Source organism: Acanthopagrus latus, chromosome 3 (assembly GCF_904848185.1).
Source record: "Acanthopagrus latus isolate v.2019 chromosome 3, fAcaLat1.1, whole genome shotgun sequence".
Classification (NCBI taxonomy): Eukaryota; Metazoa; Chordata; class Actinopteri; order Spariformes; family Sparidae; genus Acanthopagrus; species Acanthopagrus latus.
In genome coordinates, this window is record NC_051041.1 from 14,820,674 (window position 1) to 14,924,959 (window position 104,286).

Sequence of the window (104,286 nt, forward strand, 5' to 3'; positions counted from 1 at the left end):
AGATCTGGTTAATATCTTTGCCCCGCCCACCACTGACTCAGCCGATGACCTTGTTTACAGTTTTAATGATATTCCAGTATTAAAAAAAATGAATGTGCAGCTTACTTTGGCACAATAATGCAGTCAGGTAAGAAGGACAATGTCATTTTTCTTAAATATAATATCAGAAAAACAAAATAAAAGTGTAAAACGTTGACGGTCTGATAAACTCACAGTATTCAGAATAACTTATCTGTTATTAAATGTGAAGAATTTCCTCCTTTTCTTGCAGAAATCAACTTGTTTGTTTTCTCTCTTCTCCCACTGGGCTGTCTTGCGCCCCTGCTCTTCTCCTGGACCCTCCTGGGCCCAACAGCTGCAGCGAGCTGCCGGCTGCAGTTCCAGCAGGCCCGCAGAGCTTCTCTCCACCGCGGCCATGCAGGTTCCTGCTGGTACTGAAGCTCAGCTAGCACAGCAAGCATAAACAAATCATTGAATTTGAACACAGTTTCTATGGGCAAATGCTATGAAATGTATAGATCTAATGATCCCTCTGTTTGTTCGTGGGCTTGTGTCTGGAATAAGCCTTTTCAAAACCTTTCAAAGAAATCTGCTTCTCCCATTATACTGTAATCTAGCGATGATTAATTACTTGTTATGATCATTAATCTATCAAAGGTATGGTGTAAAAATGCAACTTGGTCATCTCTGATCAAAAATCTAAACCATTCTCAGTACACAGTAAAGGTTATGCTCACATTAGTCTCCAGTTCAATAAAATCCTCCCGCATTTGCCACTGAACCAGGGTCAGAATTCATGCGTGTGACCCGTAGCTTGTATCTTCAGTGGCGCATGCACGTGTGGGAAATTTCGTGTGCGTCTCTCAGACTTTGTGAAACCTCACTGTGGTTATTATTTCTGCACATGAGCAAATTATACACTTGTGCACAAAATGTTTTTCACCGACACACAAAGTATTTTTACAGCAACGAAACCTTTTGACATGTGCGTACAAATGCTTTTTACATGCACAAAAAAGGTGACCCAACTACAGGCTGTGAAATCATTTGTGAAAATGATTTTACAAGCTCACAATCATTCCCTCTTTCTTGACTCCTTACGTTTAAAATCAATGACGAAGAACATAAGCACGTTCTTTAATTTAAGGAATAGACATTTTTGTGTGAAAAAATGACTGAAATGAATGATCAATCATCAAAATCTTTGGCGACTAATTCAGTGGAAAAATCGATTCATCAGCTGATTGCTGCAGCTCTAGTTTAGTGTGCCTCTTTTTACCTGGACCACCTGCCTCCCTAAAGGGCAGTACACGACCCTGGTGCATTGGCTAATCGGCACCATTTTTCTGCAAATAATTCCAAGCGCGTGGCTGCTGTTCAAATCAGGAATTTTTATTGGTGCTTTCTTCAGGCTCCCATTATATCTGCAGCTGTCTGTTCTGCTACTGATAAAAATACACACTGCAAGTGCTGCATTATCGAAGCAGGGATGCAAACCCGGCAATCTGTTCGGCCGCGTTGCCGTAGGACGGGCAGGAAAACAAAACAGCGGGGTGGCAGACACACACGCAGCGCGTTAGCCATTCGCTCATGAAAGGCTCACATAGGCGTGTGGTAATTAAATCACAGCGTTTAGCCACTGTACATTCAAGCAGTCAGTGTCACCAGAGGCTGCTCTACACAGGGCCGGAGGTGGTTAGATGTGACGGGAGAGTAGAGGGTTTTTGTTCTGTGAAAGTAAGACAGGTGGAAGAGCTCCTATTAAAACACATAATTCAGTGCTGTCTGTAACTTCCACTGCTGTTTTTCTGCACTTTTTTTTTTCGGGAAAACGTTATTCACACTGAGCAGACAGGTGCAGAGCGGGACTGGGCTGCCAGGAATAGAAGAAGTCTATGTTTTGCCTGTTTGTAGGCTGAGAGGCAGGATGGAGAGATGGAGGCAAATCTAAGCTGCCAGCATGTGTGCAGACATCTTGAGCCATGATCACAGTCAACGATTCAACCGGCAGCACCGGGGCTTGGCTGGTTGCCAGCTTTTGGGGGTGAAAGAACAGATGATAATGTTGAGTTTGAGTTTGGGCTCTGCAATTATTTCTGAAAGACAGAACTCCTCTTTATGCACAATTAATCACGCTGTTTCGGTTAAACCTCAGAGGACAAAGACAAAAAACACCTGTATATCACTAATTGGTAAACCTGGAATATGAATTGTTCTTGTCTAACTCAAATTCAAATAGAGCCATGTGTGCTTGATTAGCTAATAATACTGTCTGGAACTTACACCATCATGCATTTTTTTTTTTGCCTAATATAAATCAACGTTCCTCTATCGGAGAAAAACAGATAGATAAGTGAATTTTGAGGTTTTTTGCAGCTCCTCAGACTGGAACCGCTCCAAACAGGGATAAATAACCACAGTACAACAATTATAGCCAACCACTGGAATGCAGGACAAACTCCTAAGACTCGTACTTGTTTCCCTTCAGCAACAGGGTAAAGGTACCTTTTCTTTCCTCAATGATGGGATGTCCATTTTTACTGTGATTATAATATGGATTTCTAAAAACTTTTTATGGAAAAAAACAAAAACAAAAAAAAAACTAAATGATTTTCATCTTAATATGTATAGCATTCAAAATAACTGCTGGAAATGAACTGTTGTTGATCGTGTAGTGGCTTTGTGGTTTAATTAAATTTGCGTCTTAATATTTTGGCATATGATTACCGTTAGGCCAAAATATGGCTGAATGGCAAAAATAGGTTGTGTGTCTGTGTGTGTGTGTGCGGATGCTGCACTGTCTGTAGCACTGAAACAGAGCTGAGATCAACCTCTTATTCCATCCCCCCCCCCCACCGATGTAGCAATCCACAGACAAAAGGTAAACAACAGGGTAGTAAAGGGACAGATGGTGCTGTAATCAGCTGTTTTTATGTCCCTGCAGATTTTTGAATACTCTGGTCAATAAATGTAAAGACATCATACTCTGTTTGCGATGATAGTTCTGTTTGGCTTGAGGAGCACACAGTGTTCTGGGACAAACCGATTTACAAATCAAGCACCGCACAGCGTGGGAAACTTTCTCGTGAGCGTGCGATACATTCATACACTCACAAGCTACCAGAAACGTAATGATTTTCCTTTTTCTGGCCACATTCCCTGAGTGGCTCTGCACGCACGAGACCAACCAGAACAGTGAAATCACAATCACAAAATACGAACAATGGGTATACACAGAGCAAGATAAAATACAAAGTCTTTGTGTTTATTCATGGTGCTGTTTTATTACATGTCTGCCTGTCATGGCAAATTCAGGGTGCACAAGTAAGAAAGATATTGAAAGAAAAAGGGAATGCCACGATGAAGACAACATAACGGTGACAAAACTATAACATGTTGGGAGGACTTCACAGACAACTCTGTTCTCAAAATCATGTCATGTTTAAAGAACTACAAATTATATACTACATGTGTGCACTAGTTATGTGTCTGATTCAAATGGGCAGTGTGCACGAATGAGTCACAGTACTAACAGTGAAATGTCATAGGGCACTTGCATACATATAATATTCCAATTTTCAGACTAATAAGGTTAAACTAATAGTCTGAATGATGGTTTTCCTGCTTCATAGTGTTTATTAAAGGGACACTATGTAGTTTCGGAGAAGGAATTCAAAGTCAGAATTTATAATATTAACAATTAACAATAGAACACACACATATATACAATTAGAATAAAATATATCTATATATAGTGTTGAATTGTGTTGTCCTTTAAGCAGTTGTTTATTCAGTACAGTCAATGAAGATCTTTCTCATCTGATTAAAATTTCTTCCCCAAGACTACAGTGAGTGCTTCTTTAATAAATTCAATCGTCAATGTCCAGAACAGGCTCCCACACAGTGCTACACTTGCTATTGATCCATTGGAAGCACCTGGCTCTGTTAAATAATTTTGTTTAGCAGAAAAAACATCACTTTTAGGTTCAGCGGTTCAAATTTATCACGACCTGGTTCATGGTGTTGGCAGTTCTTGAGCACTCTATTTAGAAATCAATTTCTAAGTTTATGTAAAACCTTCTAAATGGCTTGAAGTGAAGATCAGCTAAATCAGGATGCTTTTTGGTGCACCCTGGTGCACAAAGAACTATCTCCTGCTCAACGTCAGCAAAACCAAGGAGCTGATGGTTGATTTTAGAAAAAAAAAGTACATCAGTGTAGAGCAGGTTAAATGTTTTAGGTTCCTTGGAATTACCGTCACTGAGAGCCTCTTTTCGTCATGGAACATCAGCGCCCTGGTTAGAAAAGCACAAGTGAGATGTCTGCACAGAGCCCATAGATAATAAAAGACATCACCCACCCAGCTACAGTCTGTTCACCCTGCTGCCATCTGCCAACAGATACAGAAGTATGTGCTGCTGTACCATCAGACTACCGAGCAGCTTCATTCCCCAGGCTCTATTTTTTCATATAGACGTAGCACAAAGGACTGAAACATAGTTGTTGTTGTTTTAAAACCTTTGTAGGCCTATTTAAAATATAATAATAATAATAATAATAATAATAATAATAATAATAATAATAATAATAATAATAATAATAATAATAATAATTTAACTTTAAATAATTTACTATATCAGATTGCACAATTAGAACTTCAGGAATATCGCAGCAGACGCTGTAGAATTTGCAATTTGTTTGCTCGGCGTCATCTGTCCTTAAAGGTTACCTAAAGGTTACCGTCTGAATAAGTTGCTGAGTCACAAAGCAGTGCACAATGCAAGTCCACTCACTGCAGGTCATGAACTGGTCTAACTAATTAGCGTTATTACAACTTTAACCAGATAACCTTTTAGATGTGCTGCAATAGTTGGAATAATTATTGCTTTGATCTCCACTCAAATTAACCTAATTTTAATGTTGGGTTAAAACCCTCTTTAAGATGAGTACACACTGCCCATTTGGTACAAGAAGTACAAATGTGAAACATAACTACTGTAAACATAAATACTGTAGATGCTGATGCCTTGCTTAGTAGATATGAGTAAAGGCATGTCCACATCAAGAACCGCGCCCGTAACAGTAACAATGTGAGCGTCCGCACTGGTGAAAGGTAATGTTCTGTAAACGGTGGCGCCAAGCATGCGTGTCAGCGACCTGTCACTGCTCTGTGTTGCACAGAGCGATGAAAAGAGGAAAATATGGTTTTGCAAAGTCCTTCAGAGACGTGGAGTCAAGAGGACCCAACTCCCTGTTAGGAGACTACTTTTGAAGACACATTTATTCATACTCTTGGCAGAGTCAACATCAATTATCGCTGTGATCGTCATAAAGGACCAATATTATAAAACTCCTGCAATATTGTCTTGTAGGGAAAAAGTTATTCATAATTCATGAGGGTGATCCAGGCGATGTTGTTCCCCGCTGTCACTGTGGTTATAGCTGAGGTGCGGTCTCCGCCGACAGTTACAGTTATGGCTCTTGATGTGGAAGGCCCTTAAAACTGTACGGAGTGACAGGTATGCTCTTAATACAAAATGTTGAAGTCACACCTGCAGAGTAGTTTTACAAAACAACACACACACAAAAAAGACAGAGGTGGGAATACATGAAAGAAAAAGGTTATTTCGGTCACTGCTGTCTTCTTCGTACTGATAAAAGCACCGTTCTAGTGACACAAGCACTACGACAACAAGAACAATTTAAAAACAATCAAAAGATGTAAAATCCATCATCAACAAGTGTTCAGGCCAGAGCTTTACACAAGGTGAAACGAGTAATTGCCCCCCGCCGTTTGATAAAATCAATCTTTTTTTTTTTTTGTACATAAATTGAAAAAATATTTTTTCACATTGAGAAGGAAAATAAAATGCTAACTGTACAAGAAATGACACCAAACTCGCTCTGAGATCTGAGAGGGTTGCTCGGCTCCCAATGTGTTCAATCCCACAAAAAAAAAAAAAAACTCCACCTACATTTCTTTTGTCAATGCTGTTTGGAATACATTTAAAAACACTTGACCTCCAAGTTATTGATAACCAATTCTGATGGTAAGAAAAGCCGTAGAAAAATAATGTACCAGTAATCTCAAGATTAAAAGACCAAATGCCCTTGAAAATGTTTCTCAAAATCTCTAGAGTGTATATATTCCAGAGGAATAAACCACAAGTTTATGTGATTTTTTTTTTCTTTGTTGTTGTTGTTTTTTCCTCCTTAAAAAAAGTTATTTTTGTCATCAGTCCAGCGGTTGATTTTTTTTTTTTGGCAGTAAGTGGAACAAGAGGGGGACTGTGGGGGAATACGGGGGAAAGTTCTTGGGAATTTTTCTGGTGAGTCGTCTCCTTCGGGGCAGACTTCACACGCGCGGAGGTTAAAGTTCATTGTTCGACGTCGAAGCTCGTTCCCTCTGATGTGGTCTGGTGCTTCATGTCAAAGGCCGTGCAGTTGGGTGTCATGGCTGGGGGTGCTGCAGTCAAAATGGTTTAATGTGACACAAGTATGGAGGAAGAGTGGGGGCAACTGACAGGTCTAAGGGGTGATTTAAAGAACGGTAAAGTGGGAGACAGAGAGATGGAAAGATGGTCGGAGGGAAACGGAGAAATACATCGTCAGTGGAATTTAACTACCAAACGCTTGCACTTTGTATTTTACATACAGCACGCGAACACACCAGGCAAATCAAAGAAGGCAAACTCAGAAAATAAAATGTAACTTCATTTAATAACTTTTCTTGCTTTCATTTAGATTAAGACTAAATGTTACTCATAGGGAGGCACTTGATCGTTGTGGAATTTGAAACTGAAATCATAATAATGTAAATGACGGTAAGGATGGTTGCAGCATATTCAAAATAAAATCAGGTTTTCACTAAATGTTGATACTCAAATAGAAGCCAGGGGAGTGGCCAACCCAAACACAGAAAGACCAGGGAAAAGACTAAGGCCACGCTGGAACGACTTATGCTATGCTAATGTGTGCTAATTGTCCATATGGTAAATTGAATAACTTATAGCCGGGCGGATTTCTCGGGACAATTCTCCTCCACTGCCCTTTTATAATTACACATAGCCGGACCCTGTCGTTTTCCAAAAGCTCCATTTTCAGTGACCCGACACCCTATTTTGCACAGAACCCAGAGAGAAAAAAAAGCTTTTCTAGTCACACAGACTAAATCAGACTCTCGCTGATTGGCCATCACCTTTAGTGTTTTGGCACTGATTGTGCCTCCTGAATCATCTCTTGCTCCGGTATAACCCAGAACTATCAAGAGTTTTTACAACAACAGTGCCTTTTTGATCTCCTCAGTCTGTCAAAACACCTGAAATTTCAAGTCAAACTTTTACCGTTGTGTTTATAACAGACATGTCATTTAACATCATAAATACCTCCCGCTTCAGTAACTGACTTGCACCTCTTGTTAAACCCAGATCAAAAAGATTCACCTCGTTTGCTGACTCTGACTGTTAAACTCCCTATCTATGACTCGTTTTAAAGACAAATGGAAAATAAGAGAACAGACCGAGTATTCTAGTCATTTGGTTAATTTCCCTTTCTTGTGTTTGACTTACAATGCAAGTTTTGTTTCTGGGGGTTACTTTAACAAAAGCCAAGCAAAATGTAGTCTCACAAAAAAAAAAAAAAAAAAAAACCTCCTTAAACTGATAGTCACCGGCTAATCATACTCATATGTTGTAGTCACATATGGTCCAACCCTGCTATAGCTTTTACTGCTCAGTTGGCTAGGCACCTTATTCAACTTCAACAGATTAATGAATTCATTTATAATGTGATGTGTTTCGTATTCATTCATTTATTCATTACTTAGCCTTCGGGTGGTTGGGTGGAGTAGGGGGGTTAGGGGGCACGTGATCGTTTTATGGTGAGGGAATGCAATATTCATATAAAATTTTCGCATGAACGGCAGGTGATTTATTGTGTGAACGGGTCCGATCCCACCAGAGAATGGATGGCTGGGGGCAGGTGAGTGACGGTTCAGGCTGGATACTCACCTCACAAAGGGTCGGTCGGCCTTACTCTGGAGTGATCTCTGTTTCCTGGTGCACAACCACTTTGGTAACAGACATATCCGGGTGCTGCTCTTTTGCCTCCTTAATGGCTTGAGCCAAAGCCTGAAGAGTGAAAGAGGGACAACAATTCAGGTGAGTGGAACACATCATTTAGTTCAAATGACTGCTAGGGACCAAATTTACTTGATTTAAGAACGCAATCAATGCGGCAAATTAAGCATCTAGATCATTTCAGGCACATCAGGTACATGTGCTTTTCAACAGAGGTCTGTGACAATACACAATGAAACCACCTCTTCATTGCAGAGTTTTGAAAAACATAAAAACATAATTCCAACAAAATTTAGCGTGAGGGTTGACAACATGCTCTCAATCAGAGACTCTTCTTCAATCATATACACTCCTCACCTTATCGTGATCAATTTCAGTGTCTCCAGTGATGACTATTCTCTTCTCAATGCGAGTCTCAGAGATCCCCCCTTTCACCGTCTACGACAGAGAAACGACACAAGCGAAAATTCAAGCGAGCAAATGACATGCATAGCATCAAGCATTTCGAAGAAGAACTGAATCCGGTTTGACATGAAACCCAGATGCAACACTTGTCAGTCACCATGTAAGACAAGTGGTGACTCCCTTCTTGGAGAATGATGCAATGGAACATGAATGGATGCGTAACATGAATACACCGTACTGGTGAGGCAATGTCTAATAAATCTCTCGACCTGCAGCATGTCATATCGAGCATATCGAGAGCACAGCACGTCTTCTGCTGGCTGCACCAAATTCCACTGGTATCACTGACACACTGACAATAATTATACATTTTTATCCGCCAATGTTTTGTTCGGTATATTTATAAGTAGAACATAGTTTTTTTTTAACCTGTCTTCATTCAGCCTAGTACATTAAGAGTAACAAGAAACTGTTGGACAAATTCATTTGAATGTCCTTTGAATAAAGATGAGTCTGAATCTGAGTAGAGATCAGTATCAGAGTAACAATGCCACTATTTATGTAGCATTTATAAATTCTGTAGCATTGCCCAGTTTTGCCAATACTGCCCAATATTTCAACGGATTGATTTCCCATCAATTTTTCCGTGCAATATCAGGTGCAATATTCGAGTATTTATGTGTCACTTATACTGTTGACTATTGTCACAAACATGCAATTCTATGTATACACGTGTTCTATCATTTGATATTTCACTACATTTTATTTTTCTTTGTCTCATTTCTCGTCTTCCCTATCTATATTTTATTCAATCTCTCCATAATGTTGTATCTCTATTCTAGAAGGAGCTACTGCGATGAACCAATTTCCTCTCAGGGATCAATAAAGAATTATTCATACTGATTAATAACATATGAAAGATTTGGGATATTTTAAGGTTTGTTGGAAAGCTCATGATAAACTGAACTGCTGGCTTCCCGTTGCTTGAAGTAGCAGTTAAAGCAGTATATGCAGTAGGGAAAGTGGAGTGCGGTTGAAGGATGCAAAATATATTACAGGCTGAGTTGCATTTCTTGAGTAATAGTTGCTGGCTTAAGGAAAAGCAAGAGTGAGGGGATTTTGCAGGAGAAAGATACTTTTTGGGATCTTTTAAAAAGCGTCTAGCTGCCAGGCTAGTGACAGCTTTGTAAACCATCATAGGTATTATGGACTAGAGGATAAGTAATACTGCATTTGCCTGTATCTATTCAAGAATTATACTGAGCACTAGGATGGCATTATAAGGTCAGTGTGGTCAATCATGTTACCCCTCTGTAAAAAACAAACAAACATTAATGACCGAATCTATCCAATCAGAATCAAAATCCTGGAAGCCCAAGAACAAACCCAGTACCAAGATGTCACCATGACCATCATTAAGTTTTTGACAGAGGATGCAAAAAAAAAAAAAGGGCTCACTGTCATTCATCAGTAATTCACAGGGTCTTTCAGCTAGACTCAGCGCTTCACAATGCCAGAATGTAATGCCTGCACACTTACTCCACGCCACAGAGGTTTAATCAAAACTATGTGTCCCTTGCATGAACCACTACTGAGCTTCAAAACTTCACACTATGTGATTTTGTTATTTTTTAGTTTGAGTATCTGCACATAGGAATGTATAGTTCAAGTACTATGGAGTAATATTTCTGAAAATGTCATGTTTTATTTCCATTGTGAACATAATAATACGAAGATGCAAATAGCTGTTTGTATACCTTCTTATTTGATGAGTTAGTGCAGAATACATCTGAATACATCTGTATGCACATAAGGTTTTAACTGACAATCAATTACATATTTAAACCTTGCACTAGGCTTGCTGCATAGTCGGTGTTTGAGGTGCTATACCAATTACATTACTTTCCCACCATCACCATCATACTTAAAATAAAAAAATAAATAAATCAACAGTCTGATGACGGACGCTGCAATTTTGAACTGCTGTAGGCATCTCCTCCATGCAGCAGCGAGGCCAGCAGCAGAGTCGCAACCCAGAACAGGACTGGCAAGAGTTAGGAGAACTGACTGCAAAAGGCAGTGGCGGAGGATTTGTTGTCAAAGTGAAAAGCAACAGCGATTATTTGGCAATATGTCAGAATGCAGAAAACGACCACTGTTTTGCTCTGTGGACACATACATTATCTGATAAACGACAGCATTGAACTGACTTTGAATTTCAAAGTTAATAAAGTCAACCCCACCCCCCCCCCCCCCCCCCTTTTTTTTTTATAGATTTGTGTTTGTATCGCCATTGCATATGAAGGTGTACTTTAAATTGGTGTGAAACTACCAAAAAACAAATTAAAAAAAATAATAACTTGCAGGCCAGATTACATTACATTTTTTATAAAACAGAAAACACACAGTTACCCCACAGTATACTTATGATGTGGTGCACAAATGCTTTTTGCATAGATGTAACTGTAAATGCAAACAATTCACATCAGGCTTGTGAGGCTACACACACATTAGAAACCTAGTATCACTCATTTCGATGAGAACTACTGGTGAACCGCTCACAGTCTCCTTAGTCGCTCTGCAGCACGTTCTTAAATTGTGTTGTGTGAAGGGTCAATATTGCTGGTACAAGTGAATGCAGGTGGTAAGCGCTGGTTTGTATTGATCTCTATTTGCTTATTGTCGGGCTGTTAGTGAAGCGAGCAGACCTTGGTTATCTGGGTGGTGGTGGTGGTGCTGATGGTCTCGGAGGTGATGGTCTGGGCACTCAGCAGCACTCCTGTGTCCCTCTCTGCCAGGCTGTCCACAGGCTGTGGGAGAGACAGCTTTTAAGCGTTACACAGTATAACTCAGTTATGTGTAATTTGTATTAATGAACTGTAATTTGTAAAGTTGTGAGACTACTGCTTTGATCTACAGCTGGGTGTTGAACCTCAGAACTTTTTTTTAACTAACCCAAATATGTCCTGAAATGGCATATCTTAATCAGCTGGTTATTTTTTACAGTCTTATTCTTTGATCTAAAAATGTCTGATCTGAATTAATAGCTTCCAAGGGGCAAGGACGGGAGAGGAATGAAGGAGGGCAGGAGAGAAGCAACGGAGAGCCAAACTTCAGCAGTGGGTGAAAACGGCATGTAGAGCCGGTATTATTTTACATCTCACTCGTAATTGCGAATACATCTTCATCAAACTTGAGCTGACTGTAGAGACACAAACTAAGACACTTGGTGAGTTTTATTTAGTTTGGATGAAATGTATGGTATGATGAGTTAATGGTAACAGTTTATAATAAGGGTAAATTAATTAACATTGGTTACAGCAGTAGTAATTGTTAACAAAAGTTAATTAATTTGTTTATTGATCATTTTCAAATGGTGTTTATGCTAACTTAAGTATTTGTGTTCACATTATTTGATCTTTATGAAGTCGCTAAATAGGTAATACAGTAATAAGCATCAATTAACAGTTAATTAATACAATACGTATTAGAAGTCACAATAACAACATTTGTTATTACAAATGTTATCATCTTATTAGACAAACAATAAAAAAGTACACCTACAGATCTTCCATTATGATTGTGAGTTCGTCATTTTAAAATGTTTACGCTACACTATCCACCCAGCATACTGTGCTACCCTAATGTTAGCTAGCCAGTGTTTGCAACATTGATGTTACATAGCATAAGCAGCGTTAACGTTTGCTAGCTTGCGCTACTAATGTTAGCAAATGTTCGCTAGCTAATGTTAGCAACATTAGCATTCACACAAGTGGGCAGTCATTAATCATTATAAAACCAAAGTTTTCTCCAAATAAGAATGGATTAGCTGCAAACTTAATCAGCCGCATGTTTATTAACAACTTCATCAACCATAGAGTAATCTGTTTCCACACTCCAAACATTGCAAATTAAAGAACTGGAGTCTCAAGTCAGTCTCAAGTTTTTTTTGCAGTGAATGAGATTGCTGATCAATCAAGGTGTAAATCTACCCTAAAAAAATGTTAACAAGAGGCATTTGTTAACAGGTGCTTAATGCATATTATTCTATAATTATCTGTTATCAAATGCTTTTTACCAAATTAACTAATATAGATATTAAATAATGTGTGAACAATAACCTTAGGTAACATGGACAGCATTAATGATTACCAGAAAGATTAACTGTTATTTCGTGTGTATTACAGCATCAACTTATGTCAAATAACCCTTATATAGGAAATATTTATACTCGATAATGAGGATCAGCTGCAAACTTCATGGGCCACATGTTTATTAACCATATACCATTTTGTCAGAACCTTAATTTATACATTAGTTAATGATTACTTAAATCTTATCGTTATATTAATAAACTGTTACTTATTGCTTTTAACTGTATTAGGTAAGATGAAAAGCATCTTTTTAAACAATTAAATAATGCTGTTTTGTTAACATAAACAGCATCACTACATGATTATGACAGATACTAATTAACTTTTAATTAACAGGTTTACTGGTGCATCAACAAATGTTAAATAATGCACCCTTACTGTAAAGTGTTATCCAATAGATAGTATTTCATTACTTGATATTTAGTTGTGTTGAAACTGAAACTAATCATTAAATTACCCTGTGAAAATATAATGTGCAGCTTTTATGTGATCCTGGGTAAGTGGGATATTGCTTTTTCTGCACCAGTGAGGTTCATAGGAATGAAAGAATCATAGACTTCTGTGATGATATGCGGGGAGGGGTTTCTCTACGTGCGTACATAGGCCAGTGTGTGTGTCTGGTCAGCTTTGAGGAATAAATACATAAAAAAACAAACACAAATAGCAGTGACACTATTTTGCCAGATTCGCGTGCGGTAAAGTAAACAGAACCGACGCAAATTTTCATTGCATCACTACTGATTGCGAGCCCGCTGCGGAGATCTGCAACAGGGTAGGGAGAAGCTAGGTAGCACTTCAGTGCATTCACTACCAGTCAGTAAAGGCCCACTTAATACACTGACCACAGGACAACCACGCACATCAACGGGACATGCTAAGGTGGAAGGAATAGACAAAGTGTTCTGCAACAGTGGATCATAGCATTTGTGCTTTGTGTCTATAATGCTGTTTAAATGAACAATATATATACTATAACATCATTTAAAACATATGCCAGTAGTTGTTTTTTTTTTTTTTTTAACCAGAATTATGAAATTGGCTGTCAAAAAAACAAGGCAGGCTTAACACTCTGGACTGCACAGTAGTAAAGGCTGGTCTAAAATCAATGGTGCGGCGTGTTTTCTATATCGTGGCATATTTGAGCAGCTAAGAGGACGCTCTCCATAGAAAACAGAAATGAAACTTTTAGCTTCTGAAATACATATTTTTAGACAGGATATCAGGATTTATCTGGACAGCTGCTTCACACCAAACTATTTTACTGTGTGGATCTGAACTTTGTGTGAGACTGTTCATTCTTAAACAGGAGATACTAAACAACCTTGGTGGCGAGTCAGATGATTTAAATAATCAGTAAGCTTTATCAGCTGTTCCTTGTGCATCAAATGCACATGTAGTGTAGAGATATACATATCGTTTCTGCTGCTGGAGGATTGATGCAGGTAATGTCATTCATTTTTTTCTCATTAGAGACATATTTCACCCACCTGCATCCCACCTGCTATTGATCAGGATGATCATTTTTTATGACCCATCTCGCCTGATCTATGGACTGAGACCCGCACATCACCATGATACACAGAAAGAAGTGCAGCAGTGCTCCTCCTCACTGTCAGTAAATATCAGTGTATTTTCATCATATGCAGTCAAAAAGAGTTGATGATGGGGATAGATGATTGTGAAATGGCATAGGCAGCGGAGCCATCAGCAGAAGGCCACATACAGTGCCTATGAAAAGTGCCTCTTTGATGGTTTCCCCTTTTGTTGCTTTTATAAACAGAATCATGGTCAATATACAGTAAAACAAAACAAAATTATTACAAAAAATATCTCTTTAATATCAAAGTGAAATCAGATTTCTACAAAGTAACGTCAGTTGATTAGGAAAATATAATGTAAAATAAATGACTGCATAAGAATTCAGTTGCAATTCCAAACTGGTGCTAGTGTGGAGATCACCTGAGTGCAGTGATAGTATAAAGTATTCCTGGCTATAATTACATCATGAAGACAAAGGAACACTTCAAGCAACCCTGTGAAAAGTATTGAAAAGTATAAGCCAGGGGATGGATACAAAAACATTTCCAAATCATTAAACTTCCCACGTTCAGTAAAATCCATCATAAAGAAAAGGAAGGAATACGGCACATGTGTAAATGGTGGTCACCAAGACACCTATGACTACTGAGCTGGGAGAGATTCTGTATACAACAACTGTTGCCTGGGTTCTTCACCAGTCAGAGCTGTATAGGACAGTGGCTAAGAGAAAGCCACTGATGAAGAAAGCTCATTAAATCACCCAAATGCATGTGGGAGCTCCAAGGTCGACTGGAAGACTAAACGCTATGTTTGGCAGACACCAAACAGTGCACATCACCACAGACACACCAATCAGCAGCAGGCCCTGAATTTTAAAGCTAGGGGGTAAAATGAATGCAACAAGATACAGGGAAATCCCGGACATACAACGCAAGCCTCACAGAACTGGTAGAAAGACAACGAGGTCAATATTCTCAAATCAACTTTGAAATGTGCACACGTGGATCAGCCTCATATCCCGCCCTCTCCACACCCTATTCAACCATAAACGGTCAAAAAAGCACCTCATAAATGTTAAAGGGGCACTATGTAGTTTTGGAGGAGATATTCAAACTCAGAATATTAATAAGACAATGTTAATGAATTGAAAATAAAAACTCATTTGCAGTCTCACCCTTGGAACACTGTTGTGGCAGGGTTCGCCAAATATAGACAAATCAAAACAGTATGAAATTCAGGGCCTATCGAGTAGAAGCACATAATGTTAATTCTCCCATTCATGTTGTCATTGAGTAGTGCGAGGACAGTCTGTGCACTCAGCAATACGTCCTGTGCCACAGTGTTCGTATGTTTACAACGACTGGATTGACTGCTTGATGTGCCAAAATTGATTGTGACAAATTAATGATATCCACCACACTGGGATATCATCTGCAAATGGACGTTTGAATAGGGTTGTCAAATTTAACATGATAACAACAAATTTACACTAATTCCTCTTGACACCGTTAATTTTTTTGATGCACGATTAACACACGCGCGTCATGACCCTCGGCGCATATCGTAGTTTTTCGGAAATCAGAAAGTGATGCAGCAGTCACGTTTTGGATGGCAGCAGATTCAAAACTCCCTGAGCAGAAATGGATAAAGAAAAGGGTCTTTTGAATGGCAAGTTCAGATCAAAGCCCTGCCAGATGGTTCCCTTGACAAGAACACAATTATTTATTATGCATTTAACTGTCGATATGAACTGAGTTACCACTGGAGCACGTCTAGTCTCAAACAACACTTGCTGGCCAAGCACACAGCCAATGCAGAGAGCCCCCCCCCCCCTCGCCAAAGGCAGACCATGCTGGATAGCTAGCAACGGAGATGCCTGGGCCGCTCTACACAAGACAAACTTTCACAACAGGGTGGCTTAAGTTTGCAGGCTGATTAACATTGTTTAGTTACGCTTTAAAAGTGTAAAGTTGGACACTACAGTGTGTCAGTATTACCAAGGAATGTTACATTCAGGACAATATGCCCATCTGTTTTAGCCTTTCTTTGAGCATGTAGTACCTTTGAGGTACTAGACAGTATTTGCCATTGTTTTGGATTGTTGCAATAATAATAATGATACATGTGTATAACACAGAAATATTTGTCCACTGCCATGTTGATAAGAGTATTAAAAAAAATGTGTGTTAAATTGCAGGTTAATTATGGACAATCATGTGATTAACTCCTATTTAATATATTAATTGATCAACAGCCCTAACATTAACACAATTTATATACTGAACATTTGCTAGGGTGGACTCATAATAATAATAATAATATTAGTATCCTAATGAGGCTATAGAGTGTAATGTTTGTGCGTGATCTGTCACTGGGTCTATTTCCAAAATTTGATAATTTATACAATCTATATGTGCAGGTGGAGAGGATGTGCTGGGTGACTGGAGGAGGCAGTGTGTGTGGACACGGTGCTGTCTCCAGTGTGCTCTTTGCAGCATGCAGTGTGCTCCTGGCAACACTGTCATGCTCACGGTGGCAATTTCAAACACAATATACATATGACAACTAAAATCATAAAACTCAAGTAACATATCATAATAAGGCCCCTGGTCCCAAGACCCTCAGGACACCCAAAGGCTCCAGGTTCATTGAATGCATCTGGTAAAATGCTAAAGGCTGCAGATAAACAGCAACTTTTTCCCAAAACATTTCACAATTTGCCCCTCAGTCACCCATTCAGACTCTCACACCGATGCCAGTGAACCATCATGCAAGGACCATCAGGAGTCTTAGAACCCTACAGTTTGTGGATGACCAACTCTGTACCTCCTGAGCCACAGCTGCCAAATATGTGGCAACTAGGGGCCTTCTAAATGGTTAATCTGTGGAAATACTAAATGACCATGTCTTCTAACTGAGATGAAAAGAGTTTTATATCCTAGCTTAGTGGGCTTAGCCGATTTCAACCCATTTGCAGAGGTCAGACAAGCTTGCGAACATAATTATATTCACTCTACAGTGAACATATGTCAACATGTGTACTAGGAGAGCTTTAAAATTAGCACCGCATTGCATACAACATGAGACAAATAACTGCATTTAATGTTTTATTCTGTGTACAATTCCCTGAATTTCGCTCACCTGTGGTGACTCGTATGTGATGGTCTTGGTCTCAGTGTGAACTAAAGGGACGTCCTTGTATATCACACTTCCTCTCAGAGAGTTTGTGACATCTGAGATGGTGACTGTCTGCGTCTTTAGCACAGGAGACTAGAAGGATCAGATAAACAGTCAGCAACAAACTTTTAGAGGGATCTTTGAATACAGAACAAAACCATACTCAGTGGCAAGAAATTGAACATTGATTAGGTACTGTATCGATCTGTTTGAACAGCAGAGGGCGCAATCATGATGTTTAAGAAGATGGACTTCCGTCGTTATCGGTCCCACCTGAATTCTAATTCGACCTACCCGACTCCGCCTCTGAATGGTTGGCTTCGTTGGTTGCATTCTCTATGCTTGACTCAGACTGTTAACTCAGACAGTAGCTCTGGTTATGGCTTGTTCGATGGAGCAAACAGTTTGGCTGTCTGCAGGGTGGGCTCCCCTTCTGCCGCAGGCCCACAGACACTGCAGTAGCAACCAAACTGACTGACAGTTAACTGGCGGGGAAACTATGGCTCACAATCTCTCGCATTAGCTCCACCTCTGGCAGTCTGTTTCCACAAATCAACCGCAAGGAAAACACGTCAGCCCATTCACACCAGGCAACCACTGAACATACACTTAGGAAACAATAGTGCGTCAGTTACGAACAGAGATTTTCCCGGCTCTGGTCGTCTGCTGGACAAAAAGTGTTTGTTCTTCTGTCCTCCAGTACCAGTGCCCTGGTAGTCCTACTGTATTGTTAAGCAGTTGAACAAAGTCCAGCCATTCATTGCCAAAGACAATGAATGGCTACTCTATGCACGTGCTTAGGTCATGTCCGGCCACTTTCATTTTAATATATAAGGAAAGCAGTGCCTTGAGTAAAAAGTAACTGCAAATTGTATGCAAATAATAAATGCTGTGCACATCAGATTTATCATTAAAGGACAATGTTTATCTTTGTTTTTTAAATTTCATATCATGGATTATTTACTTGAGGCCCTGTTGTTGATTTTATGGACTATCCAGATGAGTTTATGGGTGTATTTATTGCACAGATCCTTGTTCTAGTGTGTTTCATTTATGTATTTAATTACTGTCTTCATTATCATGTTCTGCTCGTGTGAATCCATAAACAGGATAAAGGAATCTTAAATCTCAAATGCCCATAGCCAACAGGACAGCAGAAACTGTTAGGTCAACTGCCCCAGACTGATTCAGGATCATCTATGGCCTTGGCTGATCAAGTTATCAATGACATCTTAAACTCCAGTACTGCAAATCTACAATTTGGAAGATATCACTCAATAGTTTTCAAAGTAAGCAAAAGTCAACTAAACCGAGATCCAGATCAACCAAGTGCACTTACAAGCTTTTACAAAATATATCATAAATAGACCTGTTTTAGATAGGAGAGGTCTCATCACAGTGTATTTACGGAAGGCATGTCACATCAAAATACTTCAGTCTTTCTCTGTTTCTCTGCAGCACATGTGGGATTGCCAGTAGACAATCCCACAAATGGAAAATTGGAAAAAGAGGTAAATATGTATGTACTGCCACAAGAACACAATAAATTCAGCATAATTAGCATGATCATAGTACTAAAATCACCATACGAAAAAGTGCCATCTGCAAATAAAAATACTGTTTTCTTATATAGCTGCCAAATGTTGTGCATGTATCAGTAACATCAGACATCAAACATTGCACATTACAAGGCATGTAAGGAGGATAAAGGAACATTACAACTAAAATTCAGTTAGTTGCACACATACCACCATTCATCTCTTCCCGAAGAACAACATCCTCCCTCCTCCCTCTTCCAATAATCCCTGCCAAAAGTTGAGTTGAGTTCCACTTTTCCCAGGGATATGTTTACATCTCCTTTGATTAGGGTTGCCTCACAGGCTCAAAGTTACAAGGCTGTCTGTCGTATGTATAGAATATACACCGATCAGGCTTAACATTCTGACCACCTGCTTACTGTTGTGTTGGTCCCCATTTTACTGCCAAAAGAGCCCTGACTAGAAGTCATTGTGTATATGTTAACTTAAACGCTTTGGTCTGCAGAATACCTTACGAGCACTGACTAAGCAGCAGAGCCATAAAAAAATATCTATATAATCAAGGGTAGATCTTATCGTTGCTTTGTATGTTAAATGCATGGCCCTTCGTCAAATTCAGCCAGACTTCTAATGATTTTTAACATTCTAAAACATCTGGTTAGTATTTTTGCAATATAAACAACAAACTATCCATCTAAATTTTTTTGAATTTTTCATTGTCTCTCGTAAAGATCCATTCATGTGCAGCCCAAGGTTGTGTTGCTTCCTTCTGAAACCAGAGATCATAAATTTAGACTTTGATGCAGAGACTTTAAAGCCCCATTTGTCTGCCCATTCCTCCACAGAAACTAAAGTCATTTGAAGTTAGTTTAAATAAACTCAGCATTTCTTCCGCTTCTTCAAATAGCACCATCATCTGTATATAAAGACTAATCAAACCCCCTTCAAGTGTTTCTAAATATATCATTTATTAGTGTAGTTAATTTGGATTGGGCTCATTATGATAGCGGGGTGCCATTTCCTATTTCCTCACTGTCTGTGTCCCATCTGTTTCCTTTTATTTGTTTTATACGTTATTTATTACCTTGTCTATTTAGTCTAGGTTCCCTTTCCATGTTTGTCTTTGTGCGTTCAGCCTTCCAGCCTTTTGTCAGGTTAGTTCCTCGAGTGATTTGGGATTTTTTGATTCTTGATTGATTCTTGCCCGCTCCCTGTCGGACTTGTATCCCAGTCTGACTCTGTACGACAGCGTACAGAGTCCAAAATGGGATTACTGCTATCAGAGATAGCATCCTCTGATAGCAGCAATCCCATTAAAATGAACTGACAGTCAGAAATGTTGTATAAATGCAGCTGTGACTCCAAGATAAGTCACAAGTATAACTTCTCTCTTTGTCAGTGCCAAACATAGAAGTTACATGTTTCAGCTAGACAACCAAACATTGTCTTCAACAGCTATGCAGCCAACTGTTTTTTATAACCAATGGTGATGTCATGTAAACAGATACACCAAGCCCCAAGAAGTGTTAACTGCTTCAATTTAAGGCCTTTAAAGGCTATTTGCACAGCATGCCAGAACTGGGATGATACGCCAATAATCAAAAGCACTAAATGTTGTTGTTTAACTTTTTCCAGTTTACTATATTTTAAAAACACAAATCTCCAGCTCTGATTATTATCGATTACATAAAAGTTAATAAACTACATACATACATCCTGGAGAGTGTTGACCTGCTTCACCCTGTGCCAGAAAGTGCCAGATAAGAGTACCTTTGACTCAGACACGCTGCTAACTAATCCATATTAAGGGACAACTGTTGACATCCTACGCACACACGCACCTTCTTCACATTAGCGAATATGAAAAAGTCCTGAAGCGTTTAGTCCCACCATGACTGCAGAAACTTGCAAACAGTGGGATGAAATGGAGAAAGCCAGCATCATCACCAAGCGGCAGATCAGTGTACAGTTTTAGATGATAAAGTGCATTGTAGGCATATTCTCCAATGCAAACAGCAGTATATTTGTTCAGTACTGCACATTTGTATCTTACCCGTAATAGTCCTTTGTGAAAATCCGTACGTATGAACGTTTAAATAGTGGGTACATACAGCGCGACTTCTGCAGACCCATAACTGATCTGATAACTAACCATTCAGAGCAAGCAACTGCCCCTCGCTCCCCAGACCTTCAGGGGATCTAAAGGTTATACAGTCATTTGATGAATTGAATTGGTTTGTTATTTTGCATGACTTAAGCTCACTAAAAAGCCTCTCACATTTCTTTCTTTAACCAAAGGTTAAGGCTCTGTCTTGAACTTTAACCTTTAACAAATGTGCGTTAAAAGGCCCACATCGATCTACACACTCCTGTCATGGTAGGAAAAGCAAATGTTTTAGAATAATGAGGGCTCACGGCGGTGTTACAGTGGCTGCCATGCACTCTGCCCGGACCCTGAAACTGAAGCAACTCAGTGCGATTCAGCTATTCTTCATAAACTGCTAGCCTATTAACATCACATGAAAAAATACTTATAATAATTTAAAGTTTCATACTGAGACTGAAGTCTTTACGGACGATCCGACACTGTGGAGGAACGTATGTCTATTCAGGAATAATTGTAGCATGAAAGTACTGTTGCTGTGTATTTTCTGCCCACGTTCTGCTGGACTCACCACTGCCTGCAGCTGGCCGTTGATGCTTGCCGTGCAGAAAGGCAGGTTGATGGAAAGACGCTTGTCCCACTCACTGGGTCGAGACTCTGGTACCGACTCCATGAAACTCCTCTTCAGCTCGCTGATGCTTGTGTGGTGACGCATGATCTCGGTCTGGGTCTTATCCACGTCCTTCAACAAGAATGTCAAAGTCAGAGTAGGTAGAATAACAGTAACAGGAGAGAAAACAAGACAATACAAAAAGGAAAAGGGAATAGGAAATGAGAAGACTATACGACCATAAAGAAAACGATGGTTGTGTGAGTACAGAAAGGATATAATGAATGACCCAGATTGGAAAAAGAAGTTGTAAATTATTCTTTGACTCAGTTTGGATTTTTCAAAAGCTTGGATTCTTCTACTTCTATTGGGTTGAGTCTGCCACTTCCCTATGGCATGCTGAGGCCATGGAGAATGTATTTTTCTGACAAACCAGACACCAAACAGCATTGGGAGGAGTCATCATCTGTTTTCTGTGATCCGGGATGTATTTTCAGCCCAGAGGAAGTCACTGAAATTTGGATTTTTTACATCTTTTTCTAAATCCCCCAGCAGAAAAAATGCACAGAGGGTGACTCCTGATTAGTGGTTCTAGATTCACTGGCTTACAGATTTATGCCTTCATCAAAGTCAGCAAGAGGAGATGTTTAGTGACATATTACATGGATTTGTCATGTATAGCTGTAAAACCTGCATATGGAGAGCAGTAATGGAGATAAATCATATGCACATACAGCATACAGAAGAAAAACACAGGTAGTCATTACACTAAATATTTCAAGCATCCAAAAATGTTGGTAAATTAAGACAGTATGCTGGCTAATTATGTATAATTACAATATTTTACACATTTTTTGCAAACCCTGTTTTCAGGGTCATGAATGAACTTCAGTATCTACAAACATACACTGTTAAAGCCACCAGATTGGTATGTTTTCAAATGGTAATTGTTTTTTTTTCTGATTATTGTAATTTTGTACCAGGTGATCTACCTATTGTAGCCAGATATTTTTTCAGTAAAATGTGGCATTAATGCATTTTAGCATGCTTGCAGTATTCAGGGGGCAGACTTCCTGTTTCTTCTTCATGGGATTATAAACATGTACGTGTTCTCTACGTCACATTCAAACAGCTTAACAGCGATTGAATGTTCTGCTCGAGGAAATTAAGCTGGAAGCAGTGCTGGGGTAGACCTGGAGGGCTACGCTAGGCTAAACACATCCTGGAGCTACAGTAGCTCTCTTCAGAACACGAACCTATTTACCAAAATGTCGTTTGAATTTTTTACAGCCACAAAGTGTCAGTGTGATGCATGTGTGGCCACCATGTAATCAATACATTAACTGCGTATTTCAGTGAAGGCAGGCTGAGTCAGAGAAGCAAAGACGTACAGTAAAGACACATGAAGAGGGGTGTGACATGTCACATTAGTTGCAGACCAGAGCCTGGTACTGGTGTGGTCTGAGAGGACAATAAAAAGTCAGTTCAGCTGCAGTGTTTACTAATAATCATCCATGGGTTTGTAACTACGTGTGTCACTACACCTTGTCTTATGATTCAGTGACAAAATAAAATATATCAATTTACGCAGCTCTACAAGGAAAAAAATCACCAACATTATCATTTCCAAGCTAATGTAACATATCATCCCTCTCCGATCACAGTCATCAGGGCAACAGAAATTACAGCATAAGCATTGTCAGGGAGTTTGGTCCACAGTTCACACTACACTAATCAATGAAAAGAAACTAGAAAAGGAACAAAAGTGACGAGAATCTAAAAAGCACAGACACATATATGACTGGGGAAGGACAGAAATGTATTGACTTTTTCTGGATCTGGATTTCTTAGAGATCCATGCCTTTACATTATTGAACAGAAGCACAAGTAAGTGTATTGTAAGTTTGTAAAATACTACTATCGCATTTATCTCAGATAGTTATGTTTATTTCAGCACCAAAGTCCAAACTGCGGTACCAGTTTAAAGTGGAAAAAAAAGACCTTCCCCAGTGGTATATATTTCATAGAAATTATATATGAAATGACAAAGACAATTTCAAAGTGAAATGACACTACTTGCATGAGAATCAGAGAGGTAAATAGTGCATGCCATGCCTTTAGGGTTAAGCTGAAAACAAGATGAGAAATTAAGAAAGACAGACGTCAAAGCAAAATGAATATCAACGGTCACTGACGCAGGCAGAAAAACATGACAGCAAACAGCCAGAACAGATATCTGAAGACTGAAGATACAAACCTCCAACATTAAATTGCTATGTCTGATATAAATAGTTTCTCCCTCAAGTTTCTTAGCTCTTTTCTGTGGAAAATGAGGAGAAAAGGAAGAGCTGGTTGAATTCACTCAGTTTATCATCAGCTTTGCAATGGAGTCCACTGAGATGACGTGAATAGCAAAAAAAATAATAAAGTAACTATGAGGTTGCAGGAACACAGAGTGTGGGGTTTGCAGTTCCCAGCGGGCCCAGCTCAGCAGAGGACAGGTAAGGAATTCAGCAACATGCACACCAGTCATGTGTATGAGAGAAGCCAGGCATACTCACTGCTGTGAGGAGAAGACACATGCTGCGCATGCAAAGGCTGCTGCAGTGCAGTGTACAGGAGGAGCAGCATCACGGTGTCTGCTTTTCACTTTAAGCATTTTCATATTCTAACATTATTTTCTCTTGTTGTGATATTCACATCACAACTGTGATGACAAAACAACAATTTGTACATTTCAACCGTACTGATAGAAATGAGCTTATGTATACATGTATACATATATATATATATATATATATATATATATATATATATATATATATATATATATATATATATATATATGAAATCTGTATATAAAAAATGACTGTCCATTCTTGCACTATATCATGTAAATATGTATATACGTAAATTTCATTCTATTTTCTTTCTATATTGTCTATTTTATATTGTCTATATATATGTGTGTGTGTGTATATCTGTGTATGCCAATATATCAGTGTGCAACTGAAGGGAACTGCATAACTGCTACTCTGGCTGGCTGCCTGGCAGCATAAACATTTAATTACATGTGTGGACAGCCAAATGGTACTCAGGTCTCCATCCAGCACTTACAGAGCAACATTAGAATTCATTTGGAGTTAAAACAGTCTAAATTAAGTCCAAACAGAAATTACCGAGCAGGGTATGCGTGAAAACCAAAGGGCTCCTCTCTCTTACAAATGTTATTGTTTTAAGCCACTATACCCAGATGTTTATTCCTGGAGAAGAACCCAAGTTTTTTAACAAGAAACACTGTTGGTCCTTGGTCCATCAGGACGTTCTTATACAGATGATAGGACATGCGAGAGTCTTCACAGAAAAAAGAACAATGGATAAAAGCACTCTGTGTCTCTGCAAATGAAAACAGCACTCTCAGACAACAGAAAAACAAATAAAAGTATCCGCATGTGTGACTGATGCAGAGATGGGGGTGGTGAGCACCAGCTCGGGGGTGTGCTAACCTTCCTCACTTGCACCAACTCCATCTTTGTTTTGTCCTGAGGAGAGCGCTGCTCCCCCATCAGAGGAAAGACATAGTTAGTGTATGTTAAGGTCCTGTGTCTGGCTAGTGTAGCAAACATCCATTTGTAATACAGTAAGAAAACACATGTGTGAAGTAACATTTCCTCTGACAGTTAAACTATTCACTCTGACTGAACTGAGTGCTATGTTTTTTTTTTTCAAAAACTTAAAATCTCAAATAAAAGCCAATAATAAAATAATGTCCAGTATGAACAAATAAAAGCAGCAAGTTCCCAAAAATTAATGAACTATTAAAAGAGCTCATGGTAAATTCAGCATTGTGGACATTCTCATATCACGCTCACATTTCACTTTTAAGGGGAAAGTTCGTTTCAATAAGGCAAAGGTCACTTCAACTTTTGCATTTTGATGAGTTTGAAACTGCTGTCAGTGACACTCATCACTTCCTGTTCTTGGAAGTAGAGGGTCACATGAAGTTTCAATGAAATAGCATTAATTTGTCTGTATTATATTAGTAATCCCTTTAATAGATCTGGTTTTATTTAGGCCATTGTCACAATATTGACAATCAATAATCAGGTCAAATATATGGCAAAATTAAATTCTTATATAATTTTCCACCACTGTGATTAAGAACTTTGATTTTTCACATATTCAACTTGGATTAGGCGAGAGCAGAAATGTTGTGTGGTCATTAACAATTGGGGGAAATTGTTGCTCCTGTAGGGTGTAATTACATCATAATATATACTGATATTGTGATCTACAATTACATGGTTCTGTTGTTGTACTTACCGAATTATTGCCCTTAAAATGTACATTACACTCAACATTTTGGTAAACGAGTAAACATGGGAGTGTTGAGTCTCCATTAAAAGGCAACTGAAACAATGAAACTGATCATGGAGAGCAGGGAGGAGAAGGGAGTGTTCTTACTTTCTGTGACAAACTGTAATAAAATATATAAGTTAACAATGTATTTTTTATCTTCTAAATAGGCATTTGGGTATAATGGCCTGTCTCTTCTGGTTTATCAAATGAAGGCTTTATTCACTCTGCATTTGATTAAGTTAAGTTGATAAAGTTTCTAAGGCAGCCATTTCATACTCCATGATACTTATCATATCCATAGTTTTCTTAATGGGGTCCACTTAAGTTCTTCTTTTCTCCTTGTCTACCTTCAAAGATAGACAGTGCATGCTGTTTTGTATCTTTATTTTGCCAAATATTCTCAAAGTATTTGTATCCATTTTGCTCTCATTTCTTACACATTGTACACAGTGCATAATATCTTAATTTTTTTTAGTTACAGTTTTAGCGTTCAACTGGTCCCAACATGCATCAAGCAAACAAACCTGACTCTTTTTCTCTCTTTCCCCATTGGCAGTGGTCACAGAGGGGGAGTGCCGCCGCTCTCTCCTGGCCAATGTCTGGTAGCACAGACAAAGCACACACTTCAGGATCAAGTCCAGTCCACAACCAGGGCTAAAAAATACCTCTCACTAAACTCCTCTGTTTTGATAAAGAGCTAAAACAAAAACATAAAACTATAGTTCAACAGGATTTTGCAACAAAAGTAAATTAACCACATTTATCAAAAGGTTTGCCATTACGTTTGGCTACATACAGTTTGGAAGGTTTAAAAAAAAAAAAAAAAATCCTAAATTTGTGGCATTTTTTTCTGCCACTTTGACTAAAGGGTACATAGTAACAAGGTGGTTTTCTTGTCAGATTCAGCTCCGTGCAACCGTCAGCTAAAAGAACAGCTAATGTTTATTGGAACTCTCAAACTTTAGCTAAACTGCTGCACTGTGAGCTTCATCAAGAAGAGCTCAAACTGATTAGGATAATGATAGTATAGCCATGCATATGCTAGGAGTCTCTGTTTGTCAAGAGATGCTGCTTTCATGACTTTTAAGAAGTGAGGGTATATACAGTATGTATTTCTTCCTCCATGGGCTTATGTGTGCACACAGCATGTGCTGGATGTTTGCTTATGTATGTCATTGTATTCACTGTGCAAGTTCGATATGAAGCCGATCAGAAGATAGTAAGTTGTTGCACGCTCTTTGTCCCTGCTAGTTTGACTGCTGTGGTTAAGCCTCCACTTAAGAAGCCACATCTTGACCCAAGATCTCTATGTAATCATAGACCAGTATCTAACCTGCCCTTCTTCTCTAAATTCTTGTAAGAAGCTGATCCATCAACTTAAATAATCTTCTGGAGCATTTTCAATCAGTTGCTCCACTGAAACTGCCCTTATTAAAGTGGAAAAATGACATTCTACTTACTTTAGACTCAAACTCTACCTCAATGCTTCTGTTACTGGATCTGAGCTTTGATAGCATAGATCATGCCACGATATATGACATACTAGTCATAGATAGATCATGGCATTGTCATGTATTCCATGATCTATGACTAAAGCAATTTAGAATATCTGGCCTGGCTCACTTTTGGTTAAAATCTTACCTACGTGAAAGAACTTTATATGTTTCTTAAATATGGAGTTCCCCAGGGCTCTGTTCTTGGCCCTTTGCTCTTCTCTTTATACATGTCACCTCTTGACCCAAATTATTCGGTGTTATGGAAAACATTTCCACTGCTATGTGGACAACACTCAACTGTATGTCACCATAAAAGCTGATGATAAATCACAAATCATGAAATTAGAGACCCGCTTGCATGCAGTGAGGAAGCAGATGTCAGAAAACTTCCTGCTCCTGAATTAAGATCAAACTAATTTAATTCTACCCTATCTTTCAAGCAGCACATCAAAGAAAAGACCAAGATCGCTTTTTGACACCTGCGCAACATTGTTAACGATAGGTCCTTCCTGTCCATATCTGACACAGAGTTCCAAATTAATTTCTTTTTTTCAGGCATAGACACCTTTAATTTTGACAGTGGGTAAATTGGAAATGGGAGAGAAAGGGGGTGTGAGATGCAGCAAATGTCCTCCGGCCAGGATTCAAACCAGTGTCCGCTGCGTATGTGGCATGCGCTCTAACCATGCTACCATACCTTTGTTTCGTCTAGGCTGGATTATTGCAATGCCTTATTTTCAGGTCTGCTGCGTGAGGGCGCTAAAAGTCTCCACATGATTCAGAATGCTGCAGCTAGAGTCGGAACGAGTACAAGAGAATTTGATCATATCACACCAATCCTAGCCTCACTGCAGACTCAGACTTACGCTGATGACACACAAAACTGTACAAAACACATAATGATATAAATGTGTCATCATACCCTGGGCCCCTCTGGTTCACTGCTTTTTACAATCGCCTTAATCTGTTATTTCTGTATTCTGACTGAGATGCCTCTTCACTCTGATCTCTCTCTCTCTTAATAATTATCTAGTGTGGCCTGCCATCCTCAAGGTCAGCATGGCGGAGAGGAGGTCGTGTGGCTCGGGCACCACTTGGCAATGCCTCGTCCTGCTCAGTCATCTCCTGGATCCACACACTTTACATATATCATAAATCGTATCAGATATTCTCTCATCGCAACTTGTAGACTGTGATTTTGTCGTTCTTTTCTGTACATGTGACTATTGCACGCCTGTCCGTCCTGGGAGAGGGATCCCTCCTCTGAGGCTCTTCCTGTGGTTTCTTCCGTCTTCTTCTTTTTTTTTTTCCCTCCCGTTAAAAGTTTTTTTTTCCCCCCTTAAAATGGCAAGATTCCTCACTCGAATCGAGGGTCTAATGACAGAGAACGCTGTTCACTGTACAGATTGTAAACCCCACTGAAGCAGTGTGATTATGAGTTTGGGCTATATAAATAAAATAGATTTTAGATACAAATTTTAGTTCTGTGACATTTGCTTACTGCCTACCGTTGAAGACTGATTAATGGGTGGATGGCCTGATGTAACTGGCTGGTTCACGCTTACATAAGCACACATAACATTTAGTTTTAGAGGACAAAGAAATTGAATGAGTTTTTGGCAAACATTGGTGCACAATATAAACATCAGTGTGATCTGAAAGCATCAAAAAGGCGTCTTTCAGCGCAACTCAATTTTAACAGTCTCCTCATTTACCAACCTGTTATTCATCCACAGCACAATGGCGATTATGATTCCAGCTGCACTGTTTTGTTGTACTAATAGTAGGCTGTCACAGATCTAGTGACTCAAATTATGATTAAGCATGTACGGCTGGTTTGCATTTTAGAATAATACTGTGCTATCAAGTCTGATATTGAATTAGATTTGATTTAATTAAAGGGTACTGTTGGGGCTTGGCAGAGATTGGCGCTCTACAGAGCGCCATTCTATTTCCTAATGTCACCAAGGGGGCCCTCAACCAAAGATTAACTGTATTTCTTTATTAATAACCTCTTCTCTGAGGCCTTTTCCCTAACCTCTGATTATGGGTGCCCTCTAACCTCTGCTCCGAGTTGATGCCTGATGGTGCTTGTGATGTACCTTGATTTCTGGAGTGGACTCTGGTCTGCGGCTGTGGCTCTTAGTGTACTCAGGTGGCTGACTCCCCGGCTTTGCCTCTGCCTTCCTGTGCGCAGAGCGGCGGTCTTTAGGCGTGGAGCCGTCATGACAGTCAGAGCGAAACAGGGTTGGTAGTAGCGGCGACGGGGTTGCCTCCCCAGGAGACACCGGTGACATAACGGGGGCGCTGACCGGACGAGTGGATTTGTTGTCTGGAGTTGACTCAATGGCTGGGGTGGGCAGAGAGGAGAGACAGTGACCCCACTTCAAAAACAAAACGATACAAAAGAAAATTGGTATCTGCAGCTTTTATAAATACTGTAAATTATTTGAAACAACTGTGATGTGATCTAAAAACTTAAATCTGTAGGTTAATGTCATGTTTGCTTGGCCTTGTTTTGTATTTTACTAACATGCCCTCATGATATCAGCTGATCATAAATTGATGATAATGTCAATTCATTCATCTATTATTTTCTGACACTTACCTGAGTCTGGTCCACTGTACACACGGAGGCCCAGATGTCATTTTCCAGACTGTCTAGCTATATCCTCCACAATAAACCGTATTATGCACTGCTGATGTATTGTATGTGATTGGTGTTGAGGACTGGACCGCTTGTATGCAGCCTGGCCTATTGTTGTTTGTATTCTAAAATGCTTGTGTGGGCTTGTGTGTGTTGTTATCGGCTATTTCTGTTATACCGCATTTGCCATCTTAACTATAACAAGAATTTATTGCTCTCAGCTGTATGTGATGGGACAATTAACTGATGTTTGAAAAGGTAGCTTGAGATGGTACGCCGGGCAAGTACACTGTGAATGAGTAGTAACGTGCTCTATGAGAAGCCACTTAGGCCAGAAATACATACTTCATGCCTACATACATACATACTTCACTTGCACATACATATATAATGGTACTGAGCACCTGCACACGCATTCATACTCAGTAATGTATATGCGTGTGAGAATGCATAAACGTGCGAGTCGCGCATGTATAGATATAAAAGTGAGTATGTATACATTGTAAAGTAAGTATGTATGTACGTTAGAGTGAGTATGTATGTAGGTAAAAGTTATTTTACCTACATACGTAGGACTTTGGACTGATTCTGAGTTTTCCATTTGGCTCCATATTAATTATATGAATCCTAAAACAAATGTTAGTTTCAGAATACTCACTCAATGTAGGCAAGTTATAGTCAGAGTAAGAAATGGTTACCCTCAAATGGTTACACACACACACACACACACACACACACACACGCACACACAGACAACACAAACAGCACTGTACCTCCATCGAGGCTGCGTGAGTTCCTCTTGCTTGAAGAGCGCTGGAAAAGTGGTGCGGGTCTGTCAATCAGAGAGCTTGCCTGTCTGGTCTGAGCCTGAGTGCGACCACTGTAGCGAAACTTAGAGCCCAGCGCCAGGAATTTCTTAGGAGTGGTGACCATCTCAGTGGAAGTCAGCCTGACCACAAAAAAAAAAAAAAAACCCCAAAAACAAAACATTGATACTGATCTTCTTATTTGACTGCGGGACCGCCATCTAGCAACCATATCTAATTAAATGCCCACTACGCAGCCATGTTGACAAACTGACTTTAAAAAGCACAATACCTTGGGAATCACAAGCAAACTCCCAGGCACTCTCTATTTATATAGCACATTTCATACAACAGGCATAGACTCAATGTGCTTAAAAATACCCAAAAAATATACCGTTACATGTTTTAATGGATGCAACATCTCACCTGAAGAAGGTGTGATGCTCGACACACACTTTCCACAGCTTCTTTGCCGCCTGATAATTTGGTAGCTTGAAGCCAATTGCGCTCTCATACTGTTCCACCTGTCGAAACGAGAAACAGATATCTCACGAAAACAAGCAGAGTGAAATCGGCTTCAATTTATGGTGGGGGCGGGTTCAGTGTTTCCCAATGAGCGACAGAATCGATGAGCGAAGAGTGAAAAAGCCTTCAGTGTCTAAGCCCTCGTGGCTATTCAGTGATAAATACAGTAAAAACACGCTTCTAGGCCTTTGAGCTATTTTATATAGGTTCACAAATAGTCATGTGATCAGTATGGACAGATAAGTAGTCACATCTCACTTCCCTTATTTGATGTTTAGAGGCGGACATCATTGCCCACAAGAGAGCAACACTCCTTGCATACTTCTGATTGAGCAACAGTGTTTTACAGGTGGGTGAAAGTGTGTGTGATGAAATGACTGTACCTCAGAGGGTCTTATTTTGATGAAGAAGCTGCTGCGTTTGTATGAGACCTTGAGGACTTTGGGCCAGGGGAAGCGATTGATCCTCAGTTTGTCTTTGTAAACCATCAGGCCGCTGGAGCAAACCCCCAGCATGATGTCAACGCCATCCAGATCCTGACACGCAGAAAAAACAGAACAAAAGATTTCCATCAACTGTCAACATAACACGCAGATTTCAGAGCGCTATGACCTTCTGGGGAGACCGAGCCGAGCTGAGCCGAGCCCGCGATGGACCCCACCTCCTCCACAACTGCAAGTGTGTGTTGCACATCCACACTCGGCTGATATCCGTCAGTACTTTTGTGACTTCTCTCGTCCTGTCTGTTGCCGTGCTTTGCTGTTTTGTCACGTTCGCCTTCAGCTGTTTCGGGAGTGTTTTCCTGTAATGCTGCCTCTTAATAAAACATTTAAAATGACTAAAAATGGCGGGGGGGGGGGTGCTTTTGTTGTGAAGAAATAGTGGGAAATTAAACATGTTTTTAACTGAAGGGGAAATTCTTTTTCACCACATTCATTCATTCTTTTTCACAGCACAATCAACCATCAGCTTGTTTTTCCTGGCACGGAACGGAAGTTTGTTTTCTGTGCACCGCTCTGTAAGATCATTGATTTCATCCCAGTTGTCTCATTGTTGTCTGTACAGCCACTTTTGATGGTGGTGTCTACACAATCTTCACAATAGAGTTTTTTTCACTGTCTTGGAAGTTCAGTCACGGATGTAGAGGCTGAGCACACAGCCCCGGAGGACTCCATTGCTGAGCACTAAAGTAGCCTCAATCTGAGCCGTCTGGGTTCTGTTTGTGAGGATGTCCGATGTCCGGTTGCAGAGTGCAGTGCTCGAGCAAAGCAAATGCTTTGTATTCAAAACAGTCCTAATTCAGTGATCAGTGATCTGAAATTAATCTTTTGAGTTTTTATTATTATTAATATTATCATTAGTTATTCTGGAGTTCTGGTCTGCTACTTGAAAATGGTGTAAGAGGATTTGATAACATATTCCGAGAGATTAGGATTCCTGAAGTTGATTCGGTACTGAAATTTTAGAAACTTGACAATGCGATCAAAACTCTACACTAGGAATTTCTAACCTGGTAATTTTCATGTTTTTTCAGAAATAATTGTAAACATCATAACTGTCATTTTAGTGTTCTTTATCTCGACTCACACCACAGAACACACCACATAAAGAAAAGTTGTCTTGTGCTGCACTTGTATCTGTAGTGCTCACCATCACCCACCGGAGGGCAGCATAGTCCAAAACAAATCCCTCCCTCCATTTTAGCTTAAATCCCCAAACTGATGCAAAGAGTGTGACCTGATTTCCACTGTAAAATCTGACATGTCACATGTTTACCTACTGTCTAGACCTGGAACACACACTTCTGTGATGCATAACGAGTACACTAGCAGACAAAGCTTTTTACATCTGTTCTGTTTGCCCACATGGAGCAATGGAAGGCTGAACATCCGTACGGTGTGTGTTGGCTTGGTTTTACCTGATCTATGAACCTGATCCTAGAGTCACCACGGAAAACAAGATCGACTTTTTTTGGGCTCACCTTGGCCTGGTGAAGGTCCACTCCGTACATGGAGAGTTTCTTGGCGTTCTCCAGGAACATAAGGTCTGCTTGGGCTGGACTCATTGACCTGCCACAACACCACAAAACGAAAAATTCCATCATGTTTTGACTGGTCATGCCAATTTAAGGGACAAGTCTGTTCAATAAGGCTCTAATAATCACACAAAGGCTCATAGATACAGGGCACAGCAGCTTTTTTTGGCGAAGGATTTCGAGCAGTGTGATCAGCTGCTCTCTGTGGCTTACAGATTGAATCACTGCGAGGTATTCCAGACAGACGAACAATAGTTGATTTGCATTGCAGTGATATGTGAAATTTGCCAGCTTGTTTATTTCTGTTGACATTTATAACACACAACAGCATTTTTCGAGGTACAGTTAAACACAGTGGTGTGACTTTTCTGATTATCTGATGTTGCAGCTACGCTTATTTCCTTGCCAACCGAGGATTTTATGTTTACGCCCGTGTCCGTATCTTGGTTGGCTTGGTTAGGTTTGGTTGGTTGATCCGCAAGATTATATACAACCTATTTCCGCAAAACTTGGATGGAGGATGATTTAAGTGACTGGGATCTATGAGTGAGTGCAATTTGATGCGGATCCAAACAATTTTGTATCTAGCACATTTAAATATGATTAATTTGATATTCAGGTAGGCTTGATTGAATTAAAAGGGACTGTTGGATCTTGGCGGATGTAAGTGCCATTCTACTTTTATGGCCAGTGTTGCTTTTCTGTTGTCTTTGATATCTACATAACAGCAACCATTGTCAGTAAAGTTACTTCCAAACTGTAATTTTAAATGTTACTAGTTTATTTGAAAGCAGCAAGTTACTTTACTGTGTTACTGTCTTTGTTGAGTAATGCATTACTGATTACAGTACTCTTGCATTACTTTCACCAGAAATAACTGCAGGCGCATTACTCAGCATTGTAAAATAGAATAGATTAATAGTGTTTTGACAAAGAATCTGATATAAACACTGAGAGGCACTTTTGAAAAGGTGCAGAGAAATTTACCCGCTTAATTATCAACAGAAAGGGTTGTTTACTTATTATCTTTCTGCCAAGCAAACAGAATTTCTTTAACTAGGTAATGAACGTGAACACATCCAACACTGTTTGACTAAGGCAGCGTTCTGACCTGTACGTGTGGTGCAGCTCCATCATTTTGTCCTCCAGCTCCTTCGTCTGACCCTGGGCCATTTTCATCTCCTTGGCGTATTCGCTGCCGTGCACCTCGGGGTCATACTCTCCCAGCTCCGACTGCAGGGCGTACGAACCCAGCAGGGCCAGTGTGACGAAGGAGCAGGGAAGTCGGCCCTGCAGGATGTCCTTCCGCAGCTGGAGACACAGATAGTACCTGCAATGCAACAGGGATCAGATGTACTGTGTATGGAACTCATACATGTTTTTGGAGGCTTGTACTGGGTTCGTCCTTGTCCAGAAAAGGTTAGTAAGTGGACTTTTGGTTAAGATTTTCCTCAGCATCCATACTTCGTCTGTCATTTCTACACCCCTGTAAGGGCTGATGCACACTGGTTCATTTTGATATTAAGATCACATAGCAAAGATTCACCCAACTTATTATTATTGTTCTACTGCTTTGGAACATAACATGTTCTTGGCTACACATAATTAGGACCCTAAGGATGACACGTAATCATAAGTTTTTGTCCACATCACACCGGATTCCTGTGGAGGGCTAATTTTTAGATTTCACCACAAAACAGGAAGTTGCTGTCAGTGGGCAATGAATGCTCGTAACTTCATGAAAATTGGCAAACGTGTCCAAAGCGGCAAAAATTGTGATCTGGTGTGGGTCACAGGTGTGATTATGGCAAAATGGCTCTACAGCCTAGAATATTTCAATGATGGTGCCCCCACAGTACTTTACCTAAATGGATGAAATTGTATAGGCATGTGTATCACATCACCGGCTGCAAAAATGCCCCTTAGTGCCGTAGCCTAAACCCAACAGAGGTCAGCTATTTTTAATTTAGTGTTGACTGTTTTGACATTTACAGGCGCTGTACTGATTTAAACTTCATTCAGACTCTGCTATTTTATATGTTATCAATCATCCAAATGCTGTTTGTACCTAGTGTAATACTATATTAAATGTGTAAAATAGAAGCATATCATGCTAGTTATAAATTGTGGCACACATGTATTGATATGTTGTTTGAAAGGTAGTGACCTTATCAATAATAATTTTGGCACTTGGTCATTTGATTGGTTATTATCACCTGCATCTGGACTTGTGTTATTCTTGACATTTCAAATGTGTCTGTGATTTAATGCTCTCATAATTTGAGATAAAGCACGCATTCACTCCTAAAAGCAATGAATAACATGTCAAATGTGATGTTAAAATCATCACACACATCACATCATCACAGTCTTTTGATGCAACCAAACTCGGTTTGGAGGCAGCAGTTGACAAAATCACTCGATCCCACGCAATACCTTGTTATGTCTTCAGACAGCTGGGCTGGATCCGGCGGATAGAATTTCACATTGAAGGTGAAACTGTAGTTAGCACCTTGAGAGGGGAAAAAGGAGGTTGTGATGAAATAAGTGTATTAGAAACATGTGACAACAGGAAATTAGAACAGAAGGTGTTCAGCCCACCTTGTACCTGCCTGCGGATCTCCTTGGTCAGGTCCATCCAAGTCTAAGAAAAAAAAAAAGAAGTAAACATTTGTACATTCTAGGAGTCCCTTGTTTCTGTATATTTTGTGTTTTTTTTCATGGGCGAATGTATTTCTGTCCACCCTTTTAGAGATTGTATTATTTAACTTTTTTTACACTAGCTTGTGGCTAATTTTTAGTGCCCAGAGGCATTTTATTTACTGGTGCTTACCAACCTGTTCATTTACACATGAACTAACTTGCGGCCTGTTTCAGTGCAGTTTAAATATTCATTAAGTTTTGCGCCTTGGGCAAAGCAGACAGTCACACAATTAGTCAAGTAATCTGAATGTAAACATAAGTGCATTATTTTTGTAATTATAGCACAAGAAATAAATAATAAATGACCGATTCTGGATCAGCGCTATGGAAAAAAACTAGTTGATTTCTGGAAATGGTATCAAAAGTTTCTGCAGTTTATCTTTGTGTATGTGTACTGGGCCCTTTGCTTTGTGTATTTTCCTGCTGTTTTGACTTTTTCGAAATGTGTTACATAATGTTGTTTTCTGTCCTCTTTTAATCATGCCCCAGACCGTGTCTGTCGGCGTCTTGGCCAACCAACCCCAGTGTATCTCTGTTGTGGCCTCTGCCTACCAGCTCCAGTGTTTTCCCGTCAGCGGTACAGCAAACGTCCACTGGTGTTTCCCTGCCTCCTGCTCATCCTCCAGAGGGTCTGAGCCTTCGCTGCCGGCCTCCAGAGGGCTGTTACTGTCACTTACTGCCTCCAGAGGGTTTCAGCATTCACGCAGGCCTCCTGACCACTGCACCTCACCCTGACCTCCTGGTGGTCTCCCCTCCGATCTGACTTTGGCCCTCCTCCAGCCTCTCCTCCACCCATCCTGGCTTCGTTTTGGACTCTGTTCTTGTTTTTTTTTTTGGGGGGGGGGACATCTGAAAGCTGGCCCTCTTGAGGGGCAGTATTTTTCCATTCCTTCCCTCACCTGTCCTTTTCCCCCCTCACTCCACCTGTTTCTGATCCCCTCATAAGTGATCTCCCTCATGTCTTTGTCAGTTTGTTCCATCATCCTCCATGTCTGTCTGCCTTCCCCCATGTTGCCACGCTTGCACTCTTCCCCTGCGTCTCCTCCAGTGTCTCCCTGTTGGTATGTTCTGATTTTGGTTCCTTGAGATTTTTGTTGCAACACTGCCTTTTGTTCCCCTCTACTGCCTCCTGTGTGCTGTCTGCATTTGGGTCCTCACCTTGTTTCCCCCCGTTATCGTAACACATTTGGCAGCCAAATAGGGGAGTGGCTTTTCTTTAGGGAAAATAGGCTCACAATTTTCAAGAATCTAAAAACACCAAACAGCTTTTGCTAATTAGAAGTTCCCTATAGTCCCCTGCAGATTTCATCAAGTTGGTCCATTGTAATTCAGTAGTCTTTTGTTTGAATCCACCCATTACCCACTATTTTTCCTTTAAAGGTTCAGTATGTAAGAATTTAAGTCAGTGAAGTCAATTTTATACATATATTGCACCAATTAACAACAGGTTATCTCATCTATGTTACTTCCATTGGAGCAGGTGTAAAATATGAATTAATTGATTTACCCCATGAGCAAGCACTTGGCGACCATAACGAGAAAAAAATACCTTTTAAGAGTCAGAAACCCGGGAGCAGACCCTGACTCATGCTGGCCGATCAAACACTCAACTCAACCTTTTAGTATTAGACCCAAGTACAATACAAAAATACAGATGCTAGGTGGAAACGAGACTTAACCAGTGACAATCGCTCACCTTCATGCTGGGTGTCTCCCAGATGGCCAGGCCATAGTAGTCTTTCTCCAGCAGGTTGAGGTGGTCACACACCTTCATGAACAGCTCCTGACCTTTGGCATGTTTCTGACACACACACACACACACACACAAAGTGAACAAGACACATAATAATTGAATGGGTTATTTTAGGTCAATCTATATGCTGCATTTTTATTGACGATGTTAGAAAGAAAATGTTCTCAGCTTCTTACAAATTTTGGAAAACATGTAATGTGACAGTGACTTAGTAACCGATGCAGACCTATAATGCACTGTAATATCCCTTTCTACAGTGGACCACAATGTTTAAATATGCTGGCGGAAAAACATTGTTGACAGTGATGTTACTCTGGATTGGTTCATCTAAAAATATAAAAATCATTGCCGTTTACAATTTCATCTTTACAAATGCTTTCAGTTTGAGTATTTCCATTATAGCTTTTGCATTACTGCCTCTTCAATTTGATTTTTTCATTTTAAGTTTTTTTTTTTTTTTTTTTTATAGTTTTGTAGTTGTGTAATAGAATAATATCTTTTTAAATTGTTTTATTTACTATTAGTTTTCTATTTCATGCTCAATTTGAAAAATAACAGAATGTATGAATGTCCCCATTTGAGAAACCCTGGCTTAATACTTCTACATGGATATGGCACTTCCAAGAGAAGCATGTGGATGCATGTTTTAAACATAAATAATTTAGCCAGTTGGAATTTAATTTTCATTATGGATGTGCGTGATGAATGAAAAAAAAAAAAAAGGGGGCAAATGATCTTACATCCAGCTCACACTCGAATAGCGCGTTGTCCAGCAGGGTGACTTTGATCTGCATGGTCTTGGGCCGGCGTGGACCTCTGGGAGCTTTGGCCTTCTCATCTGTCAGTTTCTCGTCTTTCTCTCCCTTGCTGCATCCTTCAGGGCCAGACTCCTTCTCGTCCTCCTTCTCTTCCTCCTTCTCCTTCTCCTTCTCCTCCTCCCCCTCCTTGTCCTGCTCCTTCTCCTTGTTCTCTTTCTCCAGGACTGCTTCCTCTTCTTTCTCCTTGTTGTTCACTTTGTCCTCTCCACCCTTCTCCTCCTCGGCTTCTTTCTTCTCCACCTGGACAGCCTGACAAAGAAAAAAATCACAATGCAGTCGACAGATTTTTATGATTTCTTTAGACAGATTTATGACATGACTAGAGGCGTTTTTAAGCACTGCAAACTTCAATCGGTCTACGATCAAGTTAAACTGTCCCAGTGGCATGGATGTGCACATACAAACATTTGCCTTTATGGTCTTTGACACACTTGAGGGAGCTATTGAAAACATACAAGATCAGCCAAAGTAATGCTCAAGCCATGCATGTGGTGTACTTGGTCTGTGGCGGTGTTTAGATGGGTGCTACGTGGCAAGGAACATCCACATGAATACCAGTAACAATCTCAACGTCAACCATCTCTAAATATCTTTAGATTGCATGAATAAAAAATAAATAACAGATTCAAGTAATGTTGAACAGGCCCTCACACAATTCACTAACATTCGGACTAACATTCATGGACTAAGTTGGTTGTAAGTTGGTTGACTCGCTTCTAAATCTCCACGTGACACTGACGCATCATCTCTCTCTTAAGATCACACAATGTAAATTTCATGAAGCCAAACATCAAAAGATGTTTGTCGAATGTGTCTCTCGCTTCCTGTCGCCAGTAAGTGGCACTATGTCTCCAGAGGGTGACAGCTGTGATCAGGAGTGGTTCGAGGCTGGTTCAATGAGACATAGTAGAGTTTTGCAGAGTTTTTTCAACCTCCCTGTTTGCTGTGGTGTCCTCCAACAGCCATGGCAACCTCGTTAACATCAACAGATGTTATTGTATAACCCGTGGAGACAAATTGTGAATTGAATCGAAATCAGATCATTTTGTCACACATGGCCGCTCTCTGTTGTGGTGTTATGACTGATTTAACATGGACTTGCACAAATCCTAAGGCCTTGACTCTCATCAAACATTTAGGGGTGTCCAACATTAGGGGCCCTTTACTGGATAGTTTACATGGTGAAACATTCAATGGTCTGCCTCACCTTGGCAAAAGTGTTCCGTAAGGTTAAAGCAAACCAAAATGAATTTAAATCGTCTTAAAGGAGTTTGAAAGGTTCTACACAAGTCAAATTCCTAAAGTGGCTTTTCGTCTGATGACCCACGACATCGTTGTACAAGCTATGGCCTGGCACGCATTACCGAAGTGCAACAGAGCCCGCTGGAAGTCAACAGCTGTATCTTTGATGTCGGGTTGATGTGAGGACAAAGTTTCACGAGGTTTGGAGTGTCCAAAATGTGTTATAAAATGAAAAAATGAAGGGTCGCTGCAGAATCCAGGTGCCAAGTTCAGGCCTGAGCTTCACACATTGTGAACTCACTGCTTGTTTCTCTTTAGCTCTCTCTGTCTCTTTCTTAATGAACTCATTAGGAGCATTAACGTAAAAGTCTGACAGAGAACCATGGCTTCGACCGCTTCTGCAATGTCTGAAGGGGGCTTTAGATGAGCCGTGGACAAAGATAACACAGCGTGCCTGCTGACCTGAGCCTCGGCACTGCTCACTGAGTGCTGATCCAGGGCGACCTCTCCCTCTGTCCTCAGCTCGGGTTCAGGATCAGCGATGGGGGCTTTTGCTTCTTCTTCGTTGTCCTCCTTCTCGCCCGCTTCACTGTCACACTGCGAGCGCCTCTTCAAGAAGGAGGAAAAGAGGCGGGAGAGGCCGCGGCCGGCAGAGTTGCGGTTGCGAGGCCGGAGCTGCTCCTCCTCCGGCGAGGGCGGCTCGGGGTTCTGGCCCGTTTCCTCCTGCTGCCGCGGCTTCTTCTGGAGACTCTCTGCCTCATCTGTTGTCATGGCAACAGCCAGCTGTGGGGATTGAGGACAACACCAAGTTAAAAAAAAAAACAGAATATGTTCATATATAGATACTTCTTAAAGGAATTGTATGTACTGCATTGTTGTTTCAATAAAACACTGTTGAAGTGAAACACTAACACTGACTTCTTCAGAGACCTACAATGTTGAATTTCCAGAAAACTTGTGTTTTACAGAAGTACTCCGATGCATTTGTATTGCACTTCATTAAAGGTTAGTGATTCATATGAGACAGCTTCGCCTGGCTTCCTTTGAAGAAAACAAGTTAAAAAGTATGGTCGATACATCATTAAAAACCAAACAAGGGAAGCTAGGTCAAACCAGGCATCTCATTAATTACAAACTACTGTCATAAAAAAATAAAATAAATAATAATTAGTGTCAGTGGGCAGTTGGCAAGCCGCCACAGAATGAACGGAGACGGGACCTCGAGTTTCAATGGGAAGCACAAAGCTAAATTGGCTTTTCTGATGGCCTTGCCTCTTGTTTGACCGGCCAACCAGTTCCTTGAACAACCCAGCATGGCGGGATTCATGGATCTGACTAACCTCTCACATAGAGAGACATTAAAAGTCTGGAAGTCGTACCGCATCTGATCTAAAACTTATGCTTTTCGGACAAGTGAGGATTAACGAGGCACTGGATCAAGCGGCCGCGTTAAGCATGACAAGGCATAACCAACAGGTGGACAGAAATCCTGCTATTCTGAAGAGACTGACTGTCGCTGTTTTGTACCTTGGACGTCAGGAGCAGGCAGTCTGGGGCCACAGTGAAGCGGCCAACGAGGGGGCGACGAGGGCTTTTGCTGAATTTGACACAACGCTGACAGAACACCTGGCATCAGCTACTAAACTTATGGGACTCTCGAAGACTATTCAGAATGAAATAACAGAAAGCACTGCTCATGCGATTCAGGGGGGAATAGACAAAGAAATAACGACAGGAGTGTGATATGTGAGAGGTTTCTTTTTTTTTTTTTTTTTCAATAAGCCTCGACAGATGCCGAAGCCATAGCTTCTGTGTTGATGAGGACAATGGCAAACTGCTCATTTGCCAAACATGTTTATTCCCTGCATTCACTGTGCATAAGCCCAACTCCCATTTGCATCACAGGGAGCAGGGCTAATCAGCCAAGAACTGAGAAGCGCTGTCAGCTTTGCCCTCCAACACTGAGAGAGGTGTGCGTGGCAGAGTCGTGGTTGTGGTGTTTGTCTTAGAACGGCAATATGTAAAATATGTTTTTGTAGATTGCAGCACACTCGAAGTGCACCATTGACAGACTTCTGTACTTTCTGAATAAAAAGAGAATTTAGATGATGAAGAAGTAGTTCGTAGTGTGCAGCCCAATAGACCGCTGAGAACATCATACATTAAGATTAAGTTAAGAAAATGTTTTAGGGTTGCACATCTTACTTAAACGCAGGGATCAAAACCTCAGCCCTGGGGCTGATGGGAGCTTCAAACTATCACTGCATCAACATATCTACAATATCTTACCTTATTATCTTATGATCTTATTTTACCAAACACTGCTGCCACAAATGTAAGCGAGTTCTCCTAATTGAGCTGGTTTGAAAAAGTAATAATAAACGGACATGGAGACGTAATGTTTTGTCTTCAGTCGTCCACTGACGCTTAGAGTTCATCTTTGGTATTACAGCAAATGCAAGGGCTGTCATCAGTGGGCCACAGGCTCAGTCATCATTGTGTTACCTCATTTTATTTACATGAAGATCTTACTTTGAACACCAATGCCCACTCATCTGTGGGATTTACAGTGATTATGTCAAAATATTTAGACGATAAAACATATAAACCATATGCCAGCTCGGCTCGTGTTTTGTACAAATTATCGCAGCCTTAATCAGCCTACGCTTCAGACATCATACCTTAAAGCCGCTCCCTCTATCTCTTTTTAAAATCAGATTTAAAATGCCTGCAAAATACACTCACAGGTGACTTCTGAGGAAACTTCAATGGAAAATAAAAGCAGGACAGGAGAGATTACTGAAACTAACTAACTAAAGATAACTAAATATTAGGCCTACACAACTTTGATTTTGATAGGGACTAAGGAGGCACAGGATGCAATCAAATAGGTGCCGGTCCCAATCCTGGGAGGTCCCAGATCCTGTTCTGGAAGCGTCCAGCGCCAATTAAGGCCTGGTGACAACAATTTTGTTTCATGGCGGAACACTGCCAGGAATGCCTTTCAACGAAAAGTCACGATCTTCGCTGAAGGCATAATCAAGGCCTTTACAAAAAAACAAAACTCTTGACACAATCATCATGACCTCATGGCATCCACAAGGTACCAACAAAAGATTCATATAGACCTATTGTAGCCAGCTGCTATGATAATAAATGGCAAGACACCTCTGACCATACAGTGCACAGACATTTTTGTTCTTCATCTATCCATCACTTTGCTTAACATTCAGACAGATCATTTCCTCAAGATCAACTGATGGAAAATATCACTCAACACTGAGCACCAAAAAACATCCAAACTCTCAAACTGATTTCTGGGGTCAAACTAAAGTAACGACGTTCTTACGTTATTTGATGTAAGTCGACCAGTTTTGTAATTTCAAGAATGGGCGGTTTGGTTCATAGGTTAAAAATGAAATGCATTTGTGAAACATAAATGTAAAAAAAAAAAAAAAAAAAAAAACACGCTTAGGCCTATCTGTATTTCTGACTGCATGGTGTCTTGTGTCAGAGTGCTGAAAGTGAGCTTAAGGACTGAAAGCGGCTTTAAAATTAATCGGGCCTGTGTGGGATTAAAGGCTGATGTGGAAGCTGGATGTTTCCCAGTCCCTCCCCAACCCCCATCCCCCTCCCCTCACACTGCATCTGTGTGGGTAGAGGTCAGCGCATAGTCCCGACACTGACCGGGCCTTTACAGATCAAGATGTTGGATACAGCACGCACCAGCGATGGAAGAAATAATATCCAGACTCAAGATATCAAGTGGCTGGTTAAGAAGTATCTCATTACAGGAAAAAAATACAATGACCGGTTTAAGTTTAGCCAGAAAGCTTAACATTCTGAAAATCCCACTTGTGTTTATGTTTGATTCTAATCATCACTTCAGCTTTAATGCTTTATACTTGAAATTCAAACGTGAACCACAAACAACAGCCTTCACCAACAGTCTCTTGACCTTTTATCTTGGGTTTGCCTCAAAATAAAGCTGGAAAATATTAGGCTACAGTGAGTGGCGGACATGTTCTTGATTTCAATTTGTGATCGCCGATTTCCTTTCAAAAGTCGCCGGCACATGCTTGTACGGAGAACGGAGATGTGGTCATTGTGATGTGATATAGGTATACTTCCATGTGAGTGGTCCGCTGGTAATATCATACTTAATAGTACACTGATTGAGTATGAGGTAGGCATCACATTAGCTTGTGATTTCAAACATAGCCGGAGAGGAGAGGAAACCCAGCTTACAGATGACAGCAGGGAGGGAAAAGCTAGCGGCGCTGGACAGAAGGAGGGTGACGCAGCCCCCACCCCAGAATCAGAGCAGCAGGTGAACGATAAAGAGCACAAGTGTAAAAACATCAGAGACTATTTTTTTTTTTAGAATTATGGCTGGATAATATGACTCCAACATGGTGAACCTTGTACGCACCATGGCCAATAGAGCGCCTATTTTTACAGATGTTGTAACAGAAATGTCCAAAGATGCAGAGGGGCAGGGCTTTCACAAGTTACCTGACATTCCTTTTGGCTGTGAATAATGAGGCCAGACTGGGAAACATATATACATATATAATTTGGCTTGCATGCTTGCTGTTCTCTTTCAAACTAGGAAAAAAAAAAAATCCACCTCTGAATTCCACAGATGGGACAAAAATTTCCAACATTAAATCCAAAAGCTTTTGACAGAGCATGACAGAAGCACTGTGCATGAAAACTTCTTGGAAATGGGAGAACGCACAGCAAAAAAAAAACGAAAAAAAAAAAACAAAACAGTATGATAGACACACAGACTCAATGAGCCAGATAAGAGTCTTTTTTTTTTTTTTTTTTTAGGCATAATCAAGTACGATGACATCCTATATGATCATTTGCAAAACACTGGGCAGAGCCGGCAACAGGAGAAGAGAGTCCTGCCCACTACTGTTTGCAAAACAGCCAAAATAAATGTATTGATCTTTGTGCACAGCATATTTAAAACACTATTTTGAGTGCAAGAGGCCACACAGTACTCCATAATGTGCGATGCCAAAAACAGATGTCTCACAAGCGGAGCCAAATGTTCTGCTGATGAGATATGCCCACCAAACTGCTCGAGTCTGGAAAATAAAAGAATGTCTTAATAGAATTTGAGGAACTTTTGATAAAGACAGAGGGGGAAATTGCAGCTATTGAGTGAACATGGTATCAATCTCTGACTGTAGAGGACCATGTTGTGATAACGGAACTAACTGCATGAAGTCAATATACTGTGCAAGAAATCCAGCCGTTTCTCTTGATGTGTGGGCTGCAATCATAAGGCGCACGAGGACAAAATGGCCCGTATGTGTGGATAGCATCTGGCGGACGTTACTGTTGTTCCCAGTGCCATGAGACAGACAGAGTGAGAAGAACAATTGATAGAAAAAAGGCCTATTTAGATATAAGGTGTTTTATTTTGCGATGGACAGCACCGTCTCATAACTCAGGAGCACTAATGGAGTTCTGCATCCAATGGAAATTCAGAAAGATGCCAAAGGGAGACATCGATGCATCGCGCACACAGCTCTCCAGGAGTTATGTGAATGCTCGCTTCGATCTCAACCGTGAGTCATCTTTAAAGTCTACTGAAGAGGATGGTTGTATACCCATATAGCCTCTTTTCTTTAACCTATCCTTTTACACTTTACACACAAACAACGACACACGTGAACACCCCGTACACATAAATGGGGACCTCCTTTCACATAAAGACTTGTTCCTTTTTGTTTGGGATCAATTTGTTTCATATGTTAAGGCATGCATATAAGTTGAGACCTGAACAAAGGGCACTGAAAGGGCATGCACAAGTATTATTTTAGTTTTACCTCGTAATCCACAGCTTTAGAACCCAATTTCAGAGGGATTTTCTCCCACAATGCTCCATCTCCAGAGGAACAGCCAGCGTCAGTAACCACGACGTATGTGAGAAAAATCCTGCTGAGCGTGAATATGAGTAAGGCTGCTGGTCCAGATAATACATCTGGCCCTGCAAAAAACCATGTCCCAATCAACTTGCCGATGCTCTTACTAACATATTTCTACTAACATACATCACCCTCACAACGAGAGACGTCTGCCCCGTGGCACTCATCCTCATTCCGATGAAGTGCTTTCATTATCTGGTTCTCCAGCACATTAAAGACAACATCCCTGCCAGCCTGGGCCCTCACCAGTATGCATTCAGAACCAACAGAACCACAGAGGAAGCCATATCAACTGCCCTCCACTCAGTATTCACACACCTGGAGAAAGTTCTGCTATATCAAGATGCTGTTTGTTTTGTTTGCTCACCCATGAAGCTGATTGGAAAACTAAACACTCTGGACTTGAGTTCAACACTCTGCAACTGGATATTGGCTCCATTATGGATTGGAATATGTAGTAAAACCCCTTCTATGTTAGTGCACAACCCCGGAGTTCCCCATGGCTGTGTGCTCAGCCCCCTCCTGTTCGCACTGTACCCGCATGACTGCACTCCCAGACATCGGGAGCACTCTACTGTGAAGTATGCAGACAACACCATCATCGTCAGCTGCATTATAAACAACAATGAGAGCTCATATCAAGAGGAAATCAATCATTTTTGCAAAGCGGTGCACAGATAACAATCTACCGCTCAACGTCAGCAAAACCAAGGAGCTGATTGTTGATTTTAGAAAAAAAGAAGGCAAAGAAACATATCGCTGTCTAGATCAACACAAAACCAATCTCCAATAGAAAAACAAATAAAAGTACAGTTTAAGAGCATCATGCCATGCTCTTGACTTTGCGCTGCCTGTTCAGTGGAAAGGGCCCATTCACACAAGGCCATACTTAGACACATATCTTGAAATACACATTTTCTCAAAGGTAACTCAAATAGGTAACTTCACTCAAATACTAGCCAAAGCTAAAGAAAAACAGGGAACCATGCTATGGCAACAGCGGCGCATGAAGATGCAGCGACCAGTGGCTCCTAATATCAAGCTAAATTTATCTATTTTTAACAGCGATTTCTTTGGCTTTGTTATTGCAACACGTATTGCTTATGGCAGAAATAATGCCATCACCATTGGAGAAGAACTTGAGAAGGAGAAGAGAAAGAGAAGGAAAAATGAGGAGCGTTTAAAAGAGAATGGCTGCTAAGATTGGACGGTGCTGTCCTGTATACAGTAGTACTGTCTGTCACATCATGCTTGTTAGTGCACACTTCTACTCCACTACATCTGGGAGGCAAATGTTAACCCTTTCCCTACATTTGTCAGAAAAAAAACAGGCAAAACATTTGATACTGATGTTAATGTGTTCCTTTATGTGTTGAGAAAATCCTCCAACTAAAACTCAACGAACTATTTCCTGACCCTCTTGGATTAGCTGGAGAACACGACGTCAGTTTTTCTGAACTTGTGATAACTTGTGACTTTATATCTATATGTGGTTCTTGCAGGACAGCTTTAACAACAAAAATATGATCCTATGATGCTTTGCTTTGGATTAAACTAGCAAATAACATATAAACTAGTAAAGTATGCTCAAACTCAACAACTACAGCAGTAAAATTATACAAACATATTAACATCAGGTATAATAGGAAAACACTGATAGTAATTAGTAATATCAGCACCCACACCACAATCCAGTAAAACGCTTATCATAGTTTTAATACACTGAAATCATAACTGTCACTCTATGTAATCTCATAGAGGGAAGTAAAAAATTGCTGTGATAAAATTCAGAAAAAAATCCACACGTCATTCTGCTGGCCGCAAGTGTATTGTCAAACAATTCAAAAGTAAATTAAAAACTGCAAGTGATGGCAAAATACTTACTATAACTGCAAACTACAATTTGACACCACTGATAAGTACCACCCAGAGTAGGTCTGTGTCAAAACTGGTAACATATGAAGTTCGATTTGTGGAGATAAAGACATTTATACATCTTTCATATTAAAAAAAAAAAATACAGAGCGCCGCACTTCGTTTTGTTACCATTAAGTGGTTGTGCTTTGTACGAATTTTGGTGATTTTCAGAAGATTTGATTGTGAAATGTCATAAATTGTTTATTTTTTTGCCCGCTTTAAATGATCATAACCATATTGAAGGAATCTACTGAAATGCCAAGCTACGAATCCACACATCTGATTATGAGATTTGAACTTCTATACCCCAAGGGACTGACTGGTGCCAACATTTGCACAGACCCTCATTAAAGCTCGGAAGTCTTGAATTTTGAAATAATCAAAGCTAGTGTTGCAAAGAAATTCTACACTTCCTGTTCTGAATGCTAACTACAGGAAATTGTTGACTGAACAATTTTTGTGTCATCCAAACTCTGTTAATAACTTCTCCTCTTGCAGGTCGGTTTCACTACCTAGGAGGAGTTCAATAAAATAAGTTTCCCATGTATAGTAAATTTGTGAGAAAAAGCTTCAGGCATCAATGGGCTCAGCCTTTTCTCGCCTGATTAAGCTAAATTCATGGAGTGTGGCCACTTTTGAATGTCAGACAGGCTGGACAGGTAAGACGTGTGTGTGTGTGTAGGGCTGCTGTGGTCTTACCTCTCACTTTCCATTTCTATTTCCAGCTCTTTCATTCCTCACAATGTTTTTGATATTTAGGGTCCGAGCAAGTGTCGACCTGCGAGGTCCCTATTGTTTTTCGAATTACCACTTTTTCGTCCCAAATGATTGCATTTTTCACTGCCAAAACTCACCAAACTTGGAATATACGTCACACCTGCTGAAAAATGTCATAGTCTATTGTCATCCTCAATTTCCACCACCAGGTGGCGCTATAATCAAGGGAGGTGTGTTTTGGCTTGTAACTCACATATACTTTGTCGCACATTCAAAAACCATATAACCACGCGTTCACTGAATTGTGCTGAATCTTGTCATGCAGGCCATCGCAAATTCACAAAATGTGGCAAACCTACGTTTTCGAACTTCTCCCAGGCAATTTCACCCATTTCCACCAAACTTTGCACACAGCATCTGTGGACTCTCCTGACAAAAAGTTATTAAAAGAATTTTGATATTCCAAACAATACTCAAGTTATTAAATAACAACTTCCTGTGCGTTTTGCTCAAAACACATATCTCCACATCGCCATAAAACCATCAACTCAGTATACCCTCCACATACAATTTGCCATCTACTCCAAATTGCTCAAACATGTAGAGGGTGTTGCCCTGAATACATCTATGTGGCACACCCTGACGCATGTGGACTGCGAGGGCCTGTTCATCGCTGATCACAGCTTTGATTTCCTCTATTTTTTTGCCTCATTGCCACTTTCTACTAAAGTAACATCCACCTACAAGACAGATCATTCCCAAACCAGAAGGCCTGGATGAATGAAGAGGTTAAGGCTCTTTTCAGACCCAAAAAAGGGTCCATTGGTCAGGAAGCAAGACAGAAAGCTGGCATCAAGGAGGCAAAGAGGAGACATCAACGGAGACTGGAGAGGAACCTCAACACCAACAGCGCTGAAGATAGGTGGCAGGAGATTCAAAATGTTACAGGCTACAAAAGCAGGAGCGCCCCCATCATGTGTGACGCCACACTGCAGGATGAGCAGAACACATTTTACGCTCGCTCTGATCTCCTCCACAAACACTCAGCTGTGAAGTCTACCCCACCCCGCTGTCAGTCACCACAGCAGATGTGAGAAAAATCCTGCCGAGAGTGAATATAAATAACACTGCTGGTCCAGATAAAACACCTGGCCGTGTGCTAAAAATACAGGTGCCGATCAGCTAGGCGATGTTACATTTTTAACACCTCAGTCTCACAGGAGACTGTTCCCTCCTTGCCTCAAGATAGCCAACCATTGTCCCTGTACCAAAAAGAAAAAAAAAAAAAAAAAAAAAGTCTAGTGCTTAACAACTACCTCCCTGTGGCTCACACCCCCATCTCGGTGAAGTGCTTTGAGAAACTGGTTCTTCAGCCCATCAAAGACAACATCCCTGCCAGCCTGGACCCTCATCATGCTCTCAGAACCACAGAGGATGCCATATCTACTGCCCTTCACTCAGTCTTCACACACCTCGAAAATAACAATGGCTACATATGAACGCTTTTTGTTGACTTTCAGCTCAGCATTCACGATCTCACCCATTAAGCTGATTGGACAACTGACCACTGTGGGCTTCAACACCCTGCAGCTGGATACTGGACTTCCTCACAAAGAGACCCCAGAGAATTCTGATTGGCAGTCACACATACGTGTAGCAGAGGAGGCGAGACAGCTGAGGTGGAGATAACATGAGGTATTGATGATCTGCATTATGTCTCACAACATTTGTTTCTGTTATGTCCTGTGTGATAAATCTGGAGGCGGTGAAAATGCCTGTTTTTCAAAAGATGGATATAGGCTTTAATTTCCTTTCTCTGCAGTACAGCCAGATTCAGGTGAGAGTAAGGCTCTGATGTTGCCTGACTAGGAGGAGAGAGAGGAGGAGAAGGATATGACATGGACATGGTTAAGCAATTTTGATACCCTGTTATCAAATGTACCCCCTCTTACATTTGCAGTATTTACAATACTGTTTGCTTATCTATTATCAGATGTGATCTTCGAGCTGCATACAGTCATACAGTGCAATCTACTGCTTAGGATCAGCAAAACAAAGACACACATCCCTGTTTGCGTTGTTTTTGTTCGTCCGTGATGTAGATTAGTAAAGTATCTAATGAGTCTACTTGGTAACTACTCAGTATTATTTTTCACTGGCCTTGAAAAACATTGACTGATGTTTTAGCGATGAGTAATTAATGAGTCATCTCTAGCTCGTGCCATTAAGCATCTGGTTTATAGTTAATCAGGAACAACTCATTAGCAAAGTGGTCAGTATGTCATTTCACAGAGCGAAATTATCATTACCAAATGATTCATTAATACAGTATCATCCAGTCTGTTCCCTGTCGACTCCTCATTGTCAACTTTTAGGTCCTTGTATCATGGTTTTTCAGGAATTAATCACTGACGATTCATTAACATCAACTCATTTCTGGGAGCATGTGACACATACGTGCCCTGTGGAATCTGAAAGGTCGGTGCGCCACAGCGTTATACAGTTTGTCTAATTACTGCAGCTCATAAACTTGAAAAATATTGTGATGTTTACTGTAAAATTTTGTACATTCTAAGTTTTCTTATGACCTAGGTGTTTTTTTTATGTAGCCTTTTCTTTTTTAATTTGTTGTTCCATAAGGCATGCCTTAAGAATTCTGAGATAAGTGAAAAACAATATATATACATATATATGTACACACACACATATAAAACATTATATCAATGATTATATCGGCATATCGATAGATAAGCTAAAATAGAAACTGCTAGCATAATAATCATGTGAAAGTAACATGGTTAAATAAGGTGAGTTTTTTATAGGCTATGTTGTTTGAAATAGGTCTTTGTGTTATTTGATAGGCAATAAGCTGAAGGAGGCAGCAACTGCGTCTTGACAGGTCAGTGTGCCTGTAGGTGGTGTTGGGAGTAACTAATTACATCCACTCAAATGACTGTAATTAAGTCATTTTTGGGTTTGGGTAGCAACTTTAACTTATAGAGTTTTTTCTTAATTTCAAGTTTGTAATTTTACTTGTACTTAAGTGTGCATTAGGCCATGAAACCTACTTAGTTGCTTATCAGAATCATAATTGAGTATTGAGCAGCCAATCACAAACAGGCCAATGAGAAGCCTGACAAACAGACAAAATATGGCACAGACCTGTGCAGCAGGCCCAGGTTGATGAGCGCTGAGCAGGAAAGTGCAGGTGCAGCGGGCAAGTTAGACTGAAGATGTGTGCAAACAGAAGCCTGCTGTGGGTGCAGAGCTGACACAGTTTAAAAGTAACTAATACTGAGCAGTGTTTGAGAATTTTTACTTCTGCTTAAGTATTATTTTAATATCAGTAATTTCACCTGTAATTGAGAAACATCTCAGTGATGTAACTGAAATTGTGCTTGATAAAAGATTTTTTTTATTATTACCTGTTTCGCCACTGGCCTGAAACAATAACGATAAAAATGACAATAATAATTATTATTCTTATAATAACTTAGATCTACTGACAGAGCTTCAATCCAGTGCAGCATTAGTTAATCAAATCATGACCCCAGACTCAGTCATGATGACAGGCTAAGCCTCAGCTCTGTGCTGACCCCGTCACTGTACACAATCAACAGTCTCCATGATGGTTTAGTCTGGGAAAAAAAAAAAAAAAAAGCAGATGTCACCGGCCAACCACTGGATAACACGGAGGCTGATCACAACATAGCGACAGCGATGGTTATTATGATACCTAACGCACCAAATGCATGACACATATATGCACAGTGTATGGTTACGGTTTCATTTGCAGTGAGCGTCGCTGTTTACTTCACAGCTGCTCTGGCTCCTATGAGCAGGGCCTACAGCATCGCTCCATTCCCTCCACCCAGCACTACATTATCACAAGGAAGATTCATTTAAACACTCTCTCTCTCTTTTTGTGTGTGGTATACCTTTCCTGGTTTCCCTGCGTTTTGTTTCATAATAAAAACCAGCGCGTTTCACAGTGCGAATAATAAAGGGGGCGGTATACCTGTCTGCAAATGGCGCTCAGTGTGAAAAAAAAAAAAAAAAAAATGTCAACAAATTGTCTGTGGTCGCTGACAGGGTGATGGAGGAGAAATCACTCACCCGGCTCTGTGGTGATAATCCAGCGGGAGGACAGATCCTGTGTGAAAACGGATGCTCAGCGGTCAGTATTGCTCACAAACATGAGATATAAACCAGTGCTGAGCGTTTATCGGGCGGCTTTTAACAATGTGTTTGGGTACCAGCGGCGGACCGTCGGCTGCTACCTCTCTGCCCTCAGTGTTGTCTGACAGGCAGGCAGGCAGGCAGGCAGGAGAGGCGCAATATTCATAATCCCCCTATCCTCCACTGCAGGAGCGGTTTGTTTAAAACTATTAGCTTTTACTATGGAGGAAGACCACGTTTGAAAGCAGCAGAAAAAAAAGATTGTTGTTATTTTTATTTTATTCATTTTTAGCAGATGTGTTGTCACTGAAAAGTCTGTTGGAATTGATACATTTGATTTGCTTTTTGAATGTATCAACACATGCCAAATGAAAACAAATACAATGAAAACAATTATTATTGTCCATTAAATTATTCATACATAAATATGTAATGTTTGAGTTAGGCATGTAGTGGGCAGCTGTGGATCGGGGTCGGAGCCAGCATCTTGTTGTTGGGAGGTTGTTGGTTTGATCCCCCTGCTCTTGCATGTCAAAGTGTCCTTGGGCAGCCACCACGCGGTGCACAAGTCGCTTTGGGCCAAAAAAAAAGAAAAAAAAAAGCGTCTGCTCAGTGCCCTACATGTAAATTAGAACAAGCAAGACAGAGTGAGCTGCAAAAAGCTGACTCAATGTGAGCAGCTCAAAGGAAAAGGTTAGTAATAATCTGTCATGTCAGGCGATAAACATGTGGATTGGTTGCAGTGTGTGTCGTTAAAATCCTTTAGTCTCTCAACAAGAGGCTGATATTTTAACCTTCCTTGAATCAACGTACATGGAGTCAGCACACTGAAGTTCCTACTTCTGCCCGGCAGCTGATTCGTAAAGCAAGCTCTGCGGGTTGTGGGCCCACAGGGGCTCCATGTGGCTCTTTCTGGCTGTGCCTGGCCAAGCTCCATGGGGTCATGGCCTAATCACCAGATGCTCGCTGTGGAGGTGCCCTTATCCTAGGTCTGGCTCCAGGACTTACTCCTCTCTGAACAAGACGCTGCAGCTCATTCATGACCAATTCGTTCATGGTCCAGCACTCGAGATTAAAGGGGAAAGACTGAAACTGCGTCTCCTAACATATGCCTCCGCTACAAAAAATGTTTTTGCTTGTGCACAGTATGTACGACAAGTTTATTAACTGATGAACTGAACCGAACGCATAATACACACAGCACAGCACATCTTCTCATACTGTTACTGTAGTTATCTCTCCCTCTACAGCGTTGTGTCGGTCGAATTACAGTCTTTGCTAACATTACTTAGTGCAAAAGATAAATACGATGTGGCGTAATCACCTACTGCATTAGAGTAGATTGGCAAAATAAACAAAATGAAGGTTCTCAGAAGCACATTTCTCCGTGCAGGTCAATTCTGCTGTGCTACTTTTCCATTAAACATGCATCTGATCTTCTTAATGACTTTGTGACTTTGTAATGAAAGCTTTTTTTATGTGTTTCTGGGTAAGCAGGTAGAATGCTGCAGATCATAAGCCATCCACAGAGCTCCACACAGCGGTGCACACTGCCTGAACTCCCCAGCCAGTTAACATGGTCGACATGAAACGACAAGTGGAAGAAGAAACCCAGGCTCAGGGAAGAGGAAAGGCAGTCGAGTTAGGAAAACATCCTCATTCACTCCATTCATGTTTCTCCTCTACACCCAGTGGAGTGCTTGAGTTACTGCCCCTTATCAATCTCGAACTGTGATTTTAAATCGAACGCCCAAGTACTCTTAAGGAGGTAGGACAATACATGTAATTGAGGCTTCCTCCGACATACATCCACGGGCAGTCCTCTGTTTAGTCGCTGGAAAAACTTTGGATCATGTGGAACTTAGAGGGGAAGGGAAGAGGTTTCCTCCTTTTAGAAAACTGTCTGCGCATGTTATGCTGCTCTTACCGTTCACCCACTCTGCAAACGCGTTCAAGAACAGTTTTTACCCAGGAGCAATGGTGTTGCTGAATGCAAAGAAAGAAAACCATACTTAAGAATTGGTTAGAACCCACCATTGCAATGAAGACCACCTCAGGCTGATTTTATATTTGAAAGGTACTGCTTTCTATAAAAAAGGCCACTGCCACAATTAACAGAGCTAGAACTTATACGTGTACATCTACCCGGCCTAAAACATAGAGACCCTCCATAGTTTAAAGGGCTACAATGTAGTTTTGAAGAGGTTGTTCCATCAGTGAACAAACAAGCTGTTATCTGAGGAAAACACTGTCCCAAAACACTGTTTGAGGCTAGAGGGGTGGCAGGGTCCGCCATGTATAAACAAAGTTAAACATTATAATTTCTCTTTTCCTTTGTGGTCAGTTTGTTTATTCAGTTTATTCAGCCATGAAAACAAAGGCAGTTTGATTATTCGGTTTACTCAGGCAGAAAAGAATCAGCCAATGAGGATCTTTCTCTGCCCATTTAAATTTCCTGAGCGGTCCTTTAAATTAACACCAACCCTCAGCCTTGCCTTGGTGTCATTTATTTGACTGTTTTACACATATGAGTAGATTATATGCATACATTTGCAATTAGGATTTATATCTGTGTTTCTATATTTTCCTCATATTGCTTTATTCGTATTTATGCTTTGTTTATATACTAATTGCAGAATATATATTTTTATTCCACGGTTATTTTTTTTTTGTCTTTTTGCTGCATCATGTGTTTTTTATAATAACGTACCCTGAGTCCAGTGTCTATGTTGATTCACCCAGCCTGTAAGACAGCACGGAGGGCTTTTCAGTCCGAACACCCGCCCACCCCCCATGCACAGGAGGCTGAGGCTTTGTATGCAATGAGGCAAGTGTATTTGTGAGAAGCGGCCAATGAGGATGACGCTGGGAGCAGGCTGCACCAATCAGGGCTCTCGGAAGTGCTGATCATGGCAGAGCTCCACCATCAGTAACCAAGGGTCCCTGCTCCATATAGATTCATGCATTCACTTTCACTCAGCAGCTTGAAACAATGCTTAGATGAAAAAAGGAACGTGTGCTGGCTGAAGTCATCAGAATCAATTCCCATGAATATGTATGAATTTGAATTCAGGTGACATTTGTATTCGGTGACAGATGGTGGAGACTGCTGAGATCATGTCTGGACGCCATTTGTTACATAATGGATTGTTGTAGGCCACACATTGTGGGTGCGTTTGAAACAAGGTCCTGTAATCAGCTGTCACGCAACATAATTGATTAAGCTTAAGCTCCGCCATTCTCTGCACTTGCTGGCAATGGGCAAATAGGCAAATGGGTGCAGCTGGAGCGGTTGCAACGCTGATACTCACAGCAGTGGTGATCTGACCCGGCATCTCTGAGAGCTCCAACCAGGTTTTAGGACATAAAGGAGCCACAGAGACTGCTACACAACATACTGCAGAGGAGGAAAGTGTCCAGATTCTTGCAGGGATATTTCAGTTTCTTGTAAAACATGCTGACTCAGTGTCTTCCTTAGAGTGAGGAGTGAAGATGAGAAGATCAGTATCAGTCTTGTGTCTGTGTTTGTACAGATCTGGAGTCAGGACGTGGTTCCAGCGGGGAGGGAATCCAACTATGTTTAGCCTGTCTCTGACAAAAGTTCAAAATAAATCATCACACATCTGCACCGCTGTGGAATTTAAAGTTTGCCAACATTAACCATCTTTATGGACCAAACCGTTCCTTTTTTTAAAACTGGATTTAACTTTTATGGGCATTTTTTTTTTCTTCAAAAGTTCTTGGAAAAGTCTTGCAAAAAGACAGAAAGAAGACATAAAAGAAAACTTGTATTTAAATGAACCAATTTTTCCCAAATAATGTGGCACTTTGTCACATTGTTGCAGTGTAGGTGAAATCACACACCCCCAAATATAAATGATGCACTAATTTAAAATATTGAGTGGCCAAAAGATCTGCCTCATCTCAGAAGCACAGGGTGGTTTGCAGCGGCACCTTACAATTCTGACATTTTTGAATACATGTACTAGAATGAGAGAAAAAATCCAGTAACCAGCTGATCAAAAACATAATCCAGTCGCCTGCAGGAGCTACTCGAGTGAAACGATTGTTTTTCTTTTCAGCTTTGCCAAAAAAAAATTTGAAAACACAACATTAGATTCAGCAGCAACGTGGACACTCAGCACAACAGAAGTATCGAATCAGTGCACAGACATATGATAAAGTGGGTGTCTCCGGGGGGTTACAGCGGCACTGGTTATAATTGGCATAACTAAGTCACTTTGAGCGCTTTTGTCCGGGGAGTGGCCTGTTCAGCACAACAACCGCCCCCCACCCCCGCATCAGCAGTCTGTACAGTCACATCTCCTCACACATTCACACAGACACTCCTCCCCCATCATTACACAAAAGGCCACGGCTCCCTCCCCCATCAATACACCAAAGGTTTCGCCCCCCCCTCACCCCCCCAAGTGTGAGAAGCAGGTGCTGAGCCAGACAGTCTGCTGAGGTGAACGACAGCACGGTGGCTCCCAGAACGCCACACTTCAACTCCTCGTGGCCCCTTTTTCCCTCTCTGCAGTGTACCTACAGAATGCAGACCAGTGTGCGAGGGGAGCAGTGGACTGAAATGACGTGCATAGGTAACAGCACAGTCCTGAATTCTAGTGCAGATCGTAAAGTGACCAAAAACATGTCAGGAAGATTTGTGGGAAAAATCAGTACGAAATATATACTATATATATACTCTCAGTCGTTCAGTCATCTTTCCCAGAGACAACTCTAACAAGTCTTTGCTGTTACAGTGGCAGGATTCAATCAGTTGGCCCACAGGGTCCAAATGGAGCCGTGGAGCCCCACTGACCCCTCAAAGTGTGTGTGGCCCCAAGGAACAGCAATGAAAAACCGAAGTGAATCTGTGTGTTGTGGCCACAGTTGGTATTATGTGTTAATGTGTTGCTTTTTAGAGCCTAAAGAAAGACAATCTCCTGTACACTATCAGTTTTCTGAGGACTGTGAAATGACGATGAGCTTCACTAACCCCCACAAACGTCTCTGTGCGTGCTCAGGATTTCACCAATCAGGTCCCAAGTCTCTGAGAGCTGCATCAGTATATGATTTGATGCATTTCATGTGTGTATGTGGCGAAGACAGGGTTGTGTGGGCACAAGAGTCCCATTTTATCCATGTATTTTCCTTTGTGACCAGACATTAGCCAGGAGCAGCCTGAAACTAAGTTGGAATCTCATCTCAGCTCTCTTCCTACACTTCCTCCTCAGGTTTGATGGTTGAACGACACCACTGGCCATGATGGTCTTAATCCAAAACACCCCGCCTTCTTCTCCAGTGACGATGACAGTATTTCTGCCATAAACAGTATGTGTTTCAGTAATAAAGCTAAGAAAATTACAGTAAAACAACCTCAAATGTGGCATAACTTGGAGGAGCTACCAGCTGCCTTGGTTTGGTTGTCATCTCGTTTGAGCAGATAGAAGCTTCATTACCCACCATAGAGCCTATAAACAGCCAATGGGTGATTGCGTAGACCAGTGTCACACCATCTCTTCTTGCACCTCTCTCTTGAGCCATTAACATGCCAGACTCTGGATGATTGACGTAGCAAGTAAGACATCGAATCCAGCAATATATAGTGTATATCAGCCCTATACTCAGAAATTATGCAAGTTCATGTAATTTTTGTGCATTTTGTTCTTTGAATCAGCTCTTTTTCCACCCAGACACCTTTTTTTTCACTGTATGGCTCAAGCAGGGATATGCTGAGGACACAAAATTGCATTTTTGGGCTGGGCTATTTAAGACTATATGATGTGGGCACATTGTGATTTCCAGAGAGGAGTTACAGGTAACCTACAGGCTTAGTTTTGATTAGAAATATTCAGTATGTTCAAACTCCCATCCATCACTGAAGGGGACAAAAAACAAATCAGACAATTACCTTTCAAAAGAGCCCAAAGCCATGCCTGTACTGCAAATGCTTCAGCCTTGAATGAACTTGGGCTCAACAGGGATAGGCTTTTTAGGATCATTTCCCATGCAATTTCTGGAATGACAACAGGATATATCAGTTTGTCTCTTGAGTTTTGTGAAGAAAAGGGTTTCAAATGTAAGGAGCCATAGCCTTTTTCAGGGGAGTGTGGTCATATTATGTAATTGCATTACATATATAAGCAGATATGTGATATAGACCGATAAAAATATAAACACGACACTTTTGTTTTTGAACCCATTTTTCATGAGCTGAACTCAAAGATCTGAAACTTTTTTCTGTATAGACAAAAGATCCATTTCTCTCAAATACTGTTCACAAATCTGTCTAAATCTGTTAGTGAGAACTTCTCCCTTGCCGAGATAATCCTTCCCACCAAACAGGTGTGGCAAATCAATATGCAGTGAGTTCAGCTCATGAAAAATAGGAGCAAAAACAAAAGTGTCGCATTTACATTTTTGCTCAGCGTATAACAGATGATATTTGCTATATGACAGCAGATGATATATGGTGTGTGGGATATGTGATTGTTTGGAATTTCAATCTTTCAGCAGCCTGGGAGGCCATGCTTAACTTGAAAGCAATTAACTTGAAATAATCTTTATTAATTCTTTAGTACCGACACTGACATGCACGCTCAAATACACTAACATGGATGTGCAGCTATACCACCTATCAAAGCAAAAATCAAGACTTTTGTCTGCTCTAGATGCCATTACTTCGATTTACCTTTACATGTTAAACTGTTTGTTGCTGATAGGTAGTGAGGCTGAATTTGATATACCGCACCTTTCAGCAAGTCATAAAATTACACTTTGAATTACAAGTGTGGATTGTGCCGACAAACGCCTAAGGGCTAAAAGTCGCAGAGCCTGTTACCTCAAAAGAACGAAAGGCCCTTTGCTTAAAAAAGATCATGGCTTAGGTTAAAAGTTGTGTGTTAGTCGTGTCAGGTAACGTGTGTCATGGGGATTGCTTTGTGTATAACAGTAATCTTCGGATCACTAATTCCTAACAAATTGATGCTCTCTGGAGTCATGTGGGATCTGGAATCAAGTCTTAATGCTTCAAAACACTGAATGTACTTTTTATTAACGAAAATTTGATCTGCTTGTTCGCCCTCTTGTGTTTCTTAACCAATTATGCTCTTTATGAATGTAGCCATGTTTCCAGATTTTGGCTTTGACTTTTATGAGTTCTATACTCTATATGTGTGTTCGACTAATCAAACAGACTACAAACTGGCTCGCCGAGTTCCGTGTGCCTCACATCCTGCACCAGCAGGTGATTCCAGCCCAAATTTAGGCTCAAACCTACATTGAGGAGAACCACTGAGACAGCTTGCACATTGAACATGAAAATAAAAAAACAAATGACACATCCAGATGGGCAAAAGTGTTGAAGATATTTATTATGCATAATGTCAGGTGCCATAGAAATTAATTTAGAAATGTTTAAATTGAAGAACTGGGTTTAATTTTTTTGATACTGTAATTTATATTCTCTATAATGTTCTGAGTAGAATATAATGCAGCACATTGTAATATTTACAAACATGGATTGGTCACGTGATAAAGCTTTCATTTTACAACGAGTATATTACAACCATGGCATCATCATCACCAGGAGTCATACAAGTCCCATGTAATGTTACAATGAAGGCCAGGAGCCCACAGTGGGGCCTAAGGCACTCCACATACTATACATCAGAAGATGCCACCACAATAGGTAACGAAAAAATAAATTTACAGCCCCTGAAAGAGCACAGATTCTTTTTAAGTCAACAAGCAGCCTGTTTCCTTTTTTCATTTTGCCTGCTGAGAAACTCCTTCCAATAACATTTGTTTCATTTGAAATACAGAGACAGTTAGTGTTAATACAGTAAATAAGAGAATAAGCGAGTGAAAGAAGCAAGGAATCTCGTATCTTAAAATGCTCCCTTACACCACCTCAGACCTCCATCCTATTCTTCATCTTAAAAAAAATTATTTTACAAAAAACAGGCTTGATCAGTTCAGATGAGCACGTTTTCTTTTTTTCCATACGAACCATCCCTCTGCATTGATCTACTTCGCTGACCTTGGTGAAGTTATCAGTGATTCTGAGCCAGAACTTGCAGGTGGGGGGGAGCAGGCAGAGTAAAATACAGTAATGACACATTGGTTGTGCGGAGCCAGCTCACTTAGAAGCTTGCCAGATAATGATGCCGAGTATGACGAGCACGACGGAACAAACTATTGCGAGGATACACATCTTCTTCCGGGACTTTTGCTGTGATAAAGAAAACAGAGACATGGTTGGTTGCTGGCAGGGACTCCACTGACAGACAGCTCTTTCAGAGACTGCAGCCGACTCACCTGATAGTAGACGGCTCTCTGGAGCTGCTCTGTTCCTCGCTCTACGTGAACTTCAGCATTCTCAACATTGGCCTCGATGCTATCTACGGGGCAGAATATACAGCAAGGTCAGATGGGAACCTATGAAGTTAGAGGAAACTTCGCAGCTTAATTTCTTGTTCTATCTCAGGCGTTTCGTCTCTTTTTTGGTGCAGCCATCACAACTTCTTCTCCCTTTAAATACTGACTTGGATGTTGATTACAATGGCAAAGATTAAAAGCATTTCGGCCTGTACTAGAATAGAGAATAAAACGTAAAAAATCACCCCGGGACTATCAACCCCATTGCCACTCACCAATCATCTCTCCCTGATCGTGGATCATCACTGCAAGGTCCTTGAAGATCTGGTTTACATCCAGGATGTCGGACTACAAATGGCAATAAGGTAGAATAAGCAGTGACAGGTGTGTGTGGTTCCAGGATATGACAGTGAGTTTTAGCGGAGGGTAGTAGTTATTTGTTGGGATCTATAAAACTTCCACTGTTTTCTAGTAATATTCGAAATAAATATGCAAAGGCTAACCTCTAGTTGTCTGATGTTGGTTTCTCTCTCCCTGATGAGCTCCAGGTCTTCCTCTGTGATGGCCACCTCCTCTGCCTGGGTGGTGATTGGACCCCAGTCATCTTGGCTTTATATACACAATATCAAAAATATTTAAAAAAATGTTAGACTTAATTTTAGTCAGCACAGACTTCAACTGTTAGAACGGTGCATGAGAATGGCTCTAGTTGTGCCAGGGTTGTTCCTCATTAAGTCAGTGTTTCCTTATCATTACCTAGACAATATCGCCCACCAAAGTCTAAACATATAATATTTTTCCCTTTTCATAAAATAGTTAGGATCTCCAACATTGCATCTTTTGAGTGACAGAATATATAACAACTATAAACTTGCTCAACTCTCAGCAGTAGGTTTACAGAGTATGTATCCTATTGAACGAATAGGCATGTATACAGTGGAATCTGAATTATTTTTATGATGCATATGATTAGTACATGATGATGCTTACTTATCAAAAGAAACAAGCTTTTCATCACGATGACTGTCTTCAGTCTGAAAGAAAGGGAAAAACTCACTATTGGCAGTCAAGTCAGCAAAAGCAAAGATGATCAACACATGATGACACGAGCCTTGAAACTAAAGTTTATCTCATTGTTGTGCTCTCTCTTATTTGTTTAGGTGATCTCTGTATCTGACCTCTTATCCTACTTACTGATAGGCGGGATCCTGCTCTTGCTCTGGCAACTGACTCCTTCTCCTTCTCTGCTGCACGCCGTTGAACCGCTTGAAAGTTGTTCAGAGCTGCAGAGAAATCATTCATCAGCCGGTCCTTCTGGATCTTTTGCTGCCTCTGGACACCAGTTAGAAACACAAGGAGGAATTCATGATGAGAGTCAAATGAGCAACGGGAGAAACAATGAATGACATAATAATCTGCCGAGGGAATCCATCGCCATTCTGTTTGTCTCTGTTTATATTCCTCCCACTCCAAACAACAATGGGATAGAAGTAAGGAACTCAGTGAACTTTATCTTGCCATCAGTGAGCAACAAACAACCCATCCAGATGGATTTCAACCATGCAGGCCTTAAGAATGTGCTTCCGGTCATAGAGCAACAAGTTGTTTTTCCAACAAAAGGGAAACAACACACTAGACCTGGTTTATACAACCCACAAAAGGAGCATGCAAGGCTTTTCCCCTGCCTAATATCAGCCTCTCTGACCACATCCCCAGCCCCATTCTCACTGCCCTTTGAGAGCTCGGATCCTGAACCGATTCTCCGCATCCTCCTCTGTGTGAAAGTTTTAGATGCGCCGAGGGGTGAAATTTCATTTTGGCTCTGATGCGGATATGTATTTGTAAAAAATTAATGAAGTAAAAAGTAACCTCATTTATTATAAATTAAACACATAGTTGCAGCCTACACTGAAAAACAGTCAAATGAAAAAAAACCAAACAAATGAAAAAAAAAAAACAATAAAAACACAGGACAGTTAAAATGTATTTTAGTTTTCCTTCAGCCACATATAGCAATCAACCCTTGGGCTTGAGCATAAAACACAACCATATTAACTCAGGATCCTTTTTACTGTGGAAAATGTAAGAATCACTGTAGGCCTATATAATATAATATAATATATATATATATATATATATATATATATATATATATATATATATATATATATATATATATATATATATATATATATATATATATATATATATAATATAATATAATATAATATAATATAATATAATATAAAATATATATATATATATATATATATATATATATATATATATATATATATATATATATATATATAATTATAAATATATATAATTTTCCATGTAAAATGGCAAAGCCACAGGGAGCCACTGCAGAGGAGCAAAATAGCTGCATGTGGCTTCGGAGCAGCAGGGAACGACATTTCGATCTTCTGTATGCCCTGTATTCTGCCTGTATGGCAGAACTGACGAATAAATCTTTGAATCTTGGATCAATGTGAATGACCAATGAAATCAATTCACTGCATTTAACATGTCCCTGTTAGGTATGGGACAACATGAAAATGTATTGTTGAAATTTTCTCTGTTACTTATGTTAGTAATATTATCTTGATATTTATTCAAATGTGTTTAAAACGCTAAACAATGGCACTAAAACACAACTGAAATCCTTTCCATTTTATCAAGAAACAAATAATTGTATTGCATCACAGACAGGACACATCTTTTTTTGGTGAAAAACAAAAATATAATTTTAAATAAGTCATCATAAATAATAAGGTCCCCCTGCATAAAGAAAATATATGCTAGAATTCAACTCATTACAGCGTAAACCTCTGCAAAAGGCCTAACAGCCTCCTTTCATTTAATCAAGCCCAATACAAAATCAATTAAACATATTTAAATCTGATAGATCGGGAATTTCTTTTGGATCTGATGCAAACTGTGCTCACTCACAGAAACCAGACAAACTTTTTTCATCAAGATCCATGCACTGTTCCCAGAGAAACTAATGTCAGAAAATAAGAAAAATCTGTAGCTCATTCATTGTATCTGTAATGTTAATGTGGTCTGCTCTGGACTGAGATTCATCCCCCATCCAAGTTTGGTGGAAATACATTCAGCAGTTTTTGTGTAAACCTGCTGACAAACCAACTAACCAACAAAAACATAATCTCCATGGTGGAAGCCATAAATTTTAAAAAAGGGCAACATTGTGCACGCCTGTTGTTTCTCACAGGATTTTTAAAGTAGAATTAGATTTTTGAATTGAGATTAAAATGTAGATACAATTCTGAGTATGATTAGGAGAAGACTTGTTTGGGTTAAAGCAAAAACAGATGATAGAGCTTTGGATCAAAACAGGCCCTTTCACACTCTTTCACAGAGGCAACAAGTACAACACAATGACCGCACAGGGGCAGTAGCTGATCACAGCACAGTTGGGCGGGTCTAGGCAAAAACTGTCTTGGGGGGAAAAAAAACAAAGCATGACATCTACAGGCCAATACTGAATCAGATTCATAGCACCATCTGCTGGCGACAGGAGATCGCAGGCCACATACTCCTTAAAATTGCTCTGAGCGGGTTAACCAGATACACACTAATACTGTATACTGTCAGCAACTTCTCAACACCTTGAGGGTGCAGCTGCTGCACACTGGGCACAGGGGTACAGGGACTCATACAACAGCTTTAATTATGATGTTTTATTTTTCCACTGATTCATACTATTTTGATTTTATACTTAAAATAAAGGGACGGCAACAATCATTTTGTGTTGCAATCTTGTTTGAGTAATGATAATTGTATCTTGAAAGGATTGCCTCTTACTCACACCATGGAGTTACGGTAAGTAAATCATGTTGGCACTTCAGTTTGAGAGAGCAACAGCCAATGGTGAGGCTCCACCACAGGACCGATCACTTGTGTAACTTCATTACTCACTCACTATGTCAGGGACAGACTTCCTGCCCCGTTTTGTTGCAGTCCACCCAAATAGTTCCAGTCATAACTTAACTTTGCCTTAACTTTCTAAGTGTTCTTCAAAATGGGGGACAGGGTTGTAAAAATTCATAATAAGATCATAATCCATTATTACCTGTAATTTATTATTTTTTTTAAACAAACACACGCAGCCTATTTAATGCCATTTATTTCTAAAAAGCAACTATCACAATAACATTTAACATACATAAAACATTATTATGAATATTATGATTATTAATTTACTAGGGTGGGTGGAGAAATGGTCCAAGAGAAATTTATCCTTTTGGTGTTCGACGGTCCGTTTCTTTATAACAAGCATGAAAAAAAGCCCAAGCCCACTTTGCTGTGGTCCAGCAGCTAACTAGCTGGCTAGGTGCTGATTTGTGCAACTCCCATGTTCGGCTCTGGGCCAAGTTTAGCCAATAAACAATTGCCAGGATTGAAGCAGTTTTCTTTTTTTGCAAGCTTCCATGCTTTTTTCCATCAGGTAAACAGCAAATTGCTTTGTGATAATACCGTGATTGCCACAGTAATACAAGAGAAAACAGCGCAGGTGAAGACCGCAGCTGATGCCATATCAGGGGCTGAAAGAGTTGTTACCTTTTCATCGGGGGAGATTTCAATCACTACCTCCTGTAACTCTGTTCTGAGGGGCAACAGGGCCCAAGAAAAAAGGGAAGAGGTAAAAACTTGGAAACGGGATATGGCCTAAATCTAATTTCTGATGACTGAAAGAGTCATTTGCATTTTATAAAAGGTCACTATCCTAATTTCCACTGACTTTAAGTTTGGTGGAGTGCCACAGTCACCTCTGTCTCTACTATACTCATTAATCTATACTAGTGACGTATAAACAAATGTAGCCTGACACTTACTTGCTCTGAAGGTGAAGAGATCAAAGGGATTGATCCTAACTCTTTCAGGTGCTTGTTGGTTTCTTTTGCCAGTTGGTTGGTATAGTGTTGTATCTGCTGCCTGTGGAAACACCAGCAGTTACAATGACAAGCAAAGCTCCGGACTACCCAAGATCATTCTACACAAAAGGAGCACATTTCTAATGAATGGGACATTAAAGTGAAGTAGTTTTTAAGTTATTCAAGTAACAAATAAAAACTGGTCAGACACACCTCCCTGAGGACAGTTTTGTGTGTTTCAAAGATAACAACCCTGACGCCTGAGACTCAGAAATCATAAAGGTCAATTTCACATGTCGAATCATACTGAAGTTTCAGCATGTGACAGAGGCCTCTTAACAGAGGTTTTTCGAGTATAACATCTCTGGGCATCAGGTTTACTAGTTAAAAGTGAATGCCTGGCAGAGAGAAGAAACAATATGGAAGTTTCAGGACACGAGGCTGATACATACAGACGATCGTGGAGTTCACTGGTGTCCTGGCTGGTCCCCAGCTGGTTCACCATGCTCTTGATCTGAGCAGCTGTAATGAAAACAAGACACGGTGATGATAAGTCTTGATCCTGTAATGAAACTCATCTGCGCATATCAATGCACGTACGTATATGAATATGGCTCGAAATATACAAGATACAAGGTGCAGGGTGAAGCTCATTTTTTAAAGAAGGCTTTAAAAAACAAAATACATCATCTTTCTAGATCCATTTTAGAAAATGGAGGGTTGCAGATGAGTTCAGGGGCATTCAGTCTAGGTAGAGAAGCTGCTCCATAGTCTGGTTGCTTGAGCGAATGTTGTGTCTTAGTTTCCTTTGGGCTCTGAGCAGAAGTCTCACTTTGCTGATGTCAATGATGCTCTGTAGATGGTACCAGTGATGTTCTGGGTGGTTTTAATCACCTGCTGTAGAGCCTTCCTGTCCTGGGAACCAGATAACTGCTGACCTGGTCTCCCTCAGCTCGACTGATGTAGACAGGCGTGTGTGTTTTTGCCTCCTTTTTTCTAAAAATCAACAATTATCTCCTTGGTTTTGCTGATGTTGCAAAGGAGATACTTCTTTGTGCACCAAAGTTATGGTTTTCCTTATGATATGAACTGCATCCTTCACAATAGAGTTCCCCTGATATCTGAGAGTGCAGTTATGGGTGTACAGTGTGAACAGGAGGGGCCTGAGCACACAACACTGGGGAACTCCACTAACATAGAGGAGGCGTGACTGTCAATCAGAATGAGATGTTAAAAATGTCAGCAATAACATCAGCTTGCTTTTTGACACGTTTTTGCTACACGGCCAGGAATATTATCTGGACCAGCAGTCTTATTTATATTCACTCGCAGCAGGATTTTTATCACATCTGTAGCGGTTACTGACAGTGGCTGGTTCTCTGGAGGTGGAGTAGACTTCACAGCTGAATAAAAATATCCTGTCATCTAAAAGCCTTTAGATGTGCCTTTACAAAGGGAGTATGCTAATAGGAATAATAATTATAAGTCAGCAGTGTTTATAAGTGACACTAGATTTTCTCACTTTAAGTCAATGAGCTTAGACCCAAAATTTTATGTGCCACTACTGTTAGGGGGCAAATTCTAGATATGATTTTTAAACTCCCATGCATTTTTTGACTATGTTCAGATATGACAGACTTTGCTGACTGGCAGCTTATTGCTTCTAAAAGAGATGGTTTGCTGTTGTTCAAAATCATACAAGTACACTCCTGGAACCAATGTTGGGCAAGATACTTGCGAAGTGAAATAAATCACTTTCACCTTCACAAATTCATTAAAACGTAACATTTTCGGTTATTAAATGATGATTTCACAGTCACATTCTAAGTTGAAATGGTTCCTGTGCCTCTGAGTAGACACATTACACAGCATAAATACAGACTGTCACAGCGTGTCAATCATGCACAGGTGTATGTTAAACATGTAAGGCTGTGGATTCACCCCCCCAAAAAAAATCCAGAAGAAGTTTAATGTGTGTAACAGACACATCGTTTGCATGAAATTGAATAATCAGTCTATCAGCAGGTGCCTCAGTCATCAACATCTCCAGTCAGTGACAAAACTGAGAGAACGAAATAGGAACTGAAATCGCACATACCACAAAACCACACAGCAAAGCAGGTGTAGATCCAGCTTTTAGAGTTTCTCCAGAAATAAGCCATTGAAAAAAAATAAAGTGATCATCCAGTAAAACTATTTGTCGTCTCCTTAAAACATATTTAAACAGGTATGAAAGGACAGGATGGGATATAATGTAGGGCACAGACAGCAGGCTAAATAATGCAGAATACTAACTACAAAACAAAAACTACATATATTTTACTACAAATCAAGTGAATGATAATCTTATTTTTAAGTGTAGGCCTAAATTTTATTCACTTTATCACATATAATCTGATCTGATTACACTTTATAGGCACATGTTTACTTTTAACATAGTAGTGATGTGCGGATCACAATTATGCCCATGGATACTGGAACATCTGTGGATTGGGCGATCCAGGTCTTAAAAATAAACACTGTGATTAATGTCACTAAACACTGACGCGCTCAGTGTGAGACCTCACATTATGCAAATTGTTCTGCGATATATCTATCCCTTAAGTCACAGCTGGCTGGCAGGACCTTGCTATGTGTAGCACTGGTTAAACCAAGAGGGCACTGAAAATCCATACTGACATTGGCAGGAGAAAAGTTAGTTAAATGTTAGCAGCCAGTGAGAGTCCTGTGGTGCGTGTGGCAGTAACACTGTGGCAAACACTGTGTTCATGTTATTAACGATGTACTGTATTGAGCTTTTTGTGAAAGTGCACCACATTGATGCATTCAACTGTAAATTTAGCACAATTTACAGGGTTCATTGTCCATCCACCATAGTCTCATGCAATCCTGGAAAACACTCTGTATATTTTTGTCCAGAAATGCTGCATTAAATACAAATGAATGTAAATTCATCACACGCCGTCTACAAAGCCAAGACAGATAAATATTTTTGCTGAAATCTGTTTTATGCTACTGAGACCTGTTATTATGATTATCATAATTGCTATTTTTATTACACGATCACTTGGTTTCACAATGATGCTTTCTTATACATTATTAAACCTTTGTGACTGGAAAAAAGCTTCATCTAGATTAACAGTCTCTTTTACAAGACAGTCCTGGCTAAGACAGGTAGCGGCACAGGTACATGGCTGCACACATGCCAAAACAAACACAACAAACATAGAACTATAATGTACATGTCACATATCTTAAGTGTTGCCCATCTTCTAATCACATCAATGTGACAACAACATAGTTTAGCGGTAAAACCTTTGAGACTGTCAGACTGAAGTACTTTCCAATGAAGCTTAAAACATCATCAGTGACGTGATATTTTTCATTTGATATTTTCCACTGGATTGGGCTGACATTTGTCCTGAACATCTAAAAAGACCCTAAGGAAACTTGGCAACACGTTTTTTTAATACAACAACTGTTGCTGAATGGTTATAGTAAACACACTGATTGGTTATTTTTTACCTAATAAATCCTATCTCCACTAGTTTTCAGTTTCTTGCAACCAAACTTTGGTTCTGTGCAGTATTAATGTAGTTTTGTCGAATCCAGGTGGGTGTTACATCTAGCAGTTTTACATCAGATACAACCTTTAAGTCAACACAGTACAAATATTTACCTATAGAATAAAACTGAAAACAATGAATACAACATTATAGCCAGTGAAAAATATGAAAAATTAGCCAATTAAAAAAACTATAACCAATGAAGGAGTAATATAATATCCCTCAATGTGTATATGTATATATAGGATTTTGCGAGGTACCATAAATTCAACCTAAGTTTCAACATGACGTTCCTTGAGAAAATCCATGACATGAATAGGGTAAAGTTGTTCAACCTACACTTTGTATGACATGTACTGTACAGTGATGGTTCTGTACTAAAAGATGTACTGTTGCACCCTTGGAGATGCAGCACAGACACACTTACTGTTCTGTGTGATCTTCTGGATGTTGGAGCTGCATGTCTGGATGAGGGTGTTGAAGTCCCGTGGGACAGGGCGGTAGGCCTCTGCTTTGCTGGATGACATGTCTGCCAGAGGATGCTGTGTGCCTAGGGCGTTGTGCTTTGGCTGAAGATAAACAGAGGGGAAAAAAAGAAACCGTCTGTTTAGTAGGTCAGATAACTTTCATATTTATATAATAAGATTTGAACAGTCAGGATTTTCACAGTGTCAGAGCAGTTGGCAACTTACAAATAGCATCAGTGCAGCAGGTGTAAACTGTCAGTTACGTTTCCGAATCGATTTTTTTTAAAATCTTATTTTATTTCATATTATGTTATGACAGTCTTGTTTACTCACTCTTACAACGTGTCACAGTCCACTCTCAGTTCCGGAATGATAAGATGTTAATGACAGCTGAGAATAAGCGCATCTAACTTGGACCGACTAACAACTGTTAGCTTACCGCTACTAACATGTTAGCTGCCCACGTCGTCTCACTCAAGCTGATCGGAATCAACGTCTCTGTCAGGCAATGGATATCCATTAAAATTAATGGGAAAGAATATTACCACGGCTTATATAACGTTACATATCTGCAGTCTAGAATTTAAGCCTGTAAACTCAGCGGGCTCAACCAAAAGAAACGGAAAGCTGTACACAATTATGCTTGGTGGTCGGATTTCTAGCTAACTAACGCTAACTTGTCAGCTTTCAGTTGTTTAGGATAAACTAGCTGTCTATAAACCAGCGAGCGTGTTCTTCACGACCAGAGACTTAGAAACAACAACATATTGTCAACGCAGTAACGTTAAAGCGTTTAGTACAACAACATACTTACGTATTTCGCTGTTTTAAAAATGAACACATAGGCTTAATGAGATCTGCCGTGAAAATACTGCCTTTCCTGATCAGTGACGTCATCACGTAATGTAACGCATGCTTGGAGAGTTTTTTTTTTTTTGGGTAACTTTATTTACAAAACGGGAACTGACATTTTGAAAAAGGCGCGAGTAGGCTCTTACGGAGGGGCGACAGCAAACATTTTTGACGACTACTTCAAAAATAATTTTCTTTTCCAGATATTTTAAGAAGCTACATCTATTTTCACTCGCAAGCAGCATGAGACAAGGCATTACGCATACCAAAGCCAGACGAAGACGGTGAGATCACAGAGATCTGTCAGTCTAATCTAGGTTTTAAAAATAACTAACCTAGATTTAGGCTGGACCAGACTAAAAAAGTGGACAAGAGCAAATAATCAGTGAAACACAAACAACAACACACGCCCAGACACATTGTTCTAATTTTCATATATCAAGAATATTGTGACATACCCGTTACAATGATGGACTGTTTGATTTTTTAAGTAATTTTTCTGTCATGGCTATCTATTGGAGATGCCCATCTTCCAAAGCGCTACTGTAATCACACACACCCTTCTTGTATGTGGGTTAGGGTTAGGGGTGTGTACATAAGACAATCGACTGATTATAAAGTGAATCTTATTTAAGTCATAAACAGACACAGACACTAGTCACAGGCTTGATTACAACATGATGCTTGTGTGAAATAGACCGAAATTGACCTAACTAATATAACTAAAATCAACCTGCACAGGACTTAATCTGCTTTATCAAAAAATCTGCATATCCAGATGTCTGCTTGGCTGTTTATTAAAAGAACTTGAAATTATACATAATAATTATTATCCTATGGAGCCCAAACAGGGATATCATTATTGATTTTAAGTTGTAACCCAAGTGAATTCCTGTCTGATCCATCTAAGATCTAATCTTAAGTTGACATCATAATGGCAGCACTTTTCTACACTATTGCAACATAAGACGTTGCTGTAAAACTTTGCCTACTCCGACCATAACTCGTGTGGAAAACTGTACTTCTTACTCCTCTAAAAGTAACTTCTGTCATCTGTAATGTGCAAATGAGAACATATTGTCATTTTGGAGCCAGACCAAAAATAAATTTAATCTAATGCATTTCTGTTAAAAGTCAGTATTTCAAATCACAGTGAAATATGGTCTAAATTCTTCAAATACCTGATGAAAAATACATTGTAAGCAGAGAAATAGACAAAAAAAATAAAGTAAGCAATTTATTGAAAACTGCATTTAAACTCAAGCAGGCTGTTCATGAGCTGATCAAAAGTTTAAGACCACAGCCTTAAAAAGTCAGAGTCCATGTTTGCCAACACATTTGCCAGTACAATTTAGTGTACTAGTGATAGTGACTGAGGAGGTCAAAGTAAAACAATGTAACCCTTTGCTATATAAATAAAGTTGATTTTGTGTTATTTTGTTGTAAAGTAATTGTGATATGGGAAAATAAGGTTTTCCTTATTTATATTGTTTATTTTCATTTAGCAAATTTCACATTTGTGCATGTTAAGCTGACCTGCTGCTGACCACAGATTACATTTCTCTCTCAGCAAAGCTTGCAATTAATTGGAATCAGTTAATTAGACATGTAATACTGACACACAGGAGACATGGGGAGAGGTAAAGGGGGGGTGAAATATAATATCACTAGAAAGAGCAGCTTTAAATTTAGCATTTTTTATGCAAACAAGCAAAAAAAATTGGATAATCACTGTTGGGGTATTAGGTTGTATTTGTTTTCTAATGTGAAAAATATTGGGGTTTTTTAAAATATCTTTTTAGGCTCTATCAGGTAATACAATTGCAAGTAAAAATGTTGTCAACACTGATACAAATATGTAACAATGGACTGAATTGCAACATTCTGTGTTTTGTGTTTCAAATGAAAAAATGAAAATAATGAGATACACAGCACACAACTCATTTTCAGGGAGTCCACTTTGTTACTTTATTCGAAGATTCTATGTAAGAATATCACAAAAAAAGTCATTCAAATAGAAAACATCACATAGAAATGCCATGTTATTAAACTGTACCATTTAAGGGGTCTTTGAGGAAAGAGAGTAGCACACATGCTCCTGACATAGGTCATTTTTTATCGACAGCACAAAGACTCATCAAGTATCACAGTAAAACCACAAGGCATTTGGTTTTGTTTTGTAAGTCATAAATAAACCGATCTGTATAAATTACACCAACACTGTAACTGCCCATATCAGTGCATGTGAAAAGGTAGATTGAAGGTAACAAAGTGCAAATAGTCTAACAGGGCTTCAAGTCAGTGCACTTGGATCGATGGGGCTTAATAGAGCAGGAGAAGGAGAAATACGCCTTCATAATATCATATACAGTATTTCAAGCGACTTTCACACTTCAGTGACATTTTCTTTTCAGGCAATGTGGAACAATGCTGACAGGCTTTAGCTTTAATTAGCAAGCCTGTGTGTGACCACGGAGCTCAGACGCCGTTATCTGTTCTTCTCTCTCTAATACAACAGCGCTGAAACACACTACCATCACCATCTTTGTAATGAGCAACAACTCTCCATTTTAATGCCTTAAAATCTGTACTACAAAAATATTGACCTTAACTGGTATCAAGAGGAGACAAAGTGCAAGGATGTGTTCGTCTTCACTACAGAGACAGATAGAAAACACTAGGTAAGTACACTTAGATCGAAGGTGCAAGAGAGAAAGACAGAATCTTTATATTAGAACTAGCTCAACAACTTTTTGATGGCTTATACTAAAACTAATGAATATATCACAAGTCTAAATTCAACCAGATCCATGCACCAGATCCCCCGCAAAAAAAAATAAGCGTTCAGGTACTCTCCAACTGTTTCACTGTTGTAGTGCCTCTGGAGCCATGTTTAGATTAGAGCTCGGCTGATGCATCACAGAAATACAGGTATCAGGCAGACTTCAACAAATTCTTCAGTTGACTTCATTTGATGCAACCCGCTTAGCCTAATGCCAAAATATATTGTATTGTTAATGTTGTTTTGTCCATTCAAAATGCCATAGTTGTTTCACTGAATAACAAACTTATGTTACTGTATGGCAGATGCATTAGAAAATTCTGCAAACAGCTTCATCTTTATCCAGATTTTCCATCTACTGTGTTAATTTCAGAATGTTTTGTCATATTACTTCTCAGGTGGTTTGCTGTGATAACTAAATCACATGGCTCACTAGTTTTCTCTATTTTCCCATAGTAAAGTCAACAACGATAGCCTAGTCTGCTGAAGGCAACAGACCATGCAGTGGGTCAAAGCAGCAGTGTATTTTACGAAACCTGGTACCAACACTGTCTGATGTCTTTGTGCTTCACTGTAATGCAAATTAAACATTGTGGGATCTCTTAACCTGCCAATGTTAGCAGCAGATGTTTGTGAGCACACTGTCTATTTCAGCTACCCACTGAACTGGTAACCACAATATCACCAGACTCCCATAAAAATCATGTGTTTTTTCAAGACTGGGGGAGACTTAACAAACGTTGTGAAACTTTGCTATGACAAATTCAAAGTAATTCATCTGTTCTTGTGAATTGGACATTAAATACGATACATGAAGTTGTTTCATTCCTTGTAAAAAGTGACTGTTTGTTTGTTTGTTTGCGTCTTAACCTGCCAACACATAGCAGCTGTTTGAACATAGTTTGTGTATAATAAATGACTGAACAGTTCAAAATTTACACTACAATAAACTATAACTAATATAGACACCTTCTTTACAGAGTCCCCAGACTCCCTTAGAGTCTCTCAATTTTGTGAATTGTTGAACTATGAGAAACTGTATAATCTCTGTGAAATGTCTACAACAATTTCTTAATTATTTGGGCTTACTTGTTAATTCAGCAAGTGTTCTACATGAGGGTGTCTTCATTTGTGTAAAAAAAAAAAAAAAAAAAAAAAAAGATGTCTCTTTGTCCCTGCAATGAAGCCTATGAGTTAATTTCCATATAAAGGGAGGGAACGAGATCCAATACATGTGGACAATCTAGATGCATGTCAAGACGTACTTAATGGCGGGTGTGAGATGAAGGACTCAGGAGCTGTCCTCTTGTGATCAGAGCACTCAGGACAGATGTTAATACCAGGTCATTCTTGATTCTCACAATGAACAATGGTTGGATTTTGACTAAATGTTGAAATCCATTATCCGTATTTCTTGGCTGATAATTGTAAGAAACAGAACTGCACAAAATACACAGTATTATGCTAATATATGTTTGAAGCAAATTAAAACACGTTGTGCACCACAATCCACAATTGACAAGTGTGTTTATCCGCTGTAAAATCTTCCATTCAGCGCTTATTTTGGTCACAATTCTCTAATATCAAAAGTGAGTTTGTTCAGCTGATGTGCTTACCTTAAAAAACAAATACCAGCGGACATGCAGTCATCAGATGTTAAATCTCAAATATTGATATAAGCCAAAACAATCTAGCATCAGTCAGGCTCATTGCTAATTTAGATCATCATGGGATATTAAAACTACCCTTTGAAAACCATGCTAATGTAGCTAGAAAGAACCAATTAATGAAATATTCCCCTTAATGTAAGACTGGGCATCACACCACAAACTGAACTGAGTATTAGAAACTGTCGGGGTAAAATTATAAAAGTTGGCATCTTTTGCTTGGTAAATGTCGAGGAAACAGTGAAGTAAGGTATTGAAAAAGTATTATTTCTTAATCTGATACAGCAATCCAGATGTTGTATTGGCACTGGTTAAAAAAGTATTCCAACTAAACAAAACACAATGACATGGTTCTCTGACATGGTGATGACTGGGTGAAATAACAGATTCTTGATTAAGAGCCAGTATCAGATGAGAGGAATTATCCTGTCAAAACACAACCCTACACTACATGCAATACAACACACTGCACAGGTCACACACTGTTACCATGCACGGTGATGGTGTTGGGGCATGCAGGCCACAGCGGGTAGTGGCTTGACTCGGGTGTGGTCAGGTTAGTGCAGGGGCGTACACTGAGCTCAGATGATGGTCTTGAGCTCCTCGTCTGTGAGCTGGTTGACCGCCATGATTTTTGTCAGCTGCTCGGCGTACCTCGCCTGGTCCTGCATGAAGTGCGGGATGCGGACGTTCTCCATCTGAGCCAGCGCTTTCAGGCGGTCCACATCTTCAAAGGACACCTGAGCCCACGGAGAAACACAAGAGACAGGATCAGCAACCTGCTGAGGTGTAAATCGAAAATCAGCACGAACCACCAGAACCACGGCAGAAACGGAACTCCGAGTCCCGTGTCGTCATTTGCAAACTCTCATTTTTGTGTATCCCGTCCTCAAACCACTGATGTTATTAAAAAAACATCACTTCTTACATCATGTTCAACATCAACAGCTGGGATGAGAAATTTGCTTAATTATCAGAGCGCCCATCTCCTCTGAGAAAGAACATGATCTGTTCCCTCCTCAGAGAAGTTCTTATATAAGCCTCATTCAGCCTTACTTTCCATTTATTTCACACTGTCTGAACTGTTAACATCTTCTGTGTAGTTAGCCTTTTATTTCATGCAGCTATATGTCACATTGCATATTGTTTTGCTTTTACTTTCTATTCTATAATGATGTCAGAGGGCCGCCGGCAGAGAAATACGATACCACTTTTAAAGGAAACATTACTGACTGGTTAAGTCAGATAAAGAATTAATCACTTCTGCTGCTCTGATACAGAGAATCCATTAACCTTTGTTGCATGTTGGATCTGAAGACATTCAAGAGGAGGCTGTACAGATGTCAGCCTTTGTATAATGAATGCCGATTGGTGTGACCTCGACAGTTATGCAGAAGTTTATTCTGCTTAAACCCGCTACTGTATTATAGTTTTTTTTCAAGGATTAGTTTGTAGGGTGGCAGTGTTAGATTTTAGACTTTAGACTGATCCTCCAGAGCGTTGTCAAGTCCAAAAGTCTTAATTTACCAAAACAAACATACATATAATCATTTCCAAAATTCACTTGTATTTATCTGATGAGATATTCTGCTTTAATCAATATTTTGTTAATGTTTATCTCTTTTAAAACATTTTCACTGTGGTCAAAAACGTTTTATCTCACACTTCTTTCACAGAGTATTAACAGAACTAGCAGCAAACTAACAGTCCTATAAATTATAATATATAACATTAATTCATTTTCATTTTTATTTTTTAGCTCTTACGTTATAATAGTAAATTGATGAATTGTTACAAAAATATATGTATCTATCATCATATTATGTACCCATCAAGACGTCATCACTTTAATACCAATGACTGTAGAGAGATGCTGAAGAAGTGGCCAGTTTGAAAACACTGCAAGATTAGTGAGGATAAACCCAAAATATATGCCTGAGGGTGTACTTATTACTTCATCAATATCTTACACTTTTAAAGGATTAACCTGGTGCCTAGATTTATGCTGACAGTTAGCTGACAAGTTATGATAATTAAGAATTAAATTCAAATATTCAATAAAAAGAAGATCAACTCATTTAACTCATTGATTCAATTTGAGGATTTTGGAAGAAGGATGTCGAGGCCATCTTGCTTAACCTGCTGTTACTGAGACCAGGACCCATGTTGTAAAATGGATGGAAAGTGAGTACTATCCCAAATTCATTATTCAAAATGCAGACTCAAAATGAAGACTCAAAAGACTCACGTATTGACTTATATCATGAGACAAATAGAGTAAAGTGCAGGTGCATCACCTTTCCTAAAGCCATCAGCAGAGGGAAGTTGATCTTGTCTCTGTATCTCAGGATCTTCAGGATACCATCCAGGTAGACCTGGTCTTTACTGAAGCACCCTGCATGTGAGAGTCAGAAGACAAGTCTGATGAGTTTGAATTTTAAAAATGGTAACAGTATCATTCTGAGGGATATTTTGAATGTATCACTTGTGATCAATTCAGGTTCAGACAACCAGTGATGGATTGTCTGACCTTACATGACATGTGTCTTAAACCCTGATTCGGGACATAGTGACCTGGCTGTGCTGTATCTATCTGGCCTCTCTTGGCTCGAACACAATAGTCCCAGCGGGTGTTGGGGTCCTGGACGAAACGTCCCAGATTGTGGAAGAGCTGAGAGAAGGACATGTGGCTAGCCTGGTAGACAGTGTAATAGAGCAGGGCGGCACGCCACAGTGTTGGGTCTTTCCTGAACAGGACACTGTGGATGCTGGCCAGGCCCTCCTCTGTTGGGTTCAGCGGCTTCAGGTTGTGCTTCTTCCTGCCCACACTGCTGCTCCATGGCTGGTGGCAATTGTTGATGCCACGGAAATAATGTGTGCCTGGTGGACAGACACAAGGACCATTTGTATAGTTGTCTTTATTTGCAGCAACATCATCTAGATCCATGCAATGGTTTACTGACAGTGTATTAATAGAGGTGAGGAAACTTCTTGATTATATGATTCATTGTGACGTGGCGGGCAAAATTCTACATCGATGCAGTGACAGAACATGATCATTGTCTGCGGATTATGATGATATTTCAAAACAAACATCTCGGCGCACGTCAGATTTTTTTTTTTAACTTGCTGGGAAGCGTAAACAAGACAAGACCAACGCTGAGTTCTAACTAACTGGAGGAGAGCTGAGAAGCTGAACTAAGGAGTTTGCCCTCCTCAACGACAACATATTGGCCAAAGAAGACAGATGGTTTGAAAGAGGAGTAAATAATTGTTCTACGCCAAACTGGATCGACCGTCTTTGAACAGAGGAGGTGGCCTACAACGTTACTCATCACCCACCTTCAGTGCAGTTCTGAGTTCCCTCCCCAGACAGCTCAACAACTCATCACACCTGCACCCACCTAGCCCTAGCAACCCACATGAAGGCTGATTAGGTAAACAACCCATAAGTGGCCCTAACGACTCTGAAATTCAGAGCTCACACATGTCCTTAACGACTCTGCAACTCCCCTACAGGTAGTTAGAACTGAAGAAGCCTCTTTGATGAGAGGTGAAACGTCTTCAAGATGAAACACGTCCAGTTGCCCACGATAAAGCACTTAAGAGGTACCATGACCTGGATGACTTCCTGAATTAAAGGGGAATTTAAATGATGAAAAAGTATCCACGTGCAGTTATATAGATTATTAATCTTAATAGAATCGAATCTTGAGGCCAGGGAAGATTCACACCTCTATGTATTGATGGGAATAATAGTCTGTCGGCAGATATTGAAAGGCAGCCAATCAGTTTGTAATGTCTCCTGATGTACCCACCAATCTCATGCCTCAGCATGCCTTCCAGCCAGTGCTCTCGGGCAGTGGAAACGTTGATGGTCAGCGTGGGCCTGCTGTTCACCACCGTCATTGAGGCTCTGGACAGAAGGTCGTCTGTCACCTGGACTACAATCTGCCAGCACACAGACAACTTAATGTTAATTTTTTGCAGTTAATTTCTTGGTGCATTTTCCTTGGTCATTTGTAAGAAACTCCAGAATTCAAAGATCACCCCAAAACTATAAGAGAATTTAAAACTGGAAACCGCTCCTTGCTATACTGTTTGCTGTAGCTGCTGGCTGCTGTAGCAAGTGGTTCAGTGAGCCCTTGAAACAAAAAAAAGAAGTTCAGTTTGAAGACAGAGGGTATAGTATGATGTGATTTACAGCAGCTATGATCAGGACTATGGCTCAAGGGATGAGAAGACACAGCAGGAGGGGACAGGAGAGGAACAACGAACAACACTACAATGATTAGCAAAGTTATTGCATTGCTGTTGTATTAGTTAGTATTAGATTGCACAACTGTTCATGTCTTGAAATGGTTGACAATATTTATTTCATCTTCTAAACTGAGTAACTGAAAGGTCTCTCTAAAGGGCCAGATAAACTACAAATAATATAATATGATATACTAAAGTTGACAGGAATGTATATAGATTAGCAGGCAGCAGGTGTGCTTGTGTTCTGTTTATACTCTTTTACGTGTCTGTGTGGAAGAGGAAGAGTCTTTTTAGGGTGGATTTCTCTGTCAATGCCATTCCCTCCCTTGTATTTCTTTGCATGTGTATGTCTAGACCCATTAGGGCTCCACCAAGCATACACAAGGTGCGGGTATATGTGGCCTAATGTGTTCAGCGGAACATTATTAACTCGGTGATGTAACATGTATTCGTTGATGGTTACATAAACGGAGCTCCGCACAAGCAAACTGCAGAATGACTTCAGCGAAGTGGCGGCTTTTTGCAAGGTCTTACTTTTCCCTGGAGCTCATTTACTTAGACGCCCTCTTGTCTGCTCCTTCGTCACCATGAAGGACAAATCCACTGTGACACAAACTGCGGCTACAGGAGTACCCGGCTCCAAATTGCAGCCTCTTAATGATGTTTTCACTTTATGTTAAATCCTCTAGACTCGAGTGAGAACTGCCAGAGCTGTGTAATGTTTGTCATTGTGTTTAAACACAAAACTTGGGGAAAAAAAATTGAATAATATAAAACAATGAGTGCTCAAATAAAAAGCATGCATCATCAAATCAACTCTGAGTTGCCTCTCCTCTCACCTCCCCCAAGCAGCCTTCCTTCTCCATATACTTCTTGACGTTGTGCCAGATGCGACTCTTGGTGAGGAGGTTGCCCCCAGTGACCTGCTCAAACGTCTCATAGCTGCCATACCGCTGCAGGGCAAGCTCCATGATGTGCACTGCCTGCAAGAGACGTGACATTCATGACGTTAAATCTGTCCATGACTTTCTTTGACATCTTCTGCTGTTGATGCTGTGGCCAGGCAGGTGGCACCTGGCAATGTTTCACTTTGGTGCACCGACGTGGAAGCAAATGGAAGCAAGAGATGAGTACTTGGGGAACCTAACCCTGTACATTGCTAAAATGAAGTCAAACACATCAGGTAAACCACCAGTTAGTCAAACAGCTTTTTTCAGCTGATATTGATAACCAATAATTGCCTTCTTTTCATGGCCGACAGTTAATGTTCCGTAGCTCCACTAACATTTGTTGTGTCAAAACAAAGATCCTTTTCTTCTCCAGACCCCCGTAGAACATGTATTGTACATTTCATGTTGTGCTTCTGTATAACTTTAGTGCAGTCCTGCTTGACATTAAATTAATTCATGTTGAATATTATTTTACTTTTGAAGGGCTGCTCTAAATTCCATGAATTATTACTCTATTTTGTGTGCGATAGGATTTTGCCTGACAAATTCCAGCAAATCAATTTACAGTCCACTTTCGAGGTCAACGCAGTGGGAGAAAAGATTATGAACTAGGTCAGACTCTGGAAAAAAAAACACAAGCATCCTCCACAGGATCGTTTTACTGCATTTCCTGTTGAGCTCACCGACCCTTTGCTTGTCTTAACACCTGTGTACTTGTGTTACACAAAGAGCCTGAAACAGAACACCACAGGCCTGTTTTCCTGTTCACTGTAAATGCATCGTATACCCTTATTCACCTACATATGGGGTGAATGATCAGATAATTAATTAGATTTCGAGTCTTCTTCCGGGACCAAAACTCATCCATGGACTCATACAGTTAAACTAATGCTCTTGCGCTTCCACTTTTACTGAGACAACATACTCACCCGGCAGCAGCTCTGACCGGCCCTGATGCTAAACAGCTTTGGCAGCAAGTCTCTGCAATCACAGTGTCCTACCTGACTGCTGGAATGTGGAGGTCAGTGATCTCAAACAAGCCAGCTCAGCACCAACGTTACGCACCGAAGACATCGCTGCAGATGTAATGAATGACCTTTCACTGCATCTGGGCCAGACATTGGTTCTCCTTTGCAATTACTGACTGAGTGTACTTTCTTTTTTTCAGCATGCAAGTAAGCAAGTTTCAGGTTACTAAGTTTCTCTACTCCATTTGACCTTGGTTTCTCTGATACTTTAAGAGACCAATAAAGGACACTCGTAGGAAAATTCCCAAAATGATTATTTGGATGTTTCATATTGTATATATTCAGTTTGATGAACAAGCTGAATATTGCCGTTGAAAGCCCAGTATTCACTCTCCGTCAAGACCTGTTTTGGTCTCTGAGAACCAACCAACAAACTGCTGAGAAATATATTTGGCTCTTAAGCAGCTGAATGCTCAACTATGTTCATCAGCTAGTCTCTATGTCTACAGTTTAGAGCTAGGAGGATAGTGTACAATTTATCCGTGGCTGGAAATTAAGTTTATAAAAGTGGTAGGATAAAATCAAAGCAGTGAATATAAAAATAAAGCAAAAGAAAGCAAAAAACCCCCCCAAAACAATAAGGAGTTACGCAAATGAACAGCAGACTTTAACAATTTGAGGGTTCACCCCTATGACTATATACAGAATATAGAAAATACAGAAATGTAGATAAATATAGGCAATAATAATAATAATAATAATAATAATAATAAATAATAATAATAAAAATAATAATAAAAACTACAACTCTGTTACAGAGAGAGTTATTGTAGGAAATCACTTTTATTTCAGCATCTTCAACTACAATAAATCATCAATTTATAAAGAACCGATTTTTCATGGAAAACAAGTAGAAGCTGTGATGACATGTACAGTTTGTTTTGCCCTCACTTTCACTTTCCTGCCCCTTTTCCCAAGGCTTACGCACTGCTGACCATTAGAAATATTACTAATTATTACCAAAAATTTGTTTAATGTTGTTAAACAGTATACTTTGGGGTTGCTTGCTATAATTTTTCGGATGTATCACCTGCTTGCTAGAAGGACTGCCAAGAAATATAACATTAAACATTTCAGCATTGGGTATTTGTTGGAGATGTTGTTTCTCTCACCAGGTGAAATGAACCAAACCAAGGGAACTAGATTTTTCCAAACACAAACACACCCTTACCTGTGTCAGAAAACGATCTGAGGCATTGTTATGCCTCGCCAGGACCAGTGGGGATACGGGGTTGTTGTACTCAAACTGTGGATTGTAGTTGAAGTCAGACTTGAAAAACTTGGCCTTCTCTCTGTCAACATTAGCTGGCTTGATGGCTGTAAGGATACAGAGCTTCTTGGCATTTTCCACTTCCCGCGCAATTGCTGCTTTGTGCAATGAGGGGAGTTTAGTACGAGGGGAATTGGGGATGCACATCTTCCTGAGCTGTGGTACTATTCGAGGGGTAAGGCCCATGGTGCTGCCCACTACTGTGATGTTCCGTGCTGGTTTGGGGAGGTTGGAGTTGCTACCTGAGAGGAAACGATTTGTCTGTGCAGGTTTCCCGCCACCCTCTGGAGCACGCATCTTTTTGGGAGCCATGCCTGGACGGTTTCTTTTACTTAACGTGGCACCACATTTCACTGATGTTTTTGGCCTCTTGAACGGCGACTGCTTCGGGCTCTTTTTCTCCTCTTCCTCAGCCTGCAGCAGGACATTCAAGCTGCTGGAACCGGTGCTAAAAAGGTCTTTGAGGACATCTGAAGAAATCTTCTCCAGGTAAACTTGGCTTGGACTCAGCGGCTTGTCAGCAGAGTTTAAGATGTACTTTTTGGACATCTCTATCTCTGGCCAGTGGAGTCTTTCTGAAAGACGTAAGATGAGAGTCAGGGAGAACAGTGAATGTGTTCGCTGCTTACTTTAGAATCCTCTGCACCTGGATCCTTTATAGATAGCTCGATAGACTAATCCTCTTATCAAGGCATGATAAAATTAGATCTATCTCAAAGACAAGTAAAAATAAAAATGAATAAACAAGGTACTACATAAATGGAACTTTTTAATCTGGGTTGCTAATGTCATCATAGAGTCATCTGACTTAAAGAAATCTTATTTTGGACTGTTACGTCAGCAGCCGACTGCCATGCACTCTTCAGTTTCGGGAGACGCTATCCTGCAGTCACAGAGGAAAATTATTCTCATCATGTCTCCAGAGACATGACAGTATCTGCAAAGAGTCAGAGGGCAGGGCAGTGTGATTTCCAGTAAGGAGACCTGGAACATCATCATAGTAAGAGTGGGATCTCTGTTCGGACAGGAGCAGCGAAATGGAAACCACATAATAATGACCTCAGCCTGCTCCCTCTGGCTGCTCACTGACCTGCTCAGCCACCAAATCAAATACCATTATCTAACAACGGCTAAAAATAACCCATTTAAATAATGATCATTTGTGTCCTCTATAAACTGGTGTAAAAGTTTCATAAAGTAACATTTGAGACAGCGTTGCATGTCAGTTCAGTCCTGAAACTGGATGCTATTCAGCTGCACCACAGCGTGAGTCTGAGCTCGAGCATCCCTGTCTCCTCCATCACATTAACCAGGATATCAGAGCACTAATGTGAATTCAGAGCATCGCGATTAGCACTTATCAGCCTGATTAGCAATGATCAGCATGTTTCAGCGCTGAGTGAGCTCAGCACGAATCTGCCTTTCAGACTGCTGTGAGTCATTCCAACAGAAACGCGTAGGACAGGACACAGTGCAGTGCATGTCTAACACAATATAAACGCAGAACCAATATTAAATGTATTCCTTTCTTGAATATTTATGACTTGCTAATTGCTCATTTCCCCCTAGTAACACTAAGTTAATTTTGTTTAGCTAACTGGAGCTAACATTACAACTTGCCAACCTTTTAACAGAGTGACCACTCAAGAAAACTAACGGTAGCTGATGTAGCATCAGTAGTTGTAACGTTAAGCAAAGTTCCCATTATTACTATTATTAAGATATTACACTTAACGTTAGTTCCTGATATGTTATTGATCCGTTAAGCAGAGGAGCTCACCCACAGTCACATTAAAACAAGATAACACAAAAGACATTACCTGTCACTTTTATCGATTCCAGCATCCTCTGTCAAGATCTGTGTAAATCTGGATTACCACAGTGCCGCTGTTCAAAGAATAACGTGACAAACGTTGTTTAGCGAGTAAACCTAGCTATATAAGCCAGTGTTGTCCAAAATACGAACAAGAAAGCAATACGCCTGCAAATGACTACGTACTACGACACGCAAATATAAATTTAAAACATTTCGCTGGCTAGCAGCTGAGCTGACGTTCACCGCACCGCCTACACCGAGCCACGGCCGAACTGACAACACGGATCCGGGAGAGCAGCGCGGAGCTGTCTGTGGTGAAGGCTCCGCATTCCCTGATCTGTTTCCATGGTTTCGTTGGCAACTACGCAACTCACGTGGATGCTCATGGGAAATGAAGTCCAACTGAGATTAGGTTGAGTCACTTTGGGGAAAATAGGAGGGGTGTTGTCTTAACTGTCGGAAGTTCATATATATTATTTGAGGTTAATTATTTGTATTGTCAGTGGATTGTATGTTCTCAGACATTTTCTTCCAATAGATGCCATGATTGTAGTTTTCTTTTCTATGTGGTGGTTGCACCTCAGAACAGTGTGGTATTAGGGTACTTTTAACTTTACGTGTTTACTTTTTTGTTTGTTCGCTTTTTTAATGATTTGAATACACTGATAATTCTAGGCAACATGAGTACCTCTGAAAAAAATGGGTCTGCAGCCTGCCCCACAAGTTTAGCGCCCCCTGCAGTGACCGAATGGTGATGACAAGGACCAATTCATTCATTCATACCGTTCAATTGAAATATCTTGTTGCATGAGCAAAAGTGTTTTTGTGAACGCAGTTTACAGAAGAATATTGCATTACGTATAGAGAATAAACTATATACACGGTTGTCACATAATCCATGTGCTATGTCATAGTGATGCAGTTCATATTTTGATTGATATACAATACAATACAGTTCAAAACAGTACAGTACACAGCAACTGTACACAATTCAGTACTGTTAGTTAATAAAATACATACATACATACATACATATATACACACACACACACACACACACACACACATACAGACAGACAGACAGACAGACAGACAGACAGACAGACCAATCCATCAAAATCAGAATCAGAAATCCTTTATTTGTCCTTTATCTCTGTCTCATAACAGCCAAAGGACGGTAATATTAGGTCAGTGTGCGTTTTAACCGCTTGTGCATTGCATCTGGAGTGCACAGTCGAGTTATGGGTGTCTTGTGATCTGTAGCCTGAAGGCTTGTTTTTTCTTTAAAAAAAATAAACTTTATCAGTGAAGACAGATCTTACAAGAAGAAGAATGTCCAGCAGAAATTCACTCTGTGACTGAGCAAAAACTATTTAACAAAACAAAGAACAAAAACTGGAAAGTCATAAGAAGGGGGGAAAAATCAATCAATTATAATTTTCTGGGGTCTGATTAATAGAAAAAGAAACTGACAAATGCTCGTACAGACAAGGTGCCTTTTTTAAGTTTGATATCTTTCAAGGAGTCAAAAAAATGCAGAAAGATCTTTCAAAAAGATTCATGAATTTACAACTCAGTATGAAACATTTTGCAAGTATTATAAGATTGTTTAACAGAAATTAATCTAAACTAATTTTGAGTCCTCCAAAATAATACTAAATCTAACATTATTATAGGTTAAAGCTGACAGAGACAGACTGTGTTCTGAGATCCGATGGTAAATTTTTTCCCCCAAAACAAATCAGAAACTTTCCAAGCAGAGGAAAAAGTGTTCAAGAGTTTCAATTCCATTTTTACAGTAAGTACATTCATTTAAATAAATATTAAATGGCTAGATCTCCTTCATTGTTTTAAAGTGCACTTCTTCAGCTTCAGGTGGAATAGAGTATTTCATATAGTTACATCTAATTCTCTTAGAGTAAGAAACATCAATAGAATATATATATATCTATATATATATATATATATATATATATATATATATATATATATATATATATATATATATATGATTTTTTTAACATAAATTCTCTTTTTAAGGGGGAAGGGAAACATAGAAACTTGTTTTTGCTCATGCTACTGGCTTGTTGTTAAATGACAGCTCTGTTCCGCCCAGACTGTGAGCTCAGCACAACGTCACACGGCTCGTTCATTCTGATTGGCTCTCAAGCGTTTCCGCCAACAGTTGGAGTCTGCGCAGAAGGCGCAGCGCTGAAATTCAAATTTGAACAGTCGTTGTTTTGTGCCGTAGAAAAACGAGGAAGCGAGAAGAGAAGCCGTGAGCCGCTCAGCTCGCCCCATTACGCCCTGTTTGTGTACACATACTGGTGTACAAGACTTAAACGCGGTTGTTTAAGTACTGAGTATCGACTACTGCGTGAGGATACTGACAAAAATGGATCCGTTTACCGAGGTGAGTCGATGAGCTAACGTGAGCAGGTTAGCACACGTAACGTTAAGGTTGGTTCGAAATTGCGGCGTTAACGTTATCCGCGAATACTTGGCGTACTATTTAGTACTTTTACAATGTAACGAGACACCTGTTAGATACATTATGATACCAACTTGTTAACTTTTGTAGCATTTCAATTTAAGCTATGCATGGCAATGGAGGACGTTATAATGTATATACATATACATCGAAACAGAGCCAATGAAAACATGTCACGTGTCTCTTTGTCTAAAACACAGATCTGTAATAAACAGATATAACAACCGACCCGTACCTAAAACCTGTGACTGTTTTTATATATGTGATTTTGTGCGTGTTTGAATGGTTGCTTAGTAATTTTGCCTGACTGCTAACTCCCTATGCAGTATTATAACATCCATGTCCTCGCACTTCATCAATTTGAACTAAACCAAAGTGCACCATAATTTATATAACGTGTCGTTATTCAAATGAAACTGCATTGTCTCCACTTAAGGCAATGGTATGTGTCAGCACTGGAAACTGTCCAACACTTGGCCCGATCTTCTTGATTGCTGTTGATGCAAACTAAGAACTACAACTGATTCATACCCCAAAAACGGTTACTGTCACTCCGGCATCCGAGCCAGTGGAGTTTGAATTCTCAAAGCCAGGAACCACAAGCAGGAGTGGCTCATTCCTGAAGAATGCTGTTAAATATGACCTCAGGTTTTTCCACACTGCCTGGAGAAATGGTGCAGGCGTTGAAGTGCAGCTGCAGGAATGTGCTGGGGCTTGCACAGTTAATGTACAAGACTGTAAATCAGATTGTGTGAGGCCAAAAGCAGGGGAGTGTCATCTGAAGAGAAGAGGAAGGAAAGAGGGCAAGCAAACAGAGGGCTCCTTTATCTCTGGTGGAGAAGGACTGTCTTGGGCTATTATGTTGGTGGTTAAAATAGCCCATACAGAGACCATGTGCTGTGTCTTTGTTCTTTATACTGTATTTGCATCAGTAATGCTTGATGGTGGAGACTTGGTGCATTTTGTCAGAATCTGACTAATTTCAAGTCTCCAGGCAACAAGCGTGTAATTATAAAGAGGTTTGAGTCTGTCAGATTCTGTGTCGCATTGTAGATAAAATGTATTGATGGAAGGCTTAAGCTTTGCTGCAGAGCCAAAACATTCATTCGGTTAGAAGTTGTATTTTTTTACAAGTTGTATTTTTTACAACTTCTAACTGAACAACTTCAACTTTGCAAAACTTTGGGGGTTCCCCCCCCCCGATTTCTCTCCTTTTCTGCCATTCCCTCGGCCAATTGGAAAGGAGAAGTTGTTCAGGCCAAAAATAGAGTTTAGTAGACAGAAACATTTCTTTGGCTCACAACGGTCTTTTCATAGAGAGCTGACGCCAGGCCCCTTCCTGTGTTCCACATGAGAACTTATTTCAGAAAACATATGTGGTGTCTAATGGCCTGAGAAAAGTAACCCTTTGACCATGGTTGAATTAAGTTAAAAAAATGGGTGATATACTTAATTTTTCTCCCAAGAGTGTGAAGATTGCTGCTCCTGTCATATTTGTTAGATGATTATGGAACCATAGCTGATTTGTACTACTTGACCACCTTAGTAAACTACAGTATTTATTTGTTTCTAAGTTGTCATGAATTTTGGACAGAGCCTGGCTCTGCTTCCTCCTGCTTCTAGTGTTTATGCAAAGTTAGATGAACTGCCTTCTGACTCCAGCTCTGTGAATCAGTGTGATATATAGTTGTTGTGCACAGTAGCTGCAGCTCCTATGCATGTAGTGGCTTTAGGAGTCAGCAAAATTCTTTTTATTCTCCACTAACGTACAACTTGTAAAACTGTCTCCACTGGAAGCCTCCTTTCTGTCGTTTATCTGTTGTGGATGATAGGGCCTCAAAGATTAATGGCTTTCTGTCGGAGCACCTGTTGGCGTGTTTTGGAAAAAAAATGTTTCTGCCCCATACAATGGAAGGGCATCCATAAATGAACACCTGTTCAGCAATACAATATAATCCAAAGCTATAAATAATACCTTTGTGGAGCTCATAAGGTAACACGTCAGAATGCCAATTCTTTGGTCATGTTTGAGGCTTCAGTTTGTGGTGGTGGTGTGCTATTCTAACTGATACAACAAAACAATGTACAGGGTAAGATTTTATTATTTTTGTATACAGCAAGCATTGGAATAACAATTCAACTGTTTTATTTTTTTTAACCAGAAATTGTTGGAGCGGACCCGGGCTCGCAGGGAAAACCTGCAGAAGAAAATGGCAGAGAGACCAAATGCAGCTAGCAGAGGGATGGTCAAAAGGCCATTGGCTGACACCAATAGCATGACCAGTGAGCCAGTCTTTGACAAAGGTAAGAGCACATATATGTTTCACTTTGGCAACTGAGTGCACCTCTGCTCTTTACTTATATTTCCCCATCACTTCCTCACAGTTCCACAGCCATCCTCGAAGCCTTCTCCTTCCAAGCGAAGTCGCTCAGGAGAAAATCTTCACCCTGCAGCCGGTGAGGAGAACCAGGAACCTATGTTGACGACACCCATTGCCCCCACGCTCACAGATCCTCCTACAGACAAGAAACCACCGGCAGGCCCTGCCAGCATCCGAAGTTCGTCCTCCTTGGAAAAGACCGCGACCCGACCTGCTGTCCAGTCTCAGCCACAGGAGCCGAAAACTGCACAGCCAGAGTCAAAGAAGATGGCTGTCACCCCTGCTCCGGATCCTCTAAGCAGAGAAACAGAGATGGTGTCTGCCATTTCAGCCCCACAGAGGAACAAGGAGGACCTGGTGGAAGATGCAGCTCCATCTGCTGTTGGCATGAGGTCTCGTCTGCAGAGGCTAGCAGAACAGAGAAAGTGCTGGGATGGAAGTGGTGAGAAACATTTGTGTGTTTGTTATATTTTTAATTTATTTGGCTCATTAGATAAAATCATTTAAATGTAGCAGTCAGTATTGTGAGGCACAATCTGTGATCAAGGTCCAAACCAAGGAGAAACTTAATGCCAAAAAAACAAAACAAAAGGTTAAAACCTACGATAACGGATTGACAGGACCTTTAAAACAGGAAATTACAGCAGACGGCAACTAAATCAGATCTTATTGAATAGTTTTCATGTTGGCTTCTTCTTAAGGCACACAGCACATATCTTCCAGTCAGTACAGAATGCATTTATGCAAGTGCACTGGTCCACAACCTTCGGCTAAATCATGCATTTATAACCGTATTTATCAAAATAAATTCAGAGTTGCCATGCTTGTCTGTAGCCTAGCCTTCAATGTAATAACACTAGTAAAAGTCAGGTCTCAGTTTTTCCAGCTCACTCAAAGCTAGCAATAGCCAGTTGTCAGGGGTTTTATGTCCAGTCACTCATATGTCTGATAGTCATATAGTTTTCCTCTGCCCTTTTTCAGCCGCCTCTGATGCAGGTCCAGACTACACTCCCCTTTCCCAGTTGAAAAGGCAAGACGAGGTCCCTCCATCCACCGTCCCCACTGCGCCCGCAGGAGCTCCACTGGGAAGGAGAGGCAGACTGGCCAACCTCGCCGCCACCATTGGATCTTGGGAAGACGACCTAAGCCATCCTAACATTCTCACCGAGAATCCAAAAGAGAAGCTTGGTACAGCTGTGACCAAGGTAGCAATCAGAGATGCTGCAGTGGCTACCAGCACTAAACCAGGTGCTGCCAGTTCAACTGCCATCTCTAATCAGGTAGGCTTATGGTCTTATTCACCAAAGTAATCAGTTACATCTGTCTGTATGATATCATATGAGCTATCAGCTACTGTGAATTTGGCCACGTCTTCATTTTATCGGTTGCGTGGATAGTGCTTCATTACTTGACTGCACCATTTCTATGAATATTTCTATTCATGACCCTATTTTAATTTGTATGGTGAAATGTATAATTTTGTCTTATTTTATTGTTTGTTCATGTCTTTAGGAAGTAAATCTCTCGTTCTTCCTGCTGAATAACTAAATAATAACTGAATAATGAGTTGATTGGCCCAAAACTGGCTTCTATTTTGAGAACTGTTAAATCCTTTGAGTATTTTTTCAAGCAAACATTTTTAAAACAAGGATTTGTTGTTCTAAATGCTCAGTTAGAACCTTGGACCACATGGCAGCCCAACTTGTATTGTGTTTTTCTTTTATATATATTAATAAATGAATCATTCTATTTATAGCAGGCTTCGAATCATCCAGCGAAGTCCAGCCGAGTAGTTGTCCCGAGCCCTCAGAAGGTTGACATTCCTGCCACCAAGCCAGCACTTAAGCCAGCAAGCAGTCCTCAGAAGAGCTCCATCCAGGGAACTGCCTTCCCCTCTAGCCCCCAGAAGGCCACCCCCTCCTCATCTGCATTAGTGCCCCAAAGTCCCCTGAAAAATCAGGTCCTCTCCAGGGGTCTCAACACCCCCTCCAGCCCCCAGAAGCCTGGACTCCATGCCAAGCCCATCATAGCTGCCAACTCTACCCCTCAGGAAAAGGCCACAGGCGGGGCATCTGGTGAGTCATATTCTAGTTAATTTAGGAATTATTTTAAAAGTTTCGATAAGGAATGATGATACAATTTTCAGACGTGCTCTAGATGGATTACTTGAGTAATCACATTCTGTCGTACTATAAAATGTTTGGTATCATGCTGTATATTAATACAAAAGTGACATTACTACAGTAATTTATGGTTTTACATGCCACCAAAAGAGGATATTTAAGAAACTGAACTTGTTTTTCCATTGTGTAATGAAGTCTGTAAAGGCCTGAACCTTCATGCTCTCCTCTTCATGTGATTTCAGATGATGTGGCCTGTTCACAGTGAAAAGTTAGTTAGTTTTGTGGCCAAATCTGATTTATATTTATACCTAATCATGTATCATTAATCATGCAGGCACATATCAGTAAGGTTGCTGCCAGATTTATACACTGTTTTTTGTGGTGGTTAGCTTATATGGTACATTCTTACAGGAGTAAAATCTTTTCTGGAGCGCTTTGGTGAGAAGTGCCAGGAGCGAACCAACCAGAGCTCCCCAGCAGGGAGCACTGCGAATGCCAAGATTCCCACTGTGACTCCATCAGTCACACCAAACACCAGACTGGTACAGGAAAGACTCAGAGCTGCCCAGGCTGCAAACACAGCCACTGCTGATCTCACCCAAAGACAGAAGCTGGTAGGTTACAGTTACTAGAGTGTATTCCTATTGTTGCAATCATTTTTTGTTGTTAGATTTAAAAAAAGAAAAAAAAAAAACTCATTTCAGGAGCGAGAGTCTGAGCTGGCTCAGATCCGCAGTCGCTTTCAGAAAGGGAGCAACATGTGGAAAAACAAAGAGGAAGCAGCAGAAACCAATAAAAGCACAGACATCAAGGTTGGACAACAAGCATCTGATACGTGACAAAAATGTCTAACATCTCACAAAAATGTAATGTTATGATACATATGTGAGATTATATTAAATAAATTAAATATTGTGCATTTTAGGAACAGCTTAACAAGCCTGTGGAGGCTGAAGTTGCCCCTCTGAAGCCACGGGATGAACCCACAGCACCTTCTACTGAGAGTACAGTTACACCCAAAAAGTGCACTCCTCCAGGTATTTGATAATATTTCCGTGTGGTGATGACAATTAAGTGAAGATTTTTTTTTGTTTGTTTTCTGAATGAATGTTTTTGAGTGATGAGGTGCTAACATTGACAGATGTTCTGTCAACCAATGTACCATTCTGAATCACAAATATCCCTGTAAACTGTGCCTTAGGTAAAGAGTTAGATATTACCATCCCAATGAGCTTCTAACTGAACAACGAATTTGCTGGCATGGCAATATCCATTGGCAGAGCTGTAGGGGGTATTATTTGTTGTCAGTTTGTATGCACGTATGTATTTCTGTTAGTTTACAATCCTGCCTTCAACGTCTGTGCGCACAGTATGAGGGGAACAAATTTTTACTCTAATGAAATTTCCTGGCTAGGAAATTCAGATTTTTCAGCAAGTGAAGTTTAAGCTGATAGTCAGTGAGAAAAGGAAAAACACCTCTGCCATTATCTGGATAAGTTTCCTTTTTTGTTTTTTTTTCAGTTGAACTGTGTCAGTAATTTAATTTCTCTGAGATGGCTTTAAATGTCACAGCGAGTTTGACAGTTATCAGTATTGGTAGATGTGTTCAGACTGAAGTGCACATTCCTGTGTGAGCTTCAACTGTTAATGGCTAGATGAACTTTCTGAGCCTCAGTAAAGTGGACAAATGTTTTCTAAAATAGACTGTTATTTAACAGGTCATGAGTTGATGGTCTCACCTCCAGCGTCAACATCAAGTCCTCTGAGGGTAGTCACCCCTAATATTAAGAAAACTACAGAAGAAACCCCAAAGGACAGTGAAGTGGTCAAGGAGATAGAGATGAATGTGGACCGCTCCATCGACTCTGCAGTTATCAATGGACTGTTTGAAGGGATCCTGGAGCAGGGTGAGGATCAGAGTGATGATCAAAATGAGGAGGAAGATGCTTTGAATATCTCCTCCATGTCCCTCCTCGCTCCGCTAGCAGAGACTGTGGCTGCGGTGGTGAAGAGTCCAGAGAGAAGAATGATGGTAAGTACCAACACGACATGGGGTCTCTTTTTACCACCTATTTACAGAGAGACCTTCTTGGTAAGGAAAGAAACTGCTTAACATTTATCTTTTATTTCTTTCTGCAGACGTCAACTCCAGCCAGCTCGTTCATCGTAAAGAGCAACACTCCAGACAAACCTAGCAAGTTCCAGAGATCTAATATAGTACGGACGGCCTCCTCGGACAGCAGTGATGCCTCAGACGAGGAGCTCAGATTGCCATATAGGTAAATGGAACGCTTGCCTATATGCCCTATATGCAGCACTTGGATGTATTTTAGTTTTGTGACCTACCTTGCTGTTGCAGTAAATGTGTATCTTATAGACGTGTGTGTGTGTGTGCGTGTTAGCATCGATGCATACAGGTCCACCCGGGTGAAAGACACAGAGAGACCTGGCGTGAAACAGGTGATTGTGAGAAAAGAGGACGTTTCTCAGAGAGCAGAGGAGCCCAGAGGATCCAGTCTCTTCAGTATCAAACAGAAGATGAAGGTTTGGAATAAACACTAAAACTTTGATTGATGCTAGATAAGTTTCTATGTGAACCCTAATATAAACCTCATTTGCATGCAGTAGGGTTGAAAAGTCTCAGACCTAGCAATGTTGCTAGGAATGCCCCTCTGACACATTAAAATCCAAAAGGATGCAGTATAGTCAATATCCATTCATATACCATCCCTGATAATGCTACAGGGAACAACAAATCCATACTGAAATATTGTAATCTAGTCTGCATCATTGCGATGTCTTTCAGTTGTGACTAAAAACACTGTACATGGTTATTCACCAAATACCAACTTTGATTGTTGACATTTAACTGATCAATATTGATATTGTTATCTGAACAGCCCTGTATTTAAAATACATGACTCAATTTGTAGAATGTGTCAGAACAAGTTTCATCTCCTAGTTAAGCTTTTCGCAGGAAGAACAAGCTTTACTATCACTATCTCTGGTGTACGTTTCTATAGATTCTGACCAACGAGATGAACCTGCAGCAGACAGTCATTCATCAAGCCAGTCAGGCCCTCAACTGCTGCACGGACGAGGAGCACGGCAAAGGATCCCAGGTGGAGGCCGAGGCACAGAGGCTGCTGCTGGTGGCAAGTGAGTTCCTCCAGACAGTACTTGACTTTTACCATGTAATCTTGTGTAGGGCTTAAGAAGTTATTCAGCGTTATTTCTAACACCTGTAGCTGTCTTATTACGCCTTCCTTCATTACATTTCAAAATGTTGCCAGTGGGTTCATTATGGGATTTATACCGAGCTAAAACAAGCCACAATATCACAAAAATATCAACATGCCACATTTGCGACCACAGCTATAATAAGATAATTAATACTTTTGGTTAATCTGCTTGTGCGTACAAGCAGCTTCTATGCTGTGTTTTTAATAAGGGTTATAGACATCTGCCTTGAATAAATAGCAAAGCCACCCCACTACAGCCCTTACTACATGTACAGTATTGTAAAGCCCCTGTATGTAGGATTTAGGGATTCTTAGTGGTATTATCAAAGCTAAACTTTTTTTTCATTCTTAGCCGAGAGGAGAAAAGCATTGATGGCCGAGCTGGACCGTCTGAAAGGGGACCCAACAGGCCAGAAAAGTGCCCCCGCAGCCCCAGACCCTACCAGCATGTCGGCCTCCAAGGGCTCCATCACCTTGCAAGAGTTACGCTTGCCTCTCAAGGCAGACTTTGTTTGCTCCACTGCCAACAAGCCAGGTAGAATCAAAATGCATTCATGTAATTTAAACTACATTTTCTCCAGACATTAGCTGCCTCTATTGCACAATATTGTAGATTTCTGTCGTCTTCCCATGTCTTTGAATTGATATCTTTCTGTCTTTCGATGATTGCAGAATCAACCAAATATTCCTTCTTCATCATGATTCGTGCTGGAGCAGAGAACACTGTGGCCACACCTTTAGCCAGCACCCACCGCGGCCTCAGTGGGGACACCCTTGCATTCCCTACCACTTTCACCATGTAAAGCTTGCGCTCCTGCTTATAGAAAAGAATACAAGTCCTGTTAATTGATAAATATGATGTTTATGTTTAGTGTGGTTGCTTGGGTTATTGGTAATCCAGAATGTGTTTTTTAATCAATCTGCTTTATATTGATAATAGAAGAGGTCTCTGATTTATCTTGATTGTGATTGTTGAAGACAACAAATAACCCTCTCCCTCTTCACTTTCAGATCTGATGTGTCCAGTAACTTTGAAATTGATATTGAGGTCTATGGACTGGTGAGTGTCTTACATCATGGTTTACAGATAGCAAAATAATTATACCCTGTACACACATCTGTCACATCACTGTCAAGCATTTGCTGGTTCCTGCCTCTTAAATGTGAGGAGTTACTGCATTTTGCCATTTAGGACAGTAAGTGAAGAGTCTTTGTGATTTTGACTTATGTAATAAAAATCCTTTGACAATGATTGACTTGAATAATCTGCTGATAATGGAAAATAGTATTTGCTGCCATATAGAAAACTCCAAAACCCCTTTTTAGCATCTTTTAACACACTGAGACAAATTGAGTATCATCAACCAGTAGAAATTGCTCTCTACTCCTGTCTTTTCCCCAAATTACTCCTGTTTAATCTCCAACTGAGTAAATTCTTTCTTTCTTTCTTTCTTTCTGCCTTTCTTTCTGCCTTTCTTCCTGCCTTTCTGCCTTTCTTTCTGCCTTTCTTTCTGTCTTTGATTTCCTGTTTGTACTTTCTACTTATTTCTAAAGTCTCCATATGCCCCTAGCTCAAGATGATAATGAAGGCATGATCCTTAAATTGTCAAATACTACAATCCTTGGAATAAGTTGATTAACAAGCCAGCTGTTAAAGCTGTGTTGCTTTTCAACTGACATTTAGTCATGGATAAAATGGTCATTAAAACATAATTTTCATACTGTAACACAGATTACTGCCTGATGGTTCAGTATAATTGTGTGACCTAATTGTTGGCATCCTCAGGTGCAGAAGCGTGAGGTCTGCAGTGACAAGAAGAAGAAACCCAACAAGTCAAAGGTAAATCCCCAGACCTAATGGAATACACACTTTCAGGGAATGATGGAACGTGCTTTAATGCGGCCTGTGTGCGTGTGTGTTTGTTTTTACGCGCACGTCCAGATGATATGGAGGCAGGTTTATGAGGCCCATGATTTGTGTATGTCGGTATGAACAGTTTCTGCTTCAACTCCCTCCTCACATGTTGGTGTCTGTACTCAGTGTGGGCACATGGAGTCTAAAGACCGTCACCACTGTACATCTGTTTCACCACACAGGTTTGGGTGGTCATTTCAGCTAGTGGGAAGAATGTCAACCAGCCAACAACATACAAATCCCCCCAGGCACATTAAAACTGTCACTGCCATCATTCCTTTTGAAGCAAAATTCACAATTTGATTTACCTTCATCTTTCTAGGCTATCACTCCAAAGAGGTTCCTTGCCATCACTGTAAGTGTTGTAACTGTATCTGTTGCCCTCAAGAATTTTATATCAAAATGCAAATTCTCATCTGTCTTGATTATGAATTTATTTCTTTAATCTTTTGTTTTGCAGAAAAGTGCCCAGACACCAGGTATGTTAACATTTAAAACCAAGTGCACGCATGCAGCTTCTTTCTGTCTTAAGAGTTCTGATGAATTTCTGTGTTGTGCTAGAAGCCGGTTTTTAGTTTGTTAGCCGACTTCATTTCTAAACTAAAGCACATGCCAAACACTGCTAAGTATGGCTTTTACTAATATCGATAATTTAATAATGGTTTACAATACTTGAACAACAACCAAGACAGATTAGATACAGACAGATAGATTTGTGCAGCTGACCACAATCTGCATTATGTGCAACTGATGTGTGATTGTAGCCACAAGGTTGCCAAAAGGATCTAGGTCTATTTCAAAACATTTTAAAGGGGGCACTGTGCTGTGCTGGAAGCTGTTTGTTTGTTTGAGTAAGAGAACACTTTTTCTAAACCAACCATTAGCTACTGTTGCTCTCTCAGTGGAGCGGAGACTGAGATAAAGTACTCTAATATACGTAAAGTCGCATCCTTTAGACTGCCGCAGAAAATCCAGCCCAAGTGCTTCACAAAGAAATCCAAAGCCCAGCAGCATTAAATAACTTAAACAAATCACCCATAAGCTTGCATAGGCAACTGAGAGGGACAGGGAAGGTCCGATGTTACACATGATGTTACACATGATGTTACACATGATGTTACACATGATGTTACAATCCACCCACATATGGGCAACAAAAAAGTGATTGTAAGAATTTGTAGCTCTAAGATGTTTTTAAAGAGCCCATTTTAAATGGGTGAGTGTTTGAGTATTGAACTTTAATAAAGCTGGGAGACTTGAAAGAGACAGATTTTTTTTTTCCCATAGTATGGGTCCAGACATTATATGGCAGTTTTTACTGAACTCTAGTACTCACTAGAACATTTAGACCGATCTTGATGTGCTAAATTAGTGGAGTGTCCCTTTAAGCCACATATTGATGATCTCTTACTCTCTTTGTTTGCAGTTTTGGCCAGTCCAGGGGGACCCAATGCTGTTCGCACCAGTAACTTTGTTCTGGTTGCATCACACAAGCTCACCCTGTCCTGTATTGGGAAAAACAAATTTCCTCTGGAGAAGGTATGAGAGCCACTTATGTCTCGCATTTTTCTCACTTTTTTCCATGTCCACACTTTAAGAACGCTTCCGTTTTCTGCATTTTATACGTGGTCGGCCTTTATTTCTATGCTGCATGTATGGCACCAACAGATAGCTGTTTGTGTACAGGCTCTACGGAGACTCACAGTATCCCTGTTTGTTCGCATGGGTTAGTATGTCCTGCATGTGCCTTCATTCATCTGCCTTGCTGTTTGTCTTTTAGATCAAGTATGAAGGAGAACTGCTCAGTGGCATGTTTCATACCAAGGTCACTACTTGTCCCATTGTTATGTGTCTTGTGTTCAGTTTGTGCGGGAAGGAGGGTGAACACACTCTGAGATTCTTAACTGCATTATTACACCATCACCAGCTTCATCTGATCATAAAGCTGTTGTCATTAGGAAATGTCAGTTGCTTTTATTTGTCTGGTTGTCAGCAGCTTTTAAGCCACGACTGTTAACCACCTCAACAGAAACTTGCACTGCAATCATTGTTTAACCCTATCTGGTAACTTAAACATTTATACTTTGGGAAAATGACGTCCGGACCTTTAGTGAAATGTCTTTACTTTGGATTTAAGGTGCCATTCTTGTGCCCACTGGAGGGCCACATCTACCTGAAGATGCAGTGTGAAGTTGGCTCAAAGGTGGAGGGGAAGGGCTTCCTGGTGAGCGCTAGCAGATCAAATCATCACCACACAAGTAAAGTAGCAAGTAATGCTGAGGTGGCTTCCGATTAGCTGACACAGATGTTTTCTGCTTCTTATCACCCTGCAGACGATGTTTGAAGATGTTAGTGGATTTGGAGCCTGGCACAGGAGGTGGTGTGTCTTATCAGGATACTGCATCTCCTACTGGACGTACCCAGACGATGAGAAACGCAAGGTAACTAATTGTCATTATTCTGTATTTTAGTCTTCTGTTTTAATAGACTACACTGGAGGATAGATACATACTGTAGATGTGGTTGTTTCTTCTCATGGAACTGAAAGACAACACCTTTTTTCCCTTTTTTAATATGCCTAGGGCTAATAGTCCAACATAACTGTAATGGGATCATAGAGGGTCAAAAAACAGTTTGTTTCAGTCTCTGTCTTCTCTTCCAGTTGATATGGAGAGGGGAATGACCCGTATGACCGCGATTAAAAAAACTTTTAAAGCTTAAGTTGTTACTGATAACATGAGGTTTGAAACGGAAGCCTTGACTCCCTGAATTATAAATATCCACAGGGAAAATCCCCCCCCCAAAAATTGTTGCACTGTAAACATAGACTAGTAAGTGCTCCCCAGTGGAGAAATTATTTAATGGAGACTTTGTTCTTAAATGATCTGAAACGTATTTTTGGCATTTCTGAACTTAATGTTATTCGTTGGCCAATGAATGTTAGGGCTGGGTGGTCTTAAAATAACATCAAAAATATTTTTTAGGCTATGTCATCGTGTCTTGTCAGTCTACTGTGTCTGTACCAGAATGTTCATGCAGTCCAGGGGTGGGGGCCATATATCTCTGTAGTGTGTGGAAATAAAAAAAGACTAGAAAACTTGTTTGAAATAAGGGCAATGTAATGATGCCGCACAGAATAATCCCGACAGTTTGACACCCGATTGCTGTGTTGACCCACTTGTTTTTTGTTGTATTTTTCCTCTTCTGTCAGAATCCCATTGGTCGCATCAACCTAGCCAACTGCACCAGCAACAAGGTGGAACCAGCCAACAGAGAGTTCTGCGCCAGACCCCACACATTTGAGCTGATCACAGTGAGACCACAAAGAGAGGACGACAAAGAGACACTTGTCAGTCAGTGCCAGAATACCATGTGTGTCACCAAGTAAGTCCCTATAATTTTTTTCATATATATAGAGAGAGATAAAGATGTCTAGAGATATATAGCTATATCTATCTGTATGAAAAAATGTCTTTGAATAACAGTGGCCCCACATTGCTGAACACTGAGAATCTTTGTGCGCAGGAACTGGCTGAGTGCAGACACTAAGGACGAGAGGAATTTGTGGATGAAGAAACTGAACCAGATTCTTGTGGATCTGCGTATGTGGCAACCAGACGCCTGTTACAGGCCACTCTAATACTGCGCTAGGTCACAACATGACCCTCCAGCTTTTGGACTGTCGATATCAGTGACACATCCAATTACTAAGTGCAATACAGAGTCAGAATTGTTAAACATTTCCACTTGTGGATGTTTTATTGTTGCCAGGTGAGTAAAACACAGATAATAGGCGAGCGGAGAGTAAATAAAGCCATACATTTGAAACATTTCAGTACAGTATTTTGTGTAGGAGTCGGGGTTTGGCACTATATTTTATTCATTTCCAGAGTGGTTTGAGACTTAAATGTTCTGGGTTATTGCTGTGTTGCCACACTGTTATATTTACGCAGATATTTAGTTTACTTAACATCTACTGCATGGCTTTAAATTATTTGGTTTCAATGCTGAAATCAACACATAAATGTTGTTGAAATTACAGATGAATATTAATTTGAAGCACCACAGTTTTATTACATTTTATCCTACATGTCAGCACAGAACTATACTGATGGATATTTTTGCTGAGTTTTACTTTATATATTGGCTTTTATAACTTGTGGCTGGACTTTCACGTTTGCTTCATTGCCATGCACAGATTTTTGATACTCCAGCTTTTATTCTATTTGTAATATTTGTTCAGTGTTTATGTAATTGTTTCAGTGTTGGAGTTGGATAAGTAGAGGGTAAGGTCTGTTACATATTCTACACTAAACCCATAACTACATTATTTGTTTTTATGTTAATGAAAAACAAACATTTTTGACAGGGATCCCATCTTTATACTGCACACTTGTGACCAACTGTTCAAACACTTTATGGTTAATACTAATGTGGTATAAAATAAAGCTATCAGTGCCATCTCCTGGTCAAACTATGTATGCATCACAGTAAATGAACTTACACACACCTTTGGTTTTCTGTACTACAGTTAAGTACTTATTCTGCGCCGATACAGACACATTTGTTAAAGGATACATGCTGGATTATTTATGAGACAGCCTTTACTCTGTCTGATAAAAAAACAAGATTTATCTACACAGGTGCAACTATTTGATTCTAGAATATATGCTTTTTTGTGTGTATGTATCAACGGCAACGCAACAGTCTGTTGTTTTAGTCAACTTTCTTGTTGGTTACAAAGAAAGAAGGAAGCAATAGATTTTAGAGTCATTTATCCTGTGTCATTCTTATTCAAGGAGTCATTTATATGTAGTTGCTCATTAAGCAATGAAATATGTGGTATAAGTACACATTCATCTTTGTAAGTCACCCATAGCACATTTTGCGGTGAGTATGTAACAGACTTTACTGGGACCCTTCAGGTGCTGATAAATGAAATATCAGATGGACAGATTGTTCGTGAAAGATGAGGTATATTCTGTTATGTTTAATTATGAAAACAAAGTTGGCAAACTACACAAGTTCAATTGATCCTGCAACCTTCTATATCTGTTTTTTCATCATGATGAATATGATTGAGTAGGAAATATGTTCAACTGGTTGACTTTAACAGACTTTTGTCAGGTATTTGTGGATCAGTGAGACTTCAATAAATGCCTGCTTTGACCAAAAATGGAGCAGGTTGCTTATGCTTCAGTCCTGTTTTGTCATTTTGTTGAAATGCAACATTAAATTGAATCTGCAATGAGATGGTATTTTAATAGTATCGTTTTTCATATAGAGGACAAATACTTTCTGAAAACAAAGGCGCATAGCTGCTGTGGTGAGGTGACTCTGAAATGGACTTACCATACCTTTAACTGTCAGAGTGACAGGAGTAATGCTGGTGGGAGTGCTTGTAAAGCATCAATGTCAGTGTCCATTTTCCCTGACGTCAACAGACAGTGTTTCAGGAAAAACTGCCTTTGGTGTGTTGGCCGGATTCCTGCTGAAATGTAAAAGTGGCTGATACGGTGGGGTCCACAAATCTGAGACAACTAGTCAAGATACTTCTATTTTGCATTTATTTAGAATCTACTGTTTTTGCTCAGAAACTTGAATATTACCATAACACTTTTTAGTGAAAAGTAATTCTTTTCCCCCAAACAATTTAGTAAGCCCCTCCTTACTTGACCTCTGACACTATCATTTACAGCAAGAAGCAAGAAGCATGTAAATTCAATTTCATGACATACAATACTGTGTATCTATAGCAAATCTAGAAAAAAATGCTCTGATCTTGAACATGCACACCGTCTCATTAAAGAATCCTTGCATGTGTCATGTCTTTGAAGAGCTAGCAGATGAATGATTGGGTTTGGTTTGATCCTGTCTATGTAAATGAAAAAAAAAATAAAGATAAAAGATGAAGTGAGCTGAGAAGATGAATGACATCACACCTCAACTCAGTGGGAATAGTAAAATAATTAAATTCTTACCCTGCAACTTTTATGTATTGGAATGCAAGCAATTAATATTATGTTCCACTGATATTACAGAGCGGTGCTAATGGACAAAATAAACAATTAATCGTAATTAAGTTAATTGATTAAGACCATATTGTGATGTGCAATATATAAACAACACCAAACAAGGCAAGAAGAGAATAAGAAATAACAAGAAGCAAGATAGTTCGCAGGGGAAGAAGGTGGGACTAAATCCAAAAAGAAATCAGGCAGCAAGCGAAATCCTGCTGGAGGAGACTGAGAAATCCAGAGCTCAGTTAGACGAGCAGAAACACGAGAACAGCACCCTCCTGGCTGCTCTGAGGAATGTTGAGCAAAAACTGTAGAGTTGTCAGTTGGAGTGGCAGGAGGAAAAGACATCCCTCATTCAGGCCACAGTAGGCTTTAAGAAGAGCATGCAGGATATGCAAAAGGAAAGCAAAGGAAGATTTGGAAAGATCCCAGGCTTCCCATCAAGCCCATCTTGAGGAGCAGAAAGAGGAGACCAGGAAGATCGCATCTGCCCTTAACAAGGTCGAGGATCTGCTGGAGACTGAGCGCCTCAGCTGGCAGGGGGAAACATCATCTCTGCTGGAGGAAATGACATCCCTCCTTCATGTCACTGAAGGTCTCAAGGAGATTATGCAGGAGATTCAACAGGAAAGAAAGGAGGCTTTGGAAAGAAACGCCAGTCACCAGGCAGAGTGGCAAACATCCCTCACGAGTATCGCGAAAAGTGAAGTCCCGGCTGGAAGAGCTCATGAGTAAGAAGAACAAGAGGAAGAAGAAGAAATGGTACAGGAGGTTCTTCTAGTTCCCAGATCCACACTATGAACTGAAACTGCCTCAAACACATGCAGCAGACATGTATTTTAGATGAATTCAATATATATACTTACAAACAACATAATAAAATAGGACCGCTACGTTTTTTTTAAAAAAAACAACAAGCTCTGATCGTGTTGCTATTGCAACCACATGAGGAAGATCAAAAGAGAATGTGTCAAAGACCCGGTGACGTCACAGACATTCCGGAATGCTGAAATGGTATTAATAGAAGCTCCAACTTTATATCATGAGCAAGAGGAGCACGAAGAAGATGAAATGGTACACGCTCTCCAAATGCCCAGATCCACACGCTGAACTGAGGCTGCGTCAGAAAAGTTGAGATTCATTTACTCCTGCCACACACAAATACAATTAATGGACGTTATACATACATATACATATACATATCAAAGCACTGGAGCTCAGTGAAGAAAATGTCAAATCAATAGAGGCTGTGCTGAAGCCAAGAGGTAGTGACATAACACAAAAAAACGAGAAGCGTTACAGTCAGGCTCTGTCAGAGAGTGAAGATTTTGCCATTACCAATTAATTAATAGAATTAAGTATTAACCTTGCTGTGATTACAGTGAAATAATGTAATGTTTGGCCATCTTTGAAATAAATGTATTGAAGT

At 40.2% G+C, this 104,286-nt stretch overlaps 4 protein-coding genes across 17 annotated transcripts; 1 reads left to right on the forward strand and 3 right to left on the reverse strand.

The window, feature by feature from the left end:
- Positions 1 to 3,268: 3,268 nt before the first annotated feature.
- epb41a (erythrocyte membrane protein band 4.1a) lies at positions 3,269 to 52,834 on the reverse strand. Of its 6 annotated transcripts, none has more exons than XM_037092603.1 (21): positions 52,685 to 52,834; positions 40,452 to 40,772; positions 38,670 to 38,996; positions 37,873 to 37,977; positions 36,075 to 36,117; positions 35,910 to 35,985; positions 34,585 to 34,803; positions 33,420 to 33,507; positions 31,822 to 31,974; positions 31,340 to 31,437; positions 30,881 to 31,056; positions 29,563 to 29,810; positions 26,489 to 26,563; positions 25,112 to 25,159; positions 23,863 to 23,925; positions 21,567 to 21,737; positions 17,318 to 17,446; positions 11,192 to 11,293; positions 8,436 to 8,516; positions 8,010 to 8,129; positions 3,269 to 6,528 (listed from the first exon to the last, which is right to left on the reverse strand). In XM_037092603.1, the coding sequence occupies exons 2-20, from the start codon at positions 40,758 to 40,760 to the stop codon at positions 8,031 to 8,033; spliced, it is 2,610 nt and encodes an 869-aa protein (XP_036948498.1). In that variant the 5' UTR covers positions 40,761 to 40,772; positions 52,685 to 52,834; the 3' UTR covers positions 3,269 to 6,528; positions 8,010 to 8,030. The 6 variants fall into 6 exon arrangements, with proteins under 6 accessions (XP_036948498.1, XP_036948499.1, XP_036948500.1 ...); XM_037092604.1 differs by lacking the exon at positions 52,685 to 52,834 and adding an exon at positions 45,836 to 45,857; XM_037092605.1 differs by lacking the exons at positions 25,112 to 25,159; positions 52,685 to 52,834 and adding an exon at positions 52,507 to 52,529.
- A 7,265-nt stretch (positions 52,835 to 60,099) lies between these two features.
- On the reverse strand, positions 60,100 to 71,023 carry LOC119016615 (syntaxin-12-like). Of its 3 annotated transcripts, none has more exons than XM_037092615.1 (10): positions 70,875 to 71,023; positions 70,021 to 70,162; positions 66,480 to 66,549; positions 65,989 to 66,088; positions 62,324 to 62,461; positions 62,120 to 62,163; positions 61,633 to 61,738; positions 61,405 to 61,477; positions 61,070 to 61,152; positions 60,100 to 60,983 (listed from the first exon to the last, which is right to left on the reverse strand). In XM_037092615.1, exons 2-10 carry the CDS (start codon positions 70,118 to 70,120, stop codon positions 60,891 to 60,893), a joined length of 807 nt encoding a protein of 268 aa, XP_036948510.1. In that variant the 5' UTR covers positions 70,121 to 70,162; positions 70,875 to 71,023; the 3' UTR covers positions 60,100 to 60,890. The 3 variants fall into 3 exon arrangements, with proteins under 3 accessions (XP_036948510.1, XP_036948509.1, XP_036948511.1); XM_037092614.1 differs by lacking the exon at positions 70,875 to 71,023 and adding an exon at positions 70,500 to 70,526; XM_037092616.1 differs by lacking the exon at positions 70,875 to 71,023 and adding an exon at positions 70,394 to 70,525.
- Positions 71,024 to 75,204: 4,181 nt separating this feature from the next.
- On the reverse strand, positions 75,205 to 85,016 carry LOC119017254 (uncharacterized protein KIAA0895-like). 3 transcript variants are annotated; one of them, XM_037093817.1, is made up of 7 exons: positions 84,690 to 85,016; positions 82,771 to 83,440; positions 80,461 to 80,604; positions 79,180 to 79,312; positions 77,936 to 78,241; positions 77,659 to 77,756; positions 75,205 to 76,101 (listed from the first exon to the last, which is right to left on the reverse strand). In XM_037093817.1, exons 2-7 carry the CDS (start codon positions 83,416 to 83,418, stop codon positions 75,943 to 75,945), a joined length of 1,488 nt encoding a protein of 495 aa, XP_036949712.1. In that variant the 5' UTR covers positions 83,419 to 83,440; positions 84,690 to 85,016; the 3' UTR covers positions 75,205 to 75,942. The 3 variants fall into 3 exon arrangements, with proteins under 3 accessions (XP_036949712.1, XP_036949711.1, XP_036949713.1); XM_037093816.1 differs by having other exon boundaries at positions 82,771 to 83,444; XM_037093818.1 differs by lacking the exon at positions 82,771 to 83,440.
- A 1,864-nt stretch (positions 85,017 to 86,880) lies between these two features.
- Positions 86,881 to 102,031, forward strand: anln (anillin, actin binding protein). 5 transcript variants are annotated; one of them, XM_037092350.1, is made up of 25 exons: positions 86,881 to 87,098; positions 89,339 to 89,480; positions 89,562 to 89,999; positions 90,539 to 90,837; positions 91,317 to 91,632; positions 92,092 to 92,294; positions 92,385 to 92,492; positions 92,606 to 92,717; positions 93,399 to 93,712; positions 93,820 to 93,959; positions 94,083 to 94,224; positions 94,704 to 94,839; positions 95,275 to 95,457; positions 95,595 to 95,721; positions 95,934 to 95,982; positions 96,709 to 96,762; positions 96,865 to 96,909; positions 97,160 to 97,192; positions 97,298 to 97,316; positions 98,264 to 98,376; positions 98,618 to 98,662; positions 98,975 to 99,061; positions 99,171 to 99,278; positions 100,049 to 100,221; positions 100,363 to 102,031. In XM_037092350.1, the coding sequence occupies exons 1-25, from the start codon at positions 87,081 to 87,083 to the stop codon at positions 100,475 to 100,477; spliced, it is 3,519 nt and encodes a 1,172-aa protein (XP_036948245.1). In that variant the 5' UTR covers positions 86,881 to 87,080; the 3' UTR covers positions 100,478 to 102,031. The 5 variants fall into 5 exon arrangements, with proteins under 5 accessions (XP_036948245.1, XP_036948244.1, XP_036948247.1 ...); XM_037092349.1 differs by having other exon boundaries at positions 86,882 to 87,098; positions 91,314 to 91,632; XM_037092352.1 differs by lacking the exon at positions 98,618 to 98,662 and having other exon boundaries at positions 86,882 to 87,098; positions 91,314 to 91,632.
- Positions 102,032 to 104,286: the final 2,255 nt, after the last annotated feature.

Coding starts and splice junctions, on each gene's coding strand:
- epb41a (XM_037092603.1), bottom strand. CDS start 40,760: ATGACAACAGATGAGGCAGAGAGTCTCCAGAAGAAGCCGCGGCAGCAG. Junction 37,978..38,669: donor TATTCGAGTGTGAGCTGGAT/GTAAGATCATTT, acceptor TGTGTGTGTCAG/AAACATGCCAAAGGTCAGGA. Junction 31,057..31,339: donor GAGCATCACACCTTCTTCAG/GTGAGATGTTGC, acceptor TTTTGTGGTCAG/GCTGACTTCCACTGAGATGG.
- LOC119016615 (XM_037092614.1), bottom strand. Junction 62,462..65,988: donor TCTCTTCACCTTCAGAGCAA/GTAAGTGTCAGG, acceptor ACTGGTGTCCAG/AGGCAGCAAAAGATCCAGAA. Junction 62,164..62,323: donor GAGCAGGATCCCGCCTATCA/GTAAGTAGGATA, acceptor CCTTTCTTTCAG/ACTGAAGACAGTCATCGTGA.
- LOC119017254 (XM_037093816.1), bottom strand. CDS start 84,714: ATGCTGGAATCGATAAAAGTGACAG. Junction 80,605..82,770: donor CAGATCGTTTTCTGACACAG/GTAAGGGTGTGT, acceptor CGTCTCTTGCAG/GCAGTGCACATCATGGAGCT. Junction 79,313..80,460: donor AGGAAGGCTGCTTGGGGGAG/GTGAGAGGAGAG, acceptor GTGTGCTGGCAG/ATTGTAGTCCAGGTGACAGA.
- anln (XM_037092349.1), top strand. Junction 94,840..95,274: donor GAGGCTGCTGCTGGTGGCAA/GTGAGTTCCTCC, acceptor TTTCATTCTTAG/CCGAGAGGAGAAAAGCATTG. Junction 95,722..95,933: donor TTCCCTACCACTTTCACCAT/GTAAAGCTTGCG, acceptor CTTCACTTTCAG/ATCTGATGTGTCCAGTAACT.